Source organism: Microtus pennsylvanicus, chromosome 5 (assembly GCF_037038515.1).
Source record: "Microtus pennsylvanicus isolate mMicPen1 chromosome 5, mMicPen1.hap1, whole genome shotgun sequence".
NCBI lineage: Eukaryota > Metazoa > Chordata > Mammalia > Rodentia > Cricetidae > Microtus > Microtus pennsylvanicus.
Genome location: NC_134583.1, coordinates 94,821,692 through 94,965,870, shown reverse-complemented (window position 1 = coordinate 94,965,870; position 144,179 = coordinate 94,821,692). Strand labels below are relative to the sequence as shown.

The 144,179-nt window shown below is 38.8% G+C and overlaps 6 protein-coding genes and 1 non-coding gene across 10 annotated transcripts; 4 read left to right on the top strand and 3 right to left on the bottom strand.

Moving 5' to 3' along the window:
* The first annotated feature begins 18,287 nt into the window (after positions 1–18,287).
* On the top strand, positions 18,288–19,217 carry LOC142851108 (olfactory receptor 5B2-like). The gene has a single exon (XM_075975017.1). It carries the CDS (start codon positions 18,288–18,290, stop codon positions 19,215–19,217), a length of 930 nt encoding a protein of 309 aa, XP_075831132.1.
* Positions 19,218–24,940: 5,723 nt separating this feature from the next.
* On the bottom strand, positions 24,941–25,885 carry LOC142851107 (olfactory receptor 5B12-like). Its single transcript, XM_075975015.1, has one exon. It carries the CDS (start codon positions 25,883–25,885, stop codon positions 24,941–24,943), a length of 945 nt encoding a protein of 314 aa, XP_075831130.1.
* Positions 25,886–40,702: 14,817 nt separating this feature from the next.
* LOC142851106 (olfactory receptor 5B21) lies at positions 40,703–41,656 on the bottom strand. Its single transcript, XM_075975014.1, has one exon. It carries the CDS (start codon positions 41,651–41,653, stop codon positions 40,703–40,705), a length of 951 nt encoding a protein of 316 aa, XP_075831129.1. The 5' UTR covers positions 41,654–41,656.
* Positions 41,657–57,682: 16,026 nt separating this feature from the next.
* Lpxn (leupaxin) lies at positions 57,683–89,368 on the bottom strand. 2 transcript variants are annotated; one of them, XM_075973591.1, is made up of 9 exons: positions 89,156–89,368; positions 81,677–81,834; positions 76,538–76,584; positions 69,015–69,114; positions 65,501–65,668; positions 64,582–64,755; positions 64,382–64,463; positions 58,742–58,890; positions 57,683–58,423 (listed from the first exon to the last, which is right to left on the bottom strand). In XM_075973591.1, the coding sequence occupies exons 4-9, from the start codon at positions 69,042–69,044 to the stop codon at positions 58,154–58,156; spliced, it is 873 nt and encodes a 290-aa protein (XP_075829706.1). In that variant the 5' UTR covers positions 69,045–69,114; positions 76,538–76,584; positions 81,677–81,834; positions 89,156–89,368; the 3' UTR covers positions 57,683–58,153. The 2 variants fall into 2 exon arrangements, with proteins under 2 accessions (XP_075829706.1, XP_075829705.1); XM_075973590.1 differs by lacking the exon at positions 89,156–89,368 and adding an exon at positions 87,064–87,161.
* LOC142851472 (small nucleolar RNA SNORA40) lies at positions 83,815–83,939 on the top strand. Its single transcript, XR_012910790.1, has one exon. It is a non-coding gene; the product is annotated as a small nucleolar RNA SNORA40 (small nucleolar RNA).
* Positions 89,369–90,283: 915 nt separating the features above from the next.
* On the top strand, positions 90,284–120,837 carry Zfp91 (ZFP91 zinc finger protein, atypical E3 ubiquitin ligase). 3 transcript variants are annotated; one of them, XM_075973589.1, is made up of 12 exons: positions 90,285–90,759; positions 95,096–95,124; positions 104,838–105,044; positions 105,289–105,325; positions 105,878–105,979; positions 108,320–108,454; positions 109,307–109,357; positions 109,738–109,816; positions 110,929–111,043; positions 116,643–116,742; positions 117,189–117,561; positions 120,479–120,837. In XM_075973589.1, exons 1-12 carry the CDS (start codon positions 90,413–90,415, stop codon positions 120,599–120,601), a joined length of 1,698 nt encoding a protein of 565 aa, XP_075829704.1. In that variant the 5' UTR covers positions 90,285–90,412; the 3' UTR covers positions 120,602–120,837. The 3 variants fall into 3 exon arrangements, with proteins under 3 accessions (XP_075829703.1, XP_075829704.1, XP_075829702.1); XM_075973588.1 differs by lacking the exon at positions 120,479–120,837 and having other exon boundaries at positions 90,284–90,759; positions 105,881–105,979; positions 117,189–117,839; XM_075973587.1 differs by lacking the exon at positions 120,479–120,837 and having other exon boundaries at positions 117,189–117,839.
* Positions 120,838–122,332: 1,495 nt separating this feature from the next.
* Cntf (ciliary neurotrophic factor) lies at positions 122,333–125,361 on the top strand. Its single transcript, XM_075973592.1, has 2 exons — positions 122,333–122,582; positions 123,425–125,361. Exons 1-2 carry the CDS (start codon positions 122,469–122,471, stop codon positions 123,911–123,913), a joined length of 603 nt encoding a protein of 200 aa, XP_075829707.1. The 5' UTR covers positions 122,333–122,468; the 3' UTR covers positions 123,914–125,361.
* The last annotated feature ends 18,818 nt before the right edge of the window (positions 125,362–144,179 follow it).

Sequence of the window (144,179 nt, the reverse complement as noted above, 5' to 3'; positions counted from 1 at the left end):
ACACCAAGAAAATAAATAACTCAACTAAAAATCTAGGCATGTAAATAAAAGAGAATTCCCAAAAGAAATAAAAATTGCTATTGGTTGCACTTCAAGTGTTCAAATTCTGAAACATAACTTTACTTTCAGAATTCATCTTACTCCTGCCAGAAAGGTTAAGAACATGTAACTGTCTACTTGATGCTTTCACATGCCTTCAAATATAGGGACAACATCCTTGTGATTCCTCAAATGATTAGCTGTAGTTACTATACAACTTAGCAACTTCACTCATAAATAGACTGGAGAAGAAAAAACATATAATGACACAAATTTGAGCAAGAATGTTTATAGAAACATTAGTTAAAGTAGTGAAAAATAATGGCAAGAACTGATGAAGGAAATGTTTTAATGTGGCTGTAATAGTCAAATTCCACTATAACTTAATTCTTTAGATAGCCAAATTTGTAAGAAAGGTTTAACTCAGTCCATAGTGGACTGACCCCATTTTTTTTCTTCCCGCTTGTGTCAGGAGTGTGTAATAGAGGAAACCTATTAACCTCTTGTTTGAAAGGAAAAGACATTAGGCAAAGGAGGTCCTGGATTCTATAAGAAAGCAGGCTGAACAAACCATAGAAAACAAGAAAATAAATAGCATCCCTCCATGGGCTTTTCCAACAATCACTGTCTCAGGGTTCCTGCATTAAATCCAGGCTTGACTTCCCTCAACAACAAAATATACATTTTATGCTGAAATAAACACCTTCCTTTTCGAAATAAGCTAAAGTTATCAAATGCTGACATCAATGAGAGAAAAGAAAAGCACTTTGTCATTGAGTAAAAACTGGTGTAGTCACTATGAAAATCAGTATAAAAGTTCCTCCTAAAGCTAGAAATATATCTACTGTGTGATCTAGTTATACTTATCCTGACATATTTCCAAAGGACTCTGTAATCTACTACAGAAATACTTGCTCAGCCATATTTGATGCTACTTTGTTCAATATTAGAATATGGGGAGAGCATAGATGTTCATCAAACATATTGTCCATATATATACATATACATATATTTGAATATTATTCACCTGTGAAGAAAAATAATTTTTTTTCATGAGAGGAAATGATAGGACCTAAAATTATCATTAAAAGTTATGTAACCCAGATACAAAAATAAAAACATTGAATGTTCACTTTCATATACAGATTCTTTACTAAAAAAATTATTTTTAATTAGCTATGTATATTCTTCAGCTCCACTTCCTTCCTTTCCCGTCTCTCTATCATCTTCCATAATACCCTGCTCTCAATTTTCAGAAGATCTTGTCTTTTCCTACTTCCCATGTAGATTAGATCCGTATATGTCTCTCTTAAGGTCCTCTTTGTTATCTAGGTTTCAGGGATTGTGAATTGTAAGCTGGTTTTTTTTTTTTTGCTTTAAGTCTAAAAGCCACTTACAAATCAGTACATATTATATATGTGTTTCTGGGTCTGGTTTACCTCACTCAACACAATGTTTGCTAGATCCATCCATTTGCCAAAAAAATTCAAGATGTCATTATTTTCCCCACTGTATAACTCTTCATGGTGTAAATGTACCACATTTTCCTTATCCATTCTTCAGTCAAGGGAAATTTAGGTTGTTTTCAGGTTCTGGCTATGACAAATAATGTCAATATGCATAAGTTGATCACATATCCTTGAGATATGAATGAGCATCTTTTGCATATATGCCCAAAGGTGGTATTGTTGGGTCCTGATGTATGTTGTTACCTAATTTTCTGAGAAAACACGACACTGATATGTAAAAGATGGTAGTAGTTTGCACTCCAACCAGCAATGGAGGAGTATTCCATTTACCATACACCCTCTCCAGCATAAGTTGTCATCAGTGTTTTTGTTCTTGGAAATTCTTAAAGGTGTAAGGTGGAATCTCAAAGTTGTATGATTTGCGTTTCTCTGATAGTTAAGGATATTGAGGATTTTCTTTAGTGTCTCACAGCCATTTTAGATTCATCTGTTTATAGTTCTTTGTTTAGTTCTGTACTCCATTTTTATTGGATTATTTGGGGTTTTTTGATGACCAGTATTTGCATTATTTATGTATATTGGAGATCAGACCTATGTTCAACGTGGGGTTGGTGAAGATCTTTTCCCATTATGTAGGCTGCTGTTTTGTCTTGTTGACCATGTCCTTTGCATTAGAAAATATTCTTAGTTTCAGAAGGTTTGTTAAACATTTGTTAAATGTTTCTCTCAGTGTTCGTGCTACTTGGATTAGATTTAGGAAGTGATTTCCTGTGCCAATACACTCAAGTGTATATTCCACTTTCTCTTCTATGAGGTTCAGTGTGGTTGGTTTTATGTTGAGCTCTTTGATCTGTTTGGATTTGAGTTTTGTTCATGGAGATAAGGATCTATTTTTATTATTTTACATATATATCCAGTTATCCAACATCATTTGTTGAATTTTTTTCTATTTTTGATTTTATATTTTTGATTTCATATTCTTCAAAAATCATGTGTGTGAACTAATATCTGGGTCGTCTATTAAGTTTCATTGATTCTCCTGTCTGTTTTTATGCAAATACCAGACTGTTTTCAGTACTCTAGCTCTGTAGTAAAGGAATTGTAAAGTGTCCAGAAGTGCCATTATTGTACAGGATTGTTTTGGCTATCCTGGGTTTTTTTGCTTTTCCATATGAAACTAAGTATTGTTCTTTTGAACTCTGTAAAGAATTCTGCTGGGATTTTTATGGGCATTGAATAGAATCTGTAGATTGCTTTTGGTAAGATTGCCATTTTTACTATGTTAAATCTACCTACCAAGAGCATGGAAGATCTTTCTACATTCTGGTATCTTCTTCAAATTCTTTCTTCACAGACTTAAAGTTCTTGTCATAAAGAACTTCCATATGTTTAGTTAGAATTACTCCAAGATATTTTATGCTATGAACAGGGAACGAAGGTACAAGGACAGGATTTAACATCGCCAGTAGCTGCCAGAGATGTCTTACCCAGCATTTTAGTTTCCTACCCTGTAATCTACTCTGACTAAGCATCAAGTTATAAGCCCAAAAGGATCCAAAGAAGGTAGATGGATACATATAGGAATAAATAATCTAAAAAAATAAGCAAGCTGTTGTAACTTATGACTTACCTTCTGCTTTTGTTAGGGAGATGGTAAAGACATGGGCTTCTAGCATTAAAGTGACACCCCAAGACTGACTTTAGTTTCAGCAGTCCTGGATGACAGGCCTCAACTGATGTTTAAATGTTATTTAAGAGAAAAGGCTAAAATTTTTGAACAACAGGGAAAAGCAAAAATACTTGAGACTTCCCAGCATCAAATTCTTGTTGAGGGCACTTATGCTGACCCACAGGCTCAAGCTTTCTATGATAAACAATTCTTGTCCCTATGCCACAAAGCAGCCTTAAATGCTTGGAACAGGATTCAAGAACTAGGAAAATGAATTGAATATAACAGGGTTAAACAGGGCCAGAGAGAAGCCTTTGGTGACTTTTTACAAAGATTAACTAAGGCTGTACAAATAGGAGTAACAGACTCAGATGCTAGACAAGTACTTATTGAATCTCTATATTTTGAAAATGCCAATTAATAATGCAAAAAGATAGTTGGGACTTTAAAGGTTAGATCAGCACATATGTAGGAATGGATCATGAATACAGTGAACATTGAGACATATGACTACAATACTGAATCTTGGATAGAAGAAGCAATTTCCAAAGGAATGAGAAGACCATCAAAATGCCAAATGTTTTAATTGTGGTATAATAGGACATCTGACAAGGGATTGTAGACAAAGAACTCCTAGGAATAATATCTCCTCTGGGAATGGCAAGAATAACAGGACACAGCCTTCAGGTATATGTAGAAGGTGTGGCAAGGCCAACATTAGAACAATGAATGCAGATCAGCAAAAGACAGACAAGGCAACCCAATACCATTGGGAAACTCCTTGGGTGAGCCTCTCACAGGCCCTCAAGTCAAAAGTGGTCCAGTCCTCCCCAGTCACTGTGTATAACTTGTCTCACCAGGATAATTAAAAAATCTAAAGCCTTCTTCAAAAAACCATACTGTTCTAGATGATGGAATAAACATGGAGGATAAATCAAAAATTCCAATAGTAAATAGGAAACGTATATTCTGGTAGACTTCTATAAATGATCAAAGACCAAACCTAAGAGTGTATATAGATGGCATTGTAATTATGGGTTTGATAGACATGGCTACAGACATGAGTATCATTACTCCAGAATTTTGGCATCCAAATTAGCCTCTTTAAGAGGCAGACAATCAATTACTAGGAATTTGAAACATATCTCAAGTTAAATAAAGCCCAAAATGGGTTGAATGCATAGGGCCGGAGGGACAGAGAAAAAAGCTGAACCCATATGTAGCTACTATTGCAGTGAATTTATGGGGCCATAACCTGCTGCAGCAATGAAATACCCATCATTCCTGCAGTACCAGAATGATGCCGTAAAACAATCCCCCAGCAGTTCAGAATTATTGATAATAATAAGGGTTATTTATTTAAGGGGAAAAACTTATATATCATCATCCTAAATAACAGTCCTCTGAGCGCAAACAGGAATCAGAGTCTAGCAGCCAGAATGGGAGCTGAAAGCAAGAGAGAGCAGACACAATATTCCCGCTGCTTTTTAAACTATTGGAGACCATGCCCAAATGGGCTGGTACCTTAAAGGCTATTGGCTGAAGGAGCAGAATGTGCTCCCGTAATGCCTCCTCTTTATGTTTAAATAAGAATGTTCCAAACCCAATACAAAATGATATACACTAGGAACAGATACCAAGTATAATTAGAATTACAACCAGCATAAACACTATAAAGCAATGAACATATGCTAAATGTTTGAATACACATTCTATGGAGTCTACGTCTTGTATAGGAAATGGCTTGGCTAGATCATAAGAATACAGTAACTACAACTATATAATCTTCATCCCCATCAAAGGCCTAATAAGGGAGATAATATTACTTGAGCAGGCAGGAAGTACAATCAAGTAGCTTCCAAAGCGAGCAATATATGACAGAGACAATTAGCTACCTGAGCAATCACCCAAAGTCTCATTTTACAATGTTGAAGCAACCAACTTTGGCTAAGGCCTAGTGTAACTGACAGACCATTTTTAGAGGCAGGAAATTTTTCAAAACCATTTTACCCTGTCTTGGCAAGATTTGACAGTCCTGCTTATCTATTTCCATATACAATGTAACTTGTCAGTGGTTGAGGCATTGTCAGTTGCTTGCCCAAAGGCCAGTTTTTTTGAAGAAAACAAGCTCCAAGTGGAGTGTCTTCGGTGCTCAGCATTCTCTAGAGAAGAGATTGGAGCTTTCAGAAGCAATAACATATCATATCAACAGAACCCTAAATTATTTAAATTCCATGTTCCACAGATCTGACTGTATGTACAACAAATATGACCTATAATAATTAATACCTGTATCTTGATCAGAGGTAGGAGTATTATATAATGCAATATGAAAATATACCCTAAAAGTTGTATCAATATACAAAATGTCCTAAACCAAAGTAGAAACATGCAAATATACAATCTGACAAAATAACTTTGTATATATGTACAAATAATGTAAACAAGAGTAACAAATATAATATGAACTTGTATCAATATACAAAAATTATACCAATGTAAATTATTCATAAATAATAGCTCACAAGTATTCACTCTATTACCCACTATTACTATCCCCCTTTTTTTGAACAGTTTTCTACCCAACCTTCTATCTAGTACAAGTAATAATCAACAACCCCTAAACAGTGTTCTCAACCCTATGGACAAACTTTTTTGAAATGGGGGTGTCATCTTTTAGAATTGCTTCCCGCTGTCATGGGGTGATGTTCTCTTAATAGGATCCTACAAGAATTAAGTGGTGGTTAAGTTCCAAAATTACTGTCTAGTATAGTATCAAACAATTTCTAAGCAGTCAATAGGGTGTTCGTTCATTTGTGTTTGTTTGTTTGTTTGTTTGTTTGTTTCAAAGTTCTCATTTGAAGTTCGGGCCAGAATATGATAAGATACACCATTTCATCAGCTGGTACCCAAAAGGGTCTTATACTAGTGCTCTCTACATTACCGTGTCAACTCAACTAGGTGGAGTTGTCCCATCTTCTTCCTGTAAACTTCAAAGATTACTGCAGGAAAAGAATCTGTAGGAAAATCTAATGTTCATCATGGAAAACTTAAACATTATTCATATAAACATACATACAGTGAAGAATATGATATAGACAAAAATAAGCATGGAGAAAGTGAATTTTTTTCCTAAAGTTTTCCTTCTTTCCCATACCAGATGGCTCCCAATATGAGACAGAAATTCTGAATGTTCCTTTTAACAACACACTTGGATTTAGAGAAGTACAGGGCCATTGTCCAACTCCAAAACCAGATAGATAAGATAGATGGATAGATGATAGATAGATAGATAGATAGATAGATAGATAGATAGATAGATAGATAGATAGATAGATAGATAGATAGATGATAGATAGATAATAGATAGATAGATAGATAGATAGATAGATAGATAGATAGATAGATGATAGATAGATAGATAGATAGATAGATAGATAGATAGATAGATAGATAGATAGATGATAGATAGATGTGTGTATGTGTTTTTTTTGTGTGTAAGTGTAACCATTGCCTTTATACATAATCCATATTCTGTTTTCTAGATGATCCTTAGTGGATAGCTATTTTTCATTCTGTCAGCATTCAAACATCCATGGTCTCTTGAATTTTTGATGACATGCAATTTTCCTGCAAAGATAAGAGCAGAACCCTGGCCCAATCCTATGTGGTTTTCCTTCCCCATCCTGTATGGTTTTCACCATCGTGGATGAGCTTTCATTTCACTGTTTCAATTGGTTTCTCCTTTTCAAAATGAGTCTTTATTTATTTTGATGGTATCCATATTTTTTCTTCTCCCGTGGAAACAAAAGCAAAATGCCTTCCCCAACATAGCACATCTCCTGGACTCCGTTGTGAGGTCATCACATCCTTGAAATAAATGAGTTGATTTAATTCAGGAGACTTTTATATTACCCAGTGTCTCTCTGCTGCTGTTGTCCCTTTCTCAATAGCGTTAAGAAAATTCAAGGTTAATAAAGCATTATAAAATCTAATTCTGGGGGTATTTTCCATCCCTTTAAGTTTGTTTAGCATATCCTTTATAGTATGATTTCACCTTTCTATAACTGCCTGACCTGTAGGATTATTTGGTATACTTGTAATGTGCTTTATATTATAATAAGCAAAAAAAAACTGTTTCATTTTCTTAGATACATATGCTGGACCATTGTCTGTCTTTATTTGTTCAGGAATGCCCATGATGGCCATAACTTCTAATAAATGTGTGATTACTGAATCAGCCTTTTCTGAGATCAAGACAGTTGCCCATTGAAAACCTAAATATGTGTCTATGGTATGGTATACATATTTCAATTTACCAAATTCAGTAAAGTGGAACCCTTTCATCTGCCAGATTTCATTCCTTTGAGTACCCTTATGGTTACTCCCTGCAGGCAATGGTGTTTAATTATAGAAAGAGCAAGTAGGACACCTCTTTGTAATCTCCTTAGCTTGTTGTCATGTAATAAAAAGCTCTTTCTTTAAATCTTTGTTATTGACATGATATTTTTTTATGAAATTCAGAGGCCTGCAACACAGTTCCAATCAATAATTGATAAATTTCTGTATTACCTTGTACTAGAGGACCTGGCATACATGTATGGACTTGGATGTATGTTATGTATATAGGACAAAGCTTATTCCTGATTATGTCTTGCACCTGGATGAACAATGAAGTCAATTCTGTATCATCTGGTAGAAATTCAGTGGTTTCAATATGCAAGATAATTCTTTCTGCATATAGTGAATCAGTAACTATATTGAGAGTTTCTTTAAAATCCCTTAGTACTGTAAGAATAGCATATAATTCTGCCTTCTGGACAGAATTATAAGGACTTTGTTCCAGCTTACAGAATTCTTCTGATTTGTAACCTGACTTCACTGTTTTATTTGATTCATTATAAAATTTATGGTCTTTTGTTATTGGTGTATCACTAATAATTCATGGAAGACTCCAAGAGTTCTCTTTATAAGGTTAAGGCTGTTGCTTTTGAGATAATTGCTATTAATTTCTTCCAAAAAATTAGCATAAGCCTTTTGCCAAGCTTAATTATCTTCTCATAAGGTTTTTATTTCATCAACAGGAAAAAGCACTATAATCTCTGCTGGGTCTGTACCTGCTAATTGACAAGTCTCAATTTACCTTTTATAACTTATTCAGAGACTTTTTCCATAAGTTTAAAATTTTTTTTACTTGGTTTATATGATAAAAAAACATCCATTCTAAGATATCATCCCTCTGTGTTAAAACTCCTGTAGGAGAAATTCTGGAAGGCAATATGACTAGAAGACAATTAAGATTTGGATTCACATATCTACATGTGCATCCTATAATTTCTCTTTAATAATCATAAATTCCTTTTGTAGTTCAACTGTTAATTCTCTAGAACTATCAAGTCTTTATCACCATCTAAGGTTTTGTTTAAATGAATTATTGAATCAGGTGTTATCCCAACAGCCAGTCATAGACTGGAAATGTCTCACAATAATCTTTGAAAGTCATTAAGAGCCTGTTGTGGGTGCTGCAGGGCTGCATTCCGCCACCCAGCTCCCACCACCCCCTAGCTTTACCCTAAATAACAACACACAAACTGTATTCTTTTAAACACTGCTTGGCCCATTATATCTAGCCTCTTCTCGGCTAACTCTCCCACTTGGACTACCCCATTTCTAATAATGTGTGTAGCACCCCAAGGTGTGCTTACCGGGAAGATTCTAGCCTACGTCCATCCTGGGTCGGAGTTCATTGCGTCTGCCAGGGAGAGGGGAGCATGGCCTCTGTCTGAGGCATCTGCCCCAGAGAGGAGAACTATCAAGTCTGAGTTCACTTCCCCTTCCTCCCAGCATTCTGTTCTGCCTACTCCACCCACCTAGGGGATGGCCTATCAAAATGGGCCAAGGCAGTTTGTTTATTACCAATGACCTTCCTGCATCAAGAGTCTGCAACTCATCTCTCCTAACTAGTGCCTTTTGTCTTCTAAATTTCTGTAAGCCTATTCTGTAACTTAGGTAATTAACAGAATCTTCTCTTTGAATCTTTATAGGATCAATTTGTAGTCCCCATTTAGGCAAGACTTTCTTTACTTTTTCAAACATCCTTTTGAAATATCTGTAGTTGAATCAGATAACAAAATATCATCCATGTAATGGTAGATTATAGGCCTGGGAAATCGCTTATGTATTATCTCCAATGGCTGGCTGACAAAGTATCGGCACACGGTGAGGCTATTGAGCATTCCCTGTGGGAGGATAATCCATTGATAACTTCTAGTGGGCTTAGAATTATTATAAGTAGGCAGTGTGAAGGCAAACTTTTCTCTATCCTTTTCTTGTAAAGGTATAGTGAAAAAAACAATCCTTTAAATCAATAACTATGAGAGGCCATACTTTCGGTAACAGAGAAGGCAGAGGAATTACAGATTGTAGAGGGCCCATAGGTTAAATAACCTTGTTGGTAGCCCTTAGATATGTCACCATTCTTCATTTTCTAGATTTCTTTTTAACAAAAAATACAGTAGAATTCCAAGGGCTGGTAGATTCTTCTATATGTCGAGCACCTAATTGCTCTTGTACCAGCTGTTCTAAAGCCTGCAACTTTTCCTCAGCTAGAGACCACTCCTTAACCCATAATAACCATTCTCAGTTAACCATTTTAAAAGTAGGGCTGTTGGTATCTCTGAAAGTTTTTCAATTGCTTTGAGTTCTTGTACAGCCTGAATGTCAGGTTCCATTGTCTGTAACATCTTCTAATATTTTCCTCAGAAACATAAATTTTGGGGGCTGCAGGAATGTTAATATTGGTGTTTCATTGCTGCAATTAGTCATAACCCCACAAGTCCACTGCAATATTAGCTATATATGGCCTTAGTCTTCCTATTTTCTTTTCTAGCCGTATGCATTCAACACATCTTGTGCTTTGTTTTAACTGAAATAGGGTTCAATTTCCATGAACTAGACATCTATCTCTTGAAGAGGCCAATTCAGATGCCAAAGTTCTGGAGTAATGATACTTACATCTGTGCCTTGCCTAATAAAGCTTCAATAGAAATTTCTTAGCTTTAGTCTTTGATCATTTATAGAAGTCTGACAAAATGTATGTTTCCTCTGTCCTACTAGAGTTTTTAACTCATCCCCCACATTTAACCCATCATTCAAACCATTATTGCTTTTTAGAGCAGGCATTGGATTTTTTTAATTTTCCTGGTGAGACACATTCTCCACAGTAACTTGGAATGACTGGATCACATTCATTATGAGGGCCTGCAAGAGGCCCCCCCATGGCATTTCCTGATGGTATCAGGTTGCCTTGTTTATCTGCAATTGAACTACACTCATTGGTCCAATGTCAACCTTTGTCACACCTCCTACATATACCTGGAAGCTGAGTCCTCCTATTTCTGTCATTCCCAGAGCAGGCATTATTCCTAGGAATCTGTTGTCTATAATCCCTTTTCAAATGTCCATTCGACCACAATTAAAACATCTGGCATTCTGATGTCTGTACCATTTCCAAAAGTATTTCAGTTGCCGAGTTTTGTTAGTTAAATTGGTCATATCATTCTTTATATTTCCAACCTCTTTCCTGAGAAGTGTGGTTTTAGTCTGAAAAGACTGTACCATTTCTAAAAATGCCTCATTCTTAGCCCTATTGACAAACCATATTTTTATGAAAAAAAATATTGAATACAAGACTAATCACCAGAAACAAGAATAGTAATGTAGAAGTGACATCATATAAGTCTTATAAAACCTTGCACATGGTGTATGTAAAGAGGCTATTGAAACCTTGGATAATTAGATTGTCTGAGATATTGTCCTTTTATTTTTTTTAAATTTATTTATTTATTAAAGATTTGTCTCTTCCCAGCCTCCCATTTCTCTCCCTCTCCCCCAATCAAGTCCCCCTCCCTCGTCAGCCCAAAGAGCGATCAGGGTTCCCTGCCCTGTGGGAAGTCCAAGGACCACCCACCTCCATCCAGGTCTAGTAAGGTGAGCATCCAAACTGCCTAGGCTCCCACAAAGCCAGTACGTGCAGTAGGATCAAAAACCCAGTGCCATTGTTCTTGAGTTCTCATTATCCGCTATATTCAGCGAGTCCAGTTTTATCCCAGGCTTTTTCAGACCCAAGCCAGCTGAATGGATGAAGTGTGGAATATATACACATTAGAGTACTACTCAGCGGTAAAAAAACAATGACTTCTCGAATTTTGCATGCAAATGGATGGAAATAGAAAACACTATCCTGAGTGAGGTAACCCAGACCCAAAAAGATGAACATGGGATGTACTCACTCATAATTGGGTTCTAGCCATAAATAAAGGTCAGTGAGTCTATAATTTGTGATCCTAAAGAAGCTAAATAAGAAGGTGAACCCAAAGAAAAGCATATACCTATCCTCCTCGTTATGGGAAGTAGACAAGATTGCCAGGCTAAAAATTGGGATCTTGGGGGTGGAGTGGGAGGGGGTAAGGGGAGATGGGGAGAGAAAGTGAGAAGGGGAGGATGGGGGAACTTGGGGAAACGGGATGATTGGGATAAAGGAAGGTTGGATGGGGGAGCAGGGAGCACATATCTTAATTAAGGGTTGGCAAGAGACTTGGACCTAGAGGGGCTCCCAGGTGCCCAGGGCGATGTCCCCAGTTAGTTCCTGGGGCAGCTGAGGATAAGGAACCTGAAATGACCCTATCCTATAGCAATACTGACGAATATCTTGCATATCACTATAGAACCTTCATCCTGCGATGGATGGAGATAGAGACAGAGACCCACACTGGAGCACCGGCCTGAGCTCCCAATATCCCATTGAGGAGCAGAAGGAGGGAGAACATGAGCAAAGAAGTCAGGACCACAAGGGGTGTACCCACCCACGGAGACAGTGGGGCTGATCTATTGGGAGCTCACCAAGGCCAGCTGGACTGTGACTGAAAAAGCATGGGATAAAACCAGACTCTCTGAATATGGCGGACAATGAGGGCTGCTGAGAAGCCAAGGACAATGACTCTGGGTTTTGATCCTACTTCATGTTCTGGCTTTGTGGGATCCTAGCCAGTTTGGATGTTCACCTTCCTAGACCAGGATGTAGGGGGGAGGACTTTGGACTTTCCACAGGTCAGGGAACCCTGACTGCTCTTTGGACTGGAGAGGGAGAGGGAAAGGAGTGGGGGGAGGGGGAGAGGAGTGGGAGGAGGGGGAGGGAAATGGGAGGCTGGGAGGAGGCAGAAATTTTTTTTCAATAAAAAAAATAATAAATAATAAATAAAAAAATTTAGAAAACATTTTAAAGTGGTAATTTTTAATTTATTTTTTTAAAAAAGAAAATAATCTGTTTTGAGTTTACATACCACTCCCAGTTCCCACTCTCTCCCCTCCTCCCATTCGCTCCACTCTTCCCCTACACCACCCCCATCCACTCCTCAGAGAGGGTAAGGCTCATTGCTTTGAGGAAGTACCAAGGCCCTTCCTACTATATCTAGGCTGAGCAAGACATTCATCCAAAGGGAATGGGTTCATAAAAGCTAGTACAAGCAGTAGGGATAAATCCTGGTGCCACTGCCAGTGGCCTTGCAGTCCACCCCAGCCATACTGTCACCCACATTCAGAGTTTAGTTTAGTCCTATACAGGTTCATTCCCGGTCAGCCTGGAGTTGAGTACTGATCTCCAATATATAAAGAACTCAATAAATAAGAGGTCAGAATCCCAAATAATCCAAGTAACAAAATGGGGTACAGATCTAAACAGAAAATTCTCAACAGAAGAATCTCAAATGACTGAAAGACACTTAAGAAAATATTCAATGTCCTTAGCCACCGGAAAAATTCAAATCAAAATGACTCTGAGATACCATCTTATACCAGTCAGAATGGCTAAAATCAAAATAGCTTATGCTGGGGAAGATGCAAAGTAAGGGAAACACCCCTCCATTGCTGGTGGGAATGCAAAATAGAACAACCACTCAAGATCTTACTTTTAAAACCAGAAATTGGTCCATATGTCAACCCTCATTAGAGCCTTTTTGGTAGTAGATGATGATTAATGCATGGGCAAACTGTGGAATGCTTAGCTTCCACACAGATCCCTGATCCCTGAGCAGAAAGAGTTGGTGAAGCCATCTCATTTAGGACTGAGTGCTCCGAATTTTCTCACGCTCTGCATAATGACCAGGTGTGGGTCACTGCGCATGTGTCACTTTTTATCGTGCTAAAGAGGATCAATACAGGTTCTAATACCCGTGGTTCAAGCACTTTACTGCCTGATCCATCTCCCCAGTCCCTAGAAACATAATGTCAAATCTTAAATTGATGTAGTTTTCATATAATAAGAACTTGCTCAGTTATAGGTACTGGCCAAAATGTGTTCCTAATCAAGGTTGTTTTTTAAATGTTTTCATTTTGCTTAAGCTTTATCTACATTTGGAAATCCAAACTGGCAAATGGTACTAATTTACAGCTATACAGAAACAAGAGGATATTGAACAGTAAAGAGACTATAGATAAAATAGTATTGTATATTTTTAAAAGCTAGAAAGAAGGATTTTGAAAGTTCTCGCCATAAAGAAGTGACAAATATTACAGGAGACAGACATGTTTAGCATGAGTTTTGACCTTACACAATGCATATGTGTAAAGAAAAATCTCAAGGTACCACACCATAGTAATATTAACAATTCATGCTTTTAACATTTGTCAGTGAAAATGAATTTACTTTATAAAAAAAAACAGTAACCAGCTTGATCCCTACAGACTAGTAATTGTTTCTTCCCTGGGAAGGCAGGATGAAGAACTTCAGGTATTCTCAAAGGTAACCTCTCCAGAGATCTCCAAGTATACAAAACTTCCAAATCTCTGCCCCAGCCTGACTCCACAGCTTCTCTTTGTAGAAAGAACACTCTGTGCGCTGTGCTCATTGAATGTCATTTAGTCTTAGAATGGTAGTTACTCTTACTTAAGAATTTGCTACAAGGCTGCAAACTTAATGCAGATACATAGTCAAAGACAAAAGTCATATTTAATGATCTTCAAATGATAACCTCTTCAAGAGATATGCTATATCTCTGTGATTTGCCATTTATAGACACAACAGGTAATTATATCTGAGATGTGATTTTATTATGTTTATTTTACAAATATGTGACAAGTAGGTGACTCTTGTAATGAAACAGAAACAAATGATAGTTTTGGAACTTGGTTCATGTTAATATGATTTTACTCATTTTTTCCATTTTCTTACTGGGCTTGGAACATTTGACCACTAGCTGAGAGAGAGCACCTCACAAGGCACATTCCATGGGTGGTTTCATGATTTTGCATTGACTACTTTATGATGAATTTTCTTTCTTTTATAGAAATCTGGTAAGTATCTATATTGTAAAAAACATTAAACGTGTAGTAAGAAGCTGCGGGTATGTTCCTGCCACCCCAGCTCCCTGCTGCCTGGCTAGCTTATGCCCCGAAATAATTACACAGAAACTGTATTCTTTTAATCACTGCTTGGCCCATTAGTCCCAGCCTCTTATTGTCTAGCTCTTACATATTGATCTAACCCATTTCTAATATTCTGTGTAGCACCACGAGCTGGCTTACCAGGAAAGATCTTAACCTGCATCTGTCTGGAGTGGAAGAATCATGGCAACTGACTGACTCGGCTTCTTTCTCCCAGCATTCTGTTCTGTTTACTCCACCTACCTAATTTTCTGTCCTATCAAAGGCCAAGCAGTTTCTTTATTAATTAACCAATGAAAGCAACAGATAGAAAGATGACCCTCCTCCATCATAAACGAAAAAGTTTAGCCCATGTAGAAACAAAGGGCTATGTGTACCTGCTCTGAGTTCTTTGAAAGCACAGAGGTGTTTTCAAAACTACTCTAAGTGTGTTATCCAATGAATGTGAGTCTGAAGTATTTGTAAATGTCAGTGTTCACTACAGAGACTTGGTGATTTATTAGTCAGGGTGATTCTATCCCCAAAATAATAAACAAAGAACAAGATAGATAGCAATTTGATTGATTAAGTAGAGATGTTATCACATTCTGTATGTGTTTGCATCTCAGTGGAAGTTACAAAATACAAACAAATACCCAAAAGAGTGAAGTGATCTATCATGAAATATATGAAAATGTTTATAAAAAATGAAATATGGTATAACCTAGAATTCAGTCCTTATTCTCTATATCTCATGCTGATTCTCAAAAAACATATTCAACTCCTGAATCTAGAACTAAACTAATCTAAAGCATCACATTTCACAGATACTCGGTTTTCTTGTTGGTGAAGTATAACATTTCTCTTACCTACTCCAACTCTTACAGGCATGTCATTCATATTTAAACCCCTTGTGATATTTGCTAAACCTTATCTATCACCATAAGCAGCTAAGGTAGTAATTTGTTTTAAGATTGGGTTGCCTGCTCCAGTCTAGACATAAGGATTTGTACCTAGTCTTATTGCATCTTGTTATGCCATGTATGGTTGATATCACAAGCAGGCCTGCTATTTTCTGAGGGAAAAGTGAGGAGCAGTGAATCTGGGGAAGTGGGGTGAGGGTGGAGTTGAGTTAGGGGGAATTTGGTCAGAATGTATCATGCGGAAGAAAAATAAATAAAAACAAAATGGATAAAGAGTGTAATTTCACAAAAGCATTCAAATATAATATTTTCCAAATAAAAATTGCCACCAAAAAAAATCTGTGAAGTTACTACAAGTGGCACATAAACAGAGAATAGTCAAAGCTTATGTTCATGATTTGATTTTGACAGGAAAGTATATGAGAAAATAAGACATTTGATAAAAATGGGCTCTTTTATCCCAACTAAACCATTGTTTCTAAGGAAATTTTTATTTTTATAATGACCTGACTATTCAGTAACTTCTGTAGCAAGAGACATCAAGCCTGCAATGAAGCAGACTTTCGGGAAATGTTGACCGTAAAATGAAACCCAGAAACATTCTCAATCAAAACACACCTACAGCACACTTACTTCAGTGACATCGAGATTAATCTTCAATAAAGGGTCTCATTTCAATAAAGGGTTCATTTGCGTTTTATTAAAAAAATCATAAAAAATAGCATCCCAAGTCAAGCTACTTTTCTTTTTTAATCCTTGTTATTTTCTGACATATAATATAATTACATGGTTTTCTCCTTCCTTTCTCTCCCTCCAAATCTTTCCATGTACTCCCCTTGTGCTCTTTCAAGTCTGTGGTCTCTTTTGTCAAGTAGAAGCATGATGTGGAGAAAATGTAATGGTTATTCTTGTAATTTGTAACGTAAGAGAAAAGAACTGTAACTGGGATTCAGAAGCATTATTTCTACATAATTATGCTGATCTTTGTTTTTAATTTTAAAATTACTTTGACTTGCTTTTGTAGAAAAAGGTAAAATAATTGCAATAGTTTAAATATGTTTTAAAATTAGAGAATAAGGGCTGGAGAGATGGCTCAGTGATTAAGAGCATTGCCTCATCTTCCAAAGGTCCTGAGTTCAATTCCCAGCAACAACATGGTGGCTCACAACCATCTGTAATGAGGTCTTGTGCCCTCTTCTGGCCTGCAGACATACACACAGACAGAATATTGTATGCATAATAAATAAATAAATATTTTTTAAAAATTAGAGAATAAAAATAACCTGGAATTATAGGGTATAGGAGAAAAAGCCATAGGTAAGGAATAAGGATACTCCAAGGAGCAGAGGAGAATCCAGATATTCTTCGTGACTCAATGTAGAACAAAAGGAAAGTTAAAGACTGAAGCTTCCAGAATTCTTGGAGCTAGAATGCTGAATATGGCATATACCTTCATTACTCAAACTTAAAGACCATTGGCCCATATTGACAATAACAGATTTGATATCCCTTGATAGATTTGATTAACAACCATAATTTTTTGTCTTTAAGTTTGGTTATTTCTCCCAACAGTACCTGAAAGTAGCTACATTGATGTCTTCAAGATGAATGAAATACGATGTTAGGAAAGGCATCTATCTCTCCCAGGAACCTCAGCTCTACATCTGCTAAATTTGATGGGATTTCATCACTCAAAACTGCTTTCTGCAGACTGAGCATCCTCCTGCCATAGTTATTCATAACATCAGCTATTCAGAGTATATATACTATGGTGTATCACATAAATCAACTACTTGAATAATTAGAGTTTTGGTAGTATCAGTGGAAACATACATACATACATACACACACAAACACATACACACACACATATTGTATTCATTAGCATATGCATGTGCTACTGTAAACAATCATGGAGCTATGAGGAAAGGACTAAATGGCAATTCAGACATGGTTGATTCTTTTTAACAGTATTAGTATTGAAAAGGGGATGATTTAATTTTCTATTTTCTTTGTTTCATTGTTCTACCTCCAAAGATGAGAAAATGTGTGACAAATGAGGTGAAATTTGTGCACAATTAATAAAATTGTAGTTCATTGTGAAAACCAAAACTTTTGCTGTGTTTAAGCTAAAGTAGTCAGTGAGTTCATTTAAATTTACCCCAAAATCATAGGGTTAAAACTTGGCATTGTCTATAACTGAAAGTCCATTTTAATGCTTGTGTAAATATAAATTAGTCAGCATCTTTAGTTTTATAGTTTTCATGACTTGAACAATAAAGTAAAACATATTATTGAGATAAAATACAGAAGGGACATATCCAAAGATTCAATAGTATCTTGACAGGTGAATGGCAAAGAAATGTTAGGTTTTGCTGATATAGGGGAAAGTGGATTAGCAGACAGAATTATCCATAAAAATCATACTCGTAAGTGTATTAATTTGCTTACATCTCAAATAACAAATATATAAAATTTTGAAATTTTTGTGTACCATTAAGAATCCTTAATGGGTGTGGTTGATTCACCCAAACCAATTCTAATTTTATGCTGGCTTTATAGAATGTAGAAGTATAAGTTGGTTGGTAGAGAGCTGGGAAGGATCTGGAAGGAGATGAGAGGAGGAGATAGAATATGATCAAAGCATATTGTGTGAAAGACTATAATAAACTTTTTGGAAAATATGGTTTATAATTTTCAAGTTCAATGGAATTTCAAATCTTTGTGAACCTTTTTTCCCATTGCTACAGAGAATCTAATTATTACAAGATGGCACTGATGAAGAATGGAACGGAAGTGACATTGTTCCTGCTGTTGGGACTCACTGATGACCCGGGCTTACAGCTTCCACTCTTCATCACCTTCCTGCTCATCTATAGCATCACCCTGGTGGGGAACCTGGGGATGATCCTGCTGATTCTCTTGGACTCTCGCCTTCATACCCCCATGTATATTTTCCTTGGTAACCTTTCTCTGGTGGATTTTTGTTACTCCTCAGCTGTCACGCCCAGAGTCATGACTGAGCTTCTTGGGGGTGACAAGGTCATTTCCTACAATGATTGTGCTGCTCAGATGTTCTTCTTTGCAGGTTTTGCTACTGCGGAGAATTACCTGTTGGCCTCAATGGCCTATGATCGCTATGTAGCAGTATGTAAGCCCCTACACTATGCCAGCACCATGACTAAAAGTGTATATACATGGCTGATTATTGGCTCTTACGTCATCAGTTTCATGAATGCCTCTATCCATATCGCAGACATATTCACTCTCTCCTTTTGTAAGTCCAATGTGATCCATCATTTTTTCTGTGACGTTCCAGCAATCATGACTCTCACTTGCTTTGATAATCAATTTAGGGAACTGGTTCTTCTTTATACTGAGAGTTTAAATATTTTTTTTGCTCTCATAGTCATCTGGACATCTTACATGTTAATTTTTGTCACTATCTTAAAGATGCACTCAGCTGCAGGACATCGTAAGGCTGTATCCACCTGTGCCTCCCACTTCACTGCAGTGTCTATTTTCTATGGTACTGTCATCTTTATGTATTTACAGCCCAGCTCCAATCATACCATGGACACAGACAAAGTTACTTCTGTGTTCTACACCATGGTCATTCCTATGCTTAACCCTCTGATCTATAGTCTGAGGAACAAGGAGGTCAAGAATGCATTCTTAAAGTCAATACTACATTCTTAAAGGTGAAGAAGGCATTCATTTGTTGAAAGCAAATTTTTAGGATTTTAACTTAGCTCTGTGAGATACACTGTCGCTAGCTTTATTCTTCTCAAAACTCCACCATGTACTGAATCAGAGTGGATGTCCTTACCAAATAAAGTAGAAGAAATAATATTCTTACTTCTTCAAAACTCTTAAAAATATTTTAAATAGAATTGTTTACTTGAATGATATAAAATAGCTTAGAGTTTTCAAAATGTCATTAATAATATTGTTATATCACTTAACTGCATGTATTTATCCTACTACATCTCAATGTAAATACACATATTAAAGATAAATACCATAGATATAAGGAATGAATGAAGGTGTTTCATAATATGCACATGAATGTAGTAAATTTTATAGAATTATATACATAATATGGTTATTTGTGGTGTTTAGTTTTATGTGTTCAGCTGCCTGGATTAATGGTGTATCTATGACTATATTTCCAAGAGTTCAAGAGTCTAGCATAAGAAACACTTAAATTAGAAGACAAACATGTTATCTCATTTATGAGGCTGGACATAACGTCCACTTAGAGTCCAAAATCCCCCTGTCTCTCCCTCTCCTTTATTTCCCACTCTCTCTCTTCTCTATTCTTTACCCCTTCTCCTTTACCCTGAAGATTCATCTCCTCACACTCTTAGACATCAAAACTGATGATCTGGGGACTTGATTTGGAAAAGAGAAGGGAGAGATGTTGAAGATCTGCAGGTAACGTTCCTGCTTCCCTGGCCAGCATGGATAGAGGGTTCTCCCTAACACTTTTTCTACAAAACAGAAATGATACTGGCAAGATAAAAAAGCTATCTGGCTGGAGTCGCGTCTCATTCTGCCACCAGTCTCATGACACAATGAACTTAGTAGCCAGATTAGGAACTGGTAATATCCTGGACAATGGAACCATCAATATTCATTCAATATTAGATTAGCACAAATCTATCTTTAATTTTCAAGGTAACGTTTACTAACTTCTCCATCTGACTGCCCAGCAAATAAAGTCTTGATCAAAGCAGTGCTAGTATTAGGGTAGTGGGATTGAAGACATCCTTTTATTCCTTAGGTAATATGATCCAGTGTCTTGATCCACTGTGACTGACATGGGGACAGAGGCTATGAGACTATGCATAAAAATGAGTTTTACTATGATGATCCCAGTACTAATTTTAAGAGTTAGATTTCGCTTCAATTATTTTTCTTTCCTGAGCAAACAGTGTCTCCAATGTTGTTGTTATTTTAAAACCAGGTGTAGTGTTTGTTCACCTGCTTATTTCTTAGCATTCCTGCAAATCTTTTGTCTGACATCTGTTCGGATTGACATGTTTATGGGGAGATGATCCTCACATGATCATACTCAACCACCATCTTACTGTACATGGCTAAACTTGCCATATAACCTAGCTCTGTAGGTGCTTTGAGAAGTACCAAAGTGAAACCCATAATATCTCAGGAAAATGTTAGGCTAACAGCCACAGCAATGATAAAAAGGGCGTTTTCAAAGGAATACAGCTATTCTTCTGACAGCTCTCTAGAAGAGCCCTTTTTATAATTTATGGGTTTTTTCCATTAAATACAGTTAGCTGAGTGAGGAAAATCTCTGTATTTAGGCACATGTTCAAAGAACAGCAACTATTTAACATTGCAATTTTCTAAGATATAAATATAAGTTGGGGCAACTAACACCTACCCAAATTCTTTTATTTTTATCATGAGAACTGTTCTTTAATTAGAACAACTGAAGGATACCAGTAGTCTGTGTTGTCCTCCACCCCAAACCCCAGAGGGCGAGGTGGAAACTGTGGGCACATGGTACAGTGTGCTTGTGGATTTCATAAGACAGAAAAGGAAACTTTTGAGATAGAAGATTCTATCTGTAGGTCCGTTCCATTGCAGTCTCAGAGTGGCAGATAGCAGTGGGGGTGGTGTGTTGGTACCCTTCTCAAAAATGTCCAAAATCCTGCCAGCCCGCAGGTGTTATCTGTCAAGTTAACCTTCCTGTCAGAAGTTTCTCAGCCCACCTAAGGCATTTAGGTCATTAGTCCTGCATTCCAGAGTCTGAGGATAGATATTTTAGCAAACATATTGTTAGAGTGTACAGAAAGAAAGCAAACATATGTAGAACAAAGGAGTACTTATGAGAGACATCCATTTTATCTCAGCTAGAGGAAAATGGTCCTGGAGAGACCAAGGAGAAACAGTAGGAATTAAGATCCATTGGAGCCTATGATAACAGCTCCTCCCTGGTAACAGCTTTTCTAGCACTTGGCAATTTATCTTCTGAGTCTCTTTTAGGACATGTGGATCTCAAAATACTAGCTCCTCTTGTTAGTATACGAGTATTGAAAGCAAATGATCTTATAAAAACTGTATCAAAATTGCAACATTAAAATTACAAAATAAAAGCTTTGGAGGTCTGATGTTTTTTCCTTTAGCGCACTACAAAAAGGATGCAGTGATCCCCAGAGGACTCAATTGGACATAAACTTTTATGGACACTACCATTTCTCCTTGTGCCATGTGGTGACATTAACCGAGGGGGTGGTGAAGTCACATGACATTTGCCTTCTCTATGATATCATTAAAAATGTGGCGGTCTAGTTACATTGTTGGTTCCATTACAAGGAGGCTACCAAAGAAGATAGCAGCAAACTACATAGTTGCTTTCTGTTCAAGTTGAACTCAGTACCATGGTAAAGTGAACCATCTCCAATTGGGGCAGGAGTCCCTAGGGTATCCACCACTTCAGAGATTAAATATGGATTACCACACTCTTTTTTTAAAAGAAGAATTTTTCATTAGATAGGGTAGTGTGGATATAGGAAGAAATTGTACTTATGGTCTGAGCAGGTAGGGGCAAAACAGAAAAATAATAAAACAAAGAAAGATATTTCATGGTCTCAGGTCAAGGAAGATAAGTTCATAGGTAACTAGTAGAACATCTAGAATTATGGCACTCAGTTTCTCCCAGAGTTGCAGAAAAGATGAGGAACAAGAGATAAAGGTTCTCAAGAGAGTTTCTTTTTTTTAACTATTTATTTATTTATTATGTATACAATATTCTGTCTGTATGCCTGAAGGCCAGAAGAGGGTGCCAGACCTCTTTACAGATGGTTGTGAGCCACCATGTGGTTGCTGGGAATTGAACTCAGGACCTTTGGAAGAGCAGGCAATGCTCTTAACCACTGAGCCATCTCTCCAGCCCCTCTAGAGAGCTTCTTAAGAAATGTTAAAAGCTCTGTTCCAGGATGTGGGAAGTGTTGGGCTGTTTTTTTCTCATTTTCTCTATCACAGAGCCAAAGGGCCAGTCTGACCAAAGATGGTGGTTGGAGGATATTTTGAGATAAAGATGCTTGCATCTGGAATGGGAGAGCCAAATCTGTCTTCCAGCATTTTTTGGGTTGAAACAGCACAGGACGATTTGCTAACATAACTTAACATGCTCAATTTAGATATGAGAGAGAATGTTTATAGGGAATTAGGGCCCCAATCAACAGCCAAATTAATGCCTTCAGGTTTGTTTCCAGGCAATCCAAAAGTGTGTACAAATGGAGGTAATAAATCCCATTTTTGGCAGATTAAGAATGGGGTTAGTTTCTGACAGTGAATCTTCACCTAAAATCAGAAAAATGACTGAGAACCAGAGACTGGGATCTGGAATGGGCATCCCAAATTCCAGTTACTTGGCAGGCAAAGTCAATTTCTGGAAGCTGGAATGATCCCCCAAGGTCCCAAATTCTAGTGACCTGGCTTCAGGCAAAGCCCAATGCTAAAAAGCCAAAGTCAGAATGATGGATGATTCCGGGAGTCTGGGCAAGTGTGTCAGTGCAGGATTGTTTGTAGATTGAACCCAGACCTTTCCTTGGTTTCTGTGTTTAATATACTGTTGTTGAACAGTGAAAGTGAACAGTAAAAAAAAAAAAAAACAAAACAAAACTCTGCTCTGTAGGTGGGAAGATAGTGAGAGAGCAAGGGAGAAAGGGAAATGAGGAAACTGACCCAAACTGGGTTTACATGACACATCAATAAAACCTAAGAAGCTGGCTTACACTGTTAATGTAGGCAGAAACTGAAAAAGGTCAGGGGCTTTCTGAACACAACTGGCAGCCCTTTAGCCTTCACTAAGCTCAGAAAGCACACTCCTGATAGGATGGTTATCAGAAAAAGGAGGGAGACAGTTAAGGGGAGCTAGAAAACCTTTCCCAGTTTTTCTGGGAGGCTGAGATAGATGTCCTAAAAATCTTCTGAGTTTTAGGATCAAATGTTAGTTTGGGATTGATGAAGGTTTAGAAATTAAAGAAAGCAGAAACCAGACTCTATATGAGCAGAATTGTTCTTTAATGAGAACAAATAAGGAACACTAGTCTCTCCTCCAGAGATGAAACTGTATTCACTAGCCAAACTCTGAAGGAATTTAAGAAGGAAAACTGAAAAGTCTCCATAGCATGCCAAGGATCATGAATTCTACATATGCCCAAGATTTGTGTGTGTCTACAGAAAGTTTGGGAAGAACTTATTTTAGACAATGTCTCATTGAGTTCTAAAAGTAGTTGAGGCTGATTTTTAGCTTCATATCCTCCCTCCTCCACTACCCAACTTATGGAATTACAGACATGCACCAACCCCATACACATCTTCATTTGTCATCTTAGGCTCACTATGTGAATAAATACAGCCTTAAATAAAAATTAGGACCTTTGACCATTGGCATATTGGAGATATATAAACACATACATACAGAAAAAGATAAGAAAATTAATAGTTCAAAATATTTTATATAATGTGGGTATGAGAAAGTCCATGAGATAATGAAAAAATAGATGGGTGGATAGACAGAAAGTTAGATGGATGGATAGATAGATGATAGATAGATAGATAGATAGATAGATAGATAGATAGATAGATAGATAGATGAAATAACAATAAATGAAAGAGAGAGAATGAATTTGAAAAAGAGCAAGAGTCTATGAGAGATTACATAGAGAGAAAATGGAAGGATAAATGGTGTATTATATATTAGCATCTCAAAAAAAATAAATATTTCTAAAAGAACTAAGGAGTGCTAGAGTGAAAGAAATAGTCTTCCCCAAGAGAGGGAACACCAACTGGTGGTCCAATACCAAATCATCAGGCCTGAAAATACACATACAAGTATCATTGTATAAACTAATCATGATATATGTGTCTGTGTATGTCTATGTGGATGTGTATAATATATGTATATGAGGGAATATCAACAATGAAAAGAGGCTATGAAAGATCAAAGAGAGTTATATGGTGGGTTTGAACAGAGGAAAGGAAAGAAAAATTACATGATTGTATTATAATCTCAAAAATGAAAGAAATGCTAGCCACTCATAATAAGGATACAAATTAAATAACCCAGGAACTCACTAATGGCACCACTACCAACAATAAACTGTTTGGGAGGAAAGACAGTATTTCCAGAGCACAGAAAATAGCATTAATTAAAATGCCCAAATGTAGGCATCTGGTCTAGTTCGATGGAAAGAAACTTGCTTACCATGTGCCAGGCACTAGATTGAATCCCCATTACCCCAGGAGGAAATAAAAGAAAATAATGAAATTTTACACAGGTTTAAAGCAAGTAATAGAGACAGCTTCTAAGTAAACTCATTTTTTGAACTGAGCAAAGATTAATCTGAGGTAGATTAAACAGCCTTCATGCAGATTCTATAAAATTAAAATATGAATGTTATAGTAATTTTTGCTTTCTCCACAGTCTTTTGTAATGCACTCTTGACCTCTTTGTTCCTCAGGCTGTAGACCAGCGGGTTCAGCATGGGGATGACCATGGTGTAGAACACAGATGCCACCTTGTCAGTGCCCATGTTGTGACTGGAGCTGGGTTGTAAGTACATGAATATGCCTGACCCGTAGAAGATAGAGACTGCAGTGAGGTGGGAAGCACAGGTGGAAAAGGCCTTCTGGCGCCCTTCAGATGACCGTATCCTCATAATAGTGATGAATATAAGTAGATAGGAGATCAAGATGACTACAATAGAGAAGAGAACATTGAAACCCACCACGAAGAAAATCACCATCTCACTGACAGTGGTGTCTGAGCATGAGAGGGCCAGTAGAGGAGGGACATCACAGAAGAAGTGGTCTATTACATTAGATTTGCAGAAGGAGAGCCTGAAAATGTTCCCAGTGTGGATGGAGGAATTCAGGAAGCCACAGACATAGGAGCTTACGGTCAGAGAAACACATACATTTGTAGTCATGATGGTCGTGTAATGCAGGGGCTTACACACTGCTGCATAGCGGTCATAAGCCATGGCAGCCAGCAGGAAACTTTCTGTGGTTATAAAGCTTACAACAAAGAAGAATTGGGTGCCACAAGCATTGTGGGATATGATTTTATCTGTTGAAATTAGTCCTGCCATTACCTTGGGAGTGACAGCTGAAGAATAACCAAAGTCCACCAGAGACAGGTGACTGAGGAAAAGGTACATGGGAGTGTGGAGGCGTGAGTCCAGCAGAATCAGTCCTGTCATTCCCACGTTCCCAAGCACAGTGCAGAGATAGATGAGAAGGAAGACAATGAAGAGAGGGAGCTGGAGCTCTGGGTCATCTGTTAAACCTGCAAGAATGAACTCAGTCACTTCTGTACTGTTCTCCATTAGCGATCAGGTGGCTTCCCTGCAGCAAAGAGAAAGGAGATCAGAATGAGAGATGGGGGGAGACTGATGATCCTCTCTGCTTGTCCTCTCCATGCCTTCTCTCACTACACAGATGTTCCTTTCCTGCATTCTCATCTAAGCAAGACATAGCAGTAACATTTAAGTTAAATTAATCATAAACTGTTTTCTGGAAGAGATGATATATCTCAAACTAGTAATTACACAGATGAATCAGTTGAGGCCACAAAATGTCTGGCATGAAATTAGTAGATACTCAGTGGAAAATATCAAAATCCCCTCTATCTTTGTAAAACAAAGACATCTCTTATTCTATACCAGAATAGCCTAATGTCTTAGTGCCTTCTTCACATTGTAACAAAGTACAATAAATTTTACATGGTATACATAACAGAAATTCATAATGTACTACTCCCAAGATTAATGCTTTGTCAATCCATTGTCTCCTAATAATGTTTCCCAGTGTACAGATTATATCTCTTGGCTGTTTCTTCACCAAGTAAACGAGCCTACCATCTCTCTAGCTTTCGTTAAACATTATCCCTCCTAAGAGTTTCCACATCCTGAATCTCACATTGGAAATAACCAGCCCAATTTGTAAGTTTAGTGATGAAAACAATCGGGCAATAACACTATATAAAAATGAGGTGAAATGTATTAATTTTCTTTTAGCTTTTCATCATCCCCATTGTGTCAAGAACTGCCATATGATAACCTAAGATGCCTAAATATAGTATCATTTGTCAAAAATCATCTAGGTTTTATGTAGTTCTCAGGATATGCAATTAATCACAATAAGAAAACATGGGAGAAAATCGCATATAAGGAATAAAAGCATCTAAAAAATGATGGTGTTTAACTTTTGCTACAGTAGTAGAGGTTTTAGCTTTTACATGAAGATGTTGTTAATCTGGTGTAGATGCAAACTGTTAATTCATTTCCCAGCTGCTCAGATGCGAACAATCACACAGAAACTAAATTAATTACAACACTATTTGACCAATGGCACAGGCATATTTCTAGCTAGTTCTTCCATCTTGAATTAACCCATTTCTATTAATCTGTGGATTACCATGAGGTTGTGGTTTACTGAGTAAGGTTTTGGCTGGCATCTTTCTCCTTTGGCAGCTACTTGGCATCTCCCTGACTCTGCCTATTTTCTCATTTTACAAGATTGGAATGGCGAAATAAGTAAAATGAGAGTGAACTTCAAGGTGGACCGGGAAAATAGGATGGTAAAAAAAAAAAACACTAAGGATGTCTGTAAAGGCCATAAGAAATCATATTATTTCTAACTTACCTAAATTACATAAAATATACATAATCTATATTTCTACATATACATATAAAGTTAAAAAGAAATTATTCCACTTAAGCTGACAATGCCTCTCCCAAGGACAGTAACCATGTAAACAACAATGACAAAATACCAGACATGTAGCCAACAGCTCTCTAATTGGACTTAGGCCTGCACAACGGTAGGGAAATCATGCATGGTCCTGAAAACCTATTCAACTACCCGGAGCTAGGAAGATCATGAATCTTAGAGGAATACCTACTATTGCCACTTTACCAAAGCAGCTAATAATTACTGACTGCATTCTAAATATTTATACTTACACCCACAGATAAATGTAATCTCATCCATAATCAAAGAAACTGCTCTTTGCAACAGAAGAAGACCATTACAGAACACCACTACTGGTTAAAATGTGGAAAACAGCTGACCATGAAGTTCACAGCCCCTACTGTTACATCTATAACACAACTCCTTCGCCAACGGCAAAGGCAATATGGAAGCAGGAAGTAGAAAGATTGTAAAATCCAGAGGACCAGGAAATCTGCTGTGAAACTGTGTCTCTGAAAAATGACAGGAAAACTTCATCTATGATGTACTAAACAATATGCTAAACAAGACCTGAAGAAGTACAGCACCAATAGACAAAGGTAACATAAAAAGGGGCAATCTCACTGACAAAGAAGTGGCAACTAAGGAATACTAATGGCAGAAGAAATACCCTCCCTCAGAAATAAGTCGCCTAACTCATAATTCAATACCAAGTGGTCAGCCCTGAAATCACATACATACAAGTAATACTAAATGAACTGAACAGGTTGTATTTAATATTTAAGCAGGGGTGTGTGTGTGTATTTAAAGCAACAACAACAAAAATTATTTAGAGAGGGAACAAGGTGGTTTAACGTGGGAAAGACTGGAAGGAGAAAGAAGACAGGAAAGGAAAGTAATATAATTATATTTGTTTTTTTTTAAATGAAGAATATAAACAGAACAAAGCAGAAAAGAAGAAAATAAGAACTACAAAGGTTCCTTGGGGCTATCCTGGTCTCTTGTCATTATTAGTTACAATTTTGGTTTTAGTTAGTTTGGTGTTGTCTTTATAAAATGCACTAACCAGACGGCTCCTAAATTTGCACCAGTCCCACTGACTCTTGATTCCAGAATGTCAGGATTTCACCATGTTCTACCATGTGTGGTCAAAACATTGTGTAGTTTACATCTCAGGGAAAACTCTAAATATGTGAAACACCCTTACAAAACGCTGCATTTCTCAAAGAATAACACGAGGTACAAGGTTTTCTTGAAGTCTTCCCCAGTCTCTTGTCTTCCAACACTACTGCACTGGTAGAATTCTACTTCTTTGTTACTGAAAATGTTTAATTTTACTTTATTACTTTTATTTATTTATTCATCTCCTCCCAGTTCCCCCAACTTCCTCTCTGCCACCTCATCCATTCCTTCATCTCTATTCAGAGAAGAGCAGGCTTCTCATGGATATCAACTAAATTAAAATTAAAAGTTGGACGAGGCAAACCAGTATGAGGATTAGGGTCCCCAAAAGAAAAGCCAGCACAAGAGTCGGAGATAGCCCCTGCTCCCACTGTTAAGAGTACCATAAGAAGACCAACCTACACAAGTGCAACATATATGCAGATATTTGAAGTACACCAATATCACAAATGATTGTGACTATCTGTACAAGTCATTTATTTAATATTTACTGTGTGCCTATCACCAATCTAGAAGCTGCTTCTTTATCATCAGAACTTATAAGTCATGTGAATTATTAGTACCAATTCACAGATAAGGAGACTGAAATGCCCTCTCCTTGAATCATGTGAAAACTGAAGAAAATAAAAAAGGGAACTCTAAAACCAAGTTCTTCCTAAAGGAAATCTTAGCTCTCTGTCATGTAGAAATACTATTTTAAACTTTTTACACCTAACCTAAATTGAACATAACAAAGTAACTCATTTGACCAGCTGATTTTTTTGTTTGAGTGTTTAATATATTGCCTAAAGTCAGTATAAATAGCCAAAAACCATGAATGTGGTACTTAAATCTGAATGCCAGTTCCTGTGTCTTTATAAAAATAATCTTCATTTCTGAAATTCAGTTCAGTGTCAAGAAATAGATCAGCAAAATTTTATAGCACTCTCACAACCCTGAAAAAAAATCGTCAACATTAAAAAGGGGCAGTGTTTTTAGTAACACTCATAGCCATATCAAGTGCTCGGTACTGCTGGTTTCTGCATTCTCCCCAAAGGCACTAAAGTGTTCCCTGGGGTTCACCAGGCTGTGGGCTCATTTCCATTAACAGCTCTACTGATATATGTTGCATATCCCGTAACCTCCAAAGGCTTCATAGATTGGGCTATCTAAAGTAGTGGATACTATTTGCTATTTTGATTCTCACTATCAAGCAGAAATCATTATTTTCTCATTGTCTCAGAGCTACATGATGGTGGTAAATCTCATATACACTTTAGTGCATCAATCGTTAGTTCATAAACAATATCACCCACTAAGAAGAACTTCCACTGGAAGAATTAGAGCTTAAGATCAGGAGTTAGCATTATCATAATTAGCTATGTCTTGTGTAAATTTATGCTTTTTGTATTGCACTATTATTACAAAACTGCTTTCTAGGCCTAATTTCTCTATGAATTAATTATCTCTATCTCTTCTATTTCTTTTCTTAAAATGATGATGAGCTCCTGGCATTTTATATTGCTCCCATTCCATCAATTCGGCAATGCTGGAAATACTTTCAGTAAATTATATTAACATGTTTTCTGATTTAAAAAAACTGAAATGAAGGGTTAATTAACTTGCTAAAAATCATAGAAGCCTATGTTGCAAAGATGAGAATCAGTCTTTTATTTTCTTCTATATATCACATTAACACACATTTTCTAATAAAAACTCATTGTTGTTTAGACACATTAATTCTAGCTATGCTAAAGAGATCAGTAAAATTAAAGATATGAAAGTCAAATAGACAAAAAAGCAAAGATCAGCCTTTCAGCTTTCATAATTCATATCCTTACAACTTCATTGAGACAATGGGTAGGACATAAAGACTTACCTTTCTCCCTGAAATACACAACAGTTAAGTTCAGCTCCTTTGTATAGGTCTCAAGGCAAAATTTCAGTCCTTGGAAGAAACAATACATCTCTATTTGAAGAATCTTATTTAGTGCAGTTTCAAAAAGCTGAGATTCCTGGAATATGGCAAAAGACCATAAAGAAAAAGGCTACTAATGTTCTTGGAATCAACAAATATATGTTCTAACTCATCTTTTATGATAATCACGTCATCCCCTTATAGCTTGAACAATATGTAGTCTGAAGACTTTTGCTATAAGAAGGTAAGAGGATGCTCACAATTCTTCTACTTGGTAAAGAGTGGGAATCATGAACAACCTATGTGATTGTTTTACTCCGTTGCCATTGTTGTAAGCTCTAAACAATATATCATCTTGAGAGAAGATCATTGTTGCTACAAGTGACTACTAACATTTATCTGAATAAATGAATGGTCAAAGTGACTAGTCCTTGAGCTGTTCCCTCTAGCATGAAGACAACTATAGTTAGGTCATGATTTAAAAGGTTAAACAACAGGAGCGAGGAGGAAACTATATAGCTATGGAGCTCTGAGAAAGAAAAATATCCCAAGAGGATTACAAACACTTTTTCTCAACTGACTGGTGATAGATGATGACAACATCTGTGGGGATTCAGCTCTGCTTCTGAGGAAGAGCATGGGTATATTTGCATGACATGTGATGATTTCTTTGAAAATGCATGAACCAAGTTTAAACATGATTACTTGCAAGACTTCAACATGACTATTAAGACACAGGACTCAGAGTCTATTACTAAATAAAGTAGATTTCAGGACTTCATGCGCTCATGTTTCCTAAGTGAATCACTAAATCACTGAAAAGAAATATCAGTTTATCCCAGTGAAATGCATCCATAATGGGAAAACCAACCAATCCAGACACATTTAAAACCAATACCAGATTCATTCATAATATTTAAATATTATATAAAAACAAAAACTAAAGAATAAACACTTTAAGAGACATACAAATATAACTGATTTAGAATAAAGTGCATGTATAGGATTGATAGAAAAAAAGCAGTCTGACTCAAATTGGCCATATGAAATTTCCCTATGGGAAAATGTTCCAGCAAGCCTAAATATGGAACTCCAAAGTATATGAAATATTGATGGAGGAAGGTCATTGGCTAATAAAGGAACTGCCTTGGCCCATTTTATTGGTTAGGACATAGGTAGGTGGAGTAAACAGAACAGAACACTGGGAGGAGGAGGAAGTGAGCTCAGACTCCACATCTCTCCTCTCGGGAGCAGACGCCTCAGAGAGAGACACCATGCTCCCCGCTCCTGGGCAGAGGCATGCGATGAAGCAAGCCACCAGGTCAGACATGCTGAATCTTTCCCGGTAAGACCGGTGCTCACAGTTTATTAGAGATGGGTTGATCGGGATATCAGAATTAACCAGTAAGGGCTAGAACTAAAGGGCCAAGCAGTGATTAAATGAATACAGTTTGTGTGTTGTTATTTCGGGCATAAGCTAGCCAGGCGGCTGGAGTGTTGGGGACGCAGCCCCGCCGCCTATATTACTACAAAATATAGTATCAAACAAAATAAAAAACACTTGGTGAAAGATCTAAGTTTCAAAGAAAGCAGTTTACTATAGTTTGAATGGCGTTTCAAAAACCCATTCAAATTTAAATGCTATTGAAACAGATACCAGATCTTTGTTGTTGTTACTGTCCTACAGCAATGATATAAAAGTAACCTAGTCTTATTCTCCGGGCTGGTATGTAGGCTTTGTCTTTTGGAGATGTCTTCCATGATTTGGTGACACAGCACGAAAGACCTTATCAGATCTGGTCTTCTGTGGAATATTAGTTTAAGATGTGTTGCATTTGTCCTAATGATGCAGAGGTGTGATTCATTCTTCTATGTTGCATTTCTTTAATTCTGTGAAGCTATATTCTTTGCCTGTCTAGAACATCTGATGGTCTGACAAGGAACTGAACAGCCAATAGCAAAGAAGAAGAAAGGATAGATGGGGCTGGAAGGCAGAAAAAATAAATAGAAGGAGAAATCTGAGAGGAAGAAAATCAAAAATAAGAAGAAAGGACATCAGGAACCAGCCACCCAGCTACACAAAAAGTAATGAAGAAAGAAGTAAAGAAAGGTATACAGAAATAGAGAAAGATAAAAATCCATAGGCAAAAGAAAGGTAATTTTAAGATAAGAAAAGCTGGCTAGAAACAAGCCAAGATAAGACCAAGAATTTATAAGAAAGAATAAGAATCTGTGATTTATTTGAGAACTAGGTAGCAGGCCCCCCAAAGAGGAAAAAAACAACACTGGTCCTTCAGTCTTAAACTCTGAAGCCTACAGAACTACAAAAATATAAAGGATAATATAAATATCTCCTTTAGAGCTGAGTCTGTAGCCATCACTTATTCTCAACATCTTATACAACCATGAATCTCTGCCTATACCACCATTCACTGCAAAACGTACTCCCCCTTCTAAAGTTCAAGGAACAACATGGTAGAGGGGAAGTCTTGACATAACTGCAGTAGTTTGCATGTTAGAGAGAGTAGCCCAAGGAATAAAGTTGCTTTGACAAATAACTTTTTCATCTGCATTTTAAGTACTCACTTTGAAGCAACAAAGATATTCTCTCAAAATGACAAATTATTTAAATATATATGTATTGGCCATGCGAAAAACTTGTAACAATTACATGAACTGATATTATAATTTTCAAGCTGTTTTTTTTTCAAGACAGGGTTTCTTTGTGTAGCTTTAGTTGACCTAGAACTCACTAGAGCAGACTGACCTTGAACTCACAGAAATCTTCCTGCCTCCACCTCCAGAGTGCTGGAATTAAAAGTGAGTGCCTGATATGATTTTCATTCTTTACCAAGTATAAGAATTGTAAGGATTATCTTATTTTTTTATAGTAGAAGTCATCATGCTGGATATTGTAAAGGCTATAAGGTATGGCATGATTATCAGAAAAGATGAGATTAGAACATCCAAGTCTAGTATCTTTGAATAGGATCAGGATCAGTTCTTAAATCAGAAAACCAATCATTGAAAGAAAAAGTGCACTCTTATTTAGTGTATCCTAGAAAAGCTACCTGTTCACTGGAAACTGGCATAAGATACCAATGTAAAAGTTTACTATTGGCATTGGGATCAACAAATGTATGTTCTTCCTACATAGTTCTAAAAGGTTTAGCTTGGTGAATATCCCTGAACTCCCCATCCATAGTTCCACCAAAACCGTCTAGATCTAGCCTAGGTCAAAAATCCAATGCCCATGCGCTAGTCTGACCGTCTCAACCTGCACTGCAGTCAACCTCTAGGCTTCCTACAGGTCCCATATCCATGTCCTGGTCTAGTCTCCCCAACCCTGGCAGCACTAGAACCTATCTTTAGTCTTCTAATAGGATCCACCCAACCTGCAGCCACCTACAGGTCACTTCGGCACTGCTTTCAACTACCCCACTTAGTATCCAAACCTTCAACATCCTCCTTCAGGATCTAGCCCTGTGAGTCTCCTTGACTCACATCTATTCTTTCTTTGAAGTCACCAAATACACACTGGATCCCAGATAAAGTACCCTGGCCTAATGGAGCCTGCCCTTCCTGATCCACAACAGAAATCTAGGCTTTAGACAGTACTTTCCATATCTATTGCCCCCTAAAACAGGACTCTTTCACATAATATTGTAGTGGCATTCCATTTGTATTTTAGTAAATAAAGTTTGTCTAAAGATCAGAAAAGTAAAATATCCATACTGACCAGTCTTACAGACCAGGCAGCAATGACACACACCTCTAATTCCAGTAGCATTCCATGGAAACCAGGCGGTAGTGGTGTATGCCCTTAATCCCAGAACTAGAGAGAATTATACAATGGGAGGAGACACCTCTCAGGTTCAGTCTTATTCTGAGACTCCTGGAGGCAGGATCACCATTTTCAGATTGAAGTAGAGATAAGAGCCAGTGGCTGTTTTGCTTTTTTGATCTTCAGATTGAATCCGAATTCTGTCTCTGAGTTTTTATTATTTGTATTTCACTATATTTGACCTTTTCACCCAGTCATATCTACCCTCACACTCCAGGTTTGAATAGGGATGCATATCCTATGTTAGTACAGTCCCCTCTATCCACGTGCCTTCATCCCACTAGGGCCATTTCCAACCTCACTTCGGATCCAATTGCACAGTCCATAACAGATTCAGAACCAAAGAAGTCCACACGCTCAGATCTCCTTGCAAAAAATGCACAAAAGAATGAAAGATCATGCCAGTATCTTCTCTCCAAAACCCACTGGTGCTGGAGAAATGTTGGATAATGAGAATTACACATAAGTTACACAGAATTTAAAAAACAATCATAAACATCATCAAAGAATTAAAGGAGTTTAAAGAAGACAACATACATACAGTGAGACAAAGAGAGCTCAAGAAAGACATCAAAGAGAATAAATGTCTGAATTATGCTCAAAAACCACAAGCATAAGGCTAATGGAACTTATAAACATGACTTAGAACTTGAAAATGGAATTTAATAAAGAGATAGAAACATTGAAGAGGACTCAACTGAAATGAAATGGCTTTGAAAATAAAACCGTTATTTTTATTTTATTGAGAAAAAGAAAAAAAGTTTCAGCCTCCTCCCAGCCTACCATTTCCCTCCCTCTCCTCCCACCCTTGTTGATTTTCTTCAGGAAGCAGCCTTTTGTTTCATGGATTCTATGGATTGTTTTCTGTGTTTCTATTTTGTTGATTTCAGCCCTCAGTTTGATTATTTCCAGTCTTCTACTCCTCCTAGGTGAGTCTGCTTTTTTTTTTTCTAGAGCTTTCAGGTGGGCTGTTAAGTCTCCAATGTGTGCTTTTTCTGTTTTCTTTAAGTGGGCACTTAGTGCTATGAACTTTCCTCTTAGGACTGATTTCATAGTGTCCCATAAGTTTGATTAGGTTGTTTCTTTTATTTTCATTGAATTCAAGGGAGACTTTAATTTCTTTCTTTATTTCTTCCTTGATCCAGGTGTGGTTCAGTAGTTGACTGTTCAGTTTCCATGAGTTTGTAGGCTTTCTGGGGGTAGCATTGTTGTTTAATTCTAACTTTAATCCATGGTGATCTGATAAGACACAGGAGGTTACTAATATTTTTTTGTAACTGTGGAAGTTTGCTTTGTTACCGAGTATGTGGTCAATTTTTGAGAAGGTTCCATGAGCTGCAGAGAAGAAGGTATATTCTTTCCTATTTGGGTGGAATTTTCTATAGATGTCTGTTAAGTCCATTTGATTCATTACCTCCATTAATTATCTTATTTCCCTGTTAGGTTTCTGTCTGATTGACCTGTCCATTAGTGAGAGAGGAGTGTTGAAGTCTCCTACTATTAGTGTGTGCGGTTTGATGACAGCCTTGAGTTTTAGTAATGTTTCTTTTACGTACGTGGGTGCTTTTATATTAGGGGCATAGATATTCAGGATTGAGACTTCATTCTGATGAATTGTTCCTGTTATGAGTATAAAATGTGCCTCTCCATCTCTTCTGATTGATTTAAGTTTGAAGTCAACTTTATTAGAAATTAGTATGGCCACACCTGCTTGTTTCTTAGGTCATTTGCTTGATAAACCTTTTCCCATCCCTTTACTCTGAGTAGGTTCCTGTCTTTGTGGTTAAGGTGTGTTTCTTGTAAACAGCAGAATGTTGGATCCTGTTTTCATATCCAATCTCTTAGCCTGTGCCTTTTTATAGGTGAGTTGAGTCCATTAACATTAAGTGATATTAATGACCAGTGGTTGTTAACTCCGGACACTTTTTTAGTAGTAGAGTTTGTGTGTTTCCCTTCTTTGATTTGCGCTGGTGAAGGGTCTCTAGATGTTTGAGTTATTGTGGTCATTGTTGGACTCCTTGGTTTGTGATTTTCCTTCTATTACTTTCTGTAAGGCTTGATTTGTGGCTACATATTGTTTAAATTTGTTTTTATCCTGGAAAATTTTGTTTTCTCCATTTATAGTGAATGAAAGCTTGGCTGGGTATAGTAGTCTGGGCTTGCATCCATGGTCTCTTAGTTTCTGCAGTACATCTATCCAGGACCTTCTGGCTTTCATTGTTTCCATAGAGAAATCAGGTGTAAGTCTGATAGGTTTACATTTATAAGTAACTTGGCCTTTTCCTTTGCAGCTCTTAATATTCTTTCTTTATTCTGTATGTTTTGTGTTTTGATTATTATATGGTCAGGAGATGGGTTTTTTTTTTTTAGTCCAGTCTATTCGGTGTTCTGTATGCTTCTTGAACCTTCAAAGGAATATCTTTTTTAGGTTGGGAAAGTTCTCTTCTATAATTTTATTAAATATATTTTCTGGACTGTTGAGCTTTACTTCTTCTCCTTCTTCTATCCCAATTATTCTTAGGTTTGGTCTTTTTTGTGTCCCAGATTTCCTGAATGTATTGTGATCAGAATTTGTTGGTTTCGCTGTTTTCTTTGATCAGTGTGTTTATTTTCTCTATGGTATCTTCAGTGCCTGAAATTCTTTCTTCTATCTCTTGTAATCTGTTGGTAGTACTTGTCTCTGTATTTTCTGTTCGTTTACCCAGATTTTCCATCTCCATCCTTCCCTCGGTTTCTGATTTCTTCATTACTTCCATTTCATTCTTCAAGTCTTGAACCACTTCCCTTACCTATTTGATTGCTTTTTCTTGTTTCTCTTGGTTTTCTTGGGTATCTTTGAGCGATTTATTCATTTCCTCTACCTTTTTGTTTGTAATCTCTAATTGTTTATGGCAGTTTTTCACCTCCTGTTTAAGGTCTTCTATTATTTTCATATAATTCACTTTTGAGTCGATTTCTTCTAATTCTTCTAGAGTAGGGTGTACAATTCTTCTTATTTCGGGATCCCTGGATTCTGGTGATATCATGCTGCCTTTCAGGTTGTTGGAGGAATTCTTGCATTGGCGCCTTCCCATCTCTTCCTTCAAATGGAGCCAGGAGAGGCCTGGTGTCTTGGTCCTGTCTTTGCTGTGACTGACTCTCTGGGTGTATCTCTTCAGTGTAGAAGCAGGAACCGTCCCGTCCAGATGGAACTCCTCAGCACCGAAACAGACCCCTGGTAGTCCAATGACCGGCGGACAAAAGGGGGAACTTGGGGGGCAGGGCAGGGTTGAGTAGAACACAGGACAACCTGCCGCAAAAGCTGAAGGTGCTCATGCTCCCTTTCAGGGGTCCTTGAGGCCTGCCCAGTAGGCAGGCACTCACCGCTCTGGGTGGGTAGCCTTAGTGTAGGAGCTTAAAACTGTTTTTGAGCACTGGTCCTAGCATACAGCAGGGAAGGGTTGGGGGGGGGGGGCTGGGGAACTGGGTTGTGTGGAAGAAAGACAGCCCTGCAGAAGGAGCTGGGGGAGGGGATTTGTGCTCTCTTCGGGGACATTCCGCCCCTGGATAGCACACACTTATCTGTCCTGATGGAAGTCCTCAGCACCTAAACATGGACGCCTGGTAGTCCAATGACCCGCGGACAAAAGGGAGAACTTGGCGGGGGCATGGCGAGGACGATTAGAACACAGGACACCCTGCCGCCAAAGCTGGAGGTGCACGTGCTCCCTTTCGGGGGTCCCTGAGGCCCGCCTGGTAGGCAGGCATTCACCGCTCTAGGTGGGTAGCCTTAGTGTAGGAGCTTAAAACTGTTCTTGAGCACTGGTCCTAGCATACAGCAGGGCAAGGTTGGGGGGTGTGCTGGGGGTCTGGGTCGTGTGTAAGAAAGACAGCCCTGCAGAAGAAGCTGGGGGAGGGGGAACTGTGCTCTCTTCGGGACAATCCGCCCCTGGATAGCACACACTCACCTGTCCTGATGGAACTCCACAGCACCTAAGCAGGGCCGCCAGGTAGCCCAATGATCCGGGGACAAAAAAAAAAAAAAAGATAAAACAGTTTTTTAAAAACTCAAAGGAAAGTCTTACAAGCAGAAGACAATCATGACTTAAATATAAAGTAGAAAATCTAGACAAAATAAAAAGGAATGCAAAATAAATTTTGAACACAAAAAGGTAATACACACAAAATATGTTATATCATAAAACAAAACAAAAGTTAAAATTATAGGCATTGATGAGGGAGTTAATGGCAAGTTAATGGCATAGACCAAATCTTCAACAATTTGTGCCAGGGGGTTTTTAGAATTAACGTTGTCTTTGACTAATATGTCCATTTCTTCTAACATGTTTTCAATGTCCGAGATTTTCTCTTTAATCTCTTATATAATGTGATGAGGCTTGTTTCTGGGGTTCCTGTTCAAGTTCCTAAAGCTTCCACTTTCAGATTTCCTTCAGTTCGTGTTTTCCTTATTGATTCTATTTTCACTTTAGTCTTTAACTATTGTTTTATTGGCAGGCCTCAGCCCCAATGAATTTTGTAGATTCCAGGGTAGGGGTGTGAGGATTAGAATTATTAAGCAAAAGAAACAGAGATATAAGAGAAATAAAAGACAGAAATACAGAATAACCTTAAGAGCCCCAGATATGCAATTAAGATTTTTCAGGTTTGTATTTAAAGTAAATAATAATAATAATAATAATAAATTTCATTTGAGAGTTTTCTTTTTGATGTTGGTTCCCATTTTTCTAATTGAAATCATTGTATTTTAATTGATATGTACATTATAAACTTACAATACACCTATGATGTGATTATATTAGGTCTACTTTCAACTACTACTATTTTACTTATACTCTACTTCTTTCTCTTTTATTTCTCCTTTTATAATTTTACTTCTTGAGAACTTTATACATGAGTGCTTCATCTACATCACTGCTTCCACTTCCTCTCCCCCTTTCTTTTTTTTTATTTTTCCCCTTTCTTTTTTTTAAAAGATTTATTTATTTATTTATTTATTTATTTATTTATTTATTTATTATGTATAGAGCATTCTGTCTGCATGGATGTCTGCACACCAGAAGAGGGCACCAGATCTCATTACAGATGGTTGTGAGCCACCATGTGGTTACTGGGAATTAAACTCAGGACCTTTGGAAGAGCAGCCAGTGCTCTTAACCACTGAGCCATCTCTCCAATGCCCCCTTTCTTTGTTTATTGATATTTCTTGAGCTCTATATTTTTCTCTGCTACCCTCCCTGACTCTTCCCTCTCTCCTTCACCCTCCCCAAGGTCCCCATGCCCCCAATTTATTCAGGAAATCTCGTGTTTTTCTACTTTCTACTTCCCATGTAGATTAGATCTATGTAAGTCTCTCTTAGTGTCCTCATTGTTGTCTAATTTCTCTGGGATTGCGGTTTGTAGGCTGGCTTTCTTTGCTTTATATTTAAAAAACCACTTATGTGTGAGTACATGTAATAATTGTCTTTCTGTGTCTGGGTTACCTCACTCAAAATAATGCTTTCTAGCTCCATCCATTTTCCTGCAATATTCAAGCTGTCGCTATATTTTTCTATTGTGTAGTACTCCATTGTGTAAATGTACCACATTTTCCTTATCCATTCTTCAGTCAAGGGGCATTTAGGTTGTTTCCAGGTTCTGGCTATGACAAACAAAGCTGCTACGAACATAATTGAGCACATGTCCTTGTGGCACAATTGAGCATCCTTTGGATGTATACCCAAAAGTGGTATTACTGGGTCTTGGGGAAAGTTGTTTTCTAATTTTCTGAGAAATTGCCACACTGACATCCAAAGGGGGTGGTACCAGCTTGCATTCCCACCAGCAATGCTTAAGTGTTCCTGTTTCCCCACAATCTCTCCAGCATAGGTTGTCATCAGTGTTTTTGATATTGGCCATTCTTTCCCTCTCCCCCTTTCAACCCTTCCCACATCCCTTTCTCCAAATTCATGATGTCTTTTTAATTAGTAGTGTTGCCTGTGTATGTCATGTCAACTAGTAGTGTCATTATGGTGGTCTCGTTCAGAGAACCACGTTGTTAAGGGTTAATGGATACATTTCCCTGTCCTGTCTGGGGACATCATCTACCATTCAACACTCTGGGTCTCTAGCTAATGTTCAGGCCAAATCCGTTTAGATTTTGAAATTCTGAACTATGTAAGTGACTTACATTAATTAAATCTCTAAACACCATCAAGCAGTTAATATGCGAGAAACAAAATTTATCACTATTTCCTTCTTATGCAGACATATTTAGTTCACAGAACAAGAAATGAGAGTGGTCTTGCACTGTGCATTGGAAATTTATCACATTCACCTGTGTGCTTTGATCTGCTCTAAACCATGTCATGAGAGCTGTTCAAGAAAGCTGTAAACATCCAGGTTATGTTTGTTCTACAGAATGATCTTCAATTCCAAGTGCTGCTTCTTAAACCACTGAAATAACCACTTATTCATAGGGAAGGCAGAACTGAAATTCTTCAGACTTCAAAAGTCTCAATGGCTCAGGAGATGTATCCCTTATTTACCTAACTACTTCCAACTCACACTAAAAGACTGAGAGTAATGTATTTTGAGTATTTTCCAGAGGGCACTTTTCACTTCTTTGTTCCTCAGGCTGTAGATCAAGGGGTTCAGCATGGGAATCACTACAGTGTAGAACACAGATGCTATTTTGTCTGTGTCCATAGACTGACCAGAACTGGGCTGCAAGTACATGAAGATGATTGTACCATAGAAAATGGACACGGCAGTGAGGTGAGAAGCACAGGTGGAGAACGCTTTCTTTTGTCCCTCAGAAGACTTCATGCTTTGGATAGCAATGTATATGAAAAGGTAAGAGATGAGAATTACCAGGAGGGTAAAAAAGACATTGAATCCCACAACAAAAAAGACAACAAGCTTACTGATGTGTGTATTGGAACATGCAAGGGCCAGGAGTGGGGGTATGTCACAGAAAAAATGATTAATTTTATTAGAACCACAGAAGGATAGTCTGAAGGTATCTGCTGCATGGATTGAGGCATTGAGGAAGCCACAGGCATAAGAGCCAATGGTCAAGATGGCACAAACACCCGTTGTCATGGTGGTGGTGTAATGAAGAGGCCTACACACTGCCGCATGGCGGTCATAAGCCATGGAAGCTAGAAGATAGCACTCAACAGTGGCAAAACCCACAAAGAAGAAAAACTGAGCTGCACACCCATTGTAGGAGATGACCTTGTTCCCTGACTGAAGTGCAGCCACCATCTTGGGAGCTACAGCTGTTGAGTATCCCAGATCTACAAAGGACAGGTGACTGAGGAAGAAGTACATGGGAGTGTGGAGGTGGGAGTCTGAGAAGATTATGACCATCATTCCTCCATTGCCAATCAAAGTGACAAGGTAGATAAATAAAAATATCAGTAGTAGAGGAACCTGAAGGTTGGGGTCATCTGTCAATCCCAACAGGATGAATTCTGTCACTTCTGAGCTGTTCTCCATTAAAGTCAGCTTGAATTTCACCTGATGGTTAAAGAGAATGAGCCATGAAGCTATAAAAAAAGATATTTTGATGTTATAAAAACAGGGCACTAACAAATATGAAAAATGCAGCATGTAAAGACACATGTTCTACCCTTTCATTTTATTATAGTGTTAAGTCCTTTGAAATGACTACAAATGCTTCTGCAGTCAGTTTCATTGTACATTTCATCTAAGCCTATTTTGGGCTGCATTAAAGAAGTGTAAAGACTCCCCCAGTCTCTGTACCCCATTTGAAATGTGGTAAGGTGATGAAATTTTATGAAGGAAGTAAGAGAGACTATTTTGTTTGTCATTTGTTGCATGATTTACTTGTTGCCTAGATTGCTGGCAGCCATAGAGTGTACTTAAATGCTAGTTAACCAAACAAATAAATTGCAGCCTTACAGCTAACTTAAGATTAGGGCCTTTTTTGAGATAAGGACTTGCTACGTGGCTCAGGCTGGTAAAGTGACCCAAATGTCTCAGCCTAGAGACAAGTCAAAATAAAATGAGGGTAAATTCAGCTACTGTGTGCTCAATCACAGTGTTAAATATAAATTAATTATCTATGACTTTATTAAACTGTAGGTTAAGCATTTGAACTTGTTTCTTAGGTTTTATGAGCACAATTTGTGGCAACATCCCATCTAGTAACAACTATGTCAGCAGTTGTTTTCTAAGCAGAGGCGGCTGAAATGTAGCTTTTGGAAACTTCTGTATCTAATCTTGTAAAACAGAGAAGAGCCTGGGAAATAAAATCTGGGTCTTTTGTATCTATATGTATATGACTCCTATCCTCCAAGACCACTTCTTTATTTCTATCCATAAAATAAAGAATGCTACTTTAATTTAAAAAAAAATCAAAAGTCAGGGAAAACATACCTATAATTTTGGAACTTCTGAGATCTTACTTGAAAACTGGCTTCAACCACTGGACTTTTTGAAGCCTGAAAAATAGAAAGAACTGTTTGGTCTCTGAGGTCCTTCACTTTCAAAGCATAGGAGAATTCCTAAAACTGTGTTATAAAGGTGCAAAGGCAGTTCAGATGCTGCTACAGTTTGGATGAGGCCTTGAGAGCCACGTCAAACTGAATAAGATACTGAGATCTCCAAGAGATTGGTATGTATGTATATCCGGGATCCTCTGGAGGGAACATCCCCAAGGAATCAACCCTAATCCAGAGCTCAGTGATATGAAAACATACAACCAAAAACAACACTTTCCTGTGGGGACTAGGACAACTCTATAATATGAAAGTTCCTAAAAGATCCCTCAGGAGACAAGGAAGAGCCAATTCCTTCTGGTTGTAAACTAAGGTTATTAACAGGAAAAATTCATCAAAATATCATGAAAGAAATCTTTGAATGTACACACTTTTGCTTAGCCCATAGATTTCCTGTGTTGGGAGCTTACTCTTTACCTAAATCTCAATAGAGAGAAATTCTTAAATAAGCAAAAACAGACTTTGAAAAACTCTATTTTTCATAAAATAGATTGCACAAGTTCAAGTACAAACAGGACTGTGAACAAAAATATTTTCAGAAAATTTTTTTCTAATAAACTTAATTATAAAAAAGCTCAAGCATAGAGATGACAAGAAGCACAGTATACTGTTTCACTAATATTAACTTCCTGAATTCATACATACAGGATATCTACTACATTCTAGCCCTTGTGTAATTTCATTTCACATTCACACAACATTAGAAAAGGTTGTCAGAGTTAGAGAAAACTGAGATTTCAGAATTGTTCAAGACCAGATACAAATACTCTCTATCCATCTTTGAGCTAATTTAGCAACCTTGAGGTCATTTCAAGTTTTTCATGTGATGAGCCATTTCCCAAGATGCAGAAACATAATATCTTATCTTCTTGCTGTTAGCAATAACCAGCAATTTCATAGAGAAAGAGACCTTTGATACTACAAGAAGGACCAAGAATCTAAAGATCTAGAGAGTTAATTTTTCGTGGTCAAATCATATAAACTTAACTGGTTGCCTAAATCATACAAGTCTATTCTTAAAGCCCATTAATCACCAGGACCCAGAGATAGTAGTTTTGGTCCTGGTGCCAACAAACTGGTTCAAATAATAACTATCTCCTAGTGTATTGAAGGTTCAAGCAAGCCTGTTTTATTATGGGTTGTTGGCAAGAACTTTAAGTCTTTGAAGAAAGAAATTGAAGAAGATTTCAGAAAATAAAAAGATCTCCCATGTTCTTAGATAGGTAGGATCATCATAATAAAAATGGTGACCTTATCAACAGCAGTATACAGATTCAATGCAATTCCCATCAGAATACCAACATAATTCTTCACAAACCTCAAAAGAACAATACTCTACTTCATATGGAGAAACAAAAAACTGTAGTAATGAGATGAGCAGGCCTGCTTTTCATCACGCCTGACTCCCGCATGGCTAGCTTTACACCCAAAATAACAACACACAAATTGTATTCATTTAAACACTGCCTGGCCCATTAGCTCTAGCCTCTTACTGGCGAACTCTCATATCTTCCTTTAACCCATATCTAGTCATGTGTGTATCACCACAGAGTTGTGGCTTACCGGGAAGATTCTAACCTACGTCCTTCTCGGGCCGGAGCATCATGGCATCTGCCTGACTCTGCTTTCTTTCTCCCAGCATTCTGTTCTGTCTACTCCACCCACATAAGGGCTGGCCTATCAAAAGGCCAAGGCAGTTTCTTTATTTGACCAATGAAAGTAACGTAAAGACAGAAGATCCTTCTACATAAAAAAAAACCCATGGTAGTCAAAACAATCTTGTACAAGAAAGGAATTTCCAGAGGCATCGCGATCCCTAACTTCAAGCTCTTCTATAGAGCTATAGTAATGAAAACAGCTTGGTATTGGAATAGAAACAGATAGGTAGACCAACAGAATCAAATTAAAGACCCTAATATTAATCCACATACCTATGAACACATGATTTTTGACAAAAAAGCTAAAATTATACAATGGAAAAAAGAAAGCATCTTCAACAAATTGTGCTGGCATAGCTAGATGTCAACATGTAGAAGAATGCAGTATCTATCCCCACGTACAAAACGCAAGTACAAGTGGACCAAAGACCTCAGCATAAATCAAGCTTCACTGAACCTAATGGAAAAGAAAGTAGGAAATAGCCTAGAATTCAGGGCCATACGAGGCTACTTTATAAATACATAACCAGTAGCACAGACATTGAGAGCAACAATTAATAAATGGGACCTACTGAAACTGAGGAGCTTCTGTAAGCCAAAGGATACAGTCAATAAGACAAAATAGCAGCCTACAGAATCAGAAAGTATTTTCACCAACACTACATCATACAGAGGACTGATCTCCAAAATATATAAAGAACTCAAGAAACTAGACATAAAAATACCAAATAATCTAATTTTAAAATGGGGTGCAGATCTAAACAGAGAATTCTCGACAGAAGAATCTCAAGTGGCCAAAAGACACTTATGGAACTGCTCAATATACTTAGCCATCAGAAAAATGCAAATCAAAATGACTCTGTGATATCATCTTACACCTGTCAGAATGACTAAGAACAAAAACACTGATGACAGCCTAGCCTATGCTGTAAGGGGAACACTCCTCCTTTGCTGGTGGGAGTGCAAGCTTGTACAGCCACTTTGGAAATTAGTATGGAAGTTTCTCAGAAAACTGGGAATTAATCCACCTCAAGAACTGATGTGGGAGTGTCATATATCAATCTGTTGATTTCATTGGTTAAGCAATAAAGAAACTGCTAGGCCCATTGGATAGGCCCACCCTTAGGTGGGTGGAGTAAACAGAACAGAATGCCGGGAGGAAGAGGAAGTGAGGTCAGACTCCACAGCTCTCCTCTCCAGAGCAGACACCTCAGAGAGAGACGCCATGCTACCTGCTCCAGGGAAGACGCACGCTATGAAGCTCCGACCCAGGATGGACTTAGGCTAGAATCTTCCCGGTAAGCGCACCTAGGGGCGCTACACAGATGATTAGAAATGGGCCAGAGCAGTGTTTAAAAGAATACAGTGTCCGTGTAATTATTTGGGGCATAAGCTAGCCGAGCCAGGCGGCTGGGGATTTGGGGACGCAGCCCCGCTGCCGCCCCCATTTACTACAAATGACGCCCAGACGTGTGGCTAACTAAACCCACTTACAAAACCTGAGAAGGCTTAAAAATAAGGGAGAGAGCATTTAACACAGATTTTTGCTGTTTGTTGGTGGCGTGCTGTAGAGAGATTTCCTGATTCAGCAACAGCAGCAGAAAAAAAGCTGCGTTATTTTAAAGTGTGGCTTCCCGGGGCTGTGCCGCCAGTGCAAAATCTGGCTTTATGTTTGTGTTCCCGCTTGGGATCGGAAGGAGAGTGCTCTGAGACCTTGACGATGACTCAGAGCTCCCCGCCTGCTCCTGGGCAGAAGGCAGAATCAGGCTTAGGCAGGCGGAAGAGCATGGCGGATTCCTGCCGCCATACAGGGACGTGTTTTCAGACTGCGCAGTGCTCTGCGTGTCAGATTTGGATGTTACTTGGATGAAAAGAATTTCTGTGCTGCATGCTCAGTTTCAGAATTAAAGTGCTGAGTGCCGCTCCTACCTGGTAGCCCCAGAGCTAGCACAAAATGGTACGTCCTCCATTTTGAAATTTTCCTGACTCAGCTTCAGCTGCAAATCCCTGAAGCTCATTAAGAGGTCCTGCCACGAAACACTTAAATGGTGTTGACGAAAAGCTGAATGCATGCTTTTCGGTTTTCAGCCGTAGCAGGAAAAAGCTGCGCCATTTAAAAATGCCGGCTTTCTGGGCCATCCTGCCAGGGCAAACTCTGACTGTTTGAGGTAGGAGGGCCGGCTACCGAGAGAGGACTTGAGTGTCGTCTGTTGTAGCTTGCTGGCTGGCAGGGACCTTGAAATGCTATAATCATGGCTGCAGCCTGTATATCCGCCATGAGGCTGGAAAGCTAAGGAATGGACTGGATCTAGCTGGCAAAGCCACGGCTTTAGTCCTACTGAGATTGCTTGGCAAATTAAAGACTCACGTGGTCAGAAAAAGAGAGATATACAGTAAAGAGAGATTCAAAGACAGAGAAAATTTCTGAATGGTTTAAAGTGTGTTAAAAATATATGCAAGCTGAAAGTTGAAGTTCTTAAAGCAAAACACAAAAAAAAGGAAGAGAGTTGTTGTGTGTACACACCTTTAATCCCAACACTTGGGAGGCAGAGGGAGATAGACCTCTGTGACTTCAAGGTGTGGTAGCACACGCCTTTAATCCCAGTGCCTAGAAGGCAGAGACAGGTGGATCTCTGAGAGTTCAAAGACAGCCTGGTCTACAGATATACGCTCAAAAGCAAAAAGTTAACCTAGAAATGTCACAGCTTAGATTCTTAAGCGCCTAGTGATTTAAAGGTGTAAATCAAAAGTGCTCCTGGATAGTAAAAAATTGCAGATTCACAATAGGACAGATTCAGACCACTGAATGAGTCACACTGTTGGATGAATGTACGTTGGCTTGGGAGAGAGAAGAAAAAGAATATAGAGAATAAAGTTAATGGTTAAAAAAAAAAGGTAAAGTCTTTAAAGAGACAGAGTACAGATAGTTAAGAGATTAAAAGAAATAAAGAAAAATAAACCACGTAAATATGAAAAATTCACAGAGAGTCTGGATTACGTACATTGTGTTTTCTTTAAAATTTTTGACTGTGAAGGAGCTAAGTACAGAGAGACATTTCATTATATGGGCTGCCAAGTGGAACCAGAACGGATATCATGAGGGTATGATTTCAGAATTTGGATCTAAGGACATGATGCTTTGGAAAGGAGTTTCTTATTTTGTTTTCACAGAGGACCAGACTCTATGGATTTCTTCTATTCCGATTTGGTATGATGGACCACGTCCTCCTGAAGGGTTGTTGTGAACATCTTCAGAAAATTGCTTCTCTCAACTGCCAACTGAGATGAAACTAGCACACAGGTTATACCATGGAAAGACCTAATTAACGACGCCCCCATTCAGCAGGAAGCAGTTTGGAGAGAAAAAACTGCGCCCATGTTCCCAAATATGGTTTATAAACGTTCTTTTACATTTAAAGGGGGATATGATATAGACATGAATAATTTGCATTAGTATAGATTTTGCTTTATTGATAGAGATTTACGGTCAGTTTTGTTATATGTATAAATGTTTCTGATGTAACCTTTCCTTGATAACTGTTTTGTTATATGTAATTTTGCTGTGTTAAAGTTAAAGCCTTCCTTTTTTTGTTTAAACAGAAAAAGGGGAAGTGATGTGGGAGTGTCATATATCAATCTGTTGATTTCATTGGTTAAGCAATAAAGAAACTGCTAGGCCCATTGGATAGGCCCACCCTTAGGTGGGTGGAGTAAACAGAACAGAATGCCGGGAGGAAGAAGAAGTGAGGTCAGACTCCACAGCTCTGCTCTCCGGAGCAGACGCCTCAGGAGAGACGCCATGCTACCTGCTCCAGGGAAGACGCACGCTATGAAGCTCCGACCCAGGATGGACTTAGGCTAGAATCTTCCCGGTAAGCGCACCTAGGGGCGCTACACAGATGATTAGAAATGGGCCAGAGCAGTGTTTAAAAGAATACAGTGTCCGTGTAATTATTTGGGGCATAAGCTAGCCGAGCCAGGCGGCTGGGGATTTGGGGACGCAACCCTGCCGCCGCCCATATTACTACAAAGAACCAGCAATAGCTCTCCTGGGTATCCCCAAAAGATGCACACTCATACCACAAAGACATTTGCTCCACTGTATTCATTTTTTGTTATTACTTTATAAATAATACAAGTCAAAGTTTCCACTTCCTCCCCTCCTCCCACTTCCCTCCCACTCCCCCCACACCCTCCCTGTTCATCCCTTCCAGTCCTAAGAAAGGGCAAAGTACCCTGCCCTGTGGGAAGTCCAAGGCCCTTCCCCATGCATCCAGACTTAAGAAAGTAAGGCCCTTCCCACTACTTCCAGGCTTAGGAAAGTATGCATTCAAATAGAATAGGATCCCAAAAAGCCAGTACATGCAGTAGAGACAAATCCCAGTGCCATTATCATTGGCCCCTCAGCCACATTCAGAGGGTCCAGTTTGATCCCATTCTCCCTCAGTCCCAGTCCAGCTGGATTTGGTGAGCTCCCATTAGCTCGTGCACACTGTCTCAGTGGGTGAACCAATCCCTCATGGTCCTGACTTCCTTGCTCATATTATCCCTCCTTCCACTTTTCAACTGGACTTTGAGAGCTCAGTCCAGTGCTCCAATGTGGGTTTCTGTCTCTATCTCCATCCATTGCTGGATGAAGGTTCTATGGTGATATTCAAGATAGTCATTAGTCTGAGTACGGGACAAGGCCAGTTTTCTCTGCTCCCCTTTCTTCTTCTTCCCTCCCCTTCAACCCTCTTCTATGGTCCCATGCTCCCAATTTACTCAGGAGATCTTGTGTTTTTCTATTTCCCATGTAGATTAGATCCATGTATGTCTCTCTTAGGGTCCTCATTGTTTTCTAGGCTCACTGGGACTGTGATTTGTAGGCTGGTTTTCTTTGCTTTATGTCTAAAAGCCACTTATGATTAAGTATGCATAATATTTGTCTTTTTGGGTCTAGGTTACCTCACTCGATCTGATGTTTTCTAGATCCATCCATTTGCCTGCAAATTTCAAGAAATCATTAATTTCTCTTTTGTGTAGTACTTCATTATATAAATGTACCACTTTTTCCTTATCAGTTCTTCAGTCAAGGGGCATTTAGGTTGTTTCCACGTTCTAGCTACGATAAACAATGATGCTATGAACATAGTTAAGCACAAGTCCTTGTGGTACAATTGAGCATTCTTTGGCTTTATACCCAAAATGGTATTACTGGGTCTTGAGGAAGATTATTTCCTAATTTTCTGAGAAATCGCCATACTGATATCCAAAAGAGTTGAACCAATTTGCACTCCCATCAGCAATGCAGGAGTGTTTGTTTTACCCCACATCTTCTCCAGCATGAGTTGTCATCAGTGTTTTTGATCTTGGCCATTCATACAGGTGTAAAATGGAATCTCAGAGTTGTTGTGATTTGCATTTCTCTGATGACTAAGGATGCTGAGCATCTCCTTAAGTGTCTTTCAGTCATTTTAGATTCCTCTGTTGAGAGTTCTCTGTTTAGGTCTGTACTCCATTTTTTTATTGGATTGCTTATTCTTTTGATGACCAATTTCTTGAGTCCTTTGTATATTTTGGAGATCAGCCCTCTTTCCAATGTGGGGTTCGTGAAGATCATTCTTCATTATTTAAGCTGTCGTATTGTTTTGTTGGCTGTGTCCTTTTTTATACAGAAGCTTTTCATTTTCAGGAGGTCCCATTTTTTAATTGTTTCTCTCAGTGTCTATGCTACTGGGGTTATAGTTAGGAAGTGGTCTCCTGTGCCAATGCATTCAAGTGTACTTCCCACTTTCTCTTCTATGAGGTTCAGTGTAGCTAGGTTTATGTTGAGGTCTTTGATCCATTTGGACTTGAGTTTTATGCATGGTGATAGACATGGATCTATTTTCATTCTTCTATGTTGATATCCAGTTATGCCAGCACCATTTGTTGAAGATGCTTTCTTTTTTCCATTGTATAATTTTAGCTTCTTTGTCAAAAATCAGGTGTTCATAGGTGTGTGGATTAATATCTGGATCTTTAGTTTCATTGGTCTTCCTGTCTGTTTTTATTGCCAATACCAGGTGGTTTTTAGTACTGTAGGTCTGTAGTACAGTTTGAAGTCAGGGAATGTGTTGCCTCCAGTAGTTCCTTTATTGTACAGGATTGTTTTGGCTATCATTGGGTTTTTTGCTTTTCCATATGAAGTTGAATACTGCTCTTTAGATGTCTGTGAAGAATTTTCTGGAATTTTTATGGGCATTTGCATTGAATCTATAGATTGCTTTTGGTAATATTGCCATTTTTACTATATTATTTCTACCTACCCAAGAACATGGGAGATCCTTCCATTTTCTGGTATCCTCTTCAATTTCTTTCTTCAAAGATTTAAAGTTTTTATCATACAGGTCTTCCACTTGTTTGGTTAGAGCTACTCTGAGATATTTTATGCTATTTGTAACTATTGTGAAGGGTGATGTTTCTCTGGTTTCTTTCTCAGCCCATTTATCATCTGTTTAAGGAGGGCTACTGGTTTTTTTAACTTAATGTTGTATCCTGCTACATTACTGAAAGTGTTTCTCTTTTAATTGCCTGCAGAGAATGTTCCTGTACTAACAATGCTAGAACATAGAAGTGAAGGCTCCATATAGGCAGGAGCTCTATTTGTCCATGTTCAATGAGTTCTATGAGTGTTGTCTTCAGCAATTGAGACTTACTGTCAATTTATGGAGAGCAATCTATAGTCTTGGCAATGCCTGGGTTGTTAAGTGATTCCCATGAGGCCTCTTTAGCAAGCGACTCAATTAGATGTAACCCAATCCTGATACTAGAAGGTTTCTTGGATGACATGATGGCCAGTTGGGATTCTGTTTTTTCTCATTATTTGGCAATAGCATTTATCTTATTTTCATGTACATATATATTTTAGAAAGTTTCTTCTGTATTTCATACTGCCCCTCAAATGCCACTTAATTTTATCGCTCCTCATATTATGTCCCACAACTCTTTTTCCCTTCCCCTCCCCACCTGATCTTCCCACTCCAGTCATCTCCCATGTCCATCTACATCTATCTAATTTATTTTTCTTCCCTGATGAGATATATTTGTGCCTCCTAGTTCCTTATTCTATAACTAACTAACTTCTGTTATTCTATGGATTATAGCTTGGTTATCACTGACTGAACAGCTAGTATCCACCTATAAGTGAATACAAACATATTTTTAATAAAAAACTTACTCAGAATGTTTTTAGTTCCATGCATTTCCCTGAAAATTTCTAGATGTCATTTTTTAATGGATGTCTAATGCTTTGTGAAAATGAACCACATTTTCTTTATACATTATTTTATTGAGGGATATCTGTGTTATTTCCTATTTCTGACAGCTATGAATAGAACAGCAGTGAGCATGCTTGAGCAAGTATCTCTGTGATTGGATGAACCCTCTTTGGGTATATTCCCAAGAGTGGTATAGCTGGATCTTGAGGTAGATTGATTCCATCCTTGTGAAGAATTTCCACCAGGATTCCACAGTGGCTATATGAGTTTGCACTCCTGCCATCAGTGGATGCGTGTTCCCCTTACTTCACAATCCTGGCAGCATGAGTTGCCACTTGTTCTATTGATCTTTGTCATTCTGACAGGTGTCAGATGAAATCTCAAAGTAGTTTTGATTTACATTTCCTTGAAGGCCAGGGATGTTGTACATTTGTTTCTCAGCCATTTGAGCTCCCTATATTCAGGACTATCTGTTTAGATCTCTACTCCATTCTTTAATTGAGTTATTTTTGTGATACCTAGTTTCTTGGGTTCTTTATATATTTTGAATATTAGCCTTCTATTGGATATAGACTTGGTGAAAGTCGTTTCCCATTTTGTAGATTGCTGCTGTGTCTAAATGATTGTGTTCATTGCTGTACAGAAGTTTCTCAGTTTCATGAGGCCCCATTTATTAATTGTTGATCTTAGTGACTGTGCTAATGGTATTCTGTTCAGAAAGTCTATTTCTGTGCCTATGAATTCAAGGATATCCCCCACTTTTTCTTCTATCAAATTCAGCATATCTGGTTTTATGTCGAAGTTTTTGGTCCATCTCGACTTGAATTCTGTGCAGGGTGATAAGTATGGATCTGTTTTTATTCTTCTACAAGTACAAACATGGGAAGCCAGACTAGGCTAGGGCACTATATGTGGGACTAGGCTAAATCTGGAGAGTTGTAGAGAAGTGGAGAGAGTTCCATGGCTAGATCCTGAAGGGGAATGTGCAAAGTTTAGGTACATGCAGGTTGGTTGGAAGGGGTGTAGAAGGGACCAGCAGGTGATTTCAGGTAGGAAGATTCCTGGTTGACATTTAAAGCTCTTTTGTGCTAGCAGGCGGGGGTAGTATGGGCAGGCCAGAACACTAGTTATGAGACTCAGGCTAGATCTAGAGTGTTGTGGAAAAGTTGTGGGTGGGTGGTCAGAGACAGCCATAGGGTTACACAATGGAGAAGGACATGGAACACCTGGGTACCACATGGGCACCTGCAATATAACTTACTCATTTCTGACATGTAAAAGAAGTGCCTACAGAGTGAACGTGATATTTTCTAAGTGTCATTGAACATAATGGAAATCACCATACCTCAATTTCCAGGAGTGCATAAGGTCACCTCTCAGAATCACTAGAAACGTTTTTCACATCTTCAATCTTTTGAAAGCTTTAATTTAAGAACACGGCTGTTATATTGGGCATATTTACCCCTCACAACATCAATGTATCCCTAATCCATAATGTAGCTGTGTTTGAAATAAAGAAGTAATTTTCTAACTTTTTTTGTTTGAAAATTAGATACAAGGATTTTAAAAACTATTTTTCACTGAATACATGCATAGTTGAGGTAATAGAATTTAACAGCTTTCCATAACTGAAACCTAGGAAAGGCATATGTATCACGACTCCCAAGACACTTTTGAATCTCTTAAGATGAAAGTACCTCTTTTTCTTTAATAATGTTGACACACATTCCTCAACTCTGCTGGCAAATTATATGAGGGGCAAGTTTTTGTTCCACATATACAAAGAACACACAGTACACTTTATGCTTAAAACATATTTCACTGTTATAGTGTAAGGAAACATAGAGCAGTGGCCATAAATTATTTTTATCTATTAATTCTTATGAAGACATTCAATATATAGCCAGTGGGTATACATATTGACCAAGTTCGTTTCATTTATTCATTCCTTCATTATACTTTAAACTAGTAAAAGTCAGAATGTCTGCTCCATACACCCTATCAGTAACAAAATACCAATTAAAATCAGTCTAAATGGCACAAGAATTAATTCATTAAATTTGATTTTCCAGTCTAGGATGAAGGTGCTGATCTGGCAAAATTGGGTAGCTTTTAAAAGTGAAAGGAACCTCTCCATCATTCAATTTTAATTTCTTCTTTGTTAGCTTCTTTCTCAGGCAGGCTTTGCTTAAATAATAAAGATATTTTTCAGCAGTTATGAGGTTGCACTACTAATAAGTGGATACTAGCTATAAAGCAAATGATATTAACCCTTATAGTACATGATCCTATAGAAGCTAAGTAACAAGGTGAACCCTAAGAAAAACATATATAGATCAACCTTGAAAGGGGAAATAGTCAAGATCGCCTGACAAAATTTGGAGCATGGGCGGGGGGGGGGGGGGGAATGGAGGGTGGAAAGAAAAGAGGAGGGGAGACGGTAAGTGGGGAGGAAAGCTTGAGAGAACAGGATAGTTGAGATGGAGTAAGGACAGAGATGAGAAAAAAGAAAGAGATGTTTTGATTGAGGAAGCCATTATGAGGCTAGAAAGAAGCCTGGCACTAGAAAAATTCCCAGGAATCCACAAGGATGACCCCAGCTAAGAGGCTAAGCAATAGAGGAGAGGGTACCCAAACTGGCCTTTCCCTGTAGTCAAATTGATAAATCTCTTAAATATACCATAGAACCTTCATCCAGAAACTGATGGAAACAGAGGCAGAGACCCCTACTGGAGCACTGGGCTGAGCTCCCAAAGCCCAGTTGAAGAGTGGGAGGAGTGAGATTAAGAGGCTGTATTATTTTCACAACTAGCACGTCAAACAGCTGGGAACTCTTCTTTCTCAAGCCAGGAGGTCACTGTGGAGTCACATGTCTATCCTGGAGCAAATTCTCAGTAGAGGGGAACAGTAATTAATTTATATTGTCAACCTGGTGGAATTAGGAAACACCAAGGGCTTCTTCTGAAGGCTTTGACAGAGGGAATTAACTAGTGGGGTGGCCCACACTAAATGTAGCCCTCGCTATTCTTTAGGCTAGAGTCTAGGAAAGAAGGAAAAAGGAAATGGAGAACACTGGCTGAGAACACGCATTCCTCTTTCTCTGCTGCCTGATCTACCCAGATAGGAACAAGCAGCTTCATCCTCCTGCTGCTATGTCTTCACCATTAAAATGAGCCAAATCATGAGCCAAAAATAGGCCCTGCTTCCCTCTAAGTTGTTCTTGTCAAGTATTTGATCACAGACAGCAAAGACAAAAATTACTAATGCAGTACCTTTTCTGGTCAGACTTGTGACTGGTCCACTCCACAAGCAGAAGATGGATTCAATCATCCCTAAACTACATGTACCTAAAGCGGAGGATGTGGTTCCTTATTAACAAACTAAACTGAAGATTTGGGTCAAGGAAAGCTAAAACACAAGCAAAAATAAATCATGATTCTACTTGATATCTCATCCCTATCCTCAATTCTCTTACTCGCCACAACACCTCAAAGTACAAATACATTACAGTCTAAAGTCAAATTCCCCTCTTTGAGTTTTGGTCTGTACATTGCTGATAATATTTGTCCAGCACCTGTGATCTGAAATAGCTCTAACTGAAATTGGGCAATTATTCCAAGCAAAAATATTAAATCTTTAATACATCACTTGTTAAAGATTTGGTGTTAACATAGGAAGGAAAGATGGACTTACTTCATCAAGAAAATCTATGCAATTTTTCAGAATCCTGAATGCAGGGGCTATCTTCCCACATGATATTATTTAGGTACTGTATGGTTATCCTATCTGGGGCAGGAAAGCTCCCACACAAACTGTCTCATTTCTAACAGAATAGGTTTGAGTCCTTGCTGCCTACCAGAAACAATCTAAGTTGTGTGGAACGCACAACTGAAGCCCCGCCTCTCATCCAAAATTTATTAGTTTGAGTCCTTACTGCCTACCAGAAATATTCTAGGTTGTGTGGAACGCACAACTGAATCCCTGCCTCTCATCCAAAATGTATCGGTCCTGTGGCTCTCAATAGATTTCCATCTCCCTTTGAGCTCGAGTCCCAGCTCAAAGGCAAGTTCTATCTAGTACAAACTTTCTGTGTCTTGGGAACAGACAGAAGCTTTTCCAGTCTTGTATTTTAGTGAGTCTTGCTTTTGGCCTTCCTGAAGACTGGCTTGTAACTTATTTTCAAAAGAAGTCACTCCTGAGTAAATTGGGAGCATAGTGACCTTAGGAGAGGGTTGAAGGGCAGGGAGGAGAGCAGAGAAAAATGTAGAGCTCAATAAAAATAAATTTAAAAAAGAAATAAAATCTAGCAACACAAATTTGAAAAAAAAAGAAGTCACTTCTCACTGGGCAGTGGTGGTACATGCCTTTAATTCCAGCACTCAGGAAGCTCAAGGCCAGCCTGATCTAGAACTAGTTCCAAGACAGGCTCCAGAGCTACAGCAAAACCCTGTCTTGAAAAAAAACAAAAAAGAAAAAAAATCACTCCTCATCTTTAAATATGTGTTTGTTTTGTTTTTGTAGTTGTGGGTATCAAACCTGGAACACTGAGCATGCTCTGCAGTTCATCTTTATTTAAGCTAGAAGTTTTGTTTTTCTTTTCACATTCCTAAACCAAATCTGTCTTTGGAGTTTCTTTTGTGTGGACATTGCGTATGGGGGGGGGGGGCCGTGAAGGGGGGCAGGGTATGTACATGTACAGGTTGTATTATGTGCTTATGTATTATTTTTCAAGATGGTCTCTCACCATTTGAGTTACACTAACTACATTTAGAACCCCAGAAATCTACTGATCTCTGCCATTTCCCAACACTGGGATTACAAGTGTGCATCGGCACAGCTGGCTCTTTATGTGGATTCCAGAAAATAACTCAGGTCCTCATGCTTGAGGAGCAAGCAGTGAGCCTCTTCCCAGCCTGTGATGCTTCTTACTGCATATGAGCAATCAGTACCTCTGCCACGTACTTCTCATGACACCATCATACTTCACTTTCCTTTGTTTCCGAACCATCAAGGAATAAACACGTACTTGCTTGCTTTGAAATTCTATGAAACTAAGATCTTTAAAATGTTCACTTTGTGGTTTTTTGTTTTTGTTTTTCGTTTTGTTTTGTTTTTCTGGAATGTGTATTTAATGAAGTGAGAAAAAATTTCTAATAAATCAATTTAACAGTAGGATAATGAAGAGATTAAGAGATTAGGTCATATTTCAGGTAAGAATCCTTTTTGAGGAAACTATGTGGTAGATAGATTCCTCTTCGGTCATTTAGAAGTGAGAGTGCTCACCATGAGGAGAACCATCTGAGACTCGGATCCATTGGCATCTGAAAGGAAATGTTCACTTTGAAAATATAAGTTTGAGACTAAGCCATAGCACCCAGGTTTTTGAGTGTTCCCACAACCGTCATAAAGTCTGTGTGCTTTATAACTCTTAATCCACCTGGCCTCTATTCTGTGAATGATTCCAGCTTCTCTCATGCCAAACTGCACAATCCATTTCCCCAACAATTTGGATAAATTCATTGTCACTAATAGAAATGTGACCTACGCTAGTCTAGATAGGATGACTCACTGTAGTTTTGTTTATAAGAGCTAGAAAATAAACTTTTCCTTCCCATGTAAGTAATAAACACAGGAACACACATTGAACAGGCATCACATACCATGAGAGGAACATGTGACCAAATCTTATAAGGCAAAGCAACTGTGTCTGTCCAAGCATCATCCTGGAGAACTCAATATTTCACAGAATAGTGGGCCAGGTGGGAACTCCTCAACACATCCTCCATGTTTCATTTTCGAAATGCATTTTTAAGGTATTTAATGGGAAACCAGATCTTTTTAGATAAAAAAAAGTGAAGACAGATTATAAAAGACTTGTTACCTTGAAATTATTCAAAGATTTCAGTCTGAAAAGTAAAATGGGTAAAGGCCCAAACTAAAGAGAAGAGTTAGAAACAACAGGTCTCATCTTTTAGCTTTTTCTGATTAAAAAAGGGTTTGCACTGCTATATGCAAGGAAAGAAGAATGGGGGTACAAATTTAGCTGCAAATAGGACCTGGTGTTCTATAATATAGGAAGCAAAACATTTGTCTATCACATGAATATGACAGTGAGTCACCAAAACCACAAGCTGCTTTATTCACACAGATGTCAGTTAAAATACACTTCCTCTTAAAATAGCAAACATTGAGGGAAGGCACTATAAGGGCTTAAGAGTAGAATCATGACTCCTGAGAGAAAAGAAAAAGCCAGACTCTGGGGCCCACAGCTGAAGGTCTGAGAGGGGCATCAGTAGAGGTAAAAGGTGAGAAACAGAAAACCAGAGGTGGAATGAATTGTGCACATAAGAAATATACCTTCAGAGGGCCTTGATAGTATGATCTAGATCTAAATGCAAATACATAATAAGAAATGTCTTCAAAAATAAGATTATAGGCCTAGTAACATGCAGAAATTCCCTGATTTGCTCATTTTTTGTACTCTACTAGCCCACTGAGTGAAGGTCAGGGAAACAAAGTGTGCTCTTCCCTGCCCTGGTCTCAGGCAACATTAAGTCGATGGCGGATCAAAGGGAACTACTGTGGAAAGAGCTTAGTGAAGCAGAGTTGACAGTAGGTCTTGTTGTTCTGCTCTCGGAAGATGCCTTTTGACAGCTGTGTCAAGCAGAAAGCACACACAAAGTGCTCAGGATGAAACTTGTGCCCCATGGCACTGATGCAGCGGCCAGTAATGGGCTGCCCGCAGCCATAGCAGAGGGTCCCTCGGCGTTGATGGTAATGGAGTTCACAGAATGGACGGCCATCCAGTTCAAAGAAGGAGCCAGAAGAAAAACTGCTGAAGCAGTCCTGAGGATGGAGTGAACACAGACAAAAGAAATGCACATCAAGAGATAATGCCACCAAATAAGATGTTCATCTTCAAAATTTTTGACAGTTACCTGCCAGTTGTAGGATTTATCTCAGGTCCTTGACAAATAAAGGCTAGATTTACACATTGCAAAACAGACCAGCAAAAGCCCTATTTTTCTTTTTAAATAAATAAATAAAACTAACATGGATTCCTTACTTTAGACTAGAAACTATCTCACTTTGTAGCAACTAGTCCACTCAGGGAAGAATACGATTCGATTTTCCCTAAAACTGAAGGTAATTGAGCATACAAACCCCACACACAAAGCACTCTGGGTGCCAGACAGTGTTCATTGCTGAAAGATAGTTTTCCAACACTGGGCGGTTGCAGCCACCACACTTAGGTGAGAACATGGCTAAGAAATCTTTCCGGCAATATGGCTTCTTGTCCTTCTCATGAAAACCTGAAAAGATAAAATCAAAGATTCATAGTTTCAGCCTTTGAGTCCTTTAAAGCTACATTAGAAGCAGAGATAAGGTCATTATTGTAACTTTTCCCAACTTTAGTATCCCCATGTTCAAAAGGAGACAATGCAGGTGCCTTTTAGCATTGAACCTGGATCACAGTCTAAGTACTAGGGGCTATTTCTCCTTAACACCTTGATACAAAGTGTTCCCTTAGCCTGAAGTTTTATTCCTGCCACTGATAAAACTGTAATTCAGCTCAAAAGGTCACCTTTTCATTGGCATCAACCCAGCCCTTCTCTGTCAATCCATCTTCATCGCACTTACTTTATCTTAAATTATTGCTATAGGCTATCTTCCCTCACTGAAAAATTAGCTCTGAGAGAAACTAGATACCATTGGTCTTGCTACCATTACCCCACACACACAATATTTAAAATACTTTAAAATAAGATAACACTAAATAGTAATTAACCTTGATAAGTTATCCATAGTTAACTAGTCAGTAGAGGAGAGAAAACTCACATCCCACCTCTAACTTAAATGCATCCAAAACTTGACCTTTCAATGGAAACTGATAGGTCAACTAAGTGCAAATATCCTAACCAAAACTGTATACACATGAGAAGCCACCCTGTGCCTCACCAGCCTAGTGGTATGAAACAAAGTGTGTTTAGTGGGTTGTTCAAGCTGTCTACTCCAGGAAGATTCTAGAAAGGTCCTGTGATCATAGTAGCCAGATCACAAAACTGTAATAGGATATCAGAGTAGGACCTAAATCCCATGGCTGTTCTTTCCATCTTTCGTTCTTGTCACTGTTGGATGGAGCTTGCTTCACTCAATTATGTTTTCTCTAAAACAAAAATGGGTAAGTTGTCAAAATCGTAAGGCCTAGGGATCTAAAAATCCAACCTAGCAATTTTCTATCTGTCCTGTGTTATTCTTTGAACCCCACAGACTCAGAAAGCTTACTTTACTTTTCTCTTTTTCTTCTGACCCATTGAGAAGATTTCTAGAGTCTGTTTCAGGAAAAGTGAATGTCAACCCCACACCACCATCATCACTGCTTAAGGAAAGAAATACACACAGGTATCTTTTGGAGTAAAACAGCATTCTTTTTCACTCCAGCATGGCTCACTCACCTGAAAATTTGTTAAAATGCGGATTGCTAGGTCTTCCCTCCTCTCCCCACCCCACCCCCAATTTTTTTATTTATGGCACTAAAGATTTTGCATTCTTTTTTTTAACATTTTTTTATTGAGAAAAGGAAAAAAAAACAAGTTTCCACCTCCTCCCAGCCTCCCATTTCCCTCCCCCTCCTCCCACCCTTCTCCCCCTCCCCCTATTCCTCTCCCCCTCCCTCTCCAGTCCAAAGAGCAGTCAGGGTTCCCTGCCCTGTGGTAAGTCCAAGGTCCTCCCCCCTCCGTCCATATCTAGGAAGGTGAACATCCAAACTGGCTAGGCTCCCACAAAGCCAGCAAGATTTTGCATTCTTAACATGCCCCAAGTGATATAAGTTGGTATTTCTTAAGAAAGCTGCAGACATACTACCTAACCTAGGTATGAACCCCATTTAGGAATCTGCAGAGCAGTGATCTCCAGAGTGAGACAGTAAAATAACACCCTCCATTTCTACTTGGGTGAGTCTCAGGAGGGGAATCAAAGCAATCCATCCACCAAAATTGCTATAATGTTTCTGTACATAGTAACCCCCTAAATTGGAAAAGTTTCTGCACTGTCCTGAAGGCTCGCTCAGGGGCCAATTACCTCAAGAGAATGAATGAAAGACACTGACAATTAAAAGTTACCGCAGAGACATGGGAAAGTGTTTTCACTCCAGTGTCTCCTAGCCACGGGGGAAATCAAAGAGCACCTGCATGGCCGAGATAATGAACAATTAAAAAGAAAATGGGACGCACTGAGGACATAGGTCCCTAGGAAAAATGCTAAGGGCCAATGCATTTAAAAACTTTAGCCTTAAAGAGGGATTCTCTGAACTGAAGAAAAATGCAGATGAATTTAATTTCCCAGGAGGTTCCATAATTTAACTGTTATTATCAAAATTCTGTATGTGTCTGTGTCCTGGAATAAAAGTCAGGATGCTATCTAATTAATGAACTGACCATATGACAGTGGACCCATTTATGAGAAAGCCAGGAAAAAGAACATGACTATAACCCAAAAGGAACTTCTAAGTAGTAAATGGCTCCATTGCCATTGCCTCTATTAATATATGTTTTCAGAGTAATTTCATGTTTATTTCATATCATAATGAACCAGTGAACCATCAGATTAGGATGAGCCCAACTCAAGAACAACTAGTTATCCTTAAGGGTTGGACTTTTTTTTTTGTATGCAACTATGGCTGTTCTTCAAATATTCCCTTTCCTGTTTCCAGGCAATTTCTACAACATAATTATCATTAGATAGTGCTGTTCGCCCTCTCCTTATAGGTCATCAAAGATAAGCCAAAGTATGATTTCACAAAGGTCCAATTTAGGGAATCATTGAGTTCATTGTGTTTATAGAGTATGGGTAATCCCAAAGCAGCCACACCACAAGATAGCCTCCCTGAACATGGATAACAACTTTAATACAGCAGCACAGACAGAGTTTCCTCTTCCACTAACGTTAAATATGCTGTATGCTCTAGCACCTCTTGAGAACATGAGACCATGTACCACACTAGAGCAGAATCACAATCAGTTGGCCAGTTAGCCCCTTATTCTATGAAGGAATATCTATAGTCAATAAGCCCAATGAAGGTCTCATGTAGATAGCCACCCCTGCTCAGATGAAGAGGATGGCTGTTAAGCTTAGAGCAAAGAATTCTGCATCAGACATTATTCATTTAATGGCTATTTATTTAGTCTAATTAATTTTCATATTTCTATTGCTACTGATACAGGAAATATGTATCATTTTGATGTATTAAGTGCTTTGAACAAGCTCCAATGGACAAGCAAATCACTACAAAGAACTTTGCTAGTGCCTTATGTCAGGACTATCATGTCTGACTCTATTGCCCAGTAAAGTATAAGTTGGTACTGAGGGGGTAAGGAGACTTAGCAACAGGAGAATTAAATCTCAGTCAAAGAGTACTTAGAATATGTTAACAAAAGTGTGATGTGGCACTTACGGAAATGAGACCTGAGTTCAAATTCTTTCCATCCCTTCAATGATATCTCAGTCAATGAAGTGCTTGCCTTGTAAACACGAGGCAAGGAACTGTGTTAGGTCCCCAGACAGAACCCACCAAATAAGTAAATTGGCAAGCAAACAACAAACAAATAAATAAAAACTGGGCATAGTGACACACATTTGTAATCCACAACTGGGGAGACTGTTGGTATCGTGGGGCTCCAAAAAGAGTCAATCCTACTTGGCAAGCTTCAGGCCTTTTCTCACTCACTCACACACGTAGTTATGGCCCTGAGGAATAATACCTAAGGTTTCCCTCTAGCATCCACATGCATGTGTGTTCCTGGGAGGTGTAGAGAAGAGACTGGGAGACATCATCACCTAAACAGTAAACCTCAAACCAGCCCGAGCTACACGGCACTCCATTGCTCCAAAACCAAAATGAACAATAAAAGAGGGACAAAATGTCAGGACAATTCAGAAAATAAATGCTTGCAAACTGTTAAAATGGGTCACATATAGAAGACAAAACAGGGCTGGTGAGACGGTTGAGTGGGTAAAGGAACTTACCAACAAGCCTGAGGGCCTACGTTCAATCATTGGGACCCACGAGGCAGAAGGAGAGAACTGACTCACTCTGTTTGCTAACCTCCATATGTATGAAATGGTACGCTCACATTCACAGGCAAATTAAAAATGCAATAAAAATTTGGGTAGTATACAAAATGAAAATAAAGGCTTAATGGAAACTTCTCAATTATGGAAGCTGAACACAGTCCTAAGAATTAGGAATGCAAACATTTCCTACTGTATATTAATATACAATTCCTATAGAATTCTATGTTGAGGCAACTCAAGAGCAGTGACAGAATAAAAACATGTAAGGAATTATTTAAATTATGAAAGAATCACAAAGAAAATGAGAAAAAGAAAGGAGATGACAGTATGAAATATTAATAAGGATTTTTCTGGTGGTTGCTGCTTTGTTTGTTTGTTTTTATAATATAAAGTACAAGAGTGGCCTCTAACATGACAGATCTAAGGCTGGAAGGGATATCCACTTTCACTGCCGGGGTTGTCAGCATGAGCTCTCCCAGTATCTGAATTCAAAGTACTTCTCAAGTTTAGACAGGACTGGCTCAAGTCTGAAAAGCCATTGGATGAGCTGATGCCCCATCACGTCACAAAACACAGGGAACTCTAGCATACCTAAGAAATAAGTTGAGCTCTCCACTGGGAGTGGGGAAAGGCAAATTAGGAACGGCTGACAAGTTGACAACTTCTCTACCATTGAAACTCTCCCACCTGGTTAAACACAGTGGGTCTCAACAATCAGACCAAAAAAACAAAAAATCAACAACAACAAAAAGTATAGAAAGGGTACTTATCAGGAGGAAGAAGGAGGTAAAATCAGGTAGATGGGAGGTTAGAGCGGGAAGTTACAGTAATCAGCATGCCCATTATACATGCAGGAAGTGATCAAAACACACTCAAAGAAAGGAGAAGTGGGGTCCAGGAAATAGAGGATCTAAAGAGAAAGGTAGTAACAGCAGATTCCAGGGATAATTTGGGGGAAAGAACTAAAATGACTGCTACTTAGCAGGAAGAAAGCATTTCAGGTTAGAGCAAAATCATCAATAAAATAAAATGGAGCAGGCTTATTAGCAGATCAGCTGACTATTTTGATAAGGATTTTATGGTTCTATCAGGTAAATTAGTGGTAAGTATAGTGTAAACTAAGCTGGAAGAAAGCAATTCAAATTTTAATTCCAAGGGGAAAAAATGGTTCATACTTGTAAGTAACAGTGACACATTGCGTGTGGGAGAGGGGGGATGTATGTGTGTTTGCATGTTTGCTACATGTGCCATAATTCATGTGTAGAGGTAACGACAACTTCTGGTGTCAGTCCTTTCCTTCCATGTTTGAGACAGTCTCTTCTGTCTGCACTGTGTGCATCAGGCTAGCTGGCCTGCAAGTTTCTAAGGATTGTCCTTAGAAACCTCACATCTTTGGAAGGAACATACTGGTGTCACAGACTTGTGCTATCAGCCCTAGCTTTTAAGCAGATTCAGGTCTTCTTCATAAATGTGCAGCAAGGGCTTCCCCCGCCAAGCCATCTCCAGAGGCACAATCTGTTTTTAAATGATGGAATTCCACTTCTTTAATTAAAAAAAATCAATTTAAACCAAAAGCAGTAATGATAGGGAAAAGTAGAGAGACAATATCTAGGCATGAAATTGACTTCTAAGTGGCAGTGCTGAGAACAGAAACTAAGCAGACAGCAGTCCCAAGGAAGAGTGCTGCTGGCCTTCCCATCTCTCAGCCTGGAGTCATGGCCTCCCACTTACCTTCTGCACCAAACACCTCTCCACAGTGAGAGCAGAAGAAGTGCTCTGGGTGCCATGTCTGGTTCATTGCTGTCAGCACTTTCTGGAAACGGCACACATGGAGAGGTATTAGAAGGCTCCAGAGTTGTAAAACATGGCCATTGCTCTTAATGAGTAATCAGATACTACATGAAAGCTGACAGGGCTGGCGAGTTACTCACATCCATGATGGGAGCGGCACAGTAGGCACAACGTGGAGAGAACAGATGGTGGTAGTCCTCGGAACAGTAGGCCAAGCCATTCCGTTCAAAGAAGGGACTGGAGCCAATCTCCTCCTTGCAGTGATTGCAAATGAAGTGCTCTGGGTGCCAGGATTGCCCCAGAGCATGGATCACCTAGGGATATCACAGAGCCTGGCATGGCAGTGCTGCACCTCTAGAGGGCACTCTGCATGCTGCATTCCATTAGACAACACCTCCTGGGAAGACCTAGGTTACATTAAAGACATCTGCAACCATGCTTAAAGAATAGTAAAAGGGACCTGCCATGCTGATTAATCAAGAAGCCAAGCAGAATTTACTTCTCAGCTCTGCGTCTCTGCACACCTTGCCTCGCAACCTTCCAGAATCAAATTGGAAAGCCCTGCCCTGTGGATTTAATAATAATGGTTCAGAGTCAGTATCTCTGTTTAACGAGTCATATCTCAATTTCATTTAGCTGAAATTGCAATGAATAAATGTAAGTCCAGAAATGTCTGAAGAGAGAAAGCAGTGTGAAAGGTCATCTCAGAAATGGCAGTAAATAAAAGTGATTAGGAATTCAAACTCAGAAGGTAGACCATCCTGAACTCAAATGTTCCCTTTGCTTCTTTCTTACTAGACTTTGATCTTTCCAAGCAATGTCTCTGAGCGCTTGACCTCCTTGTTTTTGCAAAAGATATGACAATAAAATATCTTTAAAAGATTAATTAAACTATTAAATGTAGGAATACTAATAAATCACTTAACTCACGATCCAGAATAATATAAGCAGTCAGTGGTTGTTAACAAAAAATTAAAATATCTTAGAATAAAAAGAGAAAGCCATTCTTGGACACTCACAGACACAGACTGATTGGACCAACATCCTGGATTACCCTACCTTCCCAGCAATTGGCTTTTCGCAGGAAGCACAGTGGCCCTTGGGCACGGTGGCAATCCCAAGATCTTGCAGTTCCTGTTCCAAACCCCCAAGCATTGAGTCCAACGATGCCTTGTGATCCTGTTTGTCTGGTGAGGGTTTCCTGCTGGCATCTGCTGTCACTGAAACCTTGGACAAGGAAAGAACCATGAATAGAAATCAGTCTGTATAGACCTTTATTCTCCTTGGCATTTGCTGTATACAACCTATTCCTATACTTCTAATGTCTGATCTTGTCTTTCCCTAACCTTTCTTCAAGGAACTAGAGACATCCAACATGAACATAAATAAAAATACTTTTATTTCCATATCATTTTAGATTGCTTGAGTGAAATGAAATTTGATCATTTATCATTGATTTGTAAATCTTCTGTCTAATGAAAAAATCGATTATAAAAAGATTATATTTTTGTAGATCTTACAGTGACCTGACCCCAGATGAATATTAGTCATCTCTTTCTTTTATTCATTTGTTAATTGTCAAGCACCTAATTTGTCACAGTCTGCATTCTAGGACTTGCTATTAAGAAGTGTATAAGCATACCAAGTTTCTAGCCTCATGGAATTTTTATTCTATGAGTAGAGGGAAGCAGATGTGCAAGACTTTATAGTGACATTTCATTTGTGTTTTCATAAACAAAGTTCACCTGAAGATCAGAGTGCAAAGTAGCCACACTGGTCAGCCATACAGTCCAGACAGTAGTGACACACATCTTCATTCCCAGCAGCAGCCACATTAGTTAGCGATAGAGGCCAGGAAGTGGTGGTGCACACCTTTAATCCCAGCACTAGAGAGGAATATAAGTTGAGACGAGACAGGAACTCGCTCTCTTTCAGTCTGAAGATTTTGTAAAGGTAAGATCTCTCTAGTGGTTGGCTGCTTTACTTCTCTGATCTTTCAGTTTGAACCCCAATATATGTCTCTGGGTTTTTATTAGTTGTGCTATACTACTTTGAAATGATTTGTACAATGTTTAAAGGCAGTGTTAACAGAGAAGGTAATGAGATTACATTTATTAGAAAATAGATCCAAACTTGTTATTATAAATCACTCATCAGTTGTACACAGACACACACACACACAGACACACACACACAGACACACATACACACACACAGACACACACACAGACACACACACACAGACACACACACACACAGACACACACACACAGACACACACACACACAGACACACACACACACAGAGAGACACAGAGACACACAGACACACACACAGACACACACACACACACACACACACACAAAAGCCTACTTTTTTCCTTCATCGTTTCATGTCCTTTCCAATGTTTATCTTCTCAAATAAATACAGTGGCTCTAACAGATCCATTGCCTACCCATCAAATTTTTTATAATCAAATGGATAGTCACAGTTTCACACCTATTAATTGATGTCTTCCCAATCTCATTTTCTATTTCACAGTTAAAAGCCTTCTTGTTGAAGCAGGCAGGTTCCCAATATTCTTCTGGATAGTTCTGCTAATATCTGCCTTCTCTAGTTATTCAATCATTACTGTCTATAAAATCTTCACATTATTTTACCACTCATTATGGTAATTTCCCTTAAAAAAATTGATCCTCAAACATATTTCTTTCCTTCCCTTTATATAATGGAAGTTAGTGTTTGAGAGGTGATGTGTATGCTATGAATATCATTGGTTAATAAAGAAACTGTCTTGTGCCTGCACGGGGAATAGAGGTAAGTGGGGGAAACTAAACTTAATGCTGGGAGAAAGGAGACAGAGTTTAGGGGGAAGCCATGGAGCTGTTGGCAGAGACAGACAGGACAGAATTTTACCCAGTAAGCCACAGTCACGTGTAGATACACAGATTAAGATTAATGGAGATGGGTTAAAATATATGCAAGAGTTAATCAATAAGAAGCTAGAGCTAATGGGCCAAGCAGTGATTTAAATAAGTTTCTATGTGATTATTTAGGGGCTGGGTAGCCGGGAACAAACAAGTGGCCTTCTCACTACAGAGAGGTATCTATCCAAAAGATCAATGTCCAGAGACACCAAAAATAATTAATTTTACATTTGAAAAATAACTAAGTAAAAATATATCTGTATATTCTCTACATCTACGTCTCTTTGCTTACATATTCCAAAATATTTCCAGATACATAAAATGCAGTGTATACTGAAGACCTGCAGGGGGCAATATAGGACTATCTGGGAAAAATGATGGCCCTTGTACACTACGTTTTTGTACTTTTGATTTTGTGCAATGTATATGCATTCTTTAGTTTTAAAACATACATTTTAAGTTAAAATATAAACATACCAAGACATAATTTAAGAAGAAACAGTATAAATTTCCTAATTTGATTGTTTTTTTAGCATCATCAAGTGTGCAGCACAAGTCAATACACTCAACTTTAGTGTAGATGTTAGTTAGCTAACTACAGAGTATTAGCCAATAGAGAACCTTGTTTGTGACATTTATTCAACTGTCCCTCCAACAACTATGTATTACTTACTCACTGTGTGCCAGGCACCATGTGTGACGTGGGGAGTCTCATGCTGATACCGGCCCTGTATTCTTCTAGCATACACATTTTAACAGTCTGCCTTAAATATTCCATACTGATTTCATGAGTATGCACCTTAACATCCAACCAGATTTTAAAAGGTTGGATTCTCTGTGTTAAGGATTCTAGATCTGTGTCCTTGATAAATGCTTAAGACTCCTGATCTGTTTTCTGCTCTCTGTCAGTTTGATATTTTCATTTTACAAACAAGAAAAAAGAGCTAATTTTATCTCAGTATGATCTCAAAACTCATCTTTCTTCCCTTGGCCTCATTCGCTCTGTCCTCCTCAGGCACACATTTTTACTAGACCTCTGCATCATCATGCCTTCAGGGGAGCCTTTGCCCTAGGGATCTCTCCAACCCTTAACATTCTGTGTCCATCCTAAATCCCGTCACAACTGCTCTGACAAAATCTGATTAACCTTTCAAAATCCCTGGGCTGTGCTCCACTCATTTTGGAAAATCACCAACCTTTTATTCTAAAACCATTGCAGAGTTTTATGACTGGCTATACCATAAATACCCCAATCTCTTCCATATCAAGGCCTATACCATGTCACCATTAATATCCAAATGATTTTCTCTGCTGAATTAAATTTAATCTAGGAAAATGAACACCACCTTAGAATTCCACTACCATGCTAACTTGGTGTCTCTCTGGAGCCCAGACTGCATGCTCCACACTGCGCCCACCTTTGGAGCCCAGACTGCATGCTCCACACTGCGCCCACCTTTGGAGCCCAGACTGCATGCTCCACACTGCACCCACCTTTGGAGCCCAGACTGCATGCTCCACACTGCACCCACCTCTGGAGCCCAGACTGCATGCTCCACACTGCGCCCACCTCTGGAGCCCAGACTGCATGCTCCACACTGCGCCCACCTTTGGAGCCCAGACTGCATGCTCCACACTGCACCCACCTTGGACTGCATTTCACTCAGCTGGGCCATGAGCTCATCCAGCTGAGCAGCTGCTGATGTTTTAGGAGGTGGTACTGATTCTTTTGGCTCTTGGACCTCACTAGAGACAGAAGAAAAAAAGTTATATTAACATATAAAAACTCAAATAAATATTAAGTCCCATATAAGTATCAGAGGATATGATTTTACCTACAAACCTATTTGACATGAATCTAAAAATCAGAGACAGGGAGGATTTTAAAAATAGCTACTACTCTAAATGTTTAAATAAAGCCTCTCTGCATTGTGTATCTGTTTTTTCTTGACCACCTAAATAAATAAATAACCTATTTGTTCTCAAGTGTATGAAGGAAACTGCTAGACATGTCTCCAATTTCTAGATTCCAGGCAACCTTAAAACAGAGCTTTAAAGCCATAGCTAGCATTTTAATAGAAAATTTTAAAATTATAAGTCATATGCAATAAAAAGTTTTATAGGTAACCAAGAGATCTGAATAAACACTCCTCTAAAAATAACTAACAGTCATCCAGTATACAAAAAGGTGCTCAACCTCATTAATTATCAGGAAAATCCAAATCAAAGTTACTACAAGATACCACTTTACACTCATCATAGCATGAAGCAAATTCCAGCAAAAGAGTAGAGAAAGGAAAGCAATGTAATCTACCAGTGCTTTGCAGGTCGGTGTAGTCACCCTGAGAAACTATATGAAGACTTTCCAAAACAATGAAAACTAGAACTATCATATGACCCAGCAGTCCCTCTTCTATGAAGGAAAAAAAAAACCAATATACTATAAAGAATTCTGTGATCCTATGTCCCCTATAGTGTTATTTACATAGTCAAGATATGGAAATAACCAAAGTCTCTCTGCATGAATGAATGAATGAATGAATTAGGAAAGTTAAACTGATATGGATGACATAGATACTGGAATTCAATCTTAGAGAAGAAAGAGATCTTGATATTTGATTCAACATAGATAAGCTTAAAGGACATTGTACAAAAGGAAATAAGGTAAAAACATAAAACATCACATGATTGTACTTATAAGCATATAGAATAGAAAAAGGTTAAATAATAGAAAAATGGTTTTTAGAAGTGAGAAAGTAGACAAGAAATGAAATATAGGTCAGAGTTTTAAAAGTAGCAAAAATGAGTGTATAAATCTAATGTACAAGTTGGGGTTTATAGGTAATAAAATTGTGCATATATGAGATTACTACTAAATTTAAAATTTTGTTCATCTGCTTCATTATATAAGCTTAAGCACATTAATAATAACCTCAAAATCACCAATAACTCATCAGTGTTGCATTAAGGACAGAAGTCAAAAAAGCACTTCTCATTGGTGTCATTTGATCAGAGCGAGCCTACGTTTGAATTCTCTACTTTGCTCTTCTTGTGTCTTCTACTAAAGGGCTTCAGGTGTGTATTTCTTGAACAGCACAGAAAGCACTGCATGAATAAAGAATGAGGGATACATTACAAAATCTTTAACAGAGTTTTACAAAGTATTAAGTTACTAACTCAAACTGACCCCAACTGACCCAGATAATTAATAAACAAACCAATGTCTTCAAGCAATATCCATATGTTTCATTCAATATTTATGGTGGGTATTCATTTTATAAGGCTGCTATTGGCTTTTGTTCTGCTTTTAGCAAATGATTATCATAGCACACATATGCATTTTTCTTGGGTCAGAAGTACATAATTTAATATTACAGCCATGCATTGGCTTGGGTTACCAAAGTTGATTACAGGGGAAATTCAAGGCCACTAAGGTTGCTTGGTCTCTTTAAAGTAAAAGTATGCTAAACAAACAGGTTGACTATACAGCAGGATAGTAGTCTTAAGTCTTAAGTGACCCCAAGGTCAACTATTAAATCTCACTGTAAAATCCAGCAAAAGTTCCAATCTCTTAGAAAATAAGTGATATTTTTATTATAATACATTGCCACACTTCATTAAAGAAGTAATCATTCACTATATGTGTCCTATATATTATTGTGTAAACATTGAGTATGTACAATAAATCAAAGAGAAGACACACATAAATGGAGATGTATAATATGTGTCACTTTCCCATTTCAAAGTCAATAAAATTCCATAAAGATCCCAGAAGAATTATTTGAGCTATCAACAAGTTTATATTAAAATTTATAGGCTAGAATACCCAATAAAAACATTTTAAGGCTTAAAATGCTGGGCATGGTAACACACATCTATAATCCTTGGTGCTGTAAGGCAGAAAGGCAGGCAGGTCTCTGTGAGTTCCAAACCAGCCAAAGATACTAGACATAATCTCAAAAGTAACAAAACAAAAACAAATTTCAGAAGAAAAAGTTTTCCCCAATAGACATAACATTTTATAAAATAAAAGTAATTAGGAGAAAGCAATCATCATGCAATGCTTACAAATGACAATGATTAAATGTGTGAATGGTAACAACAAACAGATCAAAGGAAAGGAGTAGACTAAAAAAATTCAGGAGCAGACTCCTACACCAGTATAGATACAGTATGTTGCATGAGGCATTTCAAAGCGTTGAAAATATATTTAATAAACTCAATGAATGAAAATATATGTAGAACAAAATAAACTTATAGCCCTCAACATATCAAATACATGAACAAGAAAGTGGAACTGAATATATAAATGTTTAAAAACATTAAAATATTAGAAGGAAATGGATAATTATAAACAGAGACACTAAGGCATTTTAAACAAGGGAATAAAATTAAAAGGATGGGAACTAAAGAGAGCTCGGAGGTCAAGGGCACTCAGTGTTCTTGCAGAGGACCTAGGTTTGGTTCGCAGAAAGCACATGGCAGCTTGCAATGCCCTGTAACTTCAGTTTCAAAGACTCAAATACCCCCTTCTGGCCTCCATGAACATGAGAAGTACAGATGGTATGCATACATAAATGCATCGAAATATCCATGTACATAAAAATTAATTTAAAAGTAAACAAAAAGGAAATATACTAATAAAATCTACTTTCACAAATTATAGTTAAATCATATTCAAAATGTTTGTAAAACTTCTATAAGTTAAAAAAGCAAACCATGGAAAGATGAGTCACATTTTAAAATTGGGCTTAAGAAAGATGAACTTAAATGTTTATTATTAAAGATATGAATGGAAATTTTCAAAAGAAAATTATGCCTTCAATTAAACCTGCAAGGCTTGTTAATTGACTTGAACTTAAATGATTGTGGAGAAGTTGGAATGTGACAGGTCCAGAGCCTGACTGAAATTTGTTTGAGGCTGTATTTCGGCCCATAAACAGTCATTTCTTACCCACAATATATCCTAACAGATAAAATCTAGTGCAATGTTTCAACTTAACAAAATCTCAGTTGTCACCAACCAAAAGAGTACGAATACCTCAAGGAACAGCTGCCTGAGGACTCCAGGATGACAGGAAACCAGATGCCACTCCAGCCACACCTCTTGCTGAGCGTGAACCCACCAACTCCCAACTCTCTCCTCTCCCACGTTGCCCCTCTCCCACGTTGCCCATGCCCGCAGGAAGTAGCCAGAGTTGAGCCTTGAGCCATTGCCCCTTTGCCAAAAAAAGAGTCTGGAATGTTTGGTTAAAAGTGTCACCTAGGCCCCTAACATCCTTCTCCAAAAGAGTCTGGAAAATTTGGCTGGGGGCTTCACCCCAGCCCCCTGGCATCCATTCTGAAATGTTTGCTGGAAAGCTCCACGTCAAAGCCCCCTCCCCTGGAAGTTGCTTCAGTCCAAACTACCTCTGAGAAAGCCTGCCAAATGGTGACCACTCCCATAGGCCATTTAAACTGCCCCCCCAGAGAATGAACACGTGGTCTCCCCTTTTCCCTCTCAGGTGGTCATTCCGGTTCTCCTTTTGCCTCCTATGTGTTTGTTTTCCCAGGGGCCACCCAGGAGCACTGGCATCCATTAAATCTGGGCATCCTTTAATTCAGTCTGATTTGGTCTGACTGGGATTGTGTTGGCAGAGAGGCTTGTTGGTTGAAAAAAAAGCATTTACAATACAGGATTCTTGAGCAAATAAGTAAAACAGTCAAATTATGATTCATCCATTTACAAAATAGCATGCAATTGCTAAAATATGCACCTATTGGTTTAGATAAATGAAGACGTAATTCTAAAATAGGTTGTTAAACTTAGGAAGCAAGGTCTAGAGCAATATGAAAAACCCCCTGGTAGTCTTGTACTTGCATGGCAGGCACTTTACCAGCTAAGCTATCTCCCCGGCTCCAAATGTCGCTTTTTATCTGGGTCTTATTAGAAAAGCCGCCTCACCTTACAGTTGGAGAAAATGTGTTCATGTTCAAAAGAAAAATGTGCACACTCTATTAACTAGAATCCATGTGCAGCATATAAAGAGAAGGGGGGCATTGTAAAGATTCTCTAACATTAGCTGACTCAGAAGTATACTATTCTACAAAGGAAATGAAAACTTTGAAGAGCTGATGGTCACAAATTGGAGGCCCATTATAGGAAATATTCTTTAAAAGAAACTTCACATTAGACATATTTGATCTGTCCCTGGCCTTTTAAACAAAGCAAAAGTGCTTTGCTATGTCATGAGTCACAAGTTACTTTGTGATTCAGAGATTTTAATAATACAGATCACAACACACACATATTTGAAGGAATATAGAGAACATATACTTCCCAACAAAGGAGCTTCATTATCCTGAGTTCTCCTTTGTTTAACTCTGTTATATTTCATGAACGCTTCCTCCTCATTACCAGACCTGCTACTTTTGCTCATGTAACAGATATAAACTACTGCCATATTACTATTGATGTGCAGTGCTTAGAAACATCCAGTGCTGCAGTCACAGTCACTACAAAGCACACTTTCAAGGATTTCTGAGAGCAATGTGCACCTCATCTATGTAAACAAGAGTATATGGTGGGAACAGATGTGGGAATCTAGCTTCTCAGTTTAGCAGTCGGTTCATGGCTTGGAATTACAACTACCTTGGAAATTTATAGAAGTCTCACATAGTTATGGATGGATTTTATATCATCCTCCCCCACACACAGCCATTGTAGGTATGGCTTGGTAATGATAGTATACCAAAGTACTGCAATCCAGAAAATATAAGCACATTTGAGTAAACAAATGGAATTTGTATAGAAAATCAGTTATAAAGATGTGAGAGCTAATACGCAAAACAGATGACACTGGGATTACCTATGGCTGCAAGTCATCACCACCCCTAAGCTAAAAGAACAAAATACATGACATCATCATCAGAACTCAAGGTCTCTGTTCAGGGCACTAGAACGACAGCAGGCTATCATGCTCCAGCTGACAGAGATGCAGCTGCTGACAGAAACAATGGAAGGTCAAGGACCAGGACCAGGGCAAGTACCCTGCATTTTCCTAATATGCATCTGCTATTCTCTCCAGCATTTCTTGTTGGTCTCTGCCCATGACAGCCAACTGTCCTGGAGCCTGGAAAATCCAACCACCAGTGCCAGATCCCTAAAACATGAAAGGTTAGGCACTGGGACTCAAGAGGGATCCTAAGATGAACTGCTTTTTGCATATGAGATTCATTAAGGAATGCATTAATGCCACAGACAGACAGACAGAAGGCAGCACAGTGGGTCTCGGAGGAGAGTTCCTTATACATTTCAGGGAATGGGGGAGGTTCTATACCATATAACTGGTGAACAGTCCATGGTTTGTGCTTGCAGCCAGGCTATCTCTGATATCTGACTGGTATGTGTTTGTTGAGAAGTGGTCTGTTAGTGTCAACTTGTATATAAAATAAGCTATAAGCTTGGAGAGAGCAAGAATCAAGAAAAACAAGTTAAATAAAAGACATTTACAAAAATGTCCTGGCCCTAACTAACAGAGCAGAGACAAAAAAAAAAAAAAAAGTGACGGAGGCGCAATGCTATAAGGGGAGATGTCCATAAGATAGTGTCATGATCAAAGAACTGATTACAATGCCAGACATACTGGAAAATGGCTGCTGTTTGGACTTATTTTCATGTTACATATTTGAGCACTCACATGTCTACCTATTGATATCTTAATAAAATACACATTTGCTGAGGGCCTCTTTTTACAGGCACTGCTTTTCTTGTTGTTTGTTTTTTAACTGCAACAGTTGAGTAAAGAGGATGGAGAAGTGTTTACCCACCACCTCCTAGAGCTGGAATAAACAGGTAACGTGTATTATAAACTAGCTTCACTCCCACCACAGTAAAAGGTGACCTCAGTTGGGTGATGGTGACACACACCTTTAATCCCAACACTCAGGAGGCAGGGGCAGGCAGATCTCTGTGAATTCGAGGCCAACTTGGTCTACAAAATGAGTTCCAGGACAGGCTGCAAAGCATGACAGAGAAACCCTGTCTCGAAAAACAAACCAACACAAAAGAGACCTCAACAGGGAAGTTTTAAATGACTTCATGTACCTCATGTCATTTCCCTGTTTTAGCCTTTCGTGTGTGCTCTATGTGATATGATTATGAAATAATGAAGAGTAGCACTCTGTGCCAAGCACAAATCCTTAAAAGAGAGCCTAGGTTTTAAATAGAGAGACACAAAAGAGGTGGCCTTTCTGTCTTTTGTTTGTTATAACTACTGGTTCTGCTTTGACTAGAAAAATGATTTAGCAAATGAATCTATTTCATGTCTAACTTTTATTGTAAATGAAGGCTTTCTGTGCCACCGAGTCTCACAGCCACTTTTAAAATAACCACTCAGAGGTTTAATATTAATTATAAATGTTTGGCCAATAGCTCAGGCTTATTACTGGCTACCTCTTACATTTAAATTAACCCATTTCTATTAATCTAAGTATTGCCACATGGCTGTGGCATTACCAGTCTATTGGAATGTTTTTCCTTGGGCAGCTAGATGGAGTCTCCCAGACTCTGCCCTTCTTCTTCTGTATCTCTGCCTAGATTTCCTACCTGGCTCAATTCTGTCTTATCATAGGCCAAAGAAACTTTATTGAAAGCAATGCATATTCACAATGTACAGAAAGATATCTCACAGCATTTTATGAAAGGGATACCCTTCTACCACCTAAATAAATTTCAAGTAGATCTAGAAAGTAGAAGTGTTCACTCATTTGTTTGTGATGGACCGACCCTTGTTGTCTTCATGTAGCCCTGTTCCTGGCATTGACATTGATGGACCCTTGCTTAAGTTGTTTCAGGTGTATTATCTCTTTTGAGCACTTGTTGCATGATATGTGGAATTGAAGTGTCAAAACATCTGTTCTGACTCTGGAACTTTTTATTCTTTTCAGGTGATAAGGAAAATACAGAGACCCCCTCTCCCCCGAGTCTGGACACCTGTCTGGAGGAAAGATACATTGAGAAGCTGCCAAGTCAGCTTAGAAGGGTTCTGACTCTGTGTAAAGGCTCTGGCAAGAGACATACTATGGAGGAAGTCCAATAATAATCTTTACAAACCAAAATATTGTAATTTTTAATAAATTACCTAACAATTTTTAATTCTGAAATTATTTATTAGAAACCAAAGCATACCTGTAGACATTGGGCTCCTGAATATTGGTTGTATACACGAGCTGCACCTAAGACATACATGACAGAAAAAAGCAAAGAATGACATCTTCATTAGAATGTTGTTGCTTATCAAAACAGAGAGGGAGGGAGGTTTTTAGTTTCCAAAGAAGATAACTAGAATGGCATAGTGGTGCACACTTGTAATTCAAGGAATTGGGAGGCTGAGGAAAAGTATGAGTAGGAGATTAGTCTGGAAACAACATCAAGACCTTGTCTCAAAGCTAACAATAATAATAAGCAATAAAAGTAATAACTCATGTATTGTTTAAATGTTTCCAAAGGCAGGATTATCTTCTATCATGCAGAGCAAAACCAAATTATAAACAGAAGTTGGCGCCTGAACAAGTACTACCCTCCCTGCCTTAAAAAGAAAGCTCTAAAGAGATATATCGTCCTCAGATAGGAAGCATAAAATATGATGGCCCAGGGAAAAGCACTTTCAACACAATGGTGCCTAGGGGAAGGCTGTAACACAAACTTGCCTTATGAAAGGTAACAATGTATCAACCAAGATGTGGCTAGACAGAAATTCATCTATTTATCCACTGAACAGATACTTACTGAGTAACTGACATATTCCAGGGTTAGGATGTTATCCCCAAAACCACAAAATAAAACAATCACAGTAAACCAAATGATCTGGGGAATGTAGATGTATCTCAGTTGGAGGAGTATTTCCTAGCATCTACAAGGCCCTGGGTTCTAATCCCAGCATTGTATAAACTTGGTGTTGCGGTGTAATACTGGTATGCCAACACTTGGGAGCTGGACACAGGATCAAGAATTTAAACTCATTTTTCCCTACACAGTGAACTTGAACTCGGCCTAGCTTACTTGACACCCAACTTAAGAAAACAAAAACTAACTACTCCAGAGCTTATAGCCTATTGGCAAGAAATAGACATTAAAGTTAATCAAAGAGTAGCAAATAAGAAATGTGGATATAGTAGTGGTTATAAATGCAATGATAGAGAAAATCTCACTTAGTAGACAACACTTGAGAAATGACTTACAGGAAGCAAGGAAAGCAATCAGATATCAGGGTAATGTTATCCATGTGCAAAGAATAAATGGGAACAAGGAAGCCTGTGTAGTCTGTGCAGTAAAGCAGGGAAGGGGGCTAAATCTCCAAGTGGTAATCACACATATATTCAGCTCAAACTGAGATACTTATAAGGGAAAGGAGGTTTCAGAATTAATTCAATGTATTTAATTTAATAGATTTAAATTTTTAGAGAGGGGACAGAAGATGGAGGGAGGGAAGTAGGGAGGGAGTTAGGAAGAGAGAGGGAGACTGTAATCTAGTTCAGAACTTAAGCTCATGTCTCATCTTCATTAGTACTGATATTGCAAATATATGTCTCATAGCTTCCTAATGAAGTAAAATTCCTAGCAAACAACTTGGTTGTATTGTATTGGTAGACATTGATTAGACATCATTCTAATCAAAGTCAGGGTGTGGTGGCTCATGCCTTTATGCCTTAACCACTGCACTTGAAAAACTAAGGCAAAGAGCAAGCTTGCGGCCACTCTTTAGTGTTTTATTGTTATTATTATTATTATTATTATTATTACTTAAACATTGTAAACAGCATAAAAAAACAATTACTCTCAACATATAGTCACTTACTTTAATTGGTAACTTGGCTATAATTGGCTCTAACATTTTGATTTAGGAATTTTTCTTTAAAATGTTAATTTTTTAAAAAACAAAATATGTAGTGCTGTCACTTTTGAATTCGTAATGTTTTCAAAGCTGCATTTTAGGTTTGTGGACTAGAGACTGCTGTTACCTCTACCTTGGGCTTTTCTCTGGGGCATAGCGTAGAGATGTCATCTCTCTAATGCTGATGAAGCTGAACATTCAGGGCACATTCTGCCCTGTGGAACAAGTTCTAAATTCTATTTTCTCTACTAAAATGTGTAAAGACATTCAGGAAAATACCTTTTAATTAATTTTATTAGTACATAAAATAATGGAGTTCACTAGGACATTTTCATAAATGAATATTAATGTACTATGATTATATTTGCCTTCCCACCACCCTCCTTGTGTCCCCTTCACCCTCCCTCTGGTCAATTCTACTCCACAAATCTGTCTTTTGTCTTTAAATCATGTATAGAATACATCAGTGATATAAATAAATGCAGTATTTGTTTTCTTTCCATCCCATTACCTCTCTTGTATTCTTGCCCACCCTCAGGCTTTCTCCCTTCTCCTTTGTCCAAGACAATATTCCCACATGTCTTTGCTTAGCTACCTCTATTCACAGCATCTTTCTCCATTAATATTCTAATAATACCATGAAGTTGTCTCTATTTGTGATTTTTTTAATGTATTTTGTAAGGGATGGGTAAGACCAAAATCATTGTCTTCCATTATACTATTACATGTTGGTTTATAAATTTATCCAAGAATATAAAGCCAATAATCTATCAAAGTCAAGATGTTTTAGAATCACATTTTCAAATTAAACAATTGAGCCACATGAGCTCCCATCTCTTGGTATAAGATAGGGGAAAATGGAGTTGCTTCTTTTTCTTAAACTCAATTGAACATGATTGCAGATTGTTAAGAAGCACTTTTTCATTTTATATTGATTGAATAATTTGATTACAGCTCTCCTGCTGATTTTGCACACAGTGCACCTTATGCTTTATGAAATAAGGGTGGGATTATTATAAACCCAGAGAACATTTCCAACACATCAAGAAAATATAGTTGTCGTTAGATGTTGCTTTGAATTTCATATCACTCGTAGAAAAAAAAATGACTAGCTTGACATTTGCCAGTCTTGATAATTTTGGTTTTAATAAGAGAATGCTGTTGTTTGTTTTGATGAAGTCAAGAATTCTGTGCACTCCACAACAAGCTCCAAATTCATTTCTGCTCTGTTGGATTTAAACTGGTAAGAACATACTACCATGATGTTGTGTTCTACTAACAGTTTGTTTTCTTATTCTTACCAGAAGATTTTGCTGTCTTCAATACTTTTTCAACTCACTGTACTGACATTAGTAATGTTGCTTGTTTTATTTTTAACAGGAAAATTAACTTCCGGGGTTTTATTTTGATGCTGTATGTTAAGTGGAAAATAAATCAAAGAACTGAGAATGCTCTAATTTTCTAACCAACACCTCTAATGACAGTGACTCAAGACTGACATTTTTGATGGTTTTCAATGACAATCGACCCCTTCCACTTTACTTGTAAGCAGATGAAAATTAAAACTGAAAACAAGCAAAAAAAATGTTTACAAGAGTGGTTTGCTAGAAGTGGAAATGTGTATTTCACAGTGATCTGCAAATACACTTCCTGCAGCTGTGCATGGATTGTCATCTTCAGATACGTGCTTCAAAAATTAAGTATTAAATCTAAAGTACATGCTAATTTTTCTTCACCTTTTTTGTGTCTCCTGATATTTAGAAGAACAGTAACAGCTCTACTCCATTCCCACAGTGATTGGAAAATATCAAAAAATGTTTTTTACAAATTACACAGTCCTCATAACTGCTTTGAGAAAATAAAACCTAATGATTTTGTTTCTGCTCTGTTTTAAGCCAAGTGACAAACGAGTAATATTAAGATTTCTTATAACAAAAATAAAACACTGAGGAATTTACAAATACAAAATGCTTGAATAATGTTTACAATATAGTATTTGTGATGACAGAATACTAAATCCTATTTCCTGGACATCAACTTTATGTCACTAACCATGACTCCCTTATTATTTACTGTACCCAGATGTTCCATGTGTACATCACATGGACCACAGCAGGGTATGATTGGCAGCATACCAAGTGGTCAGCGGATTTCTTCTGCTACCACCTAAACCACAGAAGTTAGCCTATGTTTGCACTCTCAGACTTCACAGTCATCTCCCTGAACACTGCCATGAAAGGGTGACATTACTGAGATTTTGTGTGAACAAGATCAGAAAGAGTCATTATTAGTCACCTTTTGGTATTAGTCATAATCATATTAATATGTTAATGCAAATACTAATAATAAAACTTCAAAAACAACTGAAAATGTTACATCAAAGGAAATTAATGAGAAGTCAGGAAAATAAGCAAAAGCTAAGGTCTATTGCAGGCAAACAAAGATATGGTCATCCACAAAGATCAGTGCCAACATTGTGGCTTTTACTGCAAATGATAGGAAATCACTGCCATAGTGAGGGTAAAAGAATGTCATGGTCTCTCTTAAGACAAGGTTCTATGAGGCTCCTATGAAATAATAAAGTGCAAGTGTCTATGCAGGAGAATATTAGGATGCTATGGCTATAGTTTAAGACTTTCAGCAAGCAAACACTCTCTAGTAAAGAGTCAGATAAGCAGTCTCAAGAGAAGTTGGAAAGTGCCTATTCCTGCATTCAAATTCCAGTTCTGGGATACTCATTCTATATGAGTACCCAAGAAGGAATATCAGAACATTATAGTTTATAAATACCAGCTATGAAGAACATCCACTCAGTGTCTCTTATACTAATTGCATTCTCATTAAGTAAGCATTTTTTATAATAAAGGTTTGTGCATACTGATCCAACGGAAGAGAATACACACCTCAGCAAATACAAACTTGATAGCTTTAACACTTAATCATAAATTAACACACCAGATTTCTGGGCTTTAAAACAAATCATCTCTGGAGGATTTAGTTTCTTCATGGTGCCTGCTAAGAGCTAGATGAAAACAATTTCTGAATCTATTCAGCAGAAAAGATCAATGAATTAACTGCTGTAAGTCACCCCCAAAGATTTGTCTAAACTACCCAGTGATCTTACTGGATGTGACTCTAGTCACGCTGTAACATGGCAGTTCTGGTAGCCAGGAAACAGCATAACAATAACCAGCATGAATGAGGCAATATTACGCTACTGTACCTTTACTAGAAAAAAAAAATTTCAAAGACATATTCTATGGTCATTTTCTCAATTCTCCTCTTTCCAAAAGCAACTATCTTTAAATTAATACTAAACTGATACTTTCTTCTATCCTGAATATATGTGTCTCCTTTAATATAAGTGGGATACAATTAACTTTCAGAAGTGCAATCAAATATTGTCTACAATACTACAAAAGATAAAATGTTACCTTCAAGGGACTTGTGTGACTCTGAGATGACAAGGTTTTTGGACTTTCGGGAAGCTTGCTCTCCTGTTTGGATTGCTGATCTGGGTGACAAGAAACGGGCTTTGCATATGCATCACTGTCCTGGAGGGTAGAACGTTCCAATTCCTCCAATAAGGCATCTATATCACAAGAAACAAAGGGAGCACAATGTAGAATTTGTGAGTCTCCAGAATTATTTTCTTCTTAAATACTCTCTTCTTGTTTTGGAAGATAACAATTTGTAAATCCCTCCCTCCCTCCATACCTGACTTCAGGATGGTGACATGTCCGAGGAGATTACATTAGGGTCTGTTTGATAGTTCCTATAACTGCATTCAATTTCATAGACTCTCTACAACTTAACTTCTAGGTATTGGTTTTTAACCAGTTGGGTAGATCACACACACACACAAATACGCACACCAAAAAAAAAAAAGAACAACTATGTATTTCATATTAGAAAAAATAAGGTTTTTCAAAATATACCAAGAGGCAAACATTCTTTTTCTTTTATACACTCATACAATATATCCCAAGTACAGTAGGGAGACAAAACATTAATCCTGATTTTATTTAGTCTAATATCTCAAAGATTAGCCCAAGAATATAACAACAACCAAAAACTGGTAAGTATTACTGGGTTTTTGGTGGTGGTGGTGGTTTGTTTGTTTAGATGCAACAGGAGAAAGAGGTTGGGGAAACAAAGAGAAACTAAAGCATTGCACAATCAAGGAAGATGTAGCAATCCAAATAATTGAGACTTCTTTTGCAGTTTTCTTGGGAAAATGCCAATAGACTTCATAAGCATTTTGCTAGGACCTTCCTGTTGCAATGTCATTAATCATAACAATTAATGAAAATTAGCCAATGCCAATTACAGTGTATGAAAAGTATTATCCTAACACTTTAAGATGGAGGACATTACTGTTCTCATTTCATATCCAGGAAAGAGTGTAGCTCTCCCAGGCTCTTGAGTACATGAGCAGAACTCCAAGGGGAGCTATGTGAGCGCCCCTCAACAACATCAATGTTGTAAACTTTTAAGTTGAAGTTGCCATCATCATTAGGTCGTCTGAGTCATCTTAAGCACAGCATGTTCTCTGAAGTTCCTTTCTTCATCTACATAATCACGCAATTGGATAGAAGAGTATTTTTCAAGTTGCAAGTCAAGATATTTTAGTGTCTTTTTTAGAATTTAGGGGATTTTAAAAATACATTAGCTTTTATAAACTTGCAAAGCACTAGATTGTGGGGTTTCTAGGGACCTGTCTAGTTCTGAAATTCTCATATAAAGAAAATGACCTTAACATGCCATTAAAAAAACAAACATGTTCTTCATATTTAGAGAGAACGGGGTTTTAATCTGTCTAGTTTTTAAGAGAGGCTGTCATAAAGCAACTTGGCCTGCAAATCACTCAGTGATCTAGGATGGCCTAAAATTGATGATCTTCCTGCCTCCACTTCCTGGGTGTTGAGATTACATGAGTGGCCAGCATGAGCAGCTCAAAAGCTGCCTTACCCACACTGTCTTCCCTCTTTACAATGCTGAACCAGGAACTTATGTATACTAGACCAAAGTATGTTAATGTGCCACTAAGCCACATCCCCAGATTAAGGATCAGTATTTCTCAATATTATAAGGAAGATGTAATCCGTTTTCACAAAAGAAATATTCTGTAGAACTTTCTCAATCATTTATATCTCAAAATTTTGACCTTTAGTACACTATTTCAGAAATAACCGAACTGAGCCGGGTGGTGGTAGTGAACGCCTTTAATCCCAGCACTTGGAGACAGAGCAGCAGATAGATCTCTGTGAGTTTGAGGTCAGCCTGGTGTACAAGAAAAACCCTGTCTTGAAGAACAAAAAAAAAAAAGAAAAGAAAAGAAAAGAAAGAAAGAAGGAAGGAAGGAAGGAAAGAAAGAAAGAACGAACGAACTGAACTGGACTAGCTAATCTATTTAGGCCAGACTGTTCTTCAACAAATAAACTAACAAGAGAAAAAAAAACGACAGCAGAGGTACATATATAATAAAAGAGACCAAGGAGACATGTAACTAATTTTAATTTAGGTCATAACTTTAATTTAAAAATTAGATCAATCAATAATACTGATTGATAGTATTTGTGTGAGATTTTGCCGAACTTGTGATCAAAGCTTAAAGGCAAGTGCAAAAATAAATCCTCTTTGGCAATTCAGAATTCAGTACTCAGCATGAGTTTTACATGCATAAGACAGATGATCAAAAAAATGAAATTTAAAAAAATATTTAACACTGCATAGCCAATAATATTAAATGCTAGCATTTTAGGAATGTGAAATAACATTAAAGTGACTTCAATTAATTTTAGGTGTGATAATGTTATTTCATGATATTGAGGAACCAACATTAAGATTATTAGCTATTGTGGGTGTGGTACTGTTAATATGGTTGTTTCTATAAATATATATATTTTTATGTAGTATATTAAGGCTGAAATATTTGCAGATAAGAAATTTAATGTTTGAAATTTCTTGAAAATGATGTGAAATAAGATTGTCAAGAACTAATGGTTGTTGAAACTGAGAAGGCTTAGATTTCATTAAAATATTTTCTTTATTTCTGTATATTTTTAAATTCTTTACAATGAAAGGGTTTAAGAAAACAAAACTACAAAGCAAAAGTTTTATCTTAATTTTATTAATTCTGAACTCTGGATTTCAGAATTCCAATATTTTATTCTCTACCTGTTAAAACAGAATCATTCTCTTTTCTATTTTCTAAGTTTTGATCTAATCAAAATTCAAAGGCCTTCCTGGATTAATAGAATCAATCTATACTAAAGAGTATGAGACAGGAGTATCATTCAGCAAAAATATGAAGTAATCTTTAGAAGCATCTGCTCACCAAATCTATTAAAACTCTCCTCTCAGCTCCTGAGTTAACAGGAGTCTCACTTCCTATTTCCAATGAGTACACATTTCACCAATACCCTGAGTCTACTCATTCTGCTTCGTGCAGATTCTACAATTTAAATTGGATGACTAATTTTGGTGTGACTAATATAAGATACTTGGGCGAGTGAAATGGACTGAAAACTGCCGCTCATCTTCCTAGTCCTTGACCTGCGGAGTTAAATATCAACTTTCACCCACATGTGAAGTCTTCTGTGGGTCTCCACAGGTTATAATGATCTCATCCCTAAATTGCAAAGATTTAGGTAAAACCTAGGTGAAGGCATGCTACTAACATCCAACGCAGTACTGGAGAGAGAGAGGATTTGCCCACTGAGTCAACCTGTCCTTGACACAATTTCTACAGAAGTAGAAAGAAAATTCCACCCCAAATCTTTGGGGGTAGCTAGTTTGTTAAGGCAGGGTCTTGCTCTAGTCGAAGCAAACCTGGAACTAGCTCCAGCCCAGGTTGGTCTCAAACTCTGGGCAGTCCTCCGAACTAACCTCCCCAGTGCTCAGATCACAGGGGTAAGCTCTTGTGCCTGGCAGATACTTTCTGCCTTGTGTTTTGTTGGTTTTTTGAGACGGGGCCTCACTATATAGCCCTAGCTGACCCAGAACTTACAATGGAAACCAGTCTAGCCTCAAATTCATAGAAATCTAACTGCTTCTGCTTCCCGCGTCTGGCTTTTTGAGATAGGCTCTTACATAGTCTAGGCTGGTCTCAAATTTTCTAATAGCCAAATACAGCCTTAAGCTTCGGAGCTTCCTGCTTCCACCTCTGAGCTGGGATTCCAGGGAGGCAGCGCCACATGCCATGCAGATGGTGACATTTTGAAGAGACTGCTACTGTGTGGCCATCAGCAGTCCATTGACTTGTAGCTAACTGAATCACCTACACAGTTGGCTCTCAAAACTGCATACTTTCTACATTTACATTTAGATGTCCCTAAACAACTATCGTCCTCAGAATACAGAAAAGTATACTTTAAAAAAATGTTATTACTCCATTGGCTACCAAGGCAAACACACTTCTAACATAGGAGAACAATTCGTAAAATTGTCATTAATTGCCCTCTTAGTGTCAGATGCTCCCGAAGGTGAGCAGGGTATTTTGTTTTTCTTTATTTAAAGAAAAAAGTAATACTTATATTAACATATTTTGTTTTTGCTGTATTAGTTCTTTTAACTTTTTTAACTAAATTTGAGTAAAATTTAATATCCATAAAACAAAGCAAAATAAGATCCCCTCTGAAAACAAAATGGTAAAACTCCATGGAGAAATGCAAATTCCCTCAATACCCACACAAGATATGCTTGCGGCAAATTCTCAGAGAATAAATAGCCAATATTATATAGAAAAAGAATCTGGATTCTACACCAAATATATAGCTTTTACCAGTCTCAAAATACACTTTCTTGCCAAAAAAAAAAAATCGGCATTTACTAAACACCCCCTTTTTTTCCATAATTAATTTCTCTCCCCTTCTTCTTTTCTCTGTTTCTCTAGCCTTAAAAGTATAATCTAAATAATTCTTTATAAGCAAAATGTACACACTATGAATTTTATTACTGGCAGTTTTTGCAAAGCTACAAACACACAATGTTGAATAAATACAGCTTGAAAAGAGGTGAAAGTTAGTAGCTTGATGTTAGTTAGTAGCTAGCTGTAAATAAAGAAGTGAATGAATGAATATTGCCAAAGTGTATGACATGAATCCCAAGGAGGCAGATTTACAGTTCCAAAGCTTTGAAATCTGTGATTTCTCTGGGCATGGTTAGCTGTTTACACTTTCACCATTGCTTTCATGACCTAAGAGTTGAAAAACAGGACTGCATTTCTGGCCAAGTACTCTGCTCCTTCAAGATTTCTCTGAACAAAAAGCCAACAAGAGCCACTACAGTGCGGATACCTCTGTAGTCTAAACTATAGAGAAATGAAAGCGTTCCGGCCTTTCTGCAGCCTCTACAGACCCTTTCCTCTGCACGGTTATCTTATTGCTCTTCCCCTCTACTCTCCCGTTTTCTTCTTTGTCCTTTCCCTCCTTCTCTTCACCTATTCCCTCTCCCTTTCCCAACTTTGTTTCCTTTTTCTCCCAAAATCGTATTTTCACGATCACCTAGATCTGGAACCACGCTATGATCTCCAGTAGCTGCCAAGAGGGGAAGCACTTTCAATTACTTTTCCTTCTAAAAGTGCTTCTCTGGGTGTCTGCTCTGTGGTTAGCTCTCAACTATCTGCCTCTGCAAGCAGAGACCCCATTGTTCCCCCAACAATCAGAGTTCCTCCTGCCTCATGCTTGTGAGGACAGAAGTGAAAACAAATCTTTTAACACTGTCCTCAGTTCAGCTAGAACACAGCTCATCACACATGGGGATGGATGAGAACCAAGTCCACACTTCCTTAGAGCATCTTCAAAAGCCCCTCACTCACCCAGCTCTTCCATTGTCTTACACCCACCGCCGGCGCTCTAGCCCTGAAGACTGTGAACTGCTTCAGCGTGTGGTGAAGAAGGGGACCACAACGGAACTGAAGAAGCCAGGGCAAAGCAGCTTCTATGACCCTTTTTGGTTCCTGTATTTGCTTAGCACTTCCTCACTTTTGATTTGTCCAATTTTTTCTTTTCTTTTCTTTTCTATTAGCTCAGTTTTTTAAAATAGTGCTGACAGAGAAAGGCAAGTTGTGCAAGACTGAGGTTTTGATGCTACATTGGTCAGGGTGGTTATGGAGACTTTAAGTTGATGTTTCAAAGTTTACAACACATACTACATACAAGGCCTTACTTTTTCCAAGTTCAAGTATCCCACTGCCCACTGCCAACTCCCCCGCCAAAACTAAAGGACCATGGAAGCATGGCTCCTCCCTTAAAATTTTTGATTAGACAGCACCAACTGCATTTCACGTTCTCTATTTTCTTATTCAGAAGTCATGAATTATAAGTTGTAACTGCTGTATGTGTGTGCTTACAAAAATCTTAAACGCTTACATGTGTTTAACTCTCAAACTGTAATTTAAAAACTTTTTAAAATTACATTTGTGTGTGTGTGTGTGTCTGTCTGTCTGTCTGTCGACACTCATGAGTTGTGGAAATCAATTTTCTCCTTCTACCACCTGAGTCCCACAGACCAAACTCATCAGACTTGTCAGCAAAGTGCCTTCATTGGTTGAGCAATCCACCAGCTCAGATTACAAATTCTTTAAAGTTGAACAGAAGCGGGTTCACTTTTGAGTTCTCTAGTACTGGATTATATAGTTATCTAAAATGCAAACATCTACAGGCGAAGGAAGAATCAATCCAGAAGATTTAAGATACTAGATGCTAAAATCTGAATTATCCAAAATCCCAGTTCAGTTCACATAGCCTTGTAACAATTTTTTCAAAAAATGAGCCAGGTCAACTTTTCATTTTATCCCTGTGTCTTAGTTTATCTCAAAAGGAAGAAAGCACTTAAAACAGGCCCACCTTGAGAAGACAGTACATAAAGAACTATAATTATGGTCCTGTGAAGTAGGTTTTGTCCTGGTTTCACCAGTAGTGAAACAGGCACAAGGAATAGTAACTGGCTAAAAGAACAGAATAAAGTGATAGCCTTGCTACTTGCTATATAAACCAGTTTTAACTCAGTATGTTCTCTTTCATCTACAGTACAGTGAGCATTTCTTAAAGGAATGCCAGTCGTTCTCCTACCTCTTTTTAAGAGGCTTGGTTTTTGTATTTTTTTGTATAAGTAGCCATTGGATGTCAGTGCTGTTCCAAACGTGCTCATTGCAAATACAGCTTGAAAATGCGTTCCTACTCAATACTGTCCATTTTTACAACAGAAAATGACACTAGTCCTTTGAAAGAGTCAAAGACTCAATACAGACTATAAAACATTTGCTTTATCTATGTGGCAAGTGGGCCAAATGCTGTAAAGGACAATGGATTTTACTTCATGTTTGCCGTTTAATGACTAAAGTAAAAATCGGAATTACATCTCCAAACTTTGTATCTTCATCGTCTTGTGAAGACTTTAACTGGGGATGTTTCCATTTGCAAGGGGTAAAGAGTCCCCTCAAGTTGTTCTCCGATTACAATGTATCAAAAGGAAACTAAGGACTGCAAACAATGTATAAAACGGGAAGAAATGCCGACACAATGTATGAGAGGGAAACCAACACAAGAGGCCGAAGAATCCCCAGCTGCGGCTTAACAAATGGAAACCCCCTCCCCGCCCCCCTTTACCCATCAGGAAGGTACTTAGTTGCACACGCTAGACAAAACCAGCTATTCTGACTCCGCTTCCTGTGCTGCAGAAACATCTACAAACCGCAAAGGCGTGCAGCGTTGAGGCGGAGAACATGACAGACCAGCAGCTTCTCCGCATAAATCACTGGGAGTCACGCTAACCCTCTCTCTCTCTCCAGCTCAAGGACCACAGTCAGCGCCAGTCCGTGCAGCCCAGTTCCAGCTAGGAAACAACCTTCCAATTCGTCCCTACGGGGTTTATTGAAATTCAAGTGGCAGAAGCCGAAGGTCCCTGACCTCCAGGGTCTCACGGCTGAGAGGGTCAATGCAAGATGGAGGAATGACAGCAGGTCGCAGAGGAGACGAAGTAGGGACTGTGACGAGGGCACTTCGAAGAGCTTACACAGACGCCAGTTTAACAGAGTGAAGGAGACTGCCCTCTCCGGAAACCCTAGCCAGTAATTGACTCAATATTTGTGCCAGTTTTACGCAGGCGTTGAGGCCTGGCCCGGAAGCAGTGCCTCTCTGGGACGTAAAACGTAAACTCTCCGGAGTGTGACTAGCAAACTACGTTTCCCGTGGTGAATCGGGCAAAAACTCCCAGACTTCCCTCGGCCTCTAGTTTCCTATCTTTTCCCTGGAAGCACAGACTAATGAGGACTTCGTCTCCCAGGATGCTGCGGGCTAAGTTAACCCTGCGCATGCGCGGCCCGACTATCCCGCGCTGTTCCCTTAACCCCGCCTCCAGCCTACCGCCGCCATTTTTTCAGAGACTTTCATCCGGCAACGGACGGGGCCTTTTTTTCTTAAAGGAGAAGCGGCAACTCAAATAATTTACCCCTTCTCCCCGCGAGAGCCGGCGGCGCAGGGGACAGAAAGGCCAGAGCAGGAAGGTGGGGGTCCTGGTGGAGGCGGGACCACGTCCCGGCCGCTTGTTAGCCTAGCGAGAGCCCCTGAGGAGGCAAGGGCGCCTCTGGGAGGCAGGTGCGCGCGCAGCCGCCGGGGGAGGGGGGGGGAGATGCGCGCGAAGCGGGCCGAGGTCCGTTTTGTCCTCTCCGCGCCCCGCGCCCGCCCTGCCCTTCCCACCGCCCCTAGCTGGGGCTGAACGCCCGGGGCGGGGGAAAGGTCACTTTGGGATTGTCGCGAGACGCAGCCGTTTAACGGTGAGAACGGGCGCGCGGGGAAGGAAACCTCGCGCTCTCCCTCGGAGCCGTTTCCTGATTGGTTGAAGGGAGGGGTGGGGGAGGGCACTGAGTGCGCTACACTGAGTCCGAGACCGTGAGGGGCGGGGCCCGGAGGCCGACCCTCCTTCCCGATTGGTCCATTGCTTGCCTCTGCGGGTGCGCGTGTGCGCGCCGCCGGCGGTCGCGGGCTTGAGTGGCAGGGGGCGCGGGTGGGGGGGGGAGCGCCCTCGGAGGGGCGGGGGGAGAGAGGTGCTTGGGAGTGAGAGGGAGCGGGACTCTCCGGGAGCCTAGGGGGGGCGGGGGGAGCTGCGCCGCGGGCGCCGCCGCCTCCGCCGCCTGGGACGCAGGGGTGGGGGACGGACGAGCCCCGATGCCGGGGGAGACGGAGGAGCCGCGATCCCCGCAGCAGCAGGACCAGGAAGGGGGCCAGGCAGCGGCGGCCGACGCGGTTTCGGACGAGCCCCGGCCCGGCGTGGCGGCGGCGGCGGCGGCGGCGCCTGCAGGGACCGCGAGCAGCCGCGTTCTGAGGGGAGGTCGGGACCGCGGCCGGGCCGCTGCAGCCGCCGCCGCCGCCGCTGTGTCCCGCCGGAGGAAGGCCGAGTATCCCCGCCGGCGGAGGAGCAGCCCCAGCAACAGGCCTCCCGACGCCCCGGGGCAGCAGCTCGCGGCCGCGAAGCCCCCGTCTCCTGCTCAGGGCAAGAAGAGTCCGCGACTCCAGTGAGTAACTGTCTTTGAGGCTTTGGGGAAGACCCCCCTCTGATCCTCGCTACCCTCCCGGCTCCCGTAGCACCCGCTCCACGTGACACCCCGCTTGCTCTGCCCCCTGCCGGCTCGGCACGCCAGATGTCACGCCGCTGGCAGCCGTCCGCAGCCTGTGGCCGGCAGCCCACGCCCGAAGTCACTCTGCAGGCTGCATGCCCTCTGCCTCCTCAGTCCTCTGGCTTTTGCGCCCCCTTTGTCAGCCTATGGCTTCCAGTCTTCCCACAGCCCCGTGAGGAAATCCAACAGCACCATTCTAGCCCTCGAGAGTGTTTTTGCCCGACCTTATTAACTAGCTTGCGAACCACTTAAACATGTCCCCTTTCTCGTCCCCCTAAATCGTCACGTTCATTTTTGTCCTCAGGATGAAAACTTGCTGTGCATAACCAAACTAGATGTGTAGTACTTTTTCTTTATGCCTAGATTCTGACGTAGGTACTTCATTCTTAAAATTTGATTGATCTGAATTACTACTTTGAACTAATAGAGGCCCTTAGCAGATGGCCAGGAGCTTAAATATTTTAAATTGATTAGAGTTAAAAATAGTTAAATACATGAGTTCTATAAGTTACACGTTTTAATCAAATTAGCTATTCATTGTTAGCAATTTTATGATTTACAAATGGGAAAGGGGGCAGAGAAAATCAAAGGGCAGGGATTTTTTTCTGTTTCAGATAACCAGCAACCTTCCAGTAGAGTACAAATCAAGTAGGGCTTGACTTACCTTGGACTGGGAACATTTATAAAGCTTAAAAACAGTCCTATTTCAAAATTAAATTACAAATTTCTGATTACAAATTTTTAAACTGAATTAAGAGTTGTAACTGCTGTATGTACGTGCTTACAAAAATCTTAAACGCTTATATGTATTTAACTCACAAACTTGAAAAGATGTAAATCATTAATTCTAATTGAGCATAAATTTCGTAGACAAATTCTTTATGTGTATCTTGGTTTCTTCATCTGTGCGCAGTTATACTGGGGGAGGGGGGATAGCTTTCATGACTTGAGTTTGTGTGTATTAAATACATTGTGGAACCATTTCACACAGTGTCTCACACAGTAAAACACCGAATTCACTCTGCTGTGTTGAAAAGTGGTGCCCTATCAGAGACAGTACTTTGTACTGGTGTTTTTGTGTCGGTTTTGTAAAGTTGCGTGCTTTTCTATTATCTTACATAAACAAGTATTTTAGATTTTTTTTTAACGTGGCACTTGAGAGTAAAGTAATCTGAATCAAATTAAATTATATGTAGAGTAGTGTCTTACTTTTTCCTATGTGGTAGAAGTACTGATGGACATTTTGAATCCCACAATATAATTAATTGTGGAAGCAGTTGATCTGGGATAAATATGATTGCTTGCTTGGTTGGTTTTTGATCACAGTGTTTGTTGTGGAGGGGAAGAGGCAATCTTAATCTTTCTTCTCATTTAGTACTATACATAGTTAGAATGATCTTTACATTCTTTTGCCTTCAGACTTTTCCCTTGGTCGTGTATTTAAGATTATACAATTTTACATTCTTAAAAATGAATTTTCATTTTTATTGCACATTTTACTTATTCAATAGTGGCTTACACATCAGAGAAATCACAACACAGTTTCAGCTCCGCAGTTCTTGTTTGAAAAGTAACTGGGACTAGTATTCTAACTCCTTTAAGCATTAGAAAATTAAATTAGACCTGGTCTTGTCTTCAAGGACCTTGCTGAGGAAGGGAACGTTGATTAGCACTCATTAAACTCGTGTGCATGGTTTGCAGATGGTCAGTGACATCATTGTTTTTGAACTCACTTTTCTATTTAATCCTTTGAGACACGCAGTTTTGAGGGTCAGTACTGAACTCTGACCTTAATTAATCTCTTCCAAATGAAATAACATTTAAAAAGGAGATAAGAAATTTAATCTCTCTATTAATTTGTTCTTTTTAGATCTTTCCCTCCCTAGTTACTTTTTCATCCATTTTCCATATTCCTGCTTTTTTGCCTACAAAATCCTATGGAATTGGGTGTTGACCTGTATTTCTTTCTCCCAGTTAGAAACAGAAAAATGTACAAAATTGTTTAAAATATCAAAAACATAGATTTGGATCAACTGAAATGTGTATTACTAAATTATATAGTGGAAAAAAAGCTTGGACTTGATGTTCAGACTGTAAATGTGATCTGTCAGCTTTTACTACTCTCTGGCTAAGTGACCCTGAACAAGTCACCACATCTTGAGAGCTGTTCCTCAGGAGGTCTACAGCTGAATAATGGGTTGTACTTTCATAAACTTGAATGTATAACAACTTAATTCACATCGAAGTTTTTGAGAATTAAGATAATACAGTTTCAGTGAGTATGTTCTGGAGAGAGGCATAAAGTTAAATGCTAGTTTCATACACAAATTACCTAAATGGCTAGCAGTTAGTAATTTAAATTCAATTTGTACAAAATTTGTGTTCATGTTAAGAATTAAGCTCATCGTTCTCTCTGTTTTAGCTGTGATTCTTGTTTTAATTGTGGATATGCTTCAAGAAGCATGTGGTGGTACAATAAGTCTAAGAATATGATTTTTATCCTTTGACTTACTTCTTACGTGTTTTATTTTTCCTTTTTGATGTGTTTCGTTGTTTGTGAGGTTTTCTGCTTGTTTAATTGCTTCCTTGAAGATGGGGCATCACTATGTAGCCCTTGCCTGGAACTTTGTATGTATACCATACTGTACCTCCTTGTGACAGATCGTCGGTCGTCTGCTGCTTCTCAAGTGCTTTGATAAAAGTCATGCATCACCCTGCCTGACTTTTCTGTTTTTAATAAATTAAAATATCGATGTGCAAACAGTAAAATCAAATTTGCCTCCTAGGATAGGAGGCAAAATATCTTTATTCTATAACATAAAATTGAATATCTGTGTATTCCAAATTTTAAAACTCTTTAACAAATAAGTCTTGAAACTTAAAATGTAGTTGTTGCATAGTCTTTTTAAACAAAGCCTTGAATATTTTTTGGAAGTCTTCTTTAGGTTCAGATGAGTGACACATGAAGAGAGTTGTTTTACTCTTTTGGTGTATGGAGTTCAGAGTTCTTTGTGGAGTTATTTTGACAAAAGTAAAATAGTAATCTGTACTTTTTTTTTTGCTGTGTTTGCTTGAAGGGTTGTGGATAGTGAGGTGAATATTCTGAATAGACAAACACAAGCTTTTTGTTTCTAGAAGGCTTCAGTTGCACAGCACTGGAATCTTGAGTGGTCAGGATCCTAGGGGGAGGTTAGGATGATGGTAGAAACATTGAACTATTTGAAAAACACCTCAGGCATCCAGCAGGTGTGTTTTTAGTGCTCCAATTCCTAAAGTAAAGGTGGTTCACAATACTTGTCAATTGTGAAGTTTATGACAACTAAAGTAATACTTACGCTTTTAAAAATGAGGCACAATGACAACTCTTCTTTCACAAAACATGTTTTAATTGCATTGAGTTCATTTGCAGCCTTTATGCTGCTAGATACTATGTGGTATCTTTATAATACAAATAGGAAGCCAGTTTACTTCTGAGTTTGGAGAAGAGGTATGGAATTCAAAATACTGCATTTCCAGTTACATGTCTTAGAAGCTATCCCAAATTAAAATTGTGGAGGTCACTTTGTATTTTAAGTCAGTAGGCTTATAACTTTTTAGGCTTTTTGCTTGCATTTAATTTGTAATATATATTAGTAATATTTGAGATGTGTACATATTGCCGTTTTAGAAATTTTTATTGGATTCAGTGGTCAAGTTTAGGGACTGTTAAAATTACATTTTGTTAGTAGGATTGTTCAGTAAATACAAAGTAGGAAAAGTGATGTAATAAAACATCAGTATTTATCAGTGGAAGTTACTGGCATCTATCTTACCATCCTTGCTACACCTCCCTACCTACCTTCTGTTTTAGACAGAAGTGTTTTTGAACACATCTCAGATGTTGTCATTTCAGTACATATATAAAATAAGGACATTCATTTTTTCAGATACCACTTTTAATAAAATTGGCAAAATTTTCCTTGTTTTTTTATGAATAAAGCAATTATTTCAAATGATATTCTGTTTCTGTGCTATTGGTTATATCGATGTAAAAAACTTGACTTCCTCAGTTACAGTGCTATAGTATATATGGTATAGATAGGTTATTTCTACCACTGCTGAAAGTTAGGCTCTGCTTTAACCATATTGTAGATGCTTTCTGTATTATTCTGGAGATGAATCTAAAATAAATACTTGTGTTTTAAAGACATGCACAGAATTACTCATCTAACGTTTGACTCTTGATTTCTTTCAGGTGCATAGAAAAAATAGCAATTGATAAAGGTAAGACTCATTGTTTTGGCATATAGATAGCACTGTCTTGTAGTCTATTAGAAAAGACACTACACTTCAGCCTAATTATTCAGTGCTTTCCATTCAAAGGTTACTTTAGGCTGTAGACCTGCTGAAAGAGTTCGATTCTCTTTAGATGACACAGCAAGCAGATTTGGAAAATATAATGTATTTGAATTTAGAAACTCAATAATGGGTTATAATTTAAAAACCACTCTAGTTTTTAAAGCTAGCCATTTATTAAGAAGTAACAAAATTACATGTAATAATAGTAAAGTATAGGTAATCTTGATAACTGGTAGACTCATAGTTTAAAGAATGTGGAAAGTATGCTAAGATTTTACCTTGCTAAATAATTGAAAAAAATCATTAAGTCATTTAAATCTATTTACAGTTTAGCAAATGAAATACAGGTGTTGATGTTGAATGTAGATTTCTGCTTATCTGGATTATAAAAGGAAGCAAATGTTTCATTTTTAATATGAAACTTCATTCTGATTTTGCAAATTGAGTTATTAAAATGCCTCTGTGCTGTTATGACAGTTTTTCCCTTTTTCTAATCTTTAGTTGTGATCTTTGAATTTAAATTCTAAGCTGGACAAAATAACTCCTTAATTGTATTTCATTTCTTGTTTGTACTTTGTACTTTTGATCTCGTCTAACATAGACAATTTTTTTTTATTTTTTTTATTTTTATTTTTTTTGGTTTTTCGAGACAGGGTTTCTCTGTGGCTTTGGAGCCTGTCCTGGAACTAGCTCTGTAGACCAGGCTGGTCTCGAACTCACAGAGATCCGCCTGCCTCTGCCTCCCGAGTGCTGGGATTAAAGGCATGTGCCACCATCGCCCTGCTCATAGACAATTTTCAACTCCTGGAATTAACTTAATTTGTAGAATTAACTAGTGAGTTTTTAAGGTCCAATTATACATTGCTATATTTGGTGGAGAGACAACCCAGTTATGTTGCACAAACTAGCCTAACTCAGAATCTTCTTGATTTAGCTTATTGCTAATGTGTGTGTGACATTTATTATATCTGTAATTTCTTAAGTGACCTTTTTTTTTATTTGTAAAGTATGCATTGCAACTATTTAAGTTACATTCAAACATTGGATGTTTATGCTATTTGAACGTACGACAGTGTGGTTAGGAGCCAGTAACTTGAATTGGTGATTTCTTCATCAAGTTCTTTTCATAAGTTTCTTTCTCTGATTCTTGGAATGTAAAGCTAATATCTGATATACAGGTAGAAGAAGACATTGTTTTATCTAGCAAGGTTCTTGTTACTACGTGGAAAGTCTGTGTTCCTTACTCAGAAATCACTTTGGAGCTCTTACTCTGAGGGGAAGTGCAGATAAGTAATGGGTACAAGGCTAGTTCTCATTTTTTAAAAAAAGGTTTTAAAGGCAGTTGTTTTTATTAGAGCTGAAAATATAGTTTTCTTGAAGAAAATTTTTGAAGTACTGTGGGAATTATTTTTTCTTGAATATTTTAATCTGGAAGTTCCAGCATGGTGGGTAGCTGTGCAGGTGGGGGGAGATGAAAACAGGGTTTCTGTAGCTTGTCCTGTCACTAGCTCTTGAACTGACAGAGATCCACCTGCCTCTGCCTCCTGAGTGCTGGGATGAAAGGCGTGCGCCCCCACCTGACAGGTCTGGAAATTTTCATTTCAAACTCCTATCTCCTCCATGTCTTCACTAATCTAATGTCAGTTCAGTTTAAAAAAGGAAACTTGTATTTTCTGCCCACCTGCTGGTTTCATTGATCCTAAACGCTCAGCTTGTTGCCTAGCTGATTATTTGTTGATTCTGTTTATAACTTTGCCTCTATAAAACTTTATAAACCTAGTTTTCTTTACTGCGTTATCTTTTTTTTTATAAGTAGTAATAATAACCTTGCTAGACAAAAGTGATCAACACTTGTATATAGTACTTCTGGCTGGTATTTGCAGTACAAGCTTTAAATTCCAAGAATCAGAAAAGAAACTTGGCAAAGAAGTCACCAGTTTATCCCCCAAAATTTGACAAATTAGACTGCAATAATTTATCATTTCTTGGCTGAACTATTTTCTGTTTTTAGTTTTTTAAGAAACCTCTTTACCAGTTTTCAGATTAGCTTGTAGTGTGGTATTCTTTTTTCTCAATCATCACTAACACATAACAGTTCTTTTTGATACTAGTTATAAGTTTGAGCTGATAATTTTATTCTGAGTTTATCAGTATTTATAGTAGGGGTTTTGTTTTTTAGTGTTTGTAGATGGGCATATGGCTCATACTTGTAAATTCTAGCACTCATATGTATGGCTTAGAAAGATTACCACAAATTCCAGGCCAACCTGAGCTACAAAGTAAGAACCTTGTCTCCAGCAAATAACAACAACAAAAAGTAAATGTAAATTACATAATTTAATACATCGTATCCTTTAGGAAAAAGGAAACTGTCATTTACAGATAGAAGTAGAGAACATTACATGAAATTAGCCAGACTTAGAAAGAAAAATGCTGCAGTATTTACTTAAATGTTACATGAGTTGTAAATTATTCTGTTATACAAGTAGCAGAGTGGTTACTAGAGACTAAGGTGAAAGGGGGTCTGTTATGATAGGGTACAGGTTTTGCTTAGAATCCAGGAGTACATTTCAGTGTTTTATTGTACTGTACTTTAGCACAATAAGTAATAACGGAATATACATTTCAAGATTGTTAAAGTCATTCTTAGTCTTCATACATAAATGGCAAATTGGTAAACTGGCAATTATGTTAATTTGCTTAATTGAAACTTAATAATATAAACACATTTTGTGCATGCTTTGAGCATAACTTCTAAGTTTCTCCAGCTTAGCTAGCAGTCACCAAAGACTGAGACAAAAGAGCAGCAACCACAAGGATTCACCTTCATGCGTTCCTTGTAGAGTGGATTCGCTTCCTCCTAGATCTTACTGCAGAAAGCTACACTTAGAGGAGTTTTTAGTACTCACAGACTCTGGAGAGTAGTGGCATAGGCACAGGTCACATGCAAGTTAGCATAGTAAGGGAGAGGAGAGAAAGCAACAAGCAGGGGCTATTGAAGACTAGGGCACGCGTGACCCAGACGTTCATGGTACTGCAGGCCTTCAGAGACATCTGGAGATTTTATTCGTGGCTACACTCTTAAGGCATTTGGATGTGGTATTAAAAATTGGAAACTGGCCTGGCAGTGGTAGTGCACTCCTTTAATCCCAGCATTTAGGAGACAGAGGCAGGTGGATCTCTGATTTTGAGGCCAACCTGATCTACATAGTGAGTTCCAGGACAGCGAGGGTCGCAGAGAAACACTTTCTCTAAAAACAGACAAAAAAAGAAGATTGATAGTTGAATGAGCCTTGCCTCCTTTATTATAATGCTAAGAATGCATTTGAAGTAGGTGCTGGGACAAGGTTAAATTAGAAGCATTTACTATATCACTAAGTGTAATTACTTGTCAGTTAAAAATTAATTTTGAGAAACTGAGGATCAACCAGCAAGGTAGAAATCAAGTTGTTGATTTTAGACTTTTTAATCTAAATTCTAGACTGGAAATTTGGGTTTTCTGGTACAATTTTGAGATTGAATTTCTTCCCAAAACCTAAGTCTTAAAGTCTTTCAACTGATGTAGATTGGCGTTCAGGCTGACAGCTGGGCACCACAGAACAAGCATATTAGTATTAAGAGTTAACAACCGTGAAACTTCGGTTCTTTGCTGGATATGATAAATATTTGTGTTTGTACATTTTGGCCATAATGAATTGTGATAGTTATTTCAGTATAAAAATTTCTTTTATTAAATCCCTGTTTTCACGTTTTGACATGTGACTTGGTTTTGCCAGGGTAAAATTCCTGAGAAAACAGTTTGCAAAAAAAACGAAAGATTTATTTGAACTCCTTGCTTCAGAAGTTTCCATTCATTGCCATTTGGCCTGTTTCTGGACCTGTAGTGAGGCACAGTTATTTTTCCCTTTTTATTAAAAATGCATTCTTATACAATATATCCTGATTACAGTTTCTCTGCCCTCTACTCCTTATTCCTCCCTGTCTTCCCTCCTATTCATATCCATTCCCTTTCTGTCTCATTAGAAAAGAACAGGTGTCTAAGAGATAACAACCAAATTCAACAAAATAAAACTAAAATCATCACATCAAAGTTGGGCAAGGCAAACCAACAGAAGGAAAAGAGCCCCATGAGAAGTCACAAGAATCAGATACACAATTGTTCACACACCCCATAAAAATACTTAAGTTACTAAACTGAAAGCTATAATAATATATATTTTAAGAGACCTGTGCATATCCATGTCAGGCCTGTGCTTGCTGCTTCAGTCCCTGTGAGTTCATAGTTCCTTTGATTTAGGGGGCCCTTGTTCTCTTGGTGTCCTCTTTTCTCTCTGACTCTTAAACTCTTTCTGCCTCTCCTTCCAGAGGTTCTCTGAGCTCTGAGGAGAGGAATTTAATGGAGACATCCCATGTAGATCTGTGTTCCAATGTCTGTCTCTCTATGTAATGTGTGGCTGTGGGTCTCTGTATGTGTTCCTGTATGCTGTGGGAGGAGACTTCTCTGCTGATAGCTCAGTAAGGCACTGGTCTGAGTAAAGCAGAATATCATTAGGAAGTCATTTTATTGTTACCCTTTTTTTTAAAAGACCAATAGTATTTAGTTTTACCCTAGGTCATTGGGCTATCTAATACCTTGGTCACCCAAGCAGTATTGGGTATGTGTTCCATCTCGCAGAGTGGATCTTAAGTCCAAGCAGACATTGGTTGATTATTTTCACAAGATTTGTGCCACCATTGACCAAGCATAATTTTACAGGCAGGAAACTGTTACAGATCAAAGGTTTTATAGCTAGGTTGATGTTTACATTTTTCTTGGTAGCCTGCAGAATGCCTTCCCAAACAAAGATACTGGAACATAGGGGTAAAGGTTCTATGTAAGTACCAGCTCATCTTTTCCATGCTCAGTGAGTTATGTGGAAGTTGTCTTCGGGACAGGGGTGTTACTGTCAGTTTAAGGAGAGCAATCTTTTGTCTTGTCAACAGATTAAATTGTTTGGGGATTTCCGTGGGATCCCTTTCTACCACATTCAATTGGATGTAATCCAATCTCAATAGTGGAAGCTTCATTTGGTAACAAGAAATGGCTAGTTGGGATTCTATCTACCTCATATTTAGAGACTTCATTTGGATTGCTCACATATATTTTGGGAAGTTTCCCCTGATTTCCATACCACACCTCAAATGCCCCTCAAATCTAGCTGTGTCTCCCCTGCATTCCTTTTCTCAGCACATCTCTCCTGCTCCCCACCTGATCCTCCCATTCCCATCCCCCACTCCCACCACCAATCCACCCATAAGATTTCCTTCTCCCAGGGAGATATATGTGTTCCCCCCAGACTTAACTTCTGGATCTAATGACTGTAGCTTGGTTTTCATTCATTTAATGATTAATATCCACAGATAAGTGAATATATACAGTATTTATCTTTCTAAGTCTGGGTTACCTCGGGATTTTTTCTAGTTCCATTTGCCTGCAGATTTCATGATGGCATACTTTTTGTTTTTTCAAGACAGGATTTCTCTGTGTAACTTGTGCTGTAAACCAGGCTGACCTCAAACTCACAGAGAGCCATCTGCCTCTGCCTCTTGAGTACTGGAATTAAAAGTATGCACCACTACCACCCAGCAATGGCATACTTTTTAAGAGCTGAGTAATATTCCATCCTGTAAACTTTTTTATCTAGTCCTCTATTGAGGGACATCAACAAACATTGTTTCAAGTTTCTGGCTATTATAAATAGAACAGCAGTGAACATAGTTGAGCAAATGTCCTTATGGTAGGATGCTGTCTCATTTGGGTACTGGATCTTGAGGTAGAACAATTCCCAGTTTTCTGAGAAGTCACCGTATTGATTTCCATAGTGGCTGTACATATTTGCACTCCCACCAGCAATGTATGAGTATTCTTCTTACTCCACATCCTTGCCAATATGAACTGTCATTTGCAATATTGATCTTAGCCATAATGATGCTGTAATGTAATCTCAAAATAGTTTTGATTTTCACTTCCCTGATTGGTTAAGGATATTGAATATTGAATATTTCTTTGTTTCTCAACCACATGAGTTTCTTCTATTGAGAATTCTGTGTTTAGTTCTGTACCCCATTTTTTTTATTAGTCATTTTGTTTTTTTAGATCAAGTTTCTTGAGTTCTTTATTATTGGGTATTAGTCCTCTCTTAGATGTGGAGTTGGTAAGAATTTTTTCCTTCTATGGGTTGCCACTATATTACAGTGAAGGAAAAACTGCTTTATAGCAGTCAGAAGGAAAGCCCACTTCCTAACAGTTCACTAAGCCATGAATTCATCTGTGGACTAATCTGATGATAGAGCTCTTGTGATTCTGTCACTTCTGAAGGCTCAGCACTGAAGCTGTTGAAACTCAGACTTAGTTTTAAGTACCTAAGCTTTGGGGGAGGTCATTATATCCAATCATTACATGAACTAGGAACTGGACTCATATATATAATTTGGCATTGTTTTGAGAATCTTCTGTTTTCCTGCCCAGTCTTATATCTGTTTGCATTATACAACAGTTCTAGTTTCTCTTATAACCATCCTAGTCAGTGTGAAATTATGGTCTCATCAGGCTTTTGATTTGCCTTTCATTAATGACTGATGTTGAGTATCTTTGCATATGGTTTTTGTTTTGGAGTGGGTTTTTTTTAAGCTTGTTTATCTTTAATGAGATGCTTATTCATATCTTTTGCTTATGTTTCTGGTTATAAGCCTCTTTAAAATGAAAGATAAGTTTTATATGCTTAAAGTATTGTAGCAAATGTAATTTGTAAATCTCTCCCATTCTATAAACCATCTTCGCTGTGAATTTTTAAAGTGTTAGGTCTTTCACATATATATATGTATATATGTATATGGTCCATTTTGAATTAAATTTTAAGAGCTAAGAATCTAGCTTCCTAATCTTTGTATATACTGTTTTCCCATTAACATTTGTTGAAGAGAATGTCCATTCCCACTGGCTTTTTTGCACATAGATGAATAGATTTATTGCTAAAGTTTCAATTCAGTTTATTGGCTATTATGTTTAGCCTTTTACCAGTACTGGTTCCTGTAACCTTTAATAGGTTTTGAAGTTCTGAAAAAGTCTTCCAAGTTTGTTCTTGTTTCAATAGTTTTGGCTACTCCTCGGTCTCTAGATTTTTCATATGCATTGTAGGATCAGGTTAACAGAATCTGGATTTTTACAGATATGTTGTTTGTGCATCTGTTTTGGAAAGATTATTTTCTTAGCAATATTTTTTATTCTTTTAAAAGGGGAAGCATTTTCTGAATTTCCTTTGGGGCTTGTTCAGTTGGTGATATATTTTAAGACAGAATTGTATTTATTGATTTTTCTATTCTACACCTTTCTGAATTTATTACAAGAGGAGATAACGACCAATATGAATATAAGGTCATTTAATCTGCAGAAGATAAAGGAATTTTGTCTTCGTCCCCAGTTTGGATGTTACCTTTATTTTTCTTTGTTTTCCTTTCCCTAATTGTTGAGGCTTGAATTTCTAGTAGACTATTAAATAGAAGTAAAGAGGTCATCCATGACTTTCTACTTAGGGAGAAGACTTATTTTTGCAACCGAGTATGCTTAGGGGAGTATGTGTGCTTTTGTTGGTTTATCTATGTTGAAATGATTTTATTCGTTTTACTGATACATATCTTATTTTGAATATCAAAACTATATATTGATTCTTTTAAATATGCCATAGCATTTGGTTTATAGGAAATATCGATTGGTTTGTAGAGGATTTTTTTTTGGTTTTTTGTTTGTTTGTTTTTGCTTTGGTGTTTAGGGTGATGTTGACATCATAATATTATTGAAGTGATCTATTTAATATTTTTTAAAGTCTGAGAAAGTCTGGAGGTTTGTTTTGTTTTGAAATATTTGTTAGGATTAACTACTAAGTTCTGAGCCTAGATTTTTGTATTTGGGATGGTTGAAGCTAGACCAACATGTGAAGATATTTCAGTAGGAGAATTAATGTTGCAAAAGATGACACTTGTCACCACTGGGCTCAGAATACAAAGCATGATCTATAGATTATCCTTGGGCCTTCCACTCTAATAGAATTGCCTTTACTAATAACCTAACATCTGTGTGTTCAATTGCCTATTTTCTTGAAACCTTGCCGTTGTCATACATTTGTATAAATATCAGAATGTACTGCTCTGTTGATGTCATTATAAATGGATTGAGATTTTTGTTTGTATGTTTGAAAGCTGTATGCCATATTTTTTCTGTATATGTATGTGTGTGTGTGTATATACACACACACACACACACACCACTGTATTTAATTAAGGTTGCTTGCATGAATGTTGGGACAAGGGCAATTTACAGAGACATGGACAGCTTAGAGAAAGGTGAAATCTTACGTTGAAGACCCCAGTCTTAGGCAAATAACTACAACCACTGGCTTTTTATGAGTGCAGGTGCCATGTCAGATTCAGAACATAGCATTTTACAACACAGTCTCCCATATTTTGATTTTTACATACTTCCCTCCCTTCCCTGAATGGGTAGTGTAGATGTCCTGGACAGTGCTGAGCACTCAACAGTCATTTATTCTCAGAATTTTGATCAGTTAAGAATCTCTATATTAACTTACTACTCAATCAAGGCTGAGAAAGCACTAATCACTAGATGTAAACATAAATGAAAACAATGTGACATTATGTCTGGTTAGGAAAACAACAGTAATAGGTTTTCCCTCTGAGAACATATCCCACTTCCCTACCAACTGGGATTTTTGACGAAGTTATTCCTAACAGACATGAATTTTCTCTGATGGAATGAGCCTCAAATCCAGTTTAGAAAGTAATGGATCACCCCTATAACAGTCATGCCACTTTTTTTTTTTTTTTTTTTGGTTTTTTCGAGACAGGGTTTTATACAAATGGATAGATACATCTTGCCTGGCAGTATTGTAGAATGCAGGATCCACAATTAGATGAGACTGATGACTTTCCCAACAGTGTGCATAGCACCTCTCAGCCCTGTAAAGTTGAATGTCCAATTCAGTTCCAGCTTGATTTTTGTCTTGCAATCAAAGTATATGGTCTCTTCAGCAGTAGGTTCTGACCATTCAGTTCTGGTGAGCAATTGGCCATTGGGTTTGTTTGTCTATCTGTTTTTTATACTCTCACTAGTTTTAATTCATGATCCTTCTTCTATCTCAGTCTGAATGATGGAGTATAAGAACACTACCTACCACAGTTGTATACTATCGCTGTGATGAAGTACCATGATGGGGCAAACTTTTTCAGAGGTTTAGCCCATTGTTGTCATGGCGGAGAGGGTGGTGGCATATAGGCAGACATGGTGCTGCAGAAGTAACTGAGAACTCTACATCCAGATCTGCAGGCAGAGAGCTACTGGACTTGGCTTGAGCATATGAAACCCCAAAGCCCGCCCACCCACCAGTCACACACTTCCTCCTACAAGGCCACACCAACCTCAACAAGGTCACACTCCATGATAATGAAACATTCAAATATATGAACCTGTAGGGGCAAAGTAAAGATCCATTTTATTTCAGTGTTGTCTTGATTTTATTTTAATTAGACGTATAAGCGTGGTTATTTCACTATTTAGCTGAAACTTGAATTATGTTTTCATCTAGATCCCAAGGAAGAGAAAGAAGATGATTCTATCCTCCCTCAGGAAGTTTCTATTTCTGCAACTAGGCCTAGCCGAGGCTGGCGCAGTAGTAGCAGGACATCTATTTCTCGCCTGCGAGACACTGAGAATACTCGGAGCTCTAGGTCCAAGACTAGTTCGTTGCAACTCGTCTGCAAGTCAGAACCAATTACAGATCAACTTGAATATGGTACGATGTAAATATAATATGGTTACTCAAATACCTGATTGGTTCTTTAACCTTAAAATGTAATGCTGAATATCTTAATTTCGGGGGACGGGTGGTAATGTAAATAGGATTTGTTTTGGGTACATTGTAGATACTCTCCATTTACAGAGCTCCTTCATACAGTGATTTCACTTAATCTTTGGGTATGAAGAGAAAATATCTCATGTATGTGTGTGTCTCAATAAATTTTGGTTTAATTTTCTAGAAGTTCGAGAAGAACCTCTGTCTCCCGGTGGCATTAGGTATAACGTTTATTTCATACTTATATCTTGAATACTCAATTGTATTAAATGATTGAGACTTTTTATTTGATAGAATGTTGATCTGTTATTTTCATTTTTAATATTCCACATCTGATTTTAAATGGACCATAAAACATTAGGAGACTTAGTTTCCTAATTCCAAAGGCGTGTTTTGAGTATCTTCTCTGGTTATTCTCTTTTGGGCACAGAAATATAAGTGTCTTGCCAGTGTCTTTCATAGTACTTTGGTAGTTTAATGTTGGTTAAGTCTTTTGTGATACAACACATCAGACAATTACAACTGAATTACAAAGTCAGTTGTCTAAGTCTTCGTGCTATTGGGCAATTATTTAATTTTTACCTAAAATTTTGTAGTATATCTTATTTATATAGTCTGAGTTTTAAGTATATTGCTTAGGATGTAGTCTAATCAGGTCATAAGGATGAAAATTTTAGATGATGTGGATTTTTGGTGGTATATAAGTATTCTAATTCACTCCTAATTAGATAATCCTTGGAATCAGAATTTATTATTTGTTTGTTTATTTGTAGTAGTGATGAGGAAGAGGAGGAGGAAGAGATGTTAATCAGTGAAGAGGAAATACCATTCAAAGATGACCCAAGAGATGAGACCTACAAGCCCCATCTTGAAAGGCATGTTTGAAATTTTACTGTATGTGCTAGTGAAAAACACATAAGAATACACGGTTGGATATGTTTGTTTTATTTTTGTCCCAAGATTAAATAAACATGGAAATAATTTCAGTGATTGTTTTGCAACTCTAGCATTTTACTTTCTCATAGAACCTTCTTTGATCTATTGAATTTTAATATTAACTATACCATTTAGTAGAAGTGTGCATGTTTTAATAAGGTTTTCTGGAATGTTTAAAGTTGTTTCATTTCTCTTTGCAGCTATAGTGAGCTTTGATTTTTGTATGCTTTGACCTGCCTTAATTTGTATTACTGTTGCTATGATGACCAAAAGCAAATTGGAGGGAAAGGGTTTAGACTTACTCTTCTACACATATTGACCACCACTATAGGAAGTTAGGGCAGGAAGGAACTCAAGAAGGGTGAGAACCTGGAGGCAGGGACTGATGCAGAGACTATGGAGGACACTGCTTTCTGGCTTCCTCAGCCTGCCCTCTTATAGACTGCATCCAGTACCACTGGCCCAGGGTTGGTCACATTCACAATGGGCTAGATTCTCCCCACAAGAATCACTAATTAATCCAGGCTTTACCTGTAGCCTGATCTTTTTTTTTTTAATTTTCTTTTGTTGATATTTATTGAGCTCTACATTTTTCTCTTCTCCCCTCCCCACTTAATCCTCCCCCAAGGTCTCCATGCTCCCAATTTACTTAGATCTTGTCTTTTTCTACTTTCTACTTTACATGTACATAATATCTATGAAAGTCTCTCTTAGTGTCTGCAGTGTTGTCTAAATTCTTCGGGATTGTGGTTTGTAGGCTGGCTTTCTTCGCTTTATGTAAATGTACCACATTTTCCTTATCCATTCTTCAGTCAAGGGGCATTTAGGTTGTTTCCAGGTTCTGGCTATGTCAAACAAAGCTGCTACGAACATAATTGAGCACATGTCCTTGTGGCACGATTGGGCATCCTTTGGATATATACCCAAAAGTGGTATTACTGGGTCTTGAGGAAGGTTGTTTCCTAATTTTCTGAGAAATCGCCACACTGACATCCAAAGGGGTTATACCAGCTTGCACTCTTACCTAGCAATACAGGAGTGTTCCCTTTTCTCCACAACCTCTCCAGCATAAGTTGTCATCAGTGTTTTTGATCTTGGCCATTCATACAGGTGTAGGATGGAATCTCAGAGGTGTTTCGATTTGCATTCTCTGATGACCTAAGGATGTTGAACATTTTCTTAAGTGTCTTTCAGCCATTTTAGATTCCTCTGTTGAGAGTTCTCTGTTTAGGTCTGTACTCCATTTTTTATTGGATTATGTGATCTTTTGGTGTCCAATTTATTGAGTTTTTTTGTATATTTTGGAGATCAGACCTATGTCTGTGGGGTTAGTGAAGATCTTTTCCCAGTCTGTAGGCTGTCGTTTTGTCTTGTTGGCCGTGTCTTTTGCTTTACAGAAGCTTTTCAATTTCAGGAGGTCCATTTTATTAATTGTTTCTCTCAGTGTCTGTGCTACTGGGTTTGTATTTAGGAAGTGGCTCTCTGTGCCAATGCATTCAAGTGTGCTTCCTACTTTCTCTTCTATAAGGTCCAGTGTGGCTGGCTTTATGTTGAGGTCTTTGATCCATTTGGACTTGAGTTTTGTGCATGGTGATAGATATGGGTCTATTTTCATTTTTCTACATGTTGATATTCAGTTATGTCAGCACCACTTGTTAAATATGCTTTCTTTTTTCCATTTGATATTTTTTGCTTCTTTATCAAAGATCAGGTGTTTGAAGATGTGTGGATTGATATCCGTGTCTTCTATTCAGGTCCATTGGTCCTGTCTGTTCTTATGCCAATACCAGGCTATTTTCAGTACTGTGGCTCTGTAGTAGAGTTTGAAATCAGGGATTGTGATGCCTCCAGAAGTTCTTTTATTGCACAGGATTGTTTTGGGTATCCTGGGTCTTTTGCTTTTCCAACTGAAATTGAGCACCATTATTTCAAGGTCTTTGAAGAATTTTGCTGGGATTTTGGTGGACAGTATGACCTGATCTTACGGAGGCATATTTTCTGTTGAAGTTTCACTCTTGGGATGACTCCAGTTTGTGTCAAATTGACATAAATTAACCAGTATAAAGCAGTATTCTCCCATGGACATCACACACACACACCCTTGCTGTGAGATTGGGGGTGTGGACAATTGATAACATCTGGTTTTTAACCCAAGAATCACAGCGTTAGAATAATGAGATAATGATAAACCCTAAGCTTCAACCTGGTATCATATACTGCCTTTAATGAAGTCTTTGTTAGAATGTTAGTGTTGAGATTTTTTTTTTTTCTGTTTTCAGGGAAACCCCAAAACCACGGAGAAAATCAGGGAAGGTGAAAGAAGAAAAAGAAAAGCAAGAAATAAAAGTGGAAGTAGAAGTAGAGGTGAAAGAAGAGGAGAATGAAATTAGGGAAGATGAAGAGCCTCCTAGGAAGTGAGTAGGCAGTTTCTACTACAAGTGGAAACCTTCCTTTTAAAGTCACTAGTAGACAGAATTCAAGTTACATGAGAGTGTATATTGCATGCATGCACGTGTGTGCGCACACATTTGGGCATGAGGCCACATGGATTTAGTCCCAGCACTTGGGAGGCAGAGACAAGCCTTGTGTGTGAGGCCAACCTAATCTACATATCCAATTCCAGCCCAACCAGGGCTACATAATGAGACCCACCCTCAAATAAAAAACCCAAACATATAAAAGGGGTATATAAATGTGTAAAATACTAATGTTAAGCAACTTAGAGTTTCTTTGGAACAACTTTGAAAGGTTGTATTGGTGTTGATTTTGTTTTATTGCAAAGCAATATATCAGTAAGTCCAAATGAGCAAAAAGCAGTATCTATGGGGATACAGAGGAATAGAGAAAACCAGAAAAATAATCTCAGATGTGTATTCTCAAAAACTAATAAATAGATTAAATGATGCAAAAGACTTGATTGTGTAAAACCTTTCCATGTAGCACACACTTTGTTGCAGAAATAAGAGTATTTTATTGTCTTCTTGTCTTTTTTTAATTAATTGCATTGAGATGGCAAACTCTTTACTTAGCTAGTCTTCAAGTATTATTGAAATTTAGCCAGATATTTCATAGTAATGCCTTGTAATAAAGAATAATTTATGAGTGGAATTACCTCAGTAAATCTTGCTTGAGACCAAATGCCTTTGTTTTTTATGTTGGTTATGCTCTGTGTCTGCCACCTGTTCTTGGGCCTCTGGAATGTACTTCAGCCATTCTATTAGCTTTCATCTAGAATATTTAGTCAACTACTCTTTCTTAAATTGTAGGAGAGGGAGAAGGAGAAAAGATGACAAAAGTCCACGGTTACCCAAAAGGAGGTGAGGTATTTCTGCTCTTGTGTTTTATACCTTAAGTCTTGTTGGCGTTTGATTACTTTAGCTTTTATAAACAGAAGAGGTGTGGCTTATTTAAAATTTCACAAAAGTGGTTTTCTTAATGTCCTTCATGCACAGATGATGTGTTTTTATTTTCACTGCAAATTGTTAATTTGTCTGAAATCTTCAGTACTTTCTAATTTTTGCAGGTTACTAGCTTATTCATGCTGTTTATAAACTTATATATTTGGCAATTTGATTACTTGAGTACAAATTTTGTGAAACCTATGTGTTACTATAGATATTTTAATTTATATTAAACATCACACTATATATAGAATACCACTTCTCCTGCTAACTTTTTTCTAACATTTTGGTAATAGAAAAAAACCTCCAATCCAATATGTCCGTTGTGAGATGGAAGGATGTGGAACTGTTCTGGCTCACCCTCGCTATTTGCAGGTCAGTGAAGTTGTTAAACAAGACAGTCTTTCTTGCAGTGTCCGTTACTTGTCTCCTAAGATGTTGATTTGTATAGCATTTGTAAACATTGACATAAAATATGAAGACAAATGTTGCTAAGTATAAAATTACATAAATTATCTTTACTCCACTTGTACTCCTTTAACAGATATACCTGAGACTAGTAATTTAAAGAACAAATTTATTAGCTTTTGATTCCAAGTCCCTTAGAAGTATTAAGAATATGGGACCAGCATCTGGAAAGGGGTCTTCTTCTTCACAGAGTGTAAGACTGAAGGACAAGAAGGAAGCATGAGGAGAAACAGGGATCTGGGTTCACTTTGTTAACAATTTTAATCAATTTCTGAAGACAGAACATGTAAATATACCTCAGCATTATTGGTTTAAGTTTTCAACACAGGAACCAGTGGGTGTTGGAGAAGTGGATACACTTAAAACTTAGCACATTCTATTCCCTGAGTACATGACTTTACTTGGATTTTTACAGTGTTACATTATGTCCCAAAGTGGTATGAAGAAGTCTCCCGTAACAGATTATTGAAACAATACAGAAAGACACAGACTAATAGGTTTTAACTTCAATATGTATTAGGATACAAAGAATATAGTGTACAAACTAATGATTTCCTCGAGATAGTATAAAAAATTATTTTTTTTAAATTTTTGATCTTTTCAGGTTTTTCTCTAAATGAGTAGAAATTTAACTGGCTGGCTTTCAGGGTATGTGCAGTATGGCAGGAAACAGGGAATTGAAATAGTGAAATGTTGCTTAGGAAATGCCTGTTAGTCTTTAGCAGTAAGTATGAAACTAAGACCTTACTTTTGGAGTATGGTTTTGGTTTTGGTTTTTGGCATGTGTCATTTGGTATACCCATTTCTATTTTGTGTTTTTATTTTGCAAATGAAAACTAGAACTTGAAATGTTTAAGTACTTCTAAGATCACATTGCTAGTGAGTGACAGGAACACTTTGGAACCCAGGTCTATTTTATTCCTGTGTTCTTTACCATTTTATTCTGCTAGTTTTCCTTTAGAACTTTTTTTTTTTGATTTAGATTGTTTTCCTGTTTCACTTTCCTTTTGCTATTTTAGCACCATATTAAGTACCAGCATTTGCTGAAAAAAAAATATGTATGTCCCCATCCTTCCTGTGGACGACTCTTCAGGCTCCAGAAACAACTTCTGCGGCATGCCAAACATCATACAGGTACATTTCTAAGTAAAAGGTTTATCATGTAACCAAGTGAACTGCAATTAAATTGCATTATAGTCTGGTAATGAAGCAAGATATTTCTAATATAAGTCTTTTTAAAAGGACCTAGTTGACAAGCATGGAAGAAAGTGGGAAAATAGCACTGGGAAAACTAAAGCAGGGGTTTGAGTTCCAGGCCAGGCTGGACTACATCTATAGAATCTGTTTTAAAAGCTGGAAATACGGGAGATATAGGGTCTCATTAAGAAGTCTTGGTTGTCCTGAAACTTACTGTGGAGACCAGACTGGCCTCAAACTCCCACCAATCCTACCATTGTTTCCCAGGTATTGGGATTGACCCTCAGTGGTTTTTCTTGTCTTAAAATAACCTTATTGATAGGATAAAGCCCTTGCCCACAAGCATAAGGACCAGAGATCAGAGATACTCTAGGACCCATATAAAAGCCAGGCAGCTGGCTTCCTTTAATCCTAACATTTGGAAAATAGCATCTCTAGGGCTATCTGGCTAACTGGCAGGAATCAGTGCTCTCTGGGATCTGTGAGCAATCCTGCCTCAAAGAATAAAGTAGATAGCGATCCCAAAAGACTCTTGACTTTAACTTCAGTCCTTTATATACACCATACACACAAAAAATAATAATTTAAATTTTTAAAAAAGTGTGAATATTACAGGTTGTAATCAGCTAATGCTTTAGAACTTTTACTACTTGGCTTCTGAGAATTTTTTTGTACTGGGGCTATTAATCTTTTACTAAGCATATATTCTATGTCAGCTTTGAACTTAACATAGCTGTGCTAATCTCTCCACTCAACACCACTAAGCCATATTTTATACTTAAGAATATAGGATTTTAGAAGACTTAAACAGCTTGCCAATGATCACCTAATTAATTAAATAGCTTTCTATTCTGCTTCAAGCAGTTACTGATTAGCAAAGATAGTTGACAGTAGCTATTAGGGAATAAAAGTAGGTTGAACATTAGTGAGAAAGCCTAAACAGTAAAAGGAGATTGTTTTCATTTATGTTTTTCTATTAAATAGCTTGAGATGATTATATCTGTGGAGATCATAAAAACTAGTTACTGAACTTGTTGCTAATTCCTATATAAACAGCTCAAAAACAGAAGCTGTTTTTGAATTTAGAATTTGAGTAGGCTCAAATTCTATTCATTTATAACCACTGACAATCTTAGTGAAATTCTGCTTTAAATATGAATTGAGTTGCCTATTAATAGTATATTGTACAAAATGATATATCTCACATTTGATAATTACATGTGTTCTCTCCTCAGTCTTGGATAGTAATACTAAAATTTCCCCTTGAAAGAATATGTCCCTCCCCTAGCTGATAATGATGTACATACTCTCACACAGGCAAGTTACTTAACTTTTCATTTTTCCTTAACTATAAATTACAGGTACCATTATGACAGGCTAATTATAATAAATATGAAATGAGATAACATTTTTGTATGTCACATAGAACTTGCAACATAGTAGACATTTGCAAGATACCAGGATATGAACTCTTGGACATTAATTTCCCCAAGATCTACAATCATTTCTTCATACTATATAAACTGAAGAAGAAAAAAGCCTGCTATTTTGCTCCTGAAAACGGGCCATATTTTTGTTGTTGTTGTTCTCCCTCTATACTGTTTTTGTCCCACTGAAAGTCTTCCCTACAGCTAGCTAGCTTAGACTATTTTAGCTAAATGCCACAAACTACTATGAGAAACTTTAATTTGGTTAATATAATTTCAGAATGTTAGTTTTTCCTTTAAAAATTAGTTTATACAGACCTTCTTTGTAAATGTAACTTATCAAGTGGTTGCCCCACACATTTGCTGTGCTTCATGAGTGTTAAAATGTTCTAATCTGGCAGTCAAGAAGCTTTTGAGCGGGACTATGAGTGATGCACTTGCTCCTGTGTTAGAACTGTATTTTCAGACCTTGTGTAGTGTGCAACACAGAATAGCCAGCATTGGCATCATTTAGGTTTTTGCTCACCTCTCTCATGTGTGATGAATCAGCATATTCATTAGTATGTCCAAGGTGATTGTTATGTGTTTAAATTTGAGGAAAAACGGCTTGTCCTTAGCCTCCTGAATGAGCTGCTACACATGTTAAAACTATTTGGAAAGGAGTATTAGATATTGTTGATGACTTAAGATGTTTTTTACTGTGATTGCATCAAGTAGTTTTAAATGGAATAGAAAATGTATTGTTTCTTAAACAAATTATTCAACATATCTCAGTTCTTTGGCTCCTTAACCAAGTAGTAGAAACATAGTGCAATGATCCTTTATGTCATTGATTCCACATTATGCGAGATTAAGTTTCTGTGAAACTTGAAATAACGAAGGTAATTACAATAGAATGAGGAAATACTTGAATGGTGCAGAAGATGCAGGGTGGCAAATAAAGAAATAAATGCAAGTGGCATTTGAATTTATTTGAAATATTATGTAGTTATCATTTAACCTGAAATGGAATGTTTACTGTTTAGATATGGATCAGCTTGTTCCAGTAGAAAATCATATTGTTTGTATCTGGGCTTTTTTTATGTTAGATTGTTTTTATGTGACAATCTGAAAAAAATTATTTTAAAAAATAAAACCGACAGAAAGTGCACTAATGTCTGAATAGTTACTGTTCTGTTGCTATGAGAAAACCGCATTACCGATGCACCTCTTTTAATAAAAAGAAAAAATGCTTTCTTTTATTAAAGAACAGCATTTAATTGGGAGCTTGCTTACAAGGTCAGACAGAGTGTTAGTCCATTGTCATGGCAGGAGGTAAGCATGGCACTGGGGAAGTAGCTGAGAGCTCATATGTAGTCCACAAGTTGCAGGCCAAAAGAGAGACTGTGCCTAGTTTGGGCTTTTGAAACCTTAAAGCAACCCCCAGTGAGTTCTCTCCAGCATGGCCATACCTCCTAATCCTTCCTAAGTAGTTCACCATCTGAGAATCAGACATTCTAATATGTGAGCCTACGGGACTATTCTCATTCAGACCACCACAAAATCCTAACCAGTTTTCTTTATTTATACTTAGATTTTTTTGTGTGAGTGGGTTTTGTTTCTGTTATTTGAAGCAAGGTTACCTATGTAGCCCTAGCTGGCCTGGAACTCTCTATGTAGTCTAATATAGAGATCTGGCTGACTCTGCTTCCTGAGTGCTGGTACTAGCCTACTTACTCCAGTTTATGTACTGATATCTGAAGATTTGGAGATAGGAACCACAAGTGATAGAGAACTTTTGTGTTTCTGCATCAGGTTACCCAACTCAATATATTTTCTAGTTCCATCCATTTACTTGGAAATTTCATGATTTCATTTTTCTTCACAAGTGAATAGAGCCTTGTATATATGTACCACTTTTCATTATTCATTCATCAGTTGAAAGACTTTAAGTTTGGTTCTGTTTTCCAGCTACTCTAGAGCAGCAGTGAACATGACTGAACAAGCATCTGTAGAGTAGAATGTCAAGTCCTTTGGGCATTGTCAGAGTGGAATAGCTGGACCATGTGGTAGAGTTATTTTTAGATTTTTAAGGATTCTCCACACTGATTTCCAAAGTGTCTGCATCAGTTTGCAAATCCCAGTAACAGTGGATGAAGGTTCCTTCCTCCACTCAGCATTTGTTGTTAGTTGTTTTGTTCGTCATTCTGGCAGGGATAAGATGGAATTGTTTTCATTTGTATTTCACTAGTTGCTGAAGATGATGAACACTTTTTGTGATGTTTCTTAGCCGCTTTCATTTCTTCTTTTGCAACTCTGTTCAGATCCATAGCCCATTTTTTGAAATGGATTTTCTTGATTCTTTGTTTGTGTTTTTTATATATTCTGTATGCTTACCCTCTGTCAAATGTGTAGCAGGCTTAGGTTCTTACCCACTCTGTAGGATTCCTCTTCACTCAGTTGTTTTCTTAGCTGTACAGAAGCTTTGATATTATGACACGCTTATGGTGGAATGAAAGTGACCCCATAGGCTCATAGGGATTGGCATTATTGGGAAGTATAGCCTTGTTGGGGTAGATGTGGTGTTGTTGAAGTGTGTCACTGGTCTCATAAACTCAAGCCAGAGTGGGTCATTGTCTCTTTGTGCTGCCAGATGTAGACCTCTCAGCTACCTCCCCAGCACCGCATCTGCCTGCATGCCACCATGTTTTCTGCTATGGCATTAATGAACTAAATCTGAACTATAAGCTAGCCCCAGTTAAATATCTCCCTTTTTAAGAGTTGCTATGGTTATGGTGTCTCTTCACAGCAGTAAAACTCTAAGAGAACGCCACTTGTCAGTTGTTGGTGTTAATTCCTGGGTAAATAGAGTCATATTCAGAAATTTTCTACACCTATATCTTAGGTTTTCTTCAAGCAGTGTCAGTGTTTTATGATTCATACTGAGGTCTTTGATCCATTTGGAGTTCATTTTTGTGGAAGGTGGTAAATATGGGCCTGATTTCAATAGGCATCTCATTTTTCCAGTATAATTTCACGAAAATGCTGTCATGTCTCTACTGTTTGTGTTTGGGATGCTTTTATTAAATTTTATAGCCAAATGTTTGTTTTTTTGTGAAAAACTTTCATGTGTCTACTGAGATGATCTTATGGTGATTTTTTTTTATTTTAAGCCCCTTTATGATTTATTTACTTATATATATTAACTCATTCCTCCATCTCTGTGATAAAATCAACTTGATCATGGTGGGTTATCTTTTTGATGTGTCTGTATTCAGTTTGCAAGTATTTTATTTTGCATCTATGTGTATCAGGGATATTGGCCTGTAGTTTTATTTTTTGTGTTTTTGTTTATATGTAGCTTGGGTATTAGAATAATACTGGCTTCTAGGATTGTCTTTTAAGCTGATTTTTTATTCTATTTAAAAAACAAACTCTTTTTTTTTCATTTTACATACCAGTCCCAGTTCCCACTCCCTCCCCTCCACCTCTCTCCTCCTTCCCCCAACCCCCATCTACTTCCCAGAGAGGGTAAGGCACATGGCTTTGGGGAAGGGCCAAGGCCCTCCCTACTGTATCTAGGCTGAGCAAGGTATCCCTCCAAAGAGAATGGGTTCCAAAAAGCCAGTACAAGCAGTAGGGATAAATCCTGGTGCCACTGCCAGTGGCCCCTCAGTCTGCCCAGCCATATGACTGTCACCCACATTCCAAGGGCCTAGTTTGGTCCTATGCTGGTTCCTTCCCTGTCTAGCCAGAGTTGGTGAACTCCCATTAGCTTAGGTAAGCTGTTTCAGTGGGTATCCCATCATGGTCATGATCTCTTTGCTCATATTCTCACTCCTCCCACTCTTCGATTGAACTTCAGGAGCTCAGCACAGTGCTCCGCTATGGCTTTCTGCCTCTTCTTCCATTAGTTTAAGCTGAGTTTTACTCTACTAAATGCATGGATGAAAAATACAATCAAAACAATACTTTCTGTTGTTAAATTTAGCTTGCTCAAAGTATTTACTCATTGCAAAGGGTGTTGTGTGCTGTAGACTAACTGCCAGAACACTTGCTCATCTGCAAACTGTAGAAAATAGTTAGCTGGTGTCTTAATAGAACATTAACCACATTATTTTTCTTCTTAGACCAGAGGGATTATATCTGTGAATATTGTGCTCGGGCCTTCAAGAGTTCCCACAATCTGGCAGTACACCGAATGATTCACACGGGCGAGAAGCCATTACAGTGAGTATTTACTTACTATTGAATATCTCGGTAGGAAGGAGTACATTTACCTCACTTGGAGGTTTGTAGTCCATTATAAACATTTCAGTTGTCACCGCTATTTGACTTTCTAAGTGAAAGACTAGATAATCTTATTAGTTTGAGAATTTATTCTGCCTTAACCACTTCCCACCCAGCCCAGCCCTCTTTTTTGAAATAAGCCATAGAACCCAGTTTGTACTGCCTATATATTTGAGGATAGGGCTGTGCTGTCTTTTCTTTTTTTTTTAATTTTCTTTTTTGCTGTTTCTTAAGCAAACAATTTTTTTAGTTAGATTTCCATCTAATAGTTTCCTATTCATAAAATGTATGTGCTACAGATTAGTATGTGTATGCATTTTTTCAGTTCTCACTTGGCCCTTGATAGAGTTCTGCTTGATCATTCATTTCCTTTGGATTTTCTTTAGATGTGAGATCTGTGGATTTACTTGTCGACAAAAGGCATCCCTTAATTGGCACATGAAGAAGCATGACGCAGACTCCTTCTACCAATTTTCTTGCAATATCTGTGGCAAAAAATTTGAGAAGAAGGACAGTGTAGTGGCACACAAAGCAAAAAGCCACCCTGAGGTGCTGATTGCAGAAGCTCTGGCAGCCAATGCAGGCGCCCTCATCACCAGCACAGATATCTTGGGCACTAATCCAGAGCCCCTGACACAACCTGCAGATGCACAGGGGCTTCCTCTCCTTCCTGAGCCCTTGGGAAACTCAACATCTGGAGAGTGCCTACTGCTAGAAGCTGAAGGGATGTCAAAGTCATACTGCAGTGGGACAGAACGGGTGAGCCTCATGGCTGACGGGAAGATCTTTGTGGGAAGCGGCAGCAGTGGGGGCACTGAAGGGCTGGTCATGAACTCGGATATACTCGGTGCTACCACAGAGGTTCTGATTGAAGATTCAGACTCTACTGGACCTTAGTGCAAAGGAAGACTTTGGGCACTGGGACAGTGCAGACTTTGTATTTAAAAGACAAAAAAGGACAAAAAAAAAATTTAAAGCATTTAAAATCTAGTAAAATAACTGAAGGGCCTGCTCTTTGCATTGTGGATCACAGCACACACACAACTCACACAGAGAGAGACTTTGTCTCATCCCTCCCTCCCTTTCGCCCCCTCTCCTGAATTTCCCTCCCTTATCCTTAAAATACTGATGTTGCCTTTACCAGAAAGGTCATTGAAAAAGCAGCAGTATACTTGGTTCCAGCCAGCAGCTGACTTCCTGCTCATCGGCAGATCTCCTTTTCCCAACCTATAACTGATGTGCTCTGGATCAGCTTTTAACTCATAGTAGTATATTACTATCATCTAAATCTTTTCTCCTCTACTGCTGCCCTATGGCTCTGGCTTCTCCCCATTGCAACAACCAACACTTATCCTCAAATATTATATAATTCTATTTTCTGGAGGCTGGCAGCTTGACTTGGCACTTTAGAGCCCCTTAGCAGGATGCTGTTAAAACAGCACACATCTCACCCCTCTTCCATTACTCACTGGGTTTGGGGAAGGAAGGATACGTGGGGACCACCTCCCTCCCCTTCAGTGGATCCCAGCACCTCAGTCCCCCCTCCAAAACCTCCATATGGCTCTTAATGGTGCTCAATTGCTTGGAAGCAGGCTCCCAAGAAAGAGGGGACTGCCCTATGTATGTACAGTCTTTCTGACTGTAAGACAGGGCTCTATGTCAGTGAGAAAAGTCCCAGGCTAATGGCAGAAATTTGCACTTTGAACATGTGTGTTTTTGTGTTGTGGAACCTGAGATTCCTTATTTATTAATGGAAAGTCTGATTTTTTTGGGGGGGGTGGGTCTTTGTTGCTATGTTTTGTGGGACTGGGAGAGTAGATTATTCTGACATGGGATCCTTCCTATAAGAGGTACTTTGAAGGCAAGGCTTAGAGTTACAGAAGCACAGCCAGCCTCTAAAATCATAGTTTTCCAGTGGCCTTTACAGAAAGCTGGTCCTCAGCACTAACAGAATCACTACAGTAGCCTAGTGCTTTTTTGGAAGCCTTAGGGAAGGTTGATGGGTTTGTGGTAACTAGAGTGCTCTTGGAGATACACAAGGATTTGAGGGGATGAGGAATGTTATTCAAGGTCTGAATCACAAAAGATTTTTTCTTCTGTGAATTTTTTTTCTTTTTGTCCTCACCATTTCTGTGCATTAATCTCCCTGCTGACCTAATTCCAGCCCCTTGTTTTGATTGTGGTTTTGGTTTTGTCATTGGTTATTCCAGCTCTTGATTAGTGGAAGACCAGACCCAGTCATTCATGAAGGACAAAATTAAGAGTTCTAGAGTTTGGGTTTAGAGAAAACTGGTGTGTCATATTTCCCCTGTAGAAGGAACAAAGTTTGAATAGACAAAAGCAAAGGTAAAAAATCTATGTGATAATATCTTTGGCTGTCCCCAAATTATCTATTTTCCTTGGAGTAGGGTTTTTTAATGCATTGTGGATTATCACGGTCATTGGGAGACGCAGATTGTGTTTTTACATGCTTATACCTCTCAGAAGACTAAAACCCTAATTGAGCATTGAGCTCACTTTTTTGAGAATTAGGAATGCAGTTCCTCCCTGTGTGCTTCAGAATCTGCCATTGAAGACCTGGCCAGTTACCAGAAATACATGATGACTGTTGGGAAAATTAAGAGTCTGGGAACAAAATAAGGAACAGCTTGTTTTTCACAAACACTAAAGCTATGGAGTTTATCAAATTTTCTCTGCTTAATTTTTTTTCCCCAAAAAATGTCATCTCTGAAAGACGCTTACTGTACACCCACCAATGTCACTGGTTGGGATGCCGGGGAGGAGGGCGGAAGACACCTACAGGAACAATCTTAAACACATTATTGTTTCCTCTAAAGTGTTGCAGATTTGCCATCCTTCCCCTATCAGGGGAGAGAAGGCATGAAGATAGGCTTTCCTGCCCCACAGTTTGATTTTTGTTGCATTGATTTGAAATGTGCATTGACTTTGGTGCATTGGTACACAGATTTGGAAATACTGCAAGAGCAATTATAGTTGGGACTGCAGCAGAGTTGCTCTACATGATACTGTTTCTCTACCTAATCTCTGTATCCTACACTTAGCCTTGGCTTTTCACATTAGACTGATTTCATTAGAGTGGTTACTCATCAAATATAGCCACCCACAGAAAAGCAGACTGCATTGTAAACATCTCTTCTTTCTGGGACGGGGAGAAATACGTTCTTTTATGTACCTCACTCCCCTCCCCACGAAAGCAACTAGTTATAATAATTAGAAACTTCCTGTCCACTCATTTGGGGGAGGGGGCGAAAAGGGGACTTGGGTCATCTTCATAGCTACCGTTTGCTGACAATAAATTATTGTAGCGGTTTGCAATAAATTTTAAAATATTTTTCATGAACTTTATTTTTTTCTTTTGAGAACAAGTGCTAGCATAGTAAAAGTCTATATGAGCAAACTAAGCACCATTACCAATTCCTATATTCCCATGCCAATCATTTAATTGTCCTTTAAAGAGTCCTTTTAATCCTAAAAATTGATAGATATTTCATAATCATATCTTATTATCTTTTAAATAACTAGTCATGCCTCCATTTTCAATTGGCAATTCCAAATTTTATGGATATAGTTGTGATAATTATTCTGTATTTCTGGGAGTTGTGCATACTCCTTGCTGGCATATTTTTGCATAATTAGACCCTTACACATTTTACAGGGTTTAGTCGGACACTGGCTGGGAGTCCTGGGAATGAGCACAGAAAACATCGTCATAGAGCACTTGGACCTCCCTCGCACCTGTTCGGAGGAAGATTGTGAACTCTACCACCAACCTAAGTGAGGTCTTACAGCCTTGCTACAGAACAGTTTGCTCCTGTCTTTCTTCCAATTTTCCATATACTCAAGAAAATCAGAACATTGTAATGGGGCAGTTATATTTCCTAAAAGCTTTTTTTGCCTGTTGAAATATGCAGGACCGACCCTTTTCCTGTGATGAGAGATAGGTGGTTACTTGATCTAGGTTTAAAAGTTATGTAAAAAAAAATTATAATAAAAGGGATACTTTGCTTTTAAAAATCTTGTTTCCTCTTAATCTAGGTAATCATATTCAAAATAAGTATGTAAAGAAAAAAATAAAACTTGTCTTCCTGGAAGCTTGTCTTCCTTGGTTGTACTGAGTTAGTCATCCAAGAGTAAAACAGTTGATGCTGTTAAATGAAGAAAACAGATGCCTCCAGGGTAGGCTTTTGTATGCTGCTATTTGCTCTTTATTGAAAGTTGGGTAGCGGTTCTAATGCTGAGATGCCTCGTAGCTCTGTATTTGGCAGACTCCAAATGGGTGTTTCAGTTGCTTGTTTGAGGTTATTAAAGATACTGTGAAGTACAGTTTACTCTGATAATGACAGAACCTTGGTTGCATTTAACATTAGTGCTTCTTGGCAACGCTTTTAATACCCATGTCAAGTTAGAATTTAAAAAAGAAAACATAGTCTAATTTTGATTAAAAGTTCAGTGGCAGTCATTCCTCATTTATTGTTTGCCTATGTCAATTCGTTCCTGAGATGGTCTATATTTGAGCTTCTTGGCAACATCTGATATGAAATAGAGACAGTCACTGACCCATTTGAGGACGAAACTTGGAAACTTCAGGCAATAGCATCACCCAGTGACTACAGTACAATAGAATGAAAGCTCTGTAAGCACCTTTTAACTCTTTTGTCCTCACTTCAAAACCTTGTTCATTCTCTTGTTAGCATGGAGTATGACTGGGACTGGGAAGAAAAAGGAGCGTGTTGTCACTTGAGTAAAACTGCCTGAGAAATGTTACCAAGTAGGGTTGGGTGTTTCCTTTGGGAGAGAACAGGCCTAAACAGTGCCTTTCACATCCTGTAGCTACTAGGAAGGCTCCATGATTGAGATTAGAGATGCTCCTTTAGCTAATTATAAACAAGTTTAACCTTATAAGGGATAGGAATGGAAAGATGCTACGAAAGACCTGCATCACATAGTCTTTGTCTCTTGCACAAAACAGAAGCTGTACTAAGAAGTCATAAATTGGAAGGGGGAGAATAAACCCAAAGACCAGTGTAGGAACACAAGTCTAGTTTATTGGATTAACTTCTTTGAGGAAAGTTTTTTATGTCAAATGAGAACACTTTTCTTTTACCTCCAAAAAATACTAATATTTAGCCCAGAATTAATAAAGAATCATGAAGTTTAAATATTGGAGCGTTTAAATATTGGAGGTTTGATAAATGGCACTTAATAATATACTTTGCCATGCTAAAGAAAAATTTAGGCTGTAGAAAGCAGAATAAAATCAACAGATTATATGTGTAAATAACAGACTATATTAGGCAGGGGTGGGTGTCATGAGGATTAGTGTGATAGTGACCTTGTTGCTAAGTACAAAAGCAAAACAATGACATAAAAACAAGTGCTGAATACTGAGTGGAGGAGAGAGATGGAGGCAGACACTGTGGGGGGAAAAGACTGATTAAAAGGGCTCTTTGATTCCAGAGGCACAAAAATCCACAGCCAGGAATTTGCTGCCACCTCTGAGTCAGGCAGGGGGTGGGGATGGGGGTGCACAATCCCATTAGAGAATGCCCAGTGGAGTTAGTCTGTGGGAGTCACATTTCTTATTTGGCCCTGTGAAGACAGAAGCAAACCAGCTCACTTGTTTCCTGGGACAGTTGATTTAGGGGATGGCTTTTGCAGAGAATTCACCTCTGACCCTGCACCGCCGGGACCTCTGTAGCCGTTCTATCTGGCTAGCAAGGAAGATTCGCTCAGACCTGACTGCTCTTATGGAATCTTACGTAAGTTGTCTATTTTGCTGTTGTCTGTTTTTAACTCTTCTAGTTCAACTCTTAACCATCATGTTCCAACCCCATAACCAGTTATGAAAGCTCTAGTCTTAATGGTCATTCATATATTAAACACCTATAATTTGGCATGGCTTCTCCTTTGAGAAAACTCATGTAACCTTAACTATCTTGAGACAGGTCTTTTCTTGAGTGAGAAGATGGAATATTTGGTTGCCTTTTTTCTGAACCTTACCAGGATAGACAGTAGACTTTAAGTTTTGGTTCTTCATAAAATTTTTGAGCTTTGTAAATAAAAGGGTTGTAGGATTAGGAAGAACCTTATGGAATTTTAGAGAAAGTTTAGTTTCCCTCTGAACAGTATAAGCTACCTATGTACGTTTTAATTTTCTACATCAGAAGTATACCTGTAACTAAAAAGATTCCCTAGAATATTCACTAGAGTCTTGTGAAAATGTTAAATTAACCATGGAGTTCTTGACTTGGTTTCTCATGAAAGGCCTCCATCTAAAGGCCTGCTATGATAATATTCCAAGCCTCTGGTAAAGTTACAAATTTATGTTCTCTGAGAATTGGTAACTTGAAAAGCCTTGCCATTTATAAGACTAATGGTTACCCTATTAAAGCCAGTTCCTATTGTATTGTAAAGGATTGATCTCACTGTGAGAGTGGACATTGGGGAGAGTGAAATTAAGGTAGCGCTGCAAAATCATGGCTCCCCAAATGAAGGGTTTCTATTTACAACTTGGATCATTGACTACAGAAGTGTTTATTTGTGATTGGAGAATGGGATTGAGATGATAATGGAACATATGTTTTACTCTGTCCTTGGCCAGGTGAAGCATCAGGGCCTGAATAAAAATATCAACCTGGAAAATGTGGATGGCGTGCCAGTGGCAAGCACTGATCGCTGGAGTGAGATGACTGAGGCAGAGCGACTCCAAGAGAACCTCCAGGCTTACCGTACCTTCCACGGGATGTTGGCCAAGCTTTTAGAAGACCAGAGGGTGCATTTCACCCCAGCTGAAGGTGACTTCCATCAGGCAATACATACTCTTCTGCTCCAGGTTTCTGCCTTTGCCTACCAGCTAGAGGAGTTAATGGTGCTGCTGGAACAGAAGATCCCTGAAAATGAGGTTGATGGGACGCCTGTTGCTGTTGGAGATGGTGGCCTCTTTGAGAAGAAGCTATGGGGCCTGAAGGTCCTTCAAGAGCTTTCACAGTGGACCGTGAGGTCTATCCATGACCTCCGTGTCATTTCTTCTCATCAGATGGGAATCCCAGCACATGAGAGCCATTATGGGGCCAAGGACAAACAAATGTAACAGTTAGCCCTTCCCTCTCATTTTTTGTTCTGCGGAGATATAGGTAGTTCCCTGAGGTCTTGTTTTCCCGGAACCAATTTTTGAAAACCTTAAACCACAAGCAGTTTCATGAAGTAGGCTTGACCACATTTGAACGGATATACATGGTTATTCTGTGTGTATGCATGTGTAGGAACATTTTTGTTTGTACTGGTGGTATAATAGAGTAGAAACAAGGGAAATATCCTCCCACCTTAGAGCTTTAATGTCCCTGATACTGATACTAAGTGACCTTTCTAGGCATTTAACAGCTTTTCAAGCACAAGAGAAATTGTAACTAGTTGTGATTGACTTCTGAAAAGACTGAATAAACAAATTAGAAGTCCTAGCCTAGCACCATTCAAACTACCATAGTAATATTGGTGTGCTGAGGCAATGAGTGCCATAGCTTTATGTATATTCTATATAACTTTACATCTTTGTCTCAGAAGGTTAGATGTGTCTTGTGATCTATCCCTAGCACTGAAAAGCAAGCAGCCTTTTGTTAAATATCCTCAGAAGTCAGCAGCAGATGTCCAAGTGTTTGTTGCCCATACCTGACAAAGAACAGCAACTACAAATCTTAAGATTTCATTTGGGTGAAAAATGGGGCCCAGTGTACTTCCATACTTGGAAACAGAGGATATGCAATAACAGAGTGGTTAGGGTTGACTGTGTACTTGAGTATTGGGCTAATCATTGTTTATAGGAAATTAACAGATCAGTGATACAGGTACGATATATAGATACTCGATAGTGAGTGGAATGTTGAGGTTAAAGATCACAGAGCTCCATCACCTTACATTCTCTGGGCTTACTCATGAGGGGAGGATGAAGTCTAGTTGGTCCCCACTGAGAATGCCAGGGATTCTTAAACAACACAGGAACGCTCTGCTTTTGATGTTCTTGTGAGAGCCACACAGCGTGGAAGACTAGGAAACAGATGTTCCTGGAAAAGATCTGTGCATTAGTGGTGTACTGTGATTCCAACAGTTTGTATCATTTGGTTTTTACTTATTTTTAGATAAACCTGAGAGATCTTGAGTTGAGGGCCCAAGTCTAATCATGACATCTTGCTTCATAAATGAGTGAACTATGCATGAGTCAGAGAGGGCTAACTTCCATAAGTTGCATGAGGTGGGGATATGTGACTCATCTTGTGTGCTCTCCTATAATGGGTTCCATAAAGGCTAAAACTCTGATTTAAGTACATGACCATACTCAGTCAAGCATTGTAGTAGCTCAGGGGAAGTGAGACTATGTTTTCTACTATGCATTTGTGAAAATACAGTTGTATATGTATAAAATAAAAAGATCAAAACTAGAATGGGATTATAAAGAACTAAAAGAGATCATTTAAAGCCACAAGTAAATGTGCTTCCTGGGTTGGTGGAGTATAATACAGAATAAACTCCAACAGAGCAAAAAAAGAGAGAGAGAGAGAGAAAAAAGAACAAGAAGTTGGCTCATGAACATGTCTGGACCCGGACCCAGCACCATAAAGGCCTATTTTGTTTAATTCCATTTGTGATTGTGGTATACATATTTTTCATTACGATAAAGTCTTATTTCACTTGTGCTTATTAAGTTCTGTTTGTCAGGAGCATCTTCCATTTAATAAAGTGTATGTTAACAAGGCTCATGTTTAAAGAAGAAAAGTGTCTAAAATTTCATTATGAGGAATGACAAGATTACGAACAATCTGCATCATGAATGACCCCTCTTCTAGTGGTTTTATTTTTAATCTCACAGGTGTGACAGATACTGCAGGATTTTCAGAAATCAGTGAGTCTAGCTTGAGCTCTATTGAGTTACTTGTGAAAGAATGTGTATATAGGTTTCAATTGGAAGGCAGCCCAGACAAAGTACAAAAATTGAGAAGAAATAGGAAGATGTCTGAGACTTTAGTGCCCTGCCCTACTGTGTTGTCAGATTCATCTTTAAGAAACTTGGTAGTGCATGGCAGCATCCCAGGCACTCAGGAAGCTGAAGGATTGGGAGTTTGAGGGTAGCTTGGACTACATAGTAAAAATGTACACACACACACACACACACCCCAAGAAGAAAAATAGAAATTTAAAGTATGTCAGCTGTGTGTAGAAATCCTTCTGGGAAAAAGGCGGGGGGGGGGGATGAATGGGAGATGTCTCAGTGGGTAAGAGTATTTGTCCTAAAAGCATGAGAATATATACCCCAAAACATGTAAAAGCTGCTTGCATGGTTGTGTGTGCCTGTAACGCCAGCATTGGTGAACAGGCAGAGTGGATCCTGGGAGCTCACTGTGTAAGTGTCCTGTGACATTATTTCAAGACAAAGACAATAATAGATGACTCTTGGTATCCCTCTCTGACCTCAGCATGCATGCAAATTCACATATACCACACGCGCGCACGCACACACACACGAATTTTTATCAAAGGGAGGGGGAACGGGGCATGGTGTGTACCTTTAATCACAGTACTCAAGAAGCAGAGGCAGGAAAGTGCAGAGTTCAAGGCTAGTCTGGTCCTGTCCTAGGACTACGTAGAGTGTCTCAAGGGGAGGGGGAATAAAAGGTTAAATGAGTTCTTAGCCATATAACAAATATGAACCTGTGTGAACAGTTAATGTGTAGACAATGCATCATACCAGAAACGCATAAGATTGAATAAAGGGCTGACAATGCCAATGTCTCAGGTATCTTAATAATACAGACAACAGTACTGCCGACATACCTAGTTCTTGTTTGATTGTTTTCATAGCCTGTATGCCACTAAGGATCTTACTGGGCTTGGGAGGAGCTTGGTTTTAGCATGGGACATGAAACCCAATGCCTCACATAATACGCACTCTACACCGAGCTCCAGTCCCAGCATTTGGAAAGGTATAGTTTTTAGTAATTCACAAGGTAAGTGAGATTTTTCTTTAGACTTTATCCTTATTTCATAGACCTGTCTGTCTATGGAATCCCTTAAAAAATCATAAGATATATAAACTCAGTGCCTCACCTTTACATTGTTTAAAAAGAAATTCTACCCCACAGCACCATTAAAAAAAAATTCCTGAGGAGGGAAATTCTGTTTCCCTGAATTGCATTAATAAAGCTTGACAAATTCTCCATAAGATGATGATTTGAAACCCATAAATTTGTCCAAGCATGGAAAAGAATCAGCTTTAAGAAATGGAATTGAGGCAGAGGATAAAGTCATAGCCCTGGTATTGCTGTTATTTCAGACTGCCCTGAATGAAAGCCCAATGAATGACACTGTTGCGACCTCTGACCAGAGGGGCGAAGGTCTGAAGAAGAGCTTCAAGTGACTTGTGATCGCGCATCCTTGGGTCCTCACTGGGTACCAGAGCAGCAGCTCATTTGTTGCTTGTATTAAGGGTTAGCAACATAGAAAGCAGGCTTCCACCAAAATGAGGAACAGTGGTGGTTGAGTTGAGATTTCAATTGATTGTGGTGTGTGTGATATAATGTGGTTTAGGAACAGGGAATTATTCAAAGAAATGGTTTGGCCTCAACCTCAAGCTTCATGGTCAAAAATGAACCCTCTGAATTCTGGTGCATTCAAAAGTAAAAGGCAGTAAAAATGATCTCATGTCAAAAGCTTTTACAGAATTCTGACTATCGCTGATAGAAGAAATGAAATGTTTAAAATAAATAGCCATGTGCTTGAGATTCTTAACAAAAGAATGTTTCTTGGATCAATCTGTTTTGAGCACATAGAAAATAAAAGATGCTAGAATGGCTAACAATAGAGTTCTCTTCTCAGCAAGACCACAAGTTACCTCTTTTATTTCTGTGTCTTTGGATGAACAAGGGGAATTTCAAGTGATTTCAACACTGGATGAAATGTAATCCTCTCAGCCAGGGCCAGGCTCGATCAAGCATGCTGGGTAATTCTCCATGATGCCAGGATAGTGGGCAAAAATCCCAGGGGCAAGCAGCCTGGAAAAGGCTGAGTGCCCCTACACCACCAGGCCAAATTCAATGACCTAAGCTGTAAATGAAGGTTTAATTTCAAATTGTTTTGTTCCCAGTCTAGCCTTTGGCAGAGACAGATCTCTGAAGAATCTGTTTCTAGTTATTTTAGAGGTAGAAATTAAGTTGTGATAAACCATATAGGTGAAAATAAAATTGATGAGTCTATTTCTTTCTGCATGATGAGGTAGTAGGAAAGAACAAGGCATTTACTTGGCATATGAGACAACTTGACACTTGTCATGTGTAATCCTTTGAGATATTATCTTCTTTCACAGATTAGGGAAATGACAATGGGCATTAATTTGTTCAAATCTATTCCTCGAGCATATGACAGGGCTAAAGATTTAATTCTTGACTCAAAGCTTTCTTCTACACTTTCTTCATACCATAAGAGATCTGGTGACCAAGATCATCCAATTCTGAAATCCACCCTCCACCTCTGCAGTTCACTTGGACAAAACCAGTATCAACCTGTCTCAAAGGGTAACAAAGCCAATTTAAGCTACCGACCTGGGACAAGTCACTTTCTCTGAGCTCCTCATTTATGAAATGGAAACGATGACAAATACCTGACCTCACAGGTTGTTACACAGTTCAGACAAATTATCTGTATGTACTTGTAAAAGGCATGTGAACTTCAAGTGTCTTGAATAACTCAAGTAGCTTAGATTCAAGTTACACTTTGGACTGAGGAATGTACTCTAAACATCTCAGAGATTGTCATTTTCTTCCCAGGAAGAACCTGGTGGGGTCATAACCTAGTTTTCAGCTTGTTGACCTTAGGCTGCAAAATACCAACCCAACCTCACTCCGAGCCCTTAGGACTCCTACATTTCTGGAGAGTTTGAGGCACAGGTCATTCACTGCCTACAGATCACTTCCCCTGTAGTATTGTCAGACAGGCCTTGGAGACATCTGGCAGGCTCTAGACTGGGGAGCCAAAAAAACATGCAAACCTAGGCACCACCCAAGATGTGTTAAAGCATGCATTTAGACTCATCCCTCTTATACCCACACCCTCTTCTTAATACAGGAAAGAACTCAAACTTCATTTAGTCCTGTCCTTTATTAGGCACCTAGTGTGAGAGAATCAAAGGCATTCCGAACTCTGTCACAGCATCCCAGTTCCAAAGAGACAGAATAAGAACTGTACATCACACACACACACACCACGCATGCACACACATGCACGCATGTACACACACCTCGCAAAGACACTACACTGCACAATTCAGCCTCTCCATTAGACTTTCCGAAGGCATCAGCTGTCTGTTTCATCCTCAGCTCTTCAGCTCCTGTACCTCTAATAATCCTTTGAAGATCTAGGGCTCTTACTTAACTCCTTTGAAACCCATAGCTTTAGCAACTCCTAACCCAGATACTTTCTACTTCCCAACCACAAGCTCTGTTGTAATATAAAGATCCTATATCCTGTCCCTCTCTGACATGATGAGAGATGTAGAATACATTCTAAAGTATTTCCCAGGACTGAAGGCACCCAGAGAAGACTCTAAATACAATTCTAATAAAGGTGCTTTCAGATCAGATATTGATGTTTATGTCATAGGGATAGGGTAAGAGCTAAGACATTTCTATTGCATAACAGCTACCAACCCAGTTCCTATGCCCAAAACTCAGGATAGCAAGAAGTTTGAGGGTTATACAAATAACTTGAAAGGTCACCAGGAAAATAATGCCGATATTTCCATGTTATCTTAAAGCTCTAAAGTTCAACTTTTGGAAGTTGCCAATTTTAACAGCAATGCATTTTGACAAAATTGTTTTGGGTCCCTGCTGAAGCAGCCATGGATAATAAAGATAAGTGTATGTGGTGTTTATGCCAAGTGTTGTTCTAGCTGCTTTCCATGCATTAGCTCATGTATTCCTCTTCAGAAGTCTGTAAGATACATAGAAAGATCTTTGTTTTACAAAGGAAACAGTGAAGACATGTACCTGACCATTGATTGTACATGAAATACTCGTGGTCCCTTGAGAATACAACTGTGAGGGATTTGGCTGTGCTTAGCAGTTCATGTGGATAACTCAGAGCAGCAAAAGCATAGAAAACACATTTTAGAAGTTGGACATCCTGGCAGTTGGGCATTGAAAAACAATGAGGACTGTGCCCTTGGGAAAATAATAATAATAAAAGTGAGAGGCTAGCAAGAGCACCGCTGTTAGATTCAGTGGCACTTGTCAGGGCTTGGCTACTGGAAGGCTTGTGGCATGTCTGAGACCAATCAGTGTGGCTGAATCTCAAGGCTTTCTGAGAGTTTCTGAGAGAATCAGACTGCAGGAGGAAAATGATGACACCTTGGGAAAAAGAATCCATGAGAGTTTTGGAGATGAGGATTGCTAGCAATAACGCTTTGTTCCAGAAAGTATCTGAGACAGCTGTGTATGCACTGGAGCTACCACAACTGGAGACAGAAGGATTCCTTGGAAATACGCCATTTGATGCTCAATGTAAAAAATGGAAATATTGGAGTTACCGGGACATAGAGACAAACACAAGATAGTGCCTTACTTCTGAAGTCTGCATTCCAGTGGGTGAAGACAAGCAATATACATTAGTATAACTTAGATATTGATAAAAAAAATGTGTAGAAAAAGAGTCATTGAGAGTAATGGCCACCAAGGCAAAGAGGAGGAATCCTCAAGGGACAGTCCTCTAGGGCTTCATTCTTTCTACATCTAAGTCAGGATCTATACATGAACTTTCCTAGCCAATGAAGATCTACAGGGAAGTAAAATGGTATTACAAGTGAAAGATTGATTCTTTCTATAGTATTTTATTGGTAAAACCTCCACAGTAAACAGCAGGTTATGTAAAAATAGCCAGGATCTATTTTCTGGCCATATTAATGATTTGTGTCTAACATTCTTTACCACTTTCAAGAAGGCTTTGCTATTTTCCTCTATCTTAATTTTCTGGTTCCATTTCCCTGAGATCTGAATTAGCCATGATTCGTTCTGAGTAAAGACACTGTTAAACACAAGTACCTAAGGCAGATTGTAGTTTCTTGTCTTCAAAGAAATAAAAGGTTGATGGGGCTGAAGCCAACTAAGCAGAAAAGAAGTGCCAAGAACAAAGTCTTTCAACCAGAGGCTAGAAGAAACACCATGCTGCTAAGCAGCTATGTTGAGGGGCAAGATGATCGAGGAGGAACTGTATTTCAGGAAGAACATGCTCAAACCTCTACTGGCATTTTAGGCTGTGATTGACTGATGGAGTAGAGTCTAAGCAAGGCAGAGTTTTGCTCTAATTGGACACTATCAGGAAGTGGGGTAGCTCTCTGTTGCTATAATCTCATGAAAAGGATGGACTTCTCCCACAAGCCACCATCAAAGACAAGAAGAGCCTTAGTGCTATAGACAGGTAGAATGAATGTCAATACTGTTGACAGGTCTGTTGATGCATGCATAGAATCCCCAGACATCAAAGGCTAAAGCAGGAGATCACGAGTTTGAGGCCAGATGTTGATGACCACTCTCACTCACCCTGATGACTAGTGCGTAGATTTCCAGAGCTGTCACATCCTTAAACAAGCACTAACCCAGTCTTTGTATGCTTGTATCCAACTGTGAAAATCCCATATATCAAGCTGGTGGAAGCCCCTGTGCTGACCACTAAGTAAACCCCAAAGACAAGAAATCAGAGCAATAGCTGAATCTCTGTAAAAGTGCCTACGAGAGAAAAGCCTTTAAAATGGTTGGTTGAGCTTGTGCAGTGGTCTTGAGGTACAATCAAAGAAAACATAATATGCAAGAAATGACAAGGCAAAGATAGGGCTCAGGATACACACACACGTATTTGTGTGTGTGTGTGTGTGTATTCAGTTTTATGAGATGATAACTTATAGATGGTACCATGAGCTTATTTTTGTCTGTGTGCTGACAAAATTATGAAGTGGGCTGTTGTGCTCTGTTATTGTGGTCTCAGTGTAACTTGGTTTAAGGTTGTAATTCTAAGAGGTTGTTCACATTGTCTCTGCTCACTGAGCTGTGCACCTCAGCTCAGCTTGTAATAATCCCAAAGTACTGCGGGGGGGGGGGGCACAAGCTCAATTCTAGGCATCAGTTGTTACAATCACTTTTCTCATTAGTGACAAGGTTATGTATGGAAAAGAAACTGGTGAGCAAAGCAAACTTACAAATGATTCTAAAGTCAGTGTGTGATTAATCCTATATGGTTACTCTTCTTCCTAAATAGCAAAGAGAAAAAAAATCCTTAACTAAAACAGTATCTAGATACTAATGATGGAATCACCATTGGTTTCTGATGGCACCGAATCTAGAACAAAACCATACTTTATTGGATCCTTCCCCAAATTAACTAACACAAGTCTGAATCCTACAGCAAATACCTTTAACATTTTCATCCCAAAGTGTCTCAAGGTCCCCTATGTTTGGCTGCCTCCCTAGTTGCAACATGTCAATAAACCATCTTTAAGTCCATGTATTCTACAAGTAATTTTTACAAATATTCATCAGAAGGTTTTAAGTCAGAACGTAATGGAATTTATATTATATTGTTAAAAGGAACTTCAAGTTGCTGTGGGCAGATGGATCTGTGATGGCAAAATCATGAAAAAGCAAAAGCTGAGAGCCTAAATCAGAACAGGGACCATAGGCATGGTGAAAATGAGAATAATTTTGGAAAATGGGACAAAATATTTTTCAAGGGGAACTGGACAGAAGGATAGAGTTTGAAAAAAAAAGGTAGAAATCAAAAAGCAGCCACTCCCAAGTAGGATGAGAGGGAATAAATCAAGCAGAAAACAAGAATGAGGACTAGGTATTGGATAGTGTATAGGACTTTGCAGTACTGGTTTATGCATGAGCTGAGCTGAATGTGCAAAGTAGCAGAATGGGAAAGGAGTGAAGGATGAGACTGGGGGAAAGGGTGGGGCTAAGCCTGCAAGGGCCTTAAACATATTGCTGAGGAATTTCACTTTCGTTTTACAGACACTGGACTTGGTGCCTTACACTGAGCAGCACTTGTATCCTTCACCACAACCCTTTCCTTACACTTATTAGTTCGTGTCCAGTTTACATAGGAAACAACCGAAGCTCAGAAAGTTAGACTGGTTCACAGCTGCAGAACCAGTGAGTAGTAAACCTCAGTGGCCCCTCTTTGCCCACGGTTTTATCTTTTCACCATCCAGTTCCTTACTGTCAGCTACAGTCTGAATACATTAATATTTATCTTGAGTTCTTCAAGAGGTAGCACATTAATATAACTTTTATATAGAACATTGTTATGGTTGTTCTATTTTATCCTTGATGATGGTGTTTAGTTTCTTACTGCACCTAATTTACAAATTAAAACTCATGGGTATGTATGTATGCATAAGAAACTGCATAATATATGCACAATATATACATACATGTACATATATGTACTTATAGATGATAGATAGCTAATAGGATAAATGATAGATAGATGATAGATAGATAGATAGATAGATAGATAGATAGATAGATAGATAGATAGATAGATAGTTGGGGAACCCATAGACCGGATAAGACTGCTGTACACAAATCATACTTCTTTTGTACTAGTTGTCCTTCTTCTCCAGTGTGGGCTTTTGAAAGGCAGGTCTGTGTCTTCCCTAGTATAAGGAAAGAATTCACTAAATGCTATCTAAGTGAGAGTACAAAGTCAGGAAGAGGGAGTGACAAAGGCAGTGTATGATGGCAAACATGGTTTCATGCCAGTGCTTACCAATCTTTTCCACAGAAACAATGACTTCCGTAAAGCACCGTGGAATAAACCGGAGGATCTGGATTCTAGGAGGAAGCTGCTCTAGGCTGAGGGAACTGGACCATGGTGCATGCAGTGTACCTACTTTACGATTGGGTGACTATGATGATAAAGGGATCAGTACATCTTGGACATGTGCTCTATATCAAGGGTTAGCAAGGAACACTTTTAAGGTGGAGTGTAAATATTTTAGTCCTATGAGCTGTAAGAGTTCTGTTGTGACAGTTGAGCGCTCTCATTGTTGCACAGAAGCAGCTAGAAATAATAAACAAATGCAGATGCTGTTTCCAAAGAAACTTTGCTACAAAAACAGGCCCCCGCCTTGTGAGCCACTGACTGACCTATATTTTATATGGATATTGTGCTTCACAGATTTGGTATCATCTCCTCTTTACCATTTTTAATTTTGATAAAGTCATAATTTCTGGCCCCTTTGGACAAAGTTCTATACTGTTGTTTCGAAGTCAGGGTTTATGGGGTATGATGAAACCTATGTTCAAAGAATATTTCAGAACTGAACTACCTCCCCAAAGATTTCTGATTGGAATTAAAGGAAATTTTCTGTAGCTTGTTTGAGCTAAACAGAATCTCTAAGGGAAATATTTGCAGTGGTGAGCAAGGGGAATAAAGAGGTATGTGAAAGCATACCCTCCCCGAGTGTCATGGAGCATCCACCAAAGATGCTTTCAAATGTTTCACGGAATCCACAGTTCAAAATATATTTTACATTGTCACACACACACACAAACGAGAGAGAGAGAGAGAGAGAGAGAGAGAGAGAGAGAGAGAGAGAGAGAGAGAGAGAGAGAGAGAGAACACAGAGAGAGAGAGAGAACACAGAGAGAGAACAGAGATAGAGAACAGAGAGAGAGAGAACAGAGAGAGAAGAACAGAGAGAGAGAGACAGAGAGAGTTGATATCCACTCACTGGTTGCTGGAACCTTCCTGCTACTTCTGTGACATATACCTGAGCTCACTGCTATGAACAGCTAACCACTAAAGCTGGAATGGGAGGCTTTCCTTTCGAGGGACAGTCTATGTAGAAATGTAGCTGAGTTAGTGGTCCAAGTGCTTCTCACAGATGTCTAGGGTTCTCCCCCTTGATGTCCCTGTGTGCTCATGGTCTGGATATGGCACTTGACATTCTCCATGGTGAAGCACTTCAAGTAATCTCAACGATGAGGTTCACGTTGCACAAACTGTACAACTCTAACATCTGTGAGTTCTGTATTTACAACTTTGGAAGCCTGGCACCCCAGGATTTCACCATTCTGTGGTGCCCACCAAGGGCCAGGAATTACAGAGAAGCAAAGCCTAAGGCTTCCCTTTTGCAGCTGCCTCCCAGCTCTTGCTGTGACTTAGGGCTACAGAAGGGAAGTTTACCACCTGGGACTTGAAATATGCCCAGCCTCAGGGTATTGACTCAGCTGGAAGCAAGCTCCTCATGGAGGAGCACTTCCCCCCTCCCCGGACAGGTTGCTCTCCAGTGGAAAGAATATCAAGGACATCTCTTATCAGAAGCATGCAAGAATGAAACCTGGACAGACTCCAGGCTTTGAACTGTAACAGGAAAGGATGATGGAAAGCTTACAGCCCAAGGGCCTCTGAGCTCAGCCCTGTAAGAAGAACAAATGTTCACATTTATCAAGCACCTAATATTTTAGCTCTTTGACCCTTGTCACATGCTGCAGGTAGCATTCCACTACTAAACCTGTAAATGTGAGGCTCAGGAATGAACTGAAACTTGTATTCAGCCAGGAACAAGTTTACTTCTGGATTTGGGAAACTGGATTTGAGAGTTCCTCTTCTCCCTGTTGGGCCTGCCTTGGAACCTGGGATTCACCCTTACTCTGAGTGGATTTTCCTGGGGGCTTTCAGCATATAGTATATAGCAAGGATCCCTCTTCTGAACTAAGTCAGGTACAGGGCAGTGCCAGCAAATATTGGTAACTGTGCCATGCTTAGAACCCTAGTACATTGGTAGTGAAGATTATCTCAAGCAGGCTCAATACATCCAAGGACTGAGATTTATTGTGTATCATTAACCCCAGATTCATAACAACATAGCCCAAATCCCAAGATTTTTTTCTTGTACTATTATTCTTCCTGAAGCCTTATAGAGACTTCTATTTTCCCTGAGATATACCACTCCCAAATGAGCCTCACGGATATAATACCATCATATCTCCTATTATCCATCTTTTACATCTAGAGAAGCCAAATAAAATGCCAAGGTCACGGTACATAGCTGTTCTGGCATTTGCAACCAATTTCATTTGATATCAAAGCCCGGTTTCCACTCTGATCTGTAAGTGGTATTTCTCCCTGCTGCCCAGGGAGCTTGCATTTTAAACAAGACTTGTGGAGAGGGCATGCATTAGTTATGTTTTTCTGTAACTATGACAAAATACCCCAGGAAAAAAAATTAAGCAGGGAAAGATGGTTTATTCTGGCTCACAGCTTAAGGGTACAGTCCCTCATGGTAGGAAAGTCTCATGATAGTCCTAAAGCAAAGGGGATGGTCTCACTGTATCTGTAGTCATCAAACAGAGAGAGATGAGGGCTGGCTGCTCAGCTTGCGCTCTTTTTTTTTTTTTTTTAAATTTAATCTGGGATCCCCAGCTCATGGACTAGTACTCCTAACATGTAGGGCCAGTTTCCCCACGTCAGTTAATTCAATTGAAAAATTCCCTCACAGGTATGCCCCAAAGTTTGTCTCCTAGATGATTGTAGGAAAGCAACCTTAGCCATCTCTGGGCATATGGCTGCTGCTGGTAAGATATGTTTTTAGCAGAATGCTTGGAGTAGGAGTCAGGAATCTTTCCTCACCACTATGTTGAGGGAGAGGCTCACTATCCAGGTACTATTGTGGCCCTTTCCTTCGAAAGGTGTGAATTGGAATCTGGGCCTTGTCATTGCATCAAGTGAACTCTCCTAATTTCCTGGATGTCTTTCCTAGCTCTACTCCCATTGTCTACTGCATACTAAGAACTATACAATCCTCCTCAGGTTTGAGCTATTGGATGCAAACTGTCGTCTCAGTGTGTGGTACAGATGCTAACATCTCAAAGAAGAGAGCTAAGTGACTTAGCCAAGACCCGGATTTGGTCTCAGGTTGTCTGAGTCCAGAGTCTAGTTCTCTTGGTTGTTTGCTGCAGAGAAGCTGTTATCCGGGAAAATGACAAAGCTGTTTTTCCTTTTGGAGTTCCTTCCGATGCCAAGAACAAGGAATCATTGTTGCTTTGCCACTTCCTAGTCCATTGAGCCAGGCACAAGGACGTTGTATCATTATTAGTTTGTGGAGGCCCAAAAATGTGAGCCTATTCCACCTTGTCTGAAGGTCACAGAGTTTTAGCTTGCTCAAAGTTGTTGACAACTGTAGCTACACACCCTGACCTAGGGTGTGGTTCCTTGGTGTTTTAAACTGTTAAGACGACCCCGTACAGTACAGGTAGACCCACTCCACCCTGACCAAAGGTCAGAGAATTCAAGCATACGTCTGCTCCTCCTTTTGAATTAGGTTTGACCTAGGGAGTAACTGCCTTCAGGATACTTTGTCTAAGGTGGGTTCACTGCCTACTATAGAATAAATGCTTTTCTAAAGATGTATGATGTCTTCAGTATTGAAGCAAGCAACTGTTCTAGTTGTCCTTTGTATCATGTTAGAACAGTCTTTTGCCTTCTTCCCCTCTTTGGTATTGGGTTATAAAAGTGTATGGAAAAATAAAACAGGTGAACTCAGAAATCAGAAAAAGAACTCAGAATGCAGGAAGCATTGAGTATCCCTCCCAATACTTTCTTTTGTCTCTGTGATTCTTTCTCATCTCTGTTCCTCTACCTAACACTCCTAATCCTCACACCCCTACCTTGGAATGTACGAACCCACTGTAATTAGGATTGTGGCAGAAGTCACCCCTAAAAGGTATCTCCCGAAACATGGCAGCCCAATGTGGCAGCACAGACATTAGTTCATGCAAACTTGTTTTGCTAGTAGCGCTCTCCTTGGACATAGGTCAGTCTCACCCATACCTATGAAAGAAAATAAACATACTTTAAGCTAAATAGCAGTTTTCTACCTGCTGGTTTGGATCAGAAGCCAATAGGAAGGCAAAGAAAACTGTTAGGATGTTTTCTTACCATCCCTGGGCAGTAAGTGCTCAGGCTAAGAGATTATGAGGGGTTCGTTGGAGCCCAGAGCTCACATCCCCACATTGTTCTGATCAGCGTTAAAAATGTTCAGCCTGCACAGACTTCAGAATCGGGTGCTGAGGCATGCGTGTCCTTGGGTTAGAACTATGACTTTCTTTTTAAAGGGATCAAACAGGACTTTTTAGCTGTTAACTTTAAAATATGTTGAAAAATGCTTGTTATGGGAAATTAAAAGAGTAAGGGGGTTATATAAAATAGAAAAAAAAACCCTGTTGAACCTAGCTGTGCTCTCCAGAGAAAACCTGAAGTCAATATATAATCCATGAATGCAGGCATACAGCCAGACTGACATGCGTATGGTCTTTGGCATAGCATTGAACTAGGCTATATCATTTTTACCCAAGGAGAAACTAACTTCCAGAGAAAGGAAGGGATACAGATAGGTCATATAAGGATACAGCACAGCAAGACTGGGCTGTCCCTGAGTTCCTGAACCTTAACTGTACCTCTGGTTTAGTCGACCTTGCTCATTTCTTCACCCCAAGTCTCCTCTGGCTATGCACACTCTTATTAAAATCCATAAGGAACACAAATATGGATGATTAGTACTGCAGATGAGCATGAGAAATGGTTAAAAGATTTAACCCCGTGCAAGCTCTAAGCCCAATCAATCAGGACTAACAAAAGCTGCAAATGGCCTGCCTCCGGTTAGTTACTAGATCTATATTTACCCTGCTTGTGTGGGCTCATTTCATATTCTACATCTCTTTAAATAAGAACCAGTATAGAAATAAGAACAATGTGTCATTGTTTTAAATACTCTCCTAGTTAGCATGAAATGCAAACTTCACACAGTCTGGAATCATTTGGAAAAAAAGTCTCAAATTGGTGATTATCTTCATGAAACTAGCTTGCAGGTATGTGAGTGAGGGATTGCGTGGATGGTTAATTGTTATTGGAGGGCCCAGACCACTGTAGGCAGTACCATTCCTTAGGTTTTTAGTCCTGGGTATATTAGGAAGCTTGCAGAGCATGAGACACACAGAAAGAGCCAACAAGCAGCATTTCCGCATAGTTACTGCTTTAAGTTTCTGCTCTGATTTCCCTCGGTGTATGGACTGTGGCCTGGATAAGCCAAATAAATCCTTTCCTTCCCTAAGTTGCTTTTGAAATTACCTGGCGCGAGGGAGAAGGAAACACAAAACAAACAACAAACCTGCTTAGGAGTTTATTAGAGGGGGCATGTAAAGGCTGGGAGAAGTCAGTGTGCAGAGAGAGGAAGATGGTGCGTCCAGCTTTTAAAAGCTTCCTCCTAGGTCATGCTCACAGGGGGTTAACATGACTACATCATATGCAGATGACGGGGCTCACGCATGCACGCAAGGGCTTAGCAGAGTCATACGTGGATGATACGACCACACCACATGTGGGTCACGCGGGGCCTTCAACATCCCCAGGGCCATTGGGCACTTCTGCCTGAGGCCTTGTCCACACATCCATAGCCCTAGAACCCAGAAGTGTCAGCCTTATTGTGGCTGAAATCATAACATTTCACCGTTTTGTTTATTATAGAAAATTTGGGGAGTTTGGGTCTTTAATGGGTGGGAATGGGGCTTTGTAAGGTCTCATGACTGCTTCCTGCTGATTTTGTGGGCATAGAAGAGTTGAGGTGCTTGACCATGTCCTAGGGTGGCTGATTACTTTTGTGTTTTTTTCCAGGCTCTTCAGAACTGGCTGGCTGGCAGTTTGAACCACACAGGATGCTGGAAAGGCAGAAAATTATGTCTGAAAAAATTTTAGATCCTGGTGATTAAGGGAGGAGAGTCCCAAGATGGTAGATAGAGTGTTTTTTGTGTGTGTGTGTGGGGGGGGGAATTTCTTAGGGGTTCCCAAGACCAGGAATGATAAGGGAAGAATTAAATGATACCTATTCTGAGTGAGTCTGGTCCATTTAGATAGGTCCAATTGGCTCCCTGGAGCTTATGGAAAAAATGTTTGAAAAGAAATAAATTTTAGACATATTAAAAGCTTATGATTAGGATGGTATAGTGTTGGAATGGAAGATGGTGGGAATGAGAAAGGAAAAGAAGGGGGAATTATGAAAAGGGGAATTATTAGACCCCTTAATGTTTTACCCGAAGCAACTTTTAAGGTATTTGTTTTCTTTAGCATCATGGTATTACCTTAACATCCAGAAGACACCGCTGCAGTCAGTGATAAAACTGTTATGATAAACTCTGTGTTGTGAGTTTTTGGAGTCTGGGGCGGTGAATGTCCCCAAACTTGTTATTGTTTCTTACCACCTGGGCTTTTGACAGTTCTTGGACCTCCAGCTTTAGGTTTAATGATGGTCCCTGTAATAACAGCTGAGTGGTTAATCTGGAAATTTAAGTATGACATTGGAGATATAGAGAAGTTGGTAAAGCAGATAGGAGAAAGAGGAAGAGGGAGAGTATATGGAGTTTGGGGCACAGGAGTGTTGAATATGGTGATGAAACTTTTATTTTTCTGGAACTGGAAAAAAAGTAACTGACCTTGGTGTCCTTTGGAACTTAAGGGAACAGGGCCCTGTTTGAGTTATGATATATGAAGGGGTATCTTGAGCTGGAAGAGTAAAAAGTTTAAGGTGAGACAGGTGGATCCAATGAGAGATGCCCTCGAGTTTGGCAGCTGTGGGAGTTACAAAAATTACTTTCTTTAAAGGGGCCTTGCCATTTAGGGGGAAGGGGTGAGGGTCATTGGCCTTGGGGAGAAAATAATACCTGCTGTCCTATTTTAATAGGTGGTGGGCATGAATTGTCACATGGTTGAGGTAATGAGTAGTCAGTAAAATCCCATAATAGGGAGCGAAGATGGGATAACAACAGAGTAAGCAGATGATCAGGAAGGGGAGAGGTTTTCCGTGAGAGGCCTTGGTTAAAACTGGCTGCCCATGCATGAGTTCAAAGGGCAAGATGAAAAGGGGGCTTTTGGGGGAAGAGCCCTTAAGCCCTTTAGAGCCAGAGGCAAAAGTTTTACACAGTTAAGGTGAAGATCCTCTAACAACTTAACAAGAACATTTTTTAATGAATGGTTATTTCGTTCTACCTTCCCTGAAGACTAAGGATGGTATGGGATATGAAACTGCCAGGGAATTTTAAGAGCCTTAGATAAAGTTTGAGAGATCTGGGAGATAAACTCTGGGCCATTATCCAAATGAAGAGAGGTTGGGATTCCAAACTGGGGGATAATTTCTAGGAGAAGAACATCGGAAACTGTCTGGACCCTCTTGTTAGAGCTGGGAAATGCTTCAATCCACCCAGACATGGTGCCCACCAAAGTCAGAAGATATTTAACTCATATGACTGTGGGCATATGAGTAAAATCAAGCTGCCAGTCAGTTCCTGGAAGGGAGCCCCTGACCTGGTGGGTGCAAAAAGGGAAAAAGTCTTGAAATCTGACGTTTGACAGATTTTACAAGTGGCAGTGATAAATTTTTAAGAACTCTAAGTCCTCAGGGGTGGATTGGAGGTGAGCCTTGACAAAATGAAACAGAGCTTTGCTATTAGGATGAAAGAGCTGATGTAGGTAGGACAGAATTTTCCGGGTGTCAGGGAGTGTCTGCAAGAATGTGGGCTGTACTGTATGAACCCCCTGAGGTAATTGAGGTAGGTTTGGGTTCTGGAATACTGCTGTTCTAGCTGCTTGGTCAGCCCGGTGAAGGCAATAATATTTTGAGATTGAGAGTCGAGAGGAATAGAGCAAAAAATATCCTTAAGATCTAGAACTGAGAAGTGGGAGGTTCCTGGGGGTTTAGTGGAAAGAAGTGTTACACTAGTGTTAGGCACTACAGGATGAAGAGGGACCATGGCAGGGTTTATGAGCCAAAGGTCTTGAACCAGGCAATAGGCTCCATTAGGATTTTTTAAACAGCAAGTATAGGGGTGTTAAAGAGAGAAGAGGTGGGGTGAAGTAGCTTTTTTTCTTAGAAGGTCAGAAATAACAGGCTTAAGTCTCCTAAGGCTCTAGAGAGAGACGGGGTACTGAGCTCGGGTGATGTAGAGCCTTGTAATTGGATAACGATGGGGGAATGATGTTTAGCAAAAGAGGGGTTTTGGGTGTCCCAGATTTGGGGGTCTACCTGAAAGGCTGGTAGAGGAAAAGACACATTGGAGCTGGGAGGTTGGGAGGGTAGAAGGAGGAAGAGGGGACCTGCTGGTGAGTCTGAGGTAAGGTGAATGGAAGGAGCAAATGAAAAGAAAGCTCCTACTTTTGCTAAAAAAAAAAAAATCTCTTCCCATAAGAGGTACTGGGCAGGTCAGCATGACTAAGTGAGGTAAATACCCTTAAAAACATAGTTAAGTGGTGGGGTCTGCTGAGGTAGATAAGGCTTTCCCCCTACCCTGACAATAGAGAAACTAGAAGGAGAGGTAGGTCCCCAGAATTCCCTCAGTACCAAGTATGTGGCTCCAGTGTTCAAGAGAAAGGAGATGGGCCGTCTTGATACTGTGATGTTTACCTGTGGCTCCCTGTTACAGATGACAGTTGTGGTTGGGTCAAAGGAGCCCAGAAAGCCTCACTCATCCATGGCCAGACCTAGAAGGTCAACTTGGGAATTTTCTGGGTTTGATGTCCTCATGACACTCTGTGCATGGGGACAATCGACTGCCCAATGTCCTTTCCTATGGCATCTTAGACTAGGTATCATGGGACCAAGATGAGGATTAGGGCATGTTTGGGCCCAGTAACCAGTTCTACCAGATTTGAAACATGGGCCTGGTGTTCTTGAGCCTTGGGGTCAGGGGCAAAGGAGCAGTATGGATAGCATGGATCAGGCAATCTGTTGCCTCGGCCAGTAGGAGTGGCTAGCACGTGACAGTGATGATTGCGAGCTTTGTCATTCCTTGCATGGTACACCTTTAAAGCCAACTCTACGACTTCTGCCTGTGGGGTCAAGGGGCCTTTCTTCAAACCTCTAAGTTTAGCTTTAATATCAGGGTAGCACTGAGAAAAAAAAATGAGTCATGAGGAACTGCCTTCTGTGGTTTTTGGATCTAAGTTAAGATATTGTAACAGGGATTTAGTGAGGCATTCAAAAAATGCAGAAGGATTTTTTCTTGGTATCTTGAATGACCTCTGAGAGCTTATTATAGTTTACTGGCTTGAAGGCAGCCTTACGGAGACCTGTCAGGAGGCAAGTGAAAAACTAGTCCCTAGCTAAAATTCCACCTGGAGTGTTATAGTCCCAGTGTGGTTCCTGCTAGGGGACCGCCTCTGCCCCCCAGAGGGTGTGTTGCATGTGTTTGGTGAATCTCGTCTGTATGTAGTCTGGCCTACTTCCAAGCTCACCTGCTCTCTTCAGGAAGTAGGTTATTAGATAGGATCATATAGGCATTATGAAAGGTGAGATTATAAGACATTGGAATTGCTTTATGAACGAGGTAGAATTAGGCATATAAGACCTCACTTTTTGTTCTACATGGGAGAGTTCTGAGAGGTAGAAAGGAATATGTAGCCTAACCAATCCATCTATGCCAGCCACCTCTTGCAATGGGAGAACTGCAGCAGGCTTGGCTTGGTCAAGGTTGGGTTCCATAGCAGCATGTGAGCATGTGAGAGGAGGGGTAAAGGTGGGTGCCAGAGCTGGGTGGCTGCTGTGGCCAGGCTCTCAGAGGAAAGATGATCCAGCGGAGCTGATGGAGTAGTTAGAGGGGAAAGGGAAAGAGCTGAAGAGGGCAGTGGAGCCTACAAGAGGAGGGAGATGGTGAGGCAGTGGGAGGTAAAGGTGCAGAAGTATCTGTCAGCTGAGGTTGGGAAGTGTGGATTCCTTAGCTGGGTCCAGAGCAGGAGCTGAAGGTGTGTGGGTAGGAGCTAAAGGAACGGGTGTAGGAGCTGAAGGAACATGGGTAGGAGCTGAAGGAACATGGGTAGGAGCTGAAGGAACATGGGTAAAAGCTGAAGGAATGGGGATAGCTGCCTGCTGAGGTAGAAAGGCAGGGGTTTGTTAGCTGGGTCCAGAGAGGAAGTGGACTGTTCTTCCAGCTCAGATGGCATAGGTAGGAACATGTGAGCAGGCAAACAGCTTGCATGGACAGAGGGCTTAGGCTTAGAGCTTAGGTAGCAAAAGGCTTGAATATAAGGAAACTGCTTCCATTTGCTTGTGCGCTGACAATAGTTATAAAGCTCCCATAGAATACTGGGATCAAAGGTGCCATTAAACAGCCACTTTAAATTGTTATTTACATTGTAATGAGGCCTTTTTTTGAACAAAGATGGACAAGTGTGGGAATCTGTAAGTAGAGCATTAACACCTGGGGTTTCAGGGCCTCTAAAAGGCATCCCAGGGGTGAAGCAGAATTGATGGTCTTGGATGGCTTGCTACCTAT

What these genes read in the sequence shown, in the direction of transcription:
- LOC142851108 (XM_075975017.1), top strand. Translation starts at nt 18,288, where the DNA reads ATGGCACTGATGAAGAATGGAACGGAAGTGACATTGTTCCTGCTGTTG.
- LOC142851107 (XM_075975015.1), bottom strand. Translation starts at nt 25,885, where the DNA reads ATGGAGAACAGTACAGAAGTGACTGAGTTCATTCTTGCAGGTTTAACA.
- LOC142851106 (XM_075975014.1), bottom strand. Translation starts at nt 41,653, where the DNA reads ATGGAGAACAGCTCAGAAGTGACAGAATTCATCCTGTTGGGATTGACA.
- Lpxn (XM_075973590.1), bottom strand. An exon ending in GTCACACAAGTCCCTTGAAG is followed by an intron (nt 76,585 to 81,676) that starts GTAACATTTTAT and finishes TGTATGTCTTAG; the next exon opens with GTGCAGCTCGTGTATACAAC. An exon ending in AGAGGTGTTTGGTGCAGAAG is followed by an intron (nt 58,891 to 64,381) that starts GTAAGTGGGAGG and finishes TTATCTTTTCAG; the next exon opens with GTTTTCATGAGAAGGACAAG.
- Zfp91 (XM_075973587.1), top strand. Translation starts at nt 90,413, where the DNA reads ATGCCGGGGGAGACGGAGGAGCCGCGATCCCCGCAGCAGCAGGACCAG. An exon ending in AAAAATAGCAATTGATAAAG is followed by an intron (nt 95,125 to 104,837) that starts GTAAGACTCATT and finishes GTTTTCATCTAG; the next exon opens with ATCCCAAGGAAGAGAAAGAA. An exon ending in GCATGCCAAACATCATACAG is followed by an intron (nt 111,044 to 116,642) that starts GTACATTTCTAA and finishes TTTTCTTCTTAG; the next exon opens with ACCAGAGGGATTATATCTGT.
- Cntf (XM_075973592.1), top strand. Translation starts at nt 122,469, where the DNA reads ATGGCTTTTGCAGAGAATTCACCTCTGACCCTGCACCGCCGGGACCTC. An exon ending in CTGCTCTTATGGAATCTTAC is followed by an intron (nt 122,583 to 123,424) that starts GTAAGTTGTCTA and finishes GTCCTTGGCCAG; the next exon opens with GTGAAGCATCAGGGCCTGAA.